The 121,328-nt window shown below is 44.4% G+C and overlaps 1 protein-coding gene across 5 annotated transcripts; it reads left to right on the top strand.

Moving 5' to 3' along the window:
- Positions 1–8,062: 8,062 nt before the first annotated feature.
- On the top strand, positions 8,063–88,286 carry DENND3 (DENN domain containing 3). 5 transcript variants are annotated; one of them, XM_075581647.1, is made up of 24 exons: positions 8,063–8,178; positions 8,957–9,058; positions 32,049–32,325; positions 33,425–33,540; positions 35,328–35,470; positions 36,036–36,147; positions 42,418–42,537; positions 43,609–43,827; positions 44,552–44,673; positions 45,846–46,001; positions 46,771–46,867; positions 52,861–52,964; positions 53,410–53,588; positions 54,691–55,212; positions 61,143–61,402; positions 62,738–62,908; positions 65,246–65,375; positions 66,216–66,323; positions 72,606–72,739; positions 75,744–75,904; positions 77,463–77,596; positions 84,074–84,192; positions 84,277–84,414; positions 85,687–88,286. In XM_075581647.1, the coding sequence occupies exons 2-24, from the start codon at positions 8,972–8,974 to the stop codon at positions 85,885–85,887; spliced, it is 3,810 nt and encodes a 1,269-aa protein (XP_075437762.1). In that variant the 5' UTR covers positions 8,063–8,178; positions 8,957–8,971; the 3' UTR covers positions 85,888–88,286. The 5 variants fall into 5 exon arrangements, 4 of the variants coding, with proteins under 4 accessions (XP_075437762.1, XP_075437761.1, XP_075437763.1 ...); XM_075581646.1 differs by having other exon boundaries at positions 8,089–8,245; XR_012791399.1 differs by lacking the exons at positions 84,277–84,414; positions 85,687–88,286 and adding an exon at positions 75,995–76,083 and having other exon boundaries at positions 8,089–8,245.
- Positions 88,287–121,328: the final 33,042 nt, after the last annotated feature.

Below are 121,328 nucleotides of genomic sequence, written 5' to 3'. Positions count from 1 at the left end.
CTGCTTCGGAAAAGGTAACTCTTACCCGGCAATCAGTTTCATTGTTGTGGGGAAGAACGCAGGGCCTCTGTAACTTCGGGCCGGTGCGGCGGACGCGGTGTGGCCGCTGCTGCGGTATGCCCATAGCGCCGGTACTCCGGGGCAAGCCTGAACACCCGATACGGCAACGCACCCATGTCCGCAGGTATATAGAGTCATTACAACTTACTCATAATTGTTATTTTTACAAGGTGTCAGAACACACTATAAATCCATAACAATACTCACATTTACAGTGCTGCCAATAATTAGCAGTCTGTATAGACATTGGGAGACAACGTGTGGTGATTGTCTTTCTTCTGGAAATGAGGACAACATTAAAACAATTTATATTAAAATAGCCGTACGTTCTACAAGCAGCAAAATGCAGGAGATCTCGTCAATGAAAGAATTCAGTTGTTGACGTAAATGTTTGACAAGGTTAATTCTGAAACCAGACGAGAGAGGCCTGGTGTGCAGTAACCACGAACCCCCGAGGGACACGGTGTCTGTCACGTTCTCATAGTCAGTGTGGGAAATGACAGCACTAGACAAGGCGGCAGAGAGGGGGAAACAGTGCGAATGTAAATCGGCGGTGGATGAGTGATGCCATTCTGTGGTAACACTCAATGTGTTCCCGCTCAAAACGTCCATCCTGATTTGAATGATATGATTGCATTGATGCACATGAACAGATGTAACCAGACATACTGCTTTGGGCAGTGGCGGATTGCCAATATCGGCCCGGGGCGATTTGTCTCATACCGGCCCACCTCCTCCGTGGCGTCATGATGACACATTGCCATGTGATGTCATGTTGTCATGGCAGTGACCGCGAGTCACCATGACAAAGCGACGCTGAAGGAAGAGATGCTGTTCCGGAGAAGGAAAGAGACACTTACAGAAGCCCTGTGCTCCCGCCCCCCTACACTTCCCGCTCTCTCTTCCCATTTACACTCCTCCATCTCTCTCACTCGAACACACACACACACAACACACCACACACCCCCCAACAATCCTCACCTTGGGGAGAGATGTCCTCAATGCCTCTTCAGTCCTGAGTCGGTCCCGCGACGCCGCAGCTCCTTCCTCCAGTCGGACGCCGACAGGAGGAGGGAGAGGATTGCAGACAGTGACCGCTGGGGCTGCTGCATGGGGAGCTGGGGAGCCGCCGGCCACAACGCCTGCCCAAGCCCAATAGGACAATCCTCCCCTGGTCTTCTGCACCGCTGCCATGCGTGGTGAAGGATTAACGCCACAGCGGGATGGATCCCTCGGCAGCTCCATCGCGACAGACACTGTCCCCAGAGCCGCAGACTTTCATCCGCGGCGCAGAGGGCAGTAAGTCTTGCTACATCTGTATACATGTTTGTGTGAATAGTGTATCATTAATATTTCTACAGTACCGACACACTTTATTGCAGTGTGGTCGGTACCGCAAGCCGGGAGATTTCCCGGCTTGCTAGTGGCCGCCCCATGACGCGCGGTCACGCGTCTTCGGGAGCCTGCGCCCCCTGCACGCGTGTCCAGGGCTCCCCGAGGGAGCCCTGGTGTCCCGCAATCTGCGGGACGGCGGCAGGGGGTTCCGGGGGACCCGGCGGACCCGGCAGCGGTAGGGAGAGCGCCCCGATCGGAGGGCGCTCTTCCACTGCTTCGGTGCGTGCCCGTCACACTCGGGCGCGCGCCAGGCTACTGCTGCGGCCAAGAACGGGCAAATGCTCGAATAAACTTGGCCGCAGCAGTATATTTAAACTTTAGAGTTTACTTAAAGTCAATACTGTACAAGATTTTCTACATGAGCTGTAAAAATTTTTTGGCTCAAGCAGCGAAGTTTGCAGGTAAAATCTTGCACAGACTTTAACTACATGGGAAGTAAACATGGGAAGGATGTTGAACCAGGGAGTAATCTGATTGCCAATTCTTGGAGTCAGGAAGGAATTTATTTTTCCCCTTCTGAGATCTCATTGGATGACATGTCACTGGGGTTTTTTGTTTGCCTTCCTCTGGATTAATCTTAATATATAAAATCGAAAGGTTGGTACTAGCTGCGGTGAATCTGATTGGTCCTCAGCCTCTGGCCAATCAGATTGGTGGCTCTATGACGTCACCCGGCTCTATGACGTCACCCAACTCTCTCGCTCTCTCCCTCTCCCTCCCCCCCACCGGCTCCCGGACGGAGGGGAAGCGCGGCCCTCCTGACCCAGCCGCCAACGCTCACTTCCCTCCCTCCCCGGCGTGGGGACAGGCAGTGGGCAGGCAGCCTCCGGAAGGACCCACTTCCTCCTGCAGCTGCCCCCAGTAAGATGGCGGCGCACAGCGGACAGGCGGGGGGTGGTATTCAGTCAGGAAAGAGGGGGAGGGGAGTTAGTCAGGAGAGAGGGGGGGGGGAGTCAGGAGAGAGTGTGGGGGAGAGAGTCAGGAGAGAGAGGGAGTCAGGAGAGAGGGGGGAGAGGGAGTAAGGAGAGAGGGGGAGAGAGGGGGGGGGAGAGGGAGTCAGGAGAGAGAGGGGGGGGGAGTCAGGAGAGAAGGGGGGGAAGCCTGAACAGCTGTGAAGAGGGGGGGAAGGGAGTTGAGAGGGAGGATGGGGGAGGCAGAACATTACATCACGGGCAACGCCGGTTATATCAGCTAGTATACAATAAGTACGGATATAGGATAAAGTATCTGTCGTCTAAATTTGGCATAGGTTGAACTTGATGGACGCATGTGTCTTTATTCAACCTCATCTACTATGTAACTATCAAATTACGTAACACTGTACATGTAACAGTATATTTGGATCGCCTACTTGTACACATTTTAATATCCATACAAACTGCTTTAGTAACTGCATGAAAAAGCTTGTACAGAGTGCCGGATTTACAGCAAATAGACCAATTGTGTCTCTTGGGCGTAGGCTCAGGAGCCGGGCCCTCATTATCCTCTATCTGTTTGCACTTGTCTGGCATTACTTGTATGTCATTCTGTTTAAGTAATTGATGTCACTCTGTACCATGCTGCAGAATATGTTGGCGCTTTACAAATAAAGGATAATAATAATAATAATAATAATGACACACACGTTTTGGGGTTTCTTGAGCTTGCTGAGATTTTGTGTGTTTATTAGCCACAGCAATAGCAGCGGTAGGAAGGCATTCCCTTACGCCAGGGCTGCACAACACGGGGCCCGCCTGGCCTCTCTGTGTGGCCCTCGATGAGATTTAAAAAAAATTAAAAAAAACTTTGAAAAAAAAAGGAGGTGCAGGGGTGATTGGAGGTGCAGGGGGTGATTGGAGGTACAGGGGGTGATTGGAGGTGCAGGGGGTGATTGGAGGTGCAGGGGGGTGATTGGAGGTGCAGGGGGGTGATTGGAGGTGCAGGGGGGTGATTGGAGGTGCGGGGGGGTGATTGGAGGTGCAGGGGGGTGATTGGAGGTGCAGGGGGGTGATTGGAGGTGCAGGGGGGTGATTGGAGGTGCAGGGGGTGATTGGAGGTGCAGGGGGTGATTGGAGGTTCAGGGGGTGAGGTGCAGGGGATGTGATGTGCAGGAGGGGTGATGTGAGGTGCAGGGGGGGGGGAGTGGTGTGAGGTGCAGGGGGGGGAGTGGTGTGAGGTGCAGGGGGGAGAGTGGTGTGAGGTGCAGGAAGGGGGGGAGTGGTGTGAGGTGCAGGGGGGGAGAGTGGTGTGAGGTGCAGGGGGGGGAGAGTGGTGTGAGGTGCAGGGGGGGAGAGTGGTGTGAGGTGCAGGGGGGGAGAGTGGTGTGAGGTGCAGGGGGGGAGAGTGGTGTGAGGTGCAGGGGGGGGGAGAGTGGTGTGAGGTGCAGGGGGGGGAGAGTGGTGTGAGGTGCAGGGGGGGGAGAGTGGTGTGAGGTGCAGGGGGGGAGAGTGGTGTGAGGTGCAGGGGGGTGGGATGTGTGTGGTGTGCAGGGGGGTATTGTGTGTTTGATGTGGAGAGGGAGTATTGTGTGTGGGTGAGGGGGAGATGGGGGTATGAGAGATAGATGGGGAGTATCGCAAAGGTTGATAGTGAGGGGTTCTGGGGGAGATATGAAGATGATGAGGGGTGCTGGAGGAGATATATGAGGATGATGATGATGATGATGATGAGAGGTGCTGGAGGAGAGATGATGATGATGATGATGATTTTACCCGTGCGGCCCAATTTTTTTTTCCTTGGAGCAGTTCGGCCCTTCTCGCTTTACGAGTTGTGCAGGCCTGCCTTACGCTATCGTGATAACATTGCAATAAAATCTTTTCAGCAGCAGAAAAGACTTTGTTATCTGTCACCCTCCAGAGGTTGGTCAGCTCTTCTCCCCCTCTCCACGAGGGTTTAAGATTTCTGCGGCAAACTGGGGGAAGGGGTGGGGAACTCGAATGGTGGGGTTAAACCCTGCGAGAGCAAGCCCAGCACTGACTTTGTTTTTTGTTTTGACCTGGAACTCTCAGATCTTGCCGCGTATTAAACATTCTGCATTTTCTGCAAATGATCGGTGTGATTTCCTGCTTTTCGCAATTTGTCTCTGTGATATTGGGCCTATCATGGTGGGTTTTGTCTCAGCAGGTTGAAAAGCACCAGAATGAATTTTTATATACATATATATATATATATATATATATATATATATATATATATATATATATATGAGTTAAGTTATGGTGAGTAAAAAAAGTGACAAAAACCCTCCACAGGAAAGCAAATATAGCTGTATGCTCATCTGCATGTCTTAGGCAGGTCTGCAACCCCGCCTTTCCCCATTATAACCCAGCATACAGCACTTCCACTGCAGCAAGGGATTCTGGGAAATGACATGCAAATGAGCACAGTGTCACTTTTTGCCTCAATAACCATTTTTAACATTGTTCCCTATAGGCTTAAGCTTGCTGCATGGTCACAGCTTTGAGCACAGCCAGGGTTAAGGTGCATACCCAGAAAACCACCCACAGACAGCTGTTTCGACCTTGATGGGTCTCATCAGTGTGGGGTTGATTTTACTGGGAATGCAAGAGAGGCTTATGGGATAGGCCAAACCATAATACTGAGTTAAGTTATGGTGAGTAAAAAAAGTGACAAAAACCCTCCACAGGAAAGCAAATATGCAAATATAGCTGTATGCTCATCTGCATGTCTTATACAGCTATATTTGTAAGGGTGGCCAACACCGAGACGGTGGTCGGGCTCTGCCTTCAATGCGGGCTGCCCGGAGGCACTGTCAACTCGGCGGCACGTTGCCCACAATGCGGGACATTATACCTATGGCCAATGCCAACATTTATACCCATCCAATCGGCTGACCCCCCGGGGGACCTGGCTAGGCGAGCCGCCGAGTCCCCTGGCGCACTGTGGATAGGGCGTGCGAGTCCCGGAGAAAGGGGACTGGAGCCGGTCAAGTCGGCTGGGTCAGCCGCAACCGAGACAGTCGGGTCACCTCCTGACCGCACCGAGAAGGGAGAATACTCGGACGAGGATCTCCGTGAGCTAGCGGAGGTGACATCGAGGCCCAGGATAGAACCGGGGAGGACGACACCCCGTGGCGTGAGCAGCTGTCAGAAAGACAGGACGTCCCCCGCAGATCGGCGAGCCGAGAGACGGAGTCCCTCCGCCCCAGAATATGGCGGCGACGGGCGAGAGACGCCTGCACCCCTGCGGATGGGTAAGAGAAGTCCCTTCACTTACCTTGCCCCGGCAGACGGTGTAGGGAGTAGAGAGGCCATGCCAGGCCCAAGACGCACGTGCGGAGACGGCATCACTTCCGGTACGGACGACGGAGGAGCTTCCGGATGTCGTCATCGAAGAAGAGATCCCGCATGGGGGTCCAACCCAAGATGGCGGCGTTTCCGGTTCCGGGGAGGACATCACTTCCGGTGGCGACGGCGGAACCACCGGAGAGGACGCAGCAACGCTTCGGCGATCGGGGGAAGGTCCCCGATCACCTCAAAGGCCTGGGAGCTGGATGGATGATCCAAGGACTGAGGAGGGTTAGCTATCCTCATTGGACCAGTCTACGGACAGTCGGGAACGGGTCCTAACCCCGTGGGGTCCAATCGCTTGCCCCTACGCCCAACCCCACGCCCTAGCTAAAACCCCTGCCCCAATCACACGGTCCCCGGGTTCCCCGCCTAGTCTGGAATCTGTGGACATACCATTGGGGGAGGAGGGGAAACGGACTGGGGAAAGACTGCTCCCCGGTTCTATCCTGGGCTGTCTGCACTTAGATTGTTTTTTTGTTTTATTTTCCTTTTATGCTCCCCCTGGATTGCAACTGGAAAATAAGTATAGAGACAAGCAACTGCACAATACGTTTAACCCTACGCATTTCGTTCCTACCGTGGGAACTTCATAAGGGGCAATGAAAAATACAATGTGGGCATACTATAAATACACACACAAATACCGCCATTGGCTGATTAAGATAGAAACATCTGAGCATCACAGGTTGTTACTAATGATCTATCAGCTATGCGTTATTCACAATCTATAGTAAAATTAAAAACACACGTATATAAAAAATCATTATACACATGACCTAAAAAGCCCCCCCACCCCCTGTGGTGTCAGACCCCCAGCACCTTGCAGGTATCGCCGGGTCTGAGACAGCTGGGAGAGTTATCCGAGCTCTCCCCCTTCGGCGGACGTGGATCCCCTGATCAAGGCGGCCATTTTTTCCCACGATCCCCGTTATAACGCGGTCGCATTATGTGGACTCCAAGCACCACGTTATAACGGGGTTCAGCTGTATATATAATTTTCTGCTGAGGACTATTTTTGTCACGGGAACATTATTGGAACCTTTTCTTTTAATAATCATCAAGAAAAATATCCATGTAGACAATACAAACACTGAGACTAAAATAATGCTTTGTCTACCCCTCTTTACTAAAAGCTGCATTATTTATTGTAGTTTTAATGTAATTTACTTTCTCCGTTTAGTTTCTTTTTTTTCTCCCTACAAAACTACACCTGCTTCTCCCTCTCTTCAGGCCATGCTTCATCTTCCACCATGAAAATGAACCAGGAAAATCACATCCACTACAGCAGGGGGCCGCAAACTGGGGTGCGGGGTGCGGCAGTCACAGAGGCACCACACTCTTCCCCAAGCCATTTAAAATGAAATGCTGCGGAGCGAGCGCGAGGCCTCTCTAAGGCCGAGTCCATAGAAGGACACTCCGCGCTGAGCCCCTGCATCCTCAATGAGGATGCCTTGAGAGGGGGCTCACGCGAGCGTCCGCAGGCGTGCTGAGGCTTTGGAATTTTGAAAACATCCAATCAGCCTGAAGCAGCGTCAACGTCACGCAGACTTCAGCAGGCGAGCCTCAGCGTCAGCACGCCTCCGCCCTGATCAAGGCTCTATGGCCCCGGCCTAACTTCCTTTACCTGGGTCCGGCCGGCTTCCAGCGACGCATCGCCATGGTAACAAAGCGACACGCATCGCCATGGTAACAAAGCGACACGCATCGCCATGGTAACACAGCGACAAATTACCCGCAGCGTCACATGACATGGCAACACGACTTCTTGATTTCAGAAGACGCTGGACACCAGGTAAGGTGGGGGGAGGGGGGCGCGGGCAGGGGAGAGCAGGCGGGGGGGGGCGCGGGCAGGGGAGAGCAGGCGGGGGGGCGCAGACTGAAAAGCTTGCGCACCACTGCGGCCTATAGTGATTTAATAATTATTTTTCCTCTTGCAAATCTTTCTGCAGTTTCTTAAAAACAATTATAAAACAAATAACCCACAATTTGTTTGTATATGTAACTTGCTGAGTTGCATTGGGAGTGATTGCAAAGGGACTGCAGTTTAAGCAGAGGGCCAGGCGAGGTGACGGGCTCTGTGGGCGGAGCATGACAAAGGCCCCTGTGCTAATACGTGTTGGCAATGGGAGTGGCTAAACGGAAGCCCCGCCTCCACATCCTGCGGGAAGGGAGCTACGCAGCGAGATCACGCGCTCATCCTCAGCGAGTGGGCGTGGCCTCTCCCCGAGCAAGTGATCTTCCGTTTGACCACGCCTTCTCCGCAGATGGGAACTTTTGTAGGCGGAGTCACCGTACGGGCCGCGCCCACTGAACAAGCAAACACACGGGCTGTGGGCGGAGCTAGGTCTGTGGCCACGCCCCTCAGGTGTCAGCCGCTTGGAGCTGCCGCGCGTGCCGGTTCTGTGCGGCTGAAGAGTTCAGAGACTCGTGGCCGGTAACTAAGCGCTGGGAGGCCCCGCGCACCGGTTACTGTGTGACGTCACCTCCCGCTGCTATAGAAGGTTCCCCGCAGGGTCTCTCCTGTCCCCTCCTCTACCTACCCCCCTCCTCTACCTACCCCCCTCCTCTACCTACCCCCCCATCTACCCGCTCCCTTGTCCCCCTCTACCTACCCCCCCTACCTACCCCGGTACTTACCTACCCCCCCACCTGCCCCCTCTACCCGCTCCCTCCCTCCACCTACCTGCTCACTCCTCCACCTACCTGCTCCTTCTCTCTCCTCCACCTACCTGCTCCTTCTCTCTCCTCCACCTACCTGCTCCTTCTCTCTCCTCCACCTACCTGCTCCTTCTCTCTCCTCCACCTACCTGCTCCTTCTCTCTCCTCCACCTACCTGCTCCTTCTCTCTCCTCCACCTACCTGCTCCTTCTCTCTCCTCCACCTACCTGCTCCTTCTCTCTCTTCCACCTACCTGCTCCTTCTCTCCTCCACTCACCTGCCCCATCTGCTCTCTCTCCATCTGTCTAAGCCACCCTCTTCTCTTTCCCTCCCCACTCCTGTCTTCTCCCTGTCCCCTCAGTGGCTCAGATTGTGGTGTCTCCCCCCCCCCCCCTTGTTCAGCCCCCTCTCCCTCTTTCAGCCCCCTCTCCCTCTTTCAGCCCCCTCTCCCTCTTTCAGCCCCCTCTCCCTCTTTCAGCCCCCTCTCCCTCTTTCAGCCCCCTCTCCCTCTTTCAGCCCCCTCTCCCTCTTTCAGCCCCCTCTCCCTCTTTCAGCCCCCTCTCCTTGGGATGGAGGACACCGAGCTTCCCTCTGGGTTACTGGAGATCTGCGTACTGGTGGGAGCCCCTGGAGACAAGATCAGAGAGATAGACAAGGTAATGTGCTCACTAATGTGTTAACACAGCAGTAACTGACCTATTGTCCTCTGCGAAGTAACAAGTGGTAGAGCCTCTTCTAAAAGCGCAAGTTGGGGTTTTGTTGTAATGGGGACCTGATTATACAGCCAATGATGAGATTTGGGGTGTAGACTCGAAAGATTTGCTGTGCATCTCCCACCTGTATATGCCAATGTATAATAACTTTATTTCATGTGGCGCTTTTCTCCCAACGGGACTCAACGCTTCACAATTGCGGTATAGTGCGCGGTACGCAGCACACAGGAATGTTACAGACAGTCACTGCCTGGAAGAGTTTACCACCTATGACTTTGGTGCCTGAGGCACAGGGAGATAGTGACTTACACAAGCTGACAATGGGATTGTAACCAGGTTCCCCTGATTCAAACTCTGTGTCATTGTTTACAGTCAGTGTCTTTACACACTGAGCCCGCTCCTTCAATCGGGGTATGAAGGGTTTTGCCCCAAGGGCATCAGCTTGCATCTCAAAAGGAGGAGTTAGGGCTATTATATAGTGGCCGTGCGCACGCGCAGCACTTATAATTGGCTGAGGTTATTCAGCCCTTCTATACAAGAGCCGCACGCGCACAGCAGTGAGCATGCATGCGGCCGCAGCGGGGAAGACGGGGAATAGAATGATTTCGCGCCACCACCGGCGCTGAAATGTATATGTGTATATATATGTATATGTGTGTATATATATGTATATGTATATGTGTATATATATATATATGTATATATATATATATATATATATATGTATATGTATATATATATGTGTGTGTATATATACACACACATGCTTGTGTGTCTGCACAATGTTAAATATTTTATTTTTACCAATGTTTTTTTTTTTTTTAAATAAATTACACACACACACAATCACACACACAATCACACACACACACACACACACACACACACACACACACACACACACACACACACACACACACACACACACTGGGGTTTTGTATTTATATAGTGCCATTGATGTACGTAGCGCTTCACAGCAGTAATACACGTGACAATCATATAGATAACAATTAATATAATTAACACAAAGGGGAGAAGTGCTTCATGCATAGAAGTAACATTTAGGAAAAGGAGTCCCTGTTCCAAAGAGCTTACAATCTAATTGGTAGGTAGGAAGAACGTACAGAGATGTTAGGAGGGTGTTCTGGTAAGTGCGTCTGAAGGGGGCCAAGCTTTATGTATCGGGTGTTAATGACGGGAAAAGATGGTGTATTTGAGTCTCGACTTTAAAAATTAAATGTTAAAAATGTTGTCCCCTCCTAAGGGACACTGATGAAGATCCCTTAGGTCAAGGGTGCGCAACTCCAGTCCTCAAGGGCCACCAACAGGTCAGGTTTTCAGGATATTCCTGCTACAGCACAAGTGGCTCAGTCAAACACTGACCACTGTAAAAGACTGAGCCACTGATGGCGCCACCTGTGCTGAAGCGGGGATATCCTGAAGACCTGACCTGCTAGTGGCCCTTGTGGACTGGAGTTGCCCACCCCCTGACCTAGGTGACTGAAACGTCGGTGCATCTGTATTGCTTTACGCTGTGTGTGACTTCTCCAGAGCTGTGTAACTGGATTACTTGTCTATGAGGAGGCGTTCGTTGCACATTATAATGACACGCCCCACGTTCTGCATCTCTACGTCACGTTTCTTCCCTTCACTCTGCGTCCCACAATCTGCCAAGTTCTGGGTGGCGGAAACCTGACGGTTTCTAAAACAACCTGCAGCAGGTGTAAGAAAGGGGTTCTTACCTTTTGTCCCAATTCGACAAACGGAGGAATGCGTCAAAACACACTTTCTTGGATCCTAAATGTCCTTGAGACACTCTTCTGATCTTTGGCCAGCTTTAATTTGCACTAAATCACAAAAGTGTATGCTTCATTTATTTAACCCCTTCAGGGCCTTTTCACATATTTCACAAAGTTTAGTCCATAGGACAATAAGACATTACATATATTCCGTGTAGTAGGTACCTGCTAAACAGAGTCTACCTTGACGTGATTGGCAGGCTTGAATCTTATTTTGATGAAAAGATGCAACCACATGACTCCTTTGTCACATAGACTTGGGTTCTAAATGTGAACATGTCACAGTATATAGTAGCCCAATTTGGTAGGAGCGCAGGAATTGTTCTCTTGTTTTCCACACTTTGCTGATCTGACAGTCCTGTCGCATGCCTAGTGTTACCCAGACAAGTGGATTGTTGTTGCCCTGACCTGACAATAAATAAGACATATATATTACAGGGGAATTTAATCCAAAACTGGGATAAGAGCATCAAATATATCATTTGTGCTTTGGAGTATGAGGCAGCTGATCTACATTTTTTTTTGATGCTTGAAAGGACTACAGTTTTAAAATGGGCAATGCTTCATAGGATCCAAGTGTACTGGGGTCAGTGACATGTGAAAGCGGTTATATTTGGGTGATTGGTGCCTCTTTGATTAAACTGACACCTAGAAGTCCCCTATTGGAAGGGGTTTGATTACCTCTGGCTGCTCTCTTTTGTCTGATGTCACTGTGTGTTGAACAAGAGTTTGCACAGACCCCCCTACCGCCCCCTTCTCCCTCTTATCTTTATTGTCTCTCTAATAAGGACAGGGAAGGATAGGGTTAAAGAAAATATGTGATTGACGAACACTCCTCGGTTCAGAGGCCCTAAGAATTGCAATTTGTTTTGCATTTCCAACTAAATTAAAGCAACCAAATAATTACTTTTAGTATGTTTACATTTGTCTAAGAAAGCTAATTAGCTACCTGAGCTTGCACCTTTTTATAGAGCAGCGGTCTCCAACCCTACTTGCCAACATTGTGTGCCAGATTTAGTTTGTGCTCTTAAAACTGCAGTTCAGGCAATATCCTGCATGTGTGTTTTTTTTTAATGAATCAGTTCTGTAGTAAGAAAAAATACTTTTAGCATTTTCTGTTAAAAAAAAAAAAAAAAACAACTTTGAAAGACCAATTTTCTTGTATTCTATTTTAACAAGCACGCTTGTTCCTATAGCAACGATTTACATTTTAAAGATGTCGCCAAACTTTGCCGATCAATAGACTGAGAACGCATTGACCGGCTGCTATGCAGTTCTTTAGGTAATTAGAGATTGCCCACATGAAACTATTGAAGTAAAAAAATAAATTAAAAAAAAAAGACTGAACTGAAGCTTTAAGAAGCTGCTTTTTTTTTTGCCCTATGTGACATTTTTACCCTGTTTGTGAGATTGTAAGATTTGTGCTATGAATGTGCAGAAAGATAGGTGCAACTTATCACTAAAGTGCAGTTTCTTCACACTGTGTCACACACTAACATTCCGTATGTATACACCTTAAACCACAGACACACAAAATTGTATATATTTATTTGTGTCAGTTGGAGTGCTGCTGGGAACGGGAACTAATATACAATAATAGACAAAGTCCCAATGCACCCAATATGGCAAATTATTTCGTTCATTACTATATGTTTTTTTTCAATGTTTTTATATAGAAATCAGAGAACATTGAAAAGTATATATGATTGAACAAAATAATTTTTCATATTGGATGTAGCAACACGAACAAAAACCCAGCAACAGCTTCAATAATGAAAGTGAGGTGCTCACTAGGTACAACGAGACATATACACGAGAACAGGAAACCTAGTTTCAAAGCACTCAATCACTAAATGATTTATGAATTAGTTAATCTTTTAATGTCATCAAATGAATATAAAATAATGGGTTTTAAAATGGAACAACACTTTCAGTGACTGTGATCGTGTTTTCAGTGCTATAAAAGCTCTGATGATCATACAAATGTATAGAATTGATGTCTAGGACAAGCCATCAATATGGTGCTATGAATATAGACCCTCCCTGATATGGGGTTCAGAAGGGACGAGTACACACGCACACCTTATGATTGGCTGCTAAACGAGACCAATATCGCGGTCTGTTCAGCCTGCAAAATATCTCATGTGGTGGCTCATACTGATTAAGGCACTGGAATATGGTAGCAAAACACACCTACATGCTGTAAAAGACGCCCTGTTCATGTGCACATGCATATCACACAGTAGGAATAAGGTAAGTAAATCCAAGTAGGGTGCATAGACTATTTGTTAATCAGACGTATTCCTCTATCCACGTTGAACCAGTATTATTATTAGCGTGGATGCACAGGGAGTAGGTATATGTGCTTGTGTGATAGGGGTGTAATAACTTTAAAGCCATACGCTGGTGTAATCATCAGAACATCGTGTACCCACACGGATATTGTTGTCATATCAGTGCAGGTGACCATAAGAGGGTCCGTAGCACACACAATGGTATACTGTCAGAGACACCCTGGAGGTGCGCTTATGTGCAGTGCAGTATAGTATGTAGTAAATGAAATCCTGTTGGGATATATAGGCTGCTATTCAAAAGCGCACTCCATTAGCCACGTTGATCCAGTGTTAATAGTCAGTATGGATGCACAGGGGATCAGTATAGACGTGCTGTAATAGTGATGCGATATAGGCGCGATGTGGTATAGGCCTGCTGTAATAGTGGCACGATATAGGCGCGCTGTAATAGTGTCGCAGAATAAAACACTGCAAAACCAAAAAAAGAAATGCTATAAACAAGAATCCCTATATTAATATAGCGAGGAACAAAGTATTGTTATCCTCCCAGGTGATTATTTACTCTTTCACTGCCAGGAAGTGTCATGGAAACGGATATGTTCCTTGACAAAGGGGCTTGTAAGAAGCTGCTGTACTGGGACATGTGGGGAATCTTTTACCAGTCCTCCTCCTTTCTCATGTGATCAGTGCTTGCATAAAAGACTTGTGACCCACGTGATTTAGTCACTAGGCTTTAGAATGTGCAGAATGAGGATATAGGAGGTGGAATGATTTGCAGAATTCCTCACGGGCTCCTGAATCACAGACAGTCTCGTACATTATCACCGGCCATTGAAGGGCTGAAGGAGCGGCTCGTGAGTAAAGACACTGACTCTGTAAACAATGACACCCGAGTGTGAAGCAGGGGCGCCTGGTTCATATCCTGGTATCGGCTCATTGTGACCATATCCTGGTATCCGCTCCTTGTGACCTCGGCTGGCAAGTCACTTATTCACTGTGTGCCTCAGGCGCCAAAAACATAGATTATAAACTCATCTGGGCAGGGACTGTCTGTAACAATCCTATGTGCGGTGTACCACGCACTATCCTGTAATTGTGAAGGGCTCTGCGTCCCATTGAGCAAAGCCCTATATGAAATAAAGTTATTATTATTGCTAAGGTATTAACGTCCTCAATGTATTTAGTTGGATTTATGGAAATAGTGAAGGCTGTTGAGCAAACAAAATGGAGACTGAGATTTTCTTCAATTGACAAGTGCATATAACTTGGTCTGTCTGCAGACACCATGGTACCGCAGGCTTCCAGGTACGAGAACGTTGCCGGCTTCGTTCCCCAATGAGTTGTGCTTGTTACGGCTCTGCCAGCAGTGGGTGTCATGGGGACCATGTCTGGTCTGGTTCTAACATAGGCCGATGTGTTTGCAGCGTTTCGTTGCGAGTGGATGGCCCTCGTCCCTCTGAAGGAATTACTCACAGTATACAATGAGGAAGTTCCCAATTTGGCATTTTGGGAGTCTGCTGAGATTAACCTCTTCCTTGCCAGATGGGCCAGTTGAGCAATGGCCAAAAATGAGTAAATAGGGAAGCTCTTTCCCACCTTAAACCTTTTTCACTGACTGCCCCGCACCTCTGGAATGCCCTTCCCCTCAATACCCTACTAGCACCCTCTCTATCCACCTTTTAGACACACCTTAAGACACAATTGCTTAAAAAAGCATATGAATAGCACTGGATAATCCTGGACACATGATACATAAAGCTTGGCCCCCTGCAAACGCACTTACTAGAATTCCCTCCTGCTGTCTCTATACGTTCTCCCTACCTACCAATTAGACTGTAAGCTCCTCGGAGCAGGGACTCCTCCGTAATGTTACTTTTATGTCTGAAGCACTTATTCCCATGACCTGTTATTTATATTATTTGTTGTTTATATGATATGTATTACTACTGTGAAGCGCTATGTACATTTATGGTGCTATATAAATAAAGACATACAATACAAGTGTGCCTGAGATTTGAGGTGCAGTCTGTGCTATTGGATGCAATATACTTTTTGTTGTAATGTAGGAGCAAACTTTTGTATCTGGTATACAGTGACCATATCACTTCTCTCTGTTCTGTTGGTGCATGAAAATTCTTGAGGGGTCAACGGCGCGTTGCAGTATCCCCCCATAAATGTAATGTGGAAGCGTTTGGTGTAGTTTAAATGTGTTTTGTGAGTGGAGGAAACTGGTCTAATGGTTGCATCCCAGGTCTCCCACTTACTTTGCTAAGGCAGCCCTGTTGATAGTCACAGGCAGGCTAAGCGGACGAACTACTTCCCAGTTATCTCCGGTCAATGAACCTGCCCTGGGGGAGGGCCATGTTAAATTTGGCAGCACAGAGCGTGCCTCTTCAATTCTTATGAGGGGCAAACTGGTGCATGTTGGTTAATACGTTAGTGTATGGGGAGCAAACTGGGACACATCTTTGTTTTACTTTTGAATTTGATTCACTGCCCCTGACAGAAACGGAGATCACATGCAGTGTGGGCTCCTAGTTAAGGAAGTAACCCTCTTTATTCCCCTGTGCCTCAGGCACTAAGATGAGTTAAGCTTCCCAGGCAGGGCATGCAAAATGCCATGTATAGCACCGCATACACTGCAGTGTTACATCAGAAAAATAATTAAAGTTTCTCTTCTATCTGATTCTTAAGAACCAATGTTTCACTCCTACCTGGGTTAGGTAAAAAAAAAACTTTGTGTTTTGTTTGAAGCCTTTCACTGTCCGAGAGGCCATTCTGACGGCTAAGGGGGTTGATTCTTTCTAAGGAATCCAATTACACTGATAAGTTACATATGTAGCCAGCCTCATTGTTCCTAGTAATAACTCTGCATCTCCCATTACAACTCCGAACACCATCATTTGCACAGGATTCAATGCCAGTGATGGCGTATTAAAAGATACAGTATCCCACCAGAGGGATCCATGAAGCTAGCTACAGTACATCTGTGTGTGTGTGTGTGTGTATATGTATCTCTCTATCTCTCTCCTGGCTTCCTATCAAATCCCGTATCACACACTCAATACTCCTCACTTTTAAAGCTTGACACTCTTCTGCTCCTCCTTACTTCTCAGCCCTAATTTCTCGCTATGCACCATCCCGACTCTTGCGTTCATCAAGGATGTCTTCTCTCTACCCCTTTTGTATCTAAAGTCCTCTCCCGCCATAAACCTTTCTCACTGACTGCCCCACACCTCTGGAATGCCCTTCCCCTCAATATCAGACTAGCACCCTCTCTATCCACCTTTAAGACCCACCTTAAGTCACACTTTCTTAAAGAAGCATATGAGTAGCACCGTGGCTAATACTATGCACATGATACATAAAGGCCCCCTCCAGACGCACTTACCAGAACACCCTCCTACTGTCTCTGTACGTTCTCCCTACCAATTAGATTGTAAGCTCTTCGGAGCAGGGACTCCTTTTCCTAAATGTTACTTTTATGTCTGAAGCACTTCTCCCTTTTTATGTGTTATTTATATTATTTGTTATTTTAATTGTGAGATGTATTACTGCTGTGAAGCGCTTTGTACATTAATGGCGCTGCATGCATATATACAGATACTGGGGATGGGGAGACCCTCGCTCAGCTTGTGTACTGGTGCAGAATATAGATGGAGGGGTGCACTGCTGGGGCAATTAGAATACAGATCCAAACCAAGAAAAGAGGTCCCAGACTAAACGGCACTCGGGCTCCCTAAGTGGAAACGGAATATGGTTCTCAAAATATTTTTAATAGTAACAAGTATAAAATAAGTGCTCCTAAACAACGCCGAATGTGGTTGGTAAACCAGCAGCAAACTGTATCATAAACACCTGCTATAATGGTAGGATTTTATGTTATAATGGCCTGTCAATATGAAAAGACTAGCATATGTATCCTAGTTGTTAATGCACCCATGTGAAGTATCACTATGCACTGTTGTAGCCCCCTTTCCCCTGCGTCAGGGCGACTACGTGTGCTGCTAATACCTGCGCGGCAAACAGGAGGCCTGATCCTCCGCCACAGGGAGCCTGGGCTGTGTATATCACTATCTACTAACTGCGCCTCCACTTGGGAAGGCTCCTCACACAGAAAGATAGCCCCTCCCAAGACAATATGCTCAGTAATACACACACAAAGTATGGGTAACAGTATTTACTGGAAGGTACTAAACAATAACCATGAACACACACAATATACATATACAGCATTGCTGTTACCGACCCGTGGTGTATTCCCACAGTACTTGGGTGCAGGCGCACCAGTTTCCAGGCCACAAAGGCCTATCCCGCCTCCAAGTGTGGGACAGCGCTGCCCCACGATGTGTTGGTGCACTTGTGGAAAATACCTGCCCGGAGCTCCAGCCCCGGGGGTCGCTGAGTAAGGCTAAGTAAACGGTCAGTCTGTTCCACCGAAAATCCGCCAACCCATGGGGTGGCCTCCAGCCGGAACATCCCACCTTTAGATGTCTCTGAGATGAGGGCCTGGTCTGGTCCCAGGTGCAGGCCACGCACACTGTGTGCGTCCGTCACGGTACAAGGGTACTAGCACGAACAGGCTAAAGGGAGCATCTCTATCTGAGGGGGCCTTCCCTATAGCACCACAAGCTAGAGATGGTAGGGGCCTAGCTGGGACTTCTCCCTGGACCTTACCTATCCCCTTGCTGTCCTGCGTCCGACTGATGTGCTTCCCTGAGTGCGCCCAATGTATCCATCTCCTTGCAGGAGATTCTGGGCGCCCTATTGGCTGCTGCGTGCCATGTGATCTTCGCCCCCAAGGGCTGCTGGGGCTTGTAGTTCCCTTTGCAGAGCTATTTCCTAATGGCCGCCACTATATCCACACTGCGCATGCGCTATCCTGATGGCTGCCAGTTGCTCTGCTATCATGGCTGCGCCCTGCGGCAGCGCTCATCACGGGTCTCCGGTGACCCGCTAGCCAGCACCAACCTCCATGCACCGGAGGTAAGAGGAGGGGGGAGGGGGGGAAAAGCAGCTGAACCGGTGGACCAGAGGGGACCTGGTTACACTGTATTTAAACATGCACAATGTACCTCAGTCACATAAATGTAATAGTAGAAAGATGATTAATGATCATCCAGGGTACCAGATGCTGTCTCCAATGACTTATGTTAATGTGGTTCACTACTACCTAAACGGATCAATGTTAGGTATGCCCCCTGTCGGCGTATAGTGGTATCAGCTGTCTGTTCATTCTGATGGCGGTAACCTTATGGAGGATTCCCTCTCACTTCCGTAAGTATGGATCCACAATTGTAAATACTGGTTAACTGCCTATCAATCTGGACTTATACAAGTACTTAGTAGTGCCAGTGGGTTCATATAGGGATCTGTATCACCTGTTTAGGGTGGATGTATAGTATATGCTTGGGTACTCAAATCAGGGACAAAGTCAGAACTAGTATCTTTGCTGTTGATAGTGGTACAGGAATCCCCTTCTCACTTTCCCCAGATAGAATTGGGGAATATATTGTGACTAAAGGTCATCCGTTATTCAATATAGTGCAACGGGTATTAACCCTTAGAATCTGACATGGGGATCTTGTATACCCCTCTGTTGAAACAAGACATAGGTTGATAGATTTCCGTGTATGTTAATTTATATCAATGACTGTGGTTAAATACCAGGGCAGCCAAGTCGCTGATTACTACGGGTTCAGGGTGGTGTCAACCACAAAACCTGTGGGAAAATAGTGTCTGTAGTACTATGGTAGTTTATGTATGCGCCATGGTGGACATGTCCCCGTTTGTATCAATATTGTAATACACAGAACAAGTATCAGGGACAAAGGGAGCGTTAATGTATCTAAATAGTATCAATTCATATATGCTAAGTAATGTATTGCTAGACTTGGCTCTCAGCCAGCATAGTGTTTTTACTGAGCATTATGCTGATCATACTTGCATGTAAGAGCTGTAGGGAGTTGATATTGTTGGCACATGTATCGGAAGTTAGCTCTGTATAAGTAAGATAAACCGATCATGCAATAAAGGCACGGAACAGGATTAAAACAACGGCGAGTTTAAAATTTTAAAAAGCCAGACGCATTGTCGCCGCCTGCCGGTCATGCCCTAACGGTGGTGCCACGGACCACTTCCTCAAACAATCGCTCACTAAATGTAAGTTAAAGGTACCAACATGCTGACGTATGTTACATGTGCTTTTCAAAGGCGAAACACAATCTATGCGTCTAGGGTTCCAAATGCCGGTATTTATACCCATAGTTGGTTCTGTGTACGCCCAGTTAACTCATTGGTTACCTTTGGGAAGTGTGTTTAATAACAAAGTCTGAGCCCTGCCAGATTTCTCACACTGCTGTAGTTTACCTTGATAGATTCATAGTGTTGCAGACTGCCATCAGGTTAGATGCTGCAAATATCTTTATACATACTGGAGAGGCCTTGTATGCTGCCTTAATATCGCAAGTGTATGTGCAACTGTAGTAGATACTACCTCACCCCTCACTCCTCACCCCTACCACATGCAGCACTTATCATCTGAGATCTGACTCCAAAAGACTGTTCATGGTCCCAAGGCTCAACAAAGTATCCGACCGCTCCTCCTTCTCTTAACGTGCACCCCAAAACTGGAACAACCTACCAGAGACTCTTACATCCACCACCAGTCTAAGTTCTTTCAAAACTAAGACTGTCTCACATTTTAATCTGGTCTGTAACTGTTACATAAGCCTATAATATACATCTTCTCTAACTGTGCATGCAATGTCTTGTATATAATGTATACCCTGTTCATTTATGTAACTGTATTTTAACCACGTATTATTTGTCATATTAACTATGTCCAGGACATACTTGAAAACGAGAGGTAACTCTCAATGTATTACTTCCTGGTAAAACATTTTATAAATAAATAAAATACTAGGGGCAGAGGGCCAATAGAGTTAGACACTATGTACATCCTTCTTTTCTTGTTCGCTTTTTTTTTTTTTTTTTTTAAATTTTATTTGAGTTTAGAAAAATAAAGGATACAGAAAATAGAAAAGGGGAGGAGGGGAAAGTACCACAATTTTAACACAGGTATCATAAAATATAACAACGCCCTGACCACATCACTGCACTTAAGATAACCAGCTTTCTGAGAGAAAAAAATAAGTAAATAAATATACAACCTTCCAACCACATTGAATTAGTGATATATTTCCCCTTGAATTCCAGGGTTCCCATACTTTTTGACATTTTCTTGTATTATTTCTCACATACAGTAGGCTGTTAATCTTTCCATAGATTGCACCACATTTACTCTCAAAATAATCTCTCTCCTAGAGGGGGCTCGAGACTTTTTCTAGGCCCCTGCAATTGCACGTCACTGTTACCCAGTGTAAATTGTTCAATGCCCATAAACCTTAGGACGTCAGGATTGCCCTCATGACAGTTGTTGACGTGTCTTTCTACTGGGGTGTCCATATTGTTCTGTATAGAGCCTAGATGATCCAAGACTCGCCTCCTAAGCTGGTGCCTTGTCTTGCCAACATAATTCTTGTGGCATCTAAAGACAATAAGATAGATCACCCAGTGGTGTGACAAGTAATGTATGTTCGGATACTAAATGTTTGTGTATCGTCCCAGTTCTGGAAAGTCTTTTTTTGGTAGCATGCGGTTACAGGCTTTACACTGAACATTTAAACGAGCCCTTTGGTTTCTCAGGGAGCCATGTAGGTCTCAGCCTGGGCTCAGAATGACTATGTACCAGTATGTCCTTCAGATTCTGCGATCTGTGGCTCGTTATTGATGGATGGGTGTTCAAGACCCCTCTCAGATCCTCGTCCGCTAGTAGGACATGCCAGTGTTTTTTCAGGATATTCACCACTGAATTCCACTGTTGATTATACATTCTGATACATCGGATAATTGTCCTCTGAGGGGCCACTTGTTTTTCCTGTAAAAGCTTATGTCTTGGAGTATGTTTTGCTCGTTTTAAGCTTTTCTGATAACTCTGTTACTATCTCTCCTTTCAGAGAACCTCCTTGTCATTTTGTGCTGCCTGATCCTCAAAGTTCACCACTCTATCAAACATTAGCAGCTGGAACTGCACTCGGGATACTTATCTTGCTGCACCATCCCTTGATGTTAAATTCAAAAGAAGGATGTACATATAACTCTATTGGCCTTCTGCCCCTAGTATCTACTACAGTTGCACATACACTTGCGATATTAAGACAGCATACAAGGCCTTTCCAGTATGTTTAAAGATAATTGCAGCATCTAACCTGATCGCAGTCTTCAACACTTCAAATCTATCAAGGTAGACTACAACAGTGTGAGAAATCTGACAGGGCTCAGACTTTGGTTACCTCTGGGAGGTGTATTTAACAATGAGTTAACTCGGCGTACACGGAACCAATTGCACTATGGGTATAAATACCGGCATTTGGAGCCCTAGATGCATAGTTCTCGTTTCGCCTTGAAAAAGCGCGTGTAACGTACGTCATGTTAGTACCTTTAACTTACATTTAGTGAGCGATTGTTTGAGGAAGTGGTCCGTGGCACCACCGTTGGGGCATGACCGGCAGGCACTGACAATGTGTCTGACTTTTTTATATAATAAAATAAGTATACATGGGAAGGATGTTGATCCAGGGATTAATCCGATTGCCAATTCTTGGAGTCAGGAAGGAATTAATTTTTCCCCTTAATGGATTTTTTTTGTTTGCATTCCTCTGGATCAATAAGTAAGTATAGATATAGGATAAAGTATCTGTTATCTAAATTTAGCATAGGTTGAACTTGATGGACATATGTCTTTTTTCAACCTCATCTACTATGTAACTATATGTATGTCCCTGATGCTTGTTCTGTGTATTACACTATTGATACACACGGGGATATGTCCACCATGGCGCATACATAAACTACCATAGTACTACAGACACTATTTTCCCACAGGTTTTGTGGTTGACACCACCCTGAAACCGTAGTAATCAGCGACTTGGCTGCCCTGGTATTTAACCACTGTCATTGATATAAATTAACATACACGGAACTCTATCAACCTATGTCTTGTTTCAACAGAGGGGTATACAAGATCCCCATGTCAGATTCTAAGGGTTAATACCCGTTGCACTATATTGAATAACGGATGACATTTAGTCACAATATATTCCCCAATTCTATCTGGGGAAAGTGAGAAGGGGATTCCTGTACCACTATCAACAGCAAATATACTAGTTCTGACTTTGTCCTTGATTTGAATACCCAAGAATATACTGTACATCCACTCTAAACAGGGGATACAGATCCCTATATGAACCCACTGACACTAATAAGTACTTGTATAAGTCCAGATTGTAAATACTAGTTAACAGCCTATCAATCGGGGATCCATGCTCACGGAGCGGGAGGGAACCCTATTACAACTGATTGCATACTTGGGTTTTTTACCCACTTATAGCATCTTGTTTCACTTTGGGATGGGCAGCCTTAACTCTTCAGTGTATTTTGGTAAACTTTCAGATATTAAAAAAGGGCATTAATGTACAACAGTGAAGCATATGTCAGAGAAAGGGAAGTGCTAGAACAAGAGGTTGTCTCTGAAGCTGGAGGGTGGCAGGGTAAGGGGAGATGTGAGAAAGTGCTTCATGGAAAGACTGGTGCATTTGCGGAATAGCCTCTCAAAAGAGGTGGTAGGGTCTGTCATGATAATATCATGAGATATTAGGTATTTTAATCCCTCTAGTGCTTCAGGGCTTAATGAGCTACAGTTTGAAGTTGAAAATACAATGTGTGGGGTTTCTGGCTTGTCACGAATCTGTGGGAGCTTCAAAGGGGCTTGGTTGAGGTTGGGTGCTAAAAGTACAAAGAGGGTTTATGGTATGTTAACACCTTTTGCAGGCCTAGTGATAAAAACTGATGTTTTCTAGACAAAAGGACATGTTTTGCCAGACAGTGACTCGGACATTAAACAAAATGTTTTTCAAAGCAATCTCTGGAAGAGGTTTATGGATTGCCAGGGGGTGGGATGTCCTATGTCATCCCAAGATATGAAACATGAAATCAGAAACTTGACAGCGATGCTGACGTATACAATTTTTATGTTTTGCATTTGTGACAGGCTGACGAGCGCAAGGGGTCAAGATATGGGAGGTCTGGCAGGTACCGGAAAACAGATATTCATTTGTCGCTCAGGTTTAGGATTAAGACATTCATGTTTGGTCTCATTGGGTCCGCCATGAGCGTCTGAATGTTTTGCTGTAGCTCACGTGTCTCTTGTGTATCAAGGAAAGTTAAGAGTGCGTTTAGATATTGAAGTTAGTTTAATTTTGTAGGAGGTTTTTTTTTCTGTCGTAAAACAGACAATCTCAGCTGATTTACGACAGGGGGTGGGCTTATGTGGTTTCCATGGGAAGAAAGAATATTTAAGTCTGAGCAAAGATTATGAAAATTAGATTTCACCAGAGGAGTGTTTTAGACAAAACATGTGATATCTCATCTCCTACACCAGTGACCTCTCTGGGGGAAAACATATGGTGATGTATAGGTTTTCTTTAATTTTTTTATTTTATTTTTTTTAATAAGAAACTTTTCTGCATTTATTGTAACTGTATGTTTTTGTAATCTTTTTTTTATTTATTTTTTCCTTCTGTTACCCAAGCACTGTGTGTATGTATACTGTATGTGTATTCTCCTGGAACCAGGGTCACGAGTGATGTATTGCCTTCCCTCTTCCAAAGCACAACAAGTCCTTTCGTCTTTCTTAGTTTATTGGGGGAAAATCACAGGAAGAAAGGTACTTGCAGATGTAGTGTGGATATAGAGTGCTTCTCTGTCTGAAGTGCAGTGTATCAAAGATAAGGCAGTGTAAAAACAGAAAGGCCTTGCTGGGGCAAATAGCAGGCAGGTACTCACTCAGAGTCCAGGGTGAAAAGGAAGTGAGGAGCAAGGGTCACACTAGAAGGGAAGTGAGACTATACTAACTGTCAGCAACGACAGGGTGTAGGAATAGCCCACTCTCAGCTAGGAGAATAGGAGATGCAGGCAACCAACACTGACTAGGGCTGTGTAAACATGTAACAATAATGTTGCCTTTTCACATGCAGCTAGCTGCTGGGACAGGGAAAATAGCAGGCAGCTAAACTAGGGAGATATGAATCCTATGAGCTGCAAAGGGAGACAGAGAATATGGAATCTGGTTCCAGGACTTGTATTAACCCTGATTGCATATCTAAGTCGCGTGTCCACTTGTGTGCTGTTCGTGACAGGTGGAATATTGGTACAGATTTAGGGGAGATGTTCCCTCGTTTAAGGGACCTTTTGCGGAGGTGAACAGTGGGGCCGTTTGTGAACGGAAAATAAGCCCTTGTCCCATATGCTGGTCACATGCTCTCAGGTGGGCCGTACTGGACAGGGACTAATACAGTAAGGGAATTCAAACATGCATGGGTTAGACCAGGGGTGCTTAACTCCAGTCCTCAAGACCCCAACAGGTCAGGTTTTCAGGATATCGTTGCTTCAGCACAGGTGGCACAAGCAGAGGCTCAGTCTTTGATTGAGCCTCTGAGCCACCTGTGCTGAAGCTGGGATATCCTGAAAACCTGACCTGTTGGTGGAGAAGGGGGGGGGGATAGTGGGTCTTGAGGACTGGAGTTGGCCACCCCTGAAGTGAAGTAGAGGCTATGGATTGAGTGTGAAAAATGAGCAGATCTTGAGGACTGCTCATTTTTGACACTTAAATCATAGCCTCTACTTCACTTCGGTGGTGGCCAACTCCAGTCCTCAAGACCCCCCCCCCTCCCCATCCCCCAACAGTTCAGGTTTTCAGGATATCCCAGTTTCAGCACAGGTGGTGCAGGCTTCGGCTGAGCCTCTGAGCTACCTGTGCTGAAGCAGAGATCCTGATATCCTGACCTGTTGGGTGGGAGTTTGTCTCATGGCTCCTCAACTCCAGGTCTCAATGTGGCTATCCTAAATAGGAAACAAAGCCAAGGATCAAATGGGGTCCGAGGTTTTACAGCAGATAGAAAAATGGGCAGAAACGGTGGGCCGAGGGGTCACGTGTAAACTGGGCCGAGGGGTCACGAGTAAACTGGACCGAGGGGTCACGTGTAAACTGGGCCGAGGGGTCACGTGTAAACTGGGCCGAGGGGTCACGTGTAAACTGGGCCGAGGGGTCACGAGTAAACTGGACCGAGGGGTCACGTGTAAACTGGGCCGAGGGGTCACGTGTAAACTGGGCCGAGGGGTCACATGTAAACTGGGCCGAGGGGTCACGGGTAAACTGGGCCGAGGGGTCACGTGTAAACTGGGCCGAGGGGTCACGTGTAAACTGGGCCGAGGGGTCACGTGTAAACTAGGCCGAGGGGTCACGGGTAAACTGGGCCGAGGGGTCACGTGTAAAAAAACAGTTGGTACTGGTAGAAAAATACATAACAATGTTGCTGGTCCCTCTTACGCGTGAGCCGTTAAATGATGATACCTGGGTAACATAGGATAATAGAAAAAGAAAACTGAGCACTACCAAAGGCTTTAGTAAGTCGGGCAAAAAGCGCACCCATGAAGAAAAAAAGTATCACATTTACTGGGTCACTGGTAAAAGCAGCATATTGGAACACGGCTCACACCTACGCGTTTCGAGCAATGCTCTTTATCAAGGTAATCTAATATAGGAAAAATAGTTGGCAAGTTGTACTAATAAACTAGGTTGGGTAGGTAGAGCTGCACCTTTATTTTGGGTTTCGTCTGTAAGAAACCCTGTTACATTTACAGTTACTGCAATAAAGTAGCAGTTTAGTTGCCAAAATAAAATCCCGGTTGTATGTTATCCCAGGGATGCGCAAACTGGGGGTGAGAAATTTTCTGGATGGGCGTGGCGGTTACAGAGGCCCTGCGCTCTTCCCCAAAGCATTTAAATTATATGGCTGGGGAGCGTGCGAGGCCTCTGCAAGTTCCTTACTTTGTCTCCGGCGACGCGTCAAATGAGGCCGGGCGATGTCACATGACGTTGTGACATCAGAAAATGCCTGAGCAAAGGTAAGGGGGGGAGAGCAGGCTGGGGGGGCGCAGACAAAAGTTTGCGCACCCGTGTTATCCTATTGTTAACCTAAAAATGAAGCTCGCGGGCTGCGTTCTTGGAAGTAAATCTCCAAGCACACTGAATCTGCAGGAGTGCAAATTAGATTGATAGACGGGGAAAATGAGCTTGATTCACACACGTGTCCATTAAATGAAAACCCTAAGCAGCTGCTGGGGGGTGCAGAGGGTTTAAAAGTAGCAGCATTTTCGTCATATCTCGTACGTATTTGCATTCAGCATCTGCTTTCTCTTGCTGGTTTGTGAGAGATTAGGTGGTGTGTGTACGATATATAATTGTTTGTTTACACAAGCATTAACGTTGGCTTTCATAACAAGGTTATAATTAATTTTCTTATTAATCACCTGGTCACGCCTTCTTTTTACTAAAATATACTAATGCGAAGGACAAATACTCTTGGGATTTATTTACTGGCCTTTGTAGTGGGAGACCCAGGTTCAGCTTTTGGGGAAGTTACAGTTGCTCATGTAGAATGGATTTTATTTGGGGATTAATTTGTCTGTATAATCTCATATACAATGCTGGGTATCCGGGCAATGCTATTGAAAATGAAATACGTTTTGGTTTAATGTACATCATTGTGCTTGGATTAGTGGGTGAATAATAGTACTTCCATCAGTAATGTTGAAGGAGATAGTAGGTCCAGGTTTGGGAGGAAGTATTAGGAGCTCTGTTTTTGCCATGTTAAGTTTAAGTCGGCGGAGGGCCATCCAGGAGGATATAGTAGAGAGACATTCAGAAACTTTAGTCTGTACAGCAGGTGTAAGGTCAGAGGTTGAAAAGTAAATGTGTGTGTGTCATCAGCATAGAGGTGATATTTGAACTTAAAGGATGTGATTAGATCACCTAGAGAAAGTGTGTAAAAAGAGAAGAGGTCCCAGGATAGAGCCCTTGGGTACCTCAACAGAGAGATCGGTGGAGGAGGTGTTGGTAAAAGAGACCCAAAGTACGATGGTAGAGTTAAGTGGAGATTCAGGATAGAGCTTTGTTATGAATACCAAGAGTATGGAGAATGTGAAGGAGAAGAGGGTGGTCCACAGTATCAAATGCTGCAGAGAGGTCAAGTAATATGAGCAAAGTATAATGACCTCTGTCTTTGGCAGCATGGAGGTCATTAGTTATTTTATTGAGGGCTGTTTCAGTGGAGTGAGCAGTGCGGAAGCCAGATTGTAGAGGGTCTAGGAGAGAATAGGTGTTAAGAAAATAGAGCAAGCAAGAGAATACAAGACGTTCAAGAAGTTTGGAGGCAAAAGGCAGGAGGGAGACAGGACGATGGTTAGAAAGACAGGTAGGGTCAAGCTTGCTGTTTTTGAGTAATGGTACAACTGTCGCACGTTTGAAAGACGAGGGAAAGGTAGCAGTGTAGAGGGAGGAGTTAAAAATGTGTGAGAGTGTAGGGATTATAGTAGGAGCAAGAGGTTTTAGGAGATAAAAGGGAATGAGGTCAAGAAAGCAGGTGGTAGAGAGAGAAGAGGAGATCAGCAATGACACATCCTCCTCTGTGACGTCGGAAAAAGAGTCAAGGAGGGCAGGAGGAGAGTTAGGAAGAGGTGTATTATGGGAGTGGGATAGGGAGGGGACTTCTTGACATATGGATTCCACCTTTTCCTTTAAATAGTCGGCAAAGTCCTGAGGTGAGATGGAGGAAGAACAGGCAGCAGAGGGTGGTCTGAGTAGGGAGTCAGACAGGAAAGAGTTGGCGTGGGTTAGACTTGTGTGGGTCGATTTAGTGAAGAAAAGTAGGTTTGTTTAGCCTGAGAGAGGGCAGTGTTGAAGCAGGATTGCATACATTTATAGTGAAAGAAGTCTGCGAGAGTGTGCCAAGTTATTAAGCATAGTACTTCTATTTTTACATTAAATACATTTTAACATAAAAAAATTGATAATGTTTTAGGAGCACGAGAGCACCATGTTTATTTTAAGATGTTTTGTTTTTAAAACAATATTTCTTACAAAACAGGAAATAGTTACATTATTTAACAATGCAGTTTGTGACCAGGATTAAAAAGGGAAGCTATTGGTTTTCGACTGGCTAGTACTTCCGCTTTACTATTATTAACCATGATGGAGAAAAGAAAAAGCTGTAGCTTACCTTGCTTCTCTGGACGTTAATTGGTAATTACATTTCTTTGCGAGTGTTTGAAGAGAAAAGTGATGGGCAAAGGTTAAAGAAAACACCGAAAGCTGCAGTTCAGTCAATATCCTGCATGTGTGTTTTTTTTTTAATAAAGCACATGTCAGTGCAGGAGTGCTCATGAATATTCATGAGCTTCCACTGAGAGACAGAAGCAGAAGAAAAACAGATCCCTTAACTAATTATGTCACCAAATTTTGCAGATCAATACATGGAGAACGAATTGACCTGCAGCTATACAGTTCTTTAGGTAATTAGAGATTGCACACATGAAACTATTGAAGTAAAAAAATAAATTTAAGAAAAAAAAGACTGAACTGCAGCTTGAATTGACAGAGTACCAATATATAGGAGTAGAGAGCTCTGCCTGTGCAAACTCGTATGAAATAAAGTGACAATAGACAAATGGGAGCAGCCAGATGAAATCAAAGTCCTTTAAAGTCTCCGCTCACCATGTGAACTACTACTAAGTAACTAAGAAATTGTTTAAAAAGTAGCAAATCAAGCAATATCCTACATGTGTTGTTTTAATAAATAAGTTCTATAGTATTAGATAATACTACAATTTTATTATTTTTTAATTAAACTCTTAATGCCATTTTAATGAGGTTTAATATACTGAGTATTCTTTGATTTCTATAGCGGGCTTTAGCACACCTCCCCAGCAGTGCAAGATCGTAGTAACACTTTCCTGTTTGTGATAATTTGTTGCCAAAATTCCCAGCAGTTTGAGCAACAAACTAACAATATTTAATGTTACCTTAGTAATATAAGAATATATTGTAGCTGCTGAGTTACACTTGACTGAAGGATTGATTGAAATTGAAAGGCAGCCATTTAGTGAACCCTGCGAAGCAGGATCTTTGCTGATCGATCACAGGAGGACGAATTCATCAGCAGCTTAGGTAATTCGTTTTCAATAAAGTTAATCAAAGGCTGCATATACAGTAAAAAGATTTAAAAAAACAAACACTTTTTAGGATTTCACAAAGTGCTACTTGGAATGCCTCTTTTAAAATAAGTGTAGCAGCTAGATTGTCAAGATGCACTGCAAAGGAGAAACTCCTGCTCAGCTTAATAGATACGTTTTTAGATAAAAATCAAGGTGCAAGCAGGAAGGTTAGATGGTCATAAAGGCACAACAGAGCAAGTTCTGCATGGTTGCACTCGGGGTGAGACTAATGAACAAGTTAAAACTTAATTTTTATGGGTATCACAGTAAAATAGATATGCACAGAAAAAACATGACACACATGTAAGGGTAAAAAATAGTCCTGGGTGGGTCTGAACAATATTCCGCTCAAATAGCTGATTAGATCAGCCGTGTGACATCTGCGGTAGTGAGATCCTAGTTCCCAGCTTCTGCAGTAGTTAAGTACAGAAGAGGTTAATGTCCTGGTTTTGCGACAGATAGCTGATACCACATAATGCGCATTAGGCTATTGATGTAAACCCTTTATTGGCAAATCAAACCCATGTTGGGTAGCCAGAGTGGTTGGTAAATATAGTTACTAGTATTGCTACTTCTTATCTGGCAACAATGTGTCCAGTGAACTGCATCATTGTAGTCAGACGCTTATCATGTATGCATGTAATAGTTCAGTCTCTGAAGCCCCTGGAGTCCCTGGTGCGGGCTACAGTTGCTCATACGAGGAACGTTAGCGCTTACACAGGGAGGCATGGTGCAAGCTTATAACAGCTGACTAAAACATTGTTTTTTTTTTAAGTACCTGGCTGTATTTACTCTGTACTACAGGAAATTGCCATCAGCAAACATCTGCCTGAAATGTTAGGAACTTATCGTATCACTAAAATGTCTAGGTTTCAAGTTGTTACTGAAGTTACAAACTGCACATAAGGCTGAGGCCCCAGTACCTCCGCTGCATGCGTGCCCGCGAGACTTGCGGCGCGTGCAGCCAATTCCCCGGTCTGCAGGGAGCTGCAGATCAAAAGACGGGGGGGCGTGACGGGGGAGGGACGGGGGCGCGGCTGTGACATCACCCGGCAGGTTCGCCCTCATTCGCTGAACCGCCGGGGGGCGTGACTTAGCGCTCTGTCGCGACTCCTGATCACAATTCTCTTGCGAGCAGGAGTCACTGTCGGCAGAGCGCCGCCCCCCCCCCCTCGCAGCGGTCCCGGTCCCATTGTGCAGCAGCTATTGTCCCTGCAGCGTCCCCAACAACAGGCGCTACAGTAGCCAGCGGGGACCAGGCCTAAGGTCCCTTATAAGAAAAACAACTTTAAACATTTTAACCTATTGAGTGCTGAATATATACGCATACACTGATTGATTTATATAAATGATATATATATATATATATATTAATCAATCAGTGTATGTGTGTATATTCAGCACTCAATAGGTTAAAATGTGTATATATATGGTAGTGGTACGTTAAAAGCGGTTTGTTGAGAATGGGGCAACACAGTGACAAACATAGAAGGCGTTGAGATACAGTCTCAGGGTGGGAGAAGGCGTTGAGAAGTACCCCCAAACACCTACTCTCCGTTGAACAAACTTCTGGGTCCTACAAATTCTGTCTGGCTCCTAAGTTTTATATAGTTTTGCCTGCCCCTACCTTAAGGTTCCTAATTATACTGGAAAAACTCAACTTAGCCCTAACAGTATAACGTCCCCAAAACGTAGGCCTATAATAGGCGTTCACAATGCTATAAAATATTTGTTTTTATTTAGTTCAGTATCGGCTAAAGGTCCTTGAAAAGAAAACACGCAATATAATAAAACATAATAAGCACCTTTAAAGCTGCAGACCAAGCAATATCCTACATGATGTTGTTTTTTTTTTAATCAGTTCTTTACTATGAGAATATACTTAGAATGTTTTATTTTTTAACTCTGACATTTTTTATGTATTATAATGTAACAAGCCTTTTTTGTTTGTATAGCAACCATTTACAAAGTCACAGATACTGAGTCAATAGTCCTCTGCAGTCATTTAGTGAACCCGCTAGCCGAATCTTCATCGATTTTACAGGAGAAGGGATCGATCGGCACCTTAGTGAATTCTTATGGTGTGGATTGTATTGATGCACACCCCCCAGCGGGGAAACCGGCAGCTTGGAAGGCTGCTTTAAAAACCTGTGTTGTTGTTGTTGTTGTTTTTTTACTCCATTTTGGACATTTATATAGGTTTCTTTCGTAATAACCAATTGATAAAATGAGATGCAGCGTGTTCTTTCTCGGGCTCCTGTATGATACGGTAACTTTGTTATTTCTGGAAAACAAGTGTCACTGTTCTGATTCCGCCAAAATATAACAATGGGAAATGTTGGCGTAGCAGAGGAAGCTAGAATAACACTGTGCACATTTTCATCCGAGATGTAGACACATGAATTAACCACAGACAATGGCATCTGAAAAATGGTTTGCTTGGCTAGAAAACTAAAACAAAAAAATATTCTTAAAACAATGGATTTTCATAAACTCTAGTTAATAACAGGGATTTATAGATGTAATGCTAAACAAAGATTTAAAATGCTAATTACTAATGAAAAAAAAATATAATTTATGTGATTCATTTGCTTGTGTAAACTCAATAGAATATTTAGTTGTATAACGTTACAAATAATCTGCGTTTACATTTCCTTCCCCTCTCAGATTGCTCAGAAAGGAATAAGAAGCCTGCAGTCAGTCGAGCCAGAAATCCTTTCAGTCTTCGTTCCTCCTTTTATTTTGAAAGAGGAAACCCAGAATACATCCACCAACAACAACTTTCACCGCGCATTAAAGCGACGCTCTTTCAGAAAGAAGAAAGAAAAACCTAAGGCTGAGAATGTGCCCGGGTCCAATACGGGCCAGAAAGAAGCAGCCACTGAAGATATAAGTGTGCCCAAGGACGTCGACCTTATAGGTTTACCGCAGCTTTGTTTTCCAGGTATTATATTCTGTTTTTTTTTATATATGGACCAAGGGAGTTGCCAGCGCTGAACCATGGCTCCAAGGAGCCTCCAATTGCATGAGATATTGAATATTTTGTTTTTGCCAACAAGATGGCTGCCTGGGTCACCAAATCTCATGAAGTCGCAGCTTTCTTTTGGCCGCTGGAGTAGGCCGATCCCAAGGGCCATATTGTTTCTCCTGGCCAATACTTTTTGTAAGAATGTCAACGTTAATTATCTCCGGGAAGGTGGGGAGGGTCCCTGTAGTTTGGTGGGGTTCAGCTTCCGGGAACTCACTGTTTCAGAGAAGATAAACATATGTAGAAATCTACTTCGGCTGCTTCATATATCATGTTTTTGGGACATTTTGCTTTAACTGAGTTACATATTCAACAACTAATTATTCACTGGGCATTTTGTTCTATTTCAGATTTTTTTTCTATATTTCCGATAGATCTTTTAAGTGATTTCTCATTTTGTTTGATTAAGCTGGCTCTTAGGGATGTAACTAAATAGTGTTTATTCAAGGTGTCTGCTGCCATAGATAGGGAAGGGGTTAATATTATCTGTATGTGTAAATGGCGTCGTTCTGTGCACTGTGGAAATATAGAATGGGTCAAACTATAAACATAATGTACCCAGATTTAACCACACCAAAAAAAGATCAACTCCTGTACCACGTAGTAAAAGATGACTTTATCTGTAGTACAGTAGTATACCGTTCATTCAATGTTTATTCAATGATGAGATAAATAGCTATATTGCGTTTCATACTCTTCCAAACACTTTTTATAAAGGCGTTGCTACAACCCTAGCGGATTTTTGGTGGTTGTGAATAGGGCTAGCCCATATTTACTAAGCAGCCTATTGCCATAAGACACCTTCTGGTGCTGGAACACGCTCTACGGGTTGTTGACTTGAATGTGCTATAAGGTATCTTATGGCAAAAGACTGCTTAGTAAACATGGCGCTATATGTGGTCACTAAGCAGCTTTTATCCTTTTTCACCTCCAAGATGTCTTTAAAAAAGAAAATAAATGGTATGACCTTTTCTTGTTTTGTCCTTAATCCTCGTAAACCTAATGTAATCAACAGGAGGCCTTCATGTGACACTTGAGCCCAAAGAGGAGCATTTTCATTTTTTGGTTTTTACTGACGTTTGTGGGAACAGAACATATGGAGTCGTGGCTCAGTATTACAGATCTGTTCAGGTATTCTGTGACTTTAAAATAACGAATATATTAATTATAAATTGCATTTAAACGGGTTACATGAAATTTAGACGCTTGCCGTTACTATTTGCTGTCTTACCAACTCTAGTTTTACCCACAAATTAGTTTGAGATACCTGGCTGAGTAACTAGTGTTGCTTATGGACATCTGGACAGTACAAGCAATGACTAGATACTGCCACCTTCGTCTTGCAATATTCCTGCCTACCCTTGTGGGGTCTGTTTACCAAAGAACAATATTAAGTACAATATTCTGCTTTCTACATGTACTGTATGATCTCCAAGTTTTTTTTTTCTTGGGGGTATGTTCACCGTATTGGTTGTAAGTTGTTATATCTCAATGTTCCCATAGGTTTAATGGTGTTTTTCAATGTCCGTAGTCCTATTATTTAATAAGCAAACACTTGAAGTAAATTAGCTTGAAATGAAGGCTTGTTAACAAGTTATACAGTAATAGCAGGTATGCTTTAATGCAGTGGTTCTCAACCCCAGTCCTCACACCTTTCCCCCCTTACCCCCCCACCCCCCACCAACAAGGTCAGGTTTTCAGGATATCCCTGCTTCAGCACAGGTGGCTCAGTCAGAGACTGAGCCTCTGATTGAGCCACCTGTGCTGAAGCTGGGATATCCTGAAAACCTGACATTGTTGGGGGGTGTTGAGAACCCCTGCTTTTACTGACAACTTGTCACGCTGTTACCCCCAATACTGAGGTGGAAAGTGAGTAACCGCGCACCTGCAGTAGTGAGAGCGTGCCCGGAGTGTGGATTGGTTGTGTGGACAAGGTCAGGGGTACCAGGGTAGGTAAAGTACTTGCCAGATCCGGGCGTAGAGAAGGTGCCGTTGTAAGGTCCGAAGCCAGAGGTCGAGGGTAACAGAGTTCCGGGAAGTGGAGGTCCAAGTGCCAAATTCAAGGGGTCCGAGAGGTAAACGTTGTCGAGTGGAAGCCGGGGTTGTAGAGCCAGAGAGGGACGGAAGACAAGCCGAATCGGTAACGAAGCTGAAACTGAGAGAGAGCTAGGCACGGTGAGTAACGGCACAAGGCAGACGAACTATGCAGAGCGAGGTTGGAGAGGAACCACGGGGGTTATAAAGTGAGGAGGACCAAAGGGAGGAAGGGGCAGAGCAGAGGCGCGCCCAGGAGCCCTTTGTGATAGGGCAGGGGTTAATGGCCTGGTTAGTTGCCGGAAGGAGGTGGGAGGAGCTGAGCCTGAGAGCGGAGCTGGCCGGAGGGTGGAGTTACCAGGCCGGTGCAGTGCATAAATTAAGTTGTGTGGCGTGCGCCTTGTAAGTGGCGCAACCACGAGTCTGGCGTTGGTGGCGTGCGTGCAAGCCGCGGAGGAGCAGGCTGAGGCGCCAAGCAGGGACGGAGGAGACCGCAGCCAGCGGTACAGGTAAGGAAGGGCAGCGCCGAGGACGGCGTGTGCCCGAGTCCTGACACTACTCCATGTGTTTGGAAGGAAAATAAATGATCCCATAAATTCTACAGACCTCTGTTCTCATTTACCGATTTCTTTATTGGTATTTTGTAAAGGTAAAAGGATCCAAGACGAGCATAGAGAGGTGGAGGGTAAGAAGCTGCATCTATAGGGAGAGTTAATGCTTTTTGGCTTCTCATAGAACAAGTAGACAGACGGTTGTAGAAATGTAGCTGACGAGATCTATTTATCGGTGCAGAAAACGTATTGTTCTCAATCTCTATCTTTCCATCTTTTATGTCCGAACATAGCAATTATTTGTGACCATAACGCAATTCTGTTTGTCTGTAGGATGGAGGTGGCTTGTCGAATGGACAGGTGTATTGGGATTCTTCCGTGTGTACTACGAAGGCTTGTGGCAGCTTCATTCCTTTCGCCCTTTGTATTATATCCAGGTATCCATACTACAATGCGTTCAAGGATTGTCTGTCTTGGTAAGAAACTTTTTATTATTATTATTATTATTATTATTACAGTATTATGATGGCAGGTTTAGTAATGTATTCTGATTTAACGATTTCCTGGATTTAAAACGAGGTGCATTATCTGGACTTCAAAGTTCTGTTAAATTTGGCACAAACGGTTTCACCTATTTTTGGTCCTACTGCAAAAAAACACAAACCCTGTCTTTTGTGATCCACAGTAATTATATTTCTGGTTGCAGTTTCTGTGGTTAAAATAAATAGCTTTATATAAACCTACTGTATACAATATTTTAAATTAAGTTCACGGCTACCTGTGATCTAATGGGATTAGTTGAAGAGCCCTGTTTTTGTGCTATGCTAGTCATCAAATCCAGTCCATCATTCCCCAAGCTGGGCTAGGCCTTGGATTTAGCAGTTATAGGTTGTATGCCAAGGGTGGTAAAATGAAGATAGATATGGAAATGAGATGTTAACGACATGAACATTAGACATAAACGCCATTAAGGAATGATTAAAGTGTCATGGTTAGCACTTTCCTTTTTTTTTAATGTAAATTTCTCATTATAATTTTCAGCTTGCTGGTACAACTGAAATCCTGCAAAGATATTGATATTGATGATCGTGTTAAAGAATTTTCAGCAAAATTGTCTCTAATACCAAGTCCACCACCGGGACCCCTAAATTTGGTAACTAGTCCTTGTCATTACAGTAAAGTATTGAGGCAGCCTTGCCTATTTATCGTATGGACAAAAAAGCTGCAGAGCGTTTTGTAACGTGTTAAACATTTCCACCGGAGTACGTTCTTTGTTCATGAAAAATGGCCCCGTACAGCCAAGGAAAGGACGTTCCACAGACGTATTACCATTTGTCTTTCCCTCTGTCAATGGCACGGAGACGGGACGTTTAACCTCCATGTGACGTCTCGATTCCGTTAGGAAAAGGGGTTTCAAGCACCCATACAAAGGATTTTATTTTGGTCTATTTTAAAACTCTTAATTAATTCACTTCAACTTAAAATAGATCTATATCCATCATTAGGGAATGGCTGCACACTTGGTGTTAAGTATCCTACAGAGCGTGTCTGAGCTATAAAATAAAAATCCAACTTTAAGAAAAGACCGAAATGAATGCAAAGTAGAGGGTGTTTATTGACCTAAAACACACAGGAGCTCCACACGGACTCCTGTGTGTTGTGTCAATTAACACCCTCTATTTTGCATTCATTTTGTCTGTGTGGTGCAGATAATTAGACCGTTCTGGTCTTTTCTTCAATGTGTGTGTGTGTGTGTGTGTGTGTGTGTGTGTGTATGAAACATGCAGTGGTACTTGGATCTCTTTACACAAGTACTGTATTTGGATGGGTTAGGTTTTATTTTACTTGCATTGCTTCTTTTTAAGTTTCTATTCTATTTGTGATATATTTTTGGCATCGTTCTATAAAAAATAAAAAAAAGCTTTTTACAAATTCAATAAAGAGAACCATAAAATAAAGAAAACTTTATATCCGAGCCAAATACAGCTAAACCCCGTTATAACGCGGGTCTCGGGGTCCACCCCGAGACCACCGCGTTACTAACGGGGTCGCGAGAAAAAAAATGGCCGCCGCGCTTTAGCGCATATTCATCCCGCGGGACAGGAGATGGGAGCGGGCATGTCCCTCCGCTTCCCCCTGTCACCGCGGGACAGGCCGCGGGGCAGGAGATGGGAGCGGGGATGTCCCTCCTGTCCCCGCTTCCCCCTGTCACCGCGGGGCAGGAGATGGGAGCGGGGATGTCCCTCCTGTCCCCGCTTCCCCCTGTCACCGCGGGACAGGCCGCGGGGCAGGAGATGGGAGCGGGGATGTCCCTCCTGTCCCCGCTTCCCCCTGTCACCGCGGGACAGGCCGCAGGGCAGGAGATGGTTGCGGGGATGTCCCTCAGGTCGCCGCTTACCTCAGATCCCGCTGCCTGCATGGAGGTGGTAGCGGGGGGTTTCTTCTCCCCACCGCTGTCCCTGGCGCTCCCGCTGCCTGCGCGGGAGGAGGGGGGGGAGCGGGTGGTGGTGCTGGTCGCGGCCTTTCCTCTGCTCTGACCCCACCCCCCGTCTGTGTAGAGTGAGAGAGTGTGTGTGTGTATGTATATATGGGAGAGAAAGTGTGTCTGTGTATATGGGTGTGTGTATGTGGGTGTGAGTGTGTGTAAGTGTCTGTTAGTGTGTGTGTAAGTGTGTGTAAGTGTGTGTAAGTGTGTGTAAGTGTGTGTGAGTGTCTGAGTGTCTGTAAGTGTGTGTGAGTGTGTGTGCAGTGTGTGCAATGAGCAGTGTGTGTGCAGTGTGTGTGCAGTGTGTCCAATGAGCAGTGTGTGTGCAGTGTGCAGTGTGTGTGCAGTGTCAGTGTGTGCAGTGTGTGCAGTGTGAGCAATGAGCAGTGTGTGTGCAGTGTGCAGTGTGAGCAATGAGCAGTGTGTGTGCAGTGTGTCCAATGAGCAGTGTGTGTGCAGTGTGCAGTGTGTGTGCAGTGTGTCCAATGAGCAGTGTGTGTGCAGTGTGTGCAGTGTGAGCAATGAGCAATGAGCAGTGTGTGTGCAGTGTGTCAGTGTGTGCAGTGTGAGCAATGAGCAGTGTGTGTGCAGTGTGTGTGCAGTGTGGCAGTGTGAGCAATGAGCAGTGTGTGTGCAGTGAGTGTGTGCAGTGTGTTCAGTGTGTTTTTTTTTAAACGGGAGCCACGGGAAAACCGCGTTATAACCGAATCGCGGTATAACGAGGCGCGTTATAACGGGGTTTAGCTGTACAGTACACTTACTCCTTTTCATGTTTTATGGGCGAACTCATTTCCATTTGTGATCAGATTGCTGGTCTGCCATTAAAATAAAAAAAATCAGTTGTTTTTCAGATTATTTAATATTTAGCATTAATAGGTGCAATAAAATGGGAATCAAGCCCTAGATTCACTAAATGTTGATAAATATATATTTTTTTAGGAGATGTCGATGTTCAACACCAATTATATTTATCGACCTGCTCACTAAAGCCCCATCGCCAGTGGGGAAATGGGGCTTTTCACCGCAGCATAATGGCAGTTATTTTTAACGAGCATATGTAAATGAGTGGTTAACACCAATATCACCTATTCACTAAAGTCTGATACCTGGCAGTATTGGAGTACCGCCAAACAATACTGCAGATTATCACCTACCCCAGACTGGTGGGAGGACCGTTTTGCCTAAATAATGGCCACTACACATACTGTTGACACGTATACACAAGATCAGACTAACCAACCTAGAATAGGTCATGAGGATACAGTGTGTGATGATAATGCGGACCCTGAAATACGGATAGGGATGAAATTGATCAACCCACTAGCCCAAAACGTAATTGACCTTTTATGGAAGTTAAATAGAGTTGAGTGATATGTGGGCTGCAGCACGAAGAACTTTGTTTAAATGAACAAAGAACAGAGATTTTGGCTCTTTGAGGGGGTTTAATACTCGTTCCTGCTGAGTTTAAATGATTACAGTTCTGTGTAAAATGAAGAATTCTTTCACAATTTGCTTAGAATTGGGACTGATCACTCCATTTGTAAGTCTTATAGCTGTGATTTGCATTCTGGATCTTAAACTAAAAAGATTATTTGCTAGTATGCAATCCGATTTCTTCCCCTTATCGTAAAAAAGCTGTTTAGTCCACTTGAGAACCTCTCCGTTTCTTCCATCTGGATCTCCTCAAGCTTCCTTCTAACTAACATAAAAGATTTATAAAGTTTTTTTTTCTTTAGATGGATTGTCTTTTTGTTTCTTCTTTAACTACACAATTATTTCGGTTACTACCAATTTAGATTTGGCCCTTTTTATTTTTATGAGTGGCAATTGAAATTATTTTGGCTTTGTGTGCTTCACAAAGGGAAGTGGGGGAGTCAACAAACCCCTTATATAGTATAAAATATTATGCTAATGCCTTTCTAATTGCAGTCTCTATCTCGAGGTAATTAAGTAAGGAGTTGTTTAGTCTGCATTGTGGTGGTCTCGTCCTCACAAATGGGGTTGGGAATATCCAATGGATAGGTCACGTTATTGGTCCAATTGTGGCTTGGGCTACTCCCCCTAGAATGTCTCTGGAGACTAGTTTATGGTCAATTGTGGAGTCGTTGTGTAGGGCCAAGTAGCACGTACAGTCCTCCTGTCCTAGATTCTTAGCTCTCCAAACATCAACCAGGGAGAACTCCTCTATCTCTCTAAATGCATTTGTCATATAGCTCACATTTGTAGAGTGTGATTGGCCTGGGGTACGCAATTGATCTATTTCTGGGTTTTGTAACATTTTTGAACTCTCCCCCAATTATTACTGATTTAATTGAAGTGGAACTAGCTATTTCTAGGATATGTCTCAAGAATTCCGCCTGTTGTTCATTAGTTACATAGTTACATAGTAGATGACGTTGAAAAAAAGACATATACAGTACCTCCATCAAATTCAACCTATGCTAAATTTAGGCGACAAATACATATCCTATATTTGTACTTGCAGTATATTGATCTAAAGGAAGGCAAACAAAAAAAAACCAGTGACATATCATCCAATGATATCTAATAAGGTGGAAAAATTAATTCCTTCCTGAATCCAAATACAGTATTGGCAATCAGATTACTCTCTGGATCAACTTCCTTCCCATGTACACTTATTTGGTATATCGCTGTATATCTTTCCTTTCTAAAAATATGTCCAACCTTTTTTTTGAAGATATCTATTGTATCTGCCATCACAGTCTCCGTGGGTAATGAATTCCACACTGTAACTGCCCTTACTGTAAAGAACCCTTTCCTTTGTTGCTGGTGAAATCTCTGTTCCTCCAACCTTAAGGGATGACCATGCGTCGTTTGTACTGCCCTTGGGATGAAGAGTTCTTGTGAAAGCTCCGAATATATTTGTATATAGTTCTCATATCCCCTCTTAGACGCCTCTTTTCTAAAGTAAACAAATCTAATTTAGGAGCATATAAATTGAGCATGACTTCAACCCCTGAAATTAGACCGTGCACCATTATATATCTGCCGTGTCGATCACTCTTGAACCACTGCAATTGCAAAGGGACATCATGATAGATCAGTATCGCCACTCCCCTCTCTTTGCTACTGAAAGAACAGAAAAATGCTGTTGGATATTTTCTCCTGAAAGTGTTTGAGTCTCTTGTACATTTAAAATGGGTTTCTTGAAAGAAGATTATATCTCCTTGCATTCTTTTGATCTCTCTAAGGCTGCACTTATAGTACGGGCGACGGATGACGTCGCCGTCAGCAACAGTTGTAATTCGCTTTCCTTCGACGTCACGAGCGACCAGGTCTTTGATTGGTTCAGATGTTGTCAAATGTGGTGACAGCCTCTGAAAAATCAAATTTGACCGGCTTCAGAAATTTGCGTTGCGCTTACTATAAGCGCATGTGGCGGCGGCAATACATTTGTTTTTCCGCGACAATTGTCACGGCGACGTCGCTGGCACAATAAGCACAGCCTTTGGGACAGCCTGCTTTAAAAAAAAAAAATTCAAAGCCTGCTGCTGTAAAGAAAAAAGCTTCCTCCATATGTGGCCTGGGTTTCCTGTTTTAATGTTCCACAGAACAGCTAAGTAACAAGAGAGTTTGATATTTGATGGTGTTTTCCAGTTCCTAATCGCTATATAGGTATACCGGGGTCTTCATTCCATCAGCTGCAGTTATTATTCAATTACAGGGGCAAGCTGTGGTCACGTGATTTACCTAGGTTCACATAGCACAGAAGTTAGTGGCTTTAATTGGGGTTAAAATTGTCACCTTGGTTAAAGACCAACCATTAATCACCATCTCCAATATACTCATCTTAACATTTTTTTCAATACACTTTCAGTGTAGGTCTTCTGTTTAGGCTTTAAAAAAAAGTGTGTACCATTTATATCTATTAAGAACTACTAAACGTGATCAGTTGCACTTAATCAGTTCTACTCTCCTCCGGGACCAGACTACTAGAATAATTCAGCCAGCATTTCTGCTTTGTTACGTTAATATATTGAAACACTTTACCCAACCCTCTTTAGTTTATTTATTAGTTTATTTTAACAGTCGGAGTTGTTTTGAGGTTTTTTTGTTTTTTTTTGGTTCTGTTTATTCTGGGCCACATTCACGCACTTTAATTAGCCCATGTAAAACGAAGTAAACCTCAATTAACACATGTTGATGGTATTGGTATTCACTAAAGCAAATAACATGATGTTAGCCAGGCTTTACGCCTATAAATTTTTTTTTTAATGCCCGTTATTCCAAGTGACTTGTAAATGAGCTTATCACAGCCTTATTCATGTTCGGTTTACTACGGGACATTCAGGTTAACATCCGGAACTATCGCTCTGTTATTGAAGTCCTACCTAATCACAGCAGGAATGTGAAATGTGAGAGTATGTAAATATGCAAATAAAGTATATGCAAAAATTATTTAAAAGTTTGTGTTTGCATATTTTGCCAGGTATCATTCCAGGTAGCATTAGTCTTACAACGTGGGGCATTGGCTAATTTACCCATTTAAATCCATGCATGCACCAGGGGTATCGGGAAGGAATTGAGAGCGGCACAAAGAGACCAAGAAGAGGAGGCAAGAAGATTTTGGATGAACAAAGAATATATCATCTGTATTTTAATCACATTAATATTAATATTACACAGAAACTAGGCAGATTACAAATGAAGACATCATTTAATATTTCGTATTATCTGGGGCCTGCACACTGCAGATATAACCCTTTCATTGCTGAAAGGGCATGAAACGCAGTGCGGTCATTTGCTATATTGGAAGGGTTGTCAAATGAGCAGTGGAGATCTTGTAGGGCAAAACCTCAGATCATGTGAGAGTTGGTCACTTGCTCATGAACTATCATGAACTAACACACCATTTTTCTCACCCTCCCTGTGGATCGTTGCCAGCAGTCATATTAATATTGACCTATTTCATTTCAGGTGTTCATTATGAAACCACTACAGATAGTTTTCCCATCAAGAGAAGACCCAGATAGCCCAATAATTGATTTGGATCTTCACCTTCCTTTTCTCTGCTTTACCCCGAAGCAGGTGTTGCAGGTAACTATTGCCATGTGGTGGTTTCTATCTGAGTAAGATATATTGTATTATACATTCATTTGAAGAAGGAAAACCTGTTAAATGGTTTGTCATTGGAGAAGGAGGAATGTAAATGCAATGATTCAATGTAAACAATATTATGTTTACTTTCAACTGTCTGAAGCTTCTTCAATGAAGTGAGTACAGCTACCCCACCTGTCTCTCCAAATGGTAACACCGAAGCCCACCCATAATAGCCTCTGAATCAAATACTATTTGAGAATCCCCTACAGTGGGTATGGACTCTCCTGTTGAGTAATTTTGGTGCATGGGTGAGGCAAGCAGGACACATCATCCTCGATCATGGTTGTTTTCTGCACATGGAGAGATTATTTTGAGGGTTTTTTTTGGAAACCGAGATACTTGGTACATTAACGGTGTATATAATGTGTGTTCATTTGTGCAGAAGGAAAGGACTATAATGCGTTCTAACAGATGTTAAAACTTTTCATGAACAATCACTGCGTCCGCTGAAATGTTAGAACGGTTGTATCACCCAGTTAAAAGTTTTGAGTCTGTAGTTCTTTATAGCCATTATCAATGCATGCAACATCTGAATATGACTAATTATGTGCTGAATATGCCATGTTTTGTGTTGGAGGTTAATCTTTACAACCAATGAACTGTTTGTGTGTGTGTGTTAATAGTGTAGACCAGTGTTCCCCAACTCCAGTCCTCAGGGAACCCCAACAGGTCAGGTCTTAAGGATATCCCTGCTCCAGCACAGGGGGCTGTCAAAATGACTGAGCCGCTGATTGACCCACCTGTGCTGGAGCAGGGATATCCTTAAGACCTGTCCTGTTGGGGTTCCCTGAGGACTGGAGTTGGAAACACTGGCATAGACAGATTTTGTTAGAATCCTTTATATGTCAACACTTCTAACTTGCTTGCCACCATTACAAACATTGAGCGATCCATGTCAGGTTGTTGCCTTATAAAGAAACGATAATACATTTGACTGTTAATATTGTTAGATTTTTGTATTCGTTATTTCATTTCCTTCCGTATTTACACAAGATATGTTTTTGTCAGATTATGTCTTGTATTCTAACAGAGCAGAAAATTGTCTTCTTCTCATCTGACTGGGCCTTACTGACACTTATTGCCGAGTGCTTCATGATGTACCTTCACCCCATTCAGTGGCAGCACACGTTCGTGCCCATTTTGTCACGTCAAATGTTGGACTTCGTCATGGCTCCAACATCCTTCCTAATGGGATGCCACCTTGATCACTTTGAAGAAGTCAACAAGGTCCGTAAGTTGGTGATTTCTCATGGGAGCTATAGTTTCCTGAAACCCAGATCTGTAATATCTCCAGCGCAGGAATTGCTTTTCCCTTAATGTATAAAGTCAATGCTGTTATCTTCGTGTAACTGACTGTACGTTGCATTACTATGTAATGCCAGCGGTGTTGCATACATTAATAGAAACTGACTCGCGAGTAGCCCATTCTTTGCCACATCGTAGTATTTCAGCACCACCTGTTTTATCGTTAGTTGTCATTTGTTTCCCTCTTATCACCGGGGCGTTGGTGTGCTCTCCGGATATTATGGACCTTCTATAAAAATTTGAGATACAATTCAGAGGGATAGAAAAAAATATATATATATTTTGAACTTGAATATAGAAAAGTTGCAATTGAGCTGAAGTAAAACAAAAAACAAAAGAGTCCAAAAAAAAAGTACTGTATTAGATTTATTACCTGTTCCACTGCCAATGTAGTTTCCATGTGTGTGGTTGTAGGAATTAAAGTTTTTGCGTTCAAAACTGTTGAAACAAATGTTTGAGTGTCCGTTTTAGGGCTGTAACCTGGAAAACATGCATCATTTGGTGAATAACAATCGTGGCTTGCAGTTGGTACTGGTCACATGAATATTTGGCAATGTGACCATGCCAGTCATATTTATGTGAAAACGTTTTTTTCCTTCCAAACAGCTGTTCTGCATGTAATATGGATATTTTGTTTGTATTGAAGGAAGCTGAAGATTTAGTTTTAATTAGCATCGATAGTGGCAACATCTCCTACTCCAAGGCTGGTAAAGAAGAGCAAGAAGTTCCAGATATCCCTGTTGAAGCCGCTGAAACGTTTATATTCAGGTAAGCAGGCGAACAGAAAGGTGGGAGAAACACCCCTGTCAGCACCTCGTTATTGATAAATATCAGGCTTAGTTGTTGGAGAATAAGAAACGCAGTATTGAGAATTCCCTCTCCCAGTTGATTTGATTTAAAAAAATAAATATATATATATGTGTGTGTGTGTGATATATCTATATATATATAGATATAGATATATATCACACACACAATTATATATTTTTTTTTAAATCAAATCAACGGAGAGGGAATTCTTAATACTGCGTTTCTTATTCACACACACACACACACACACACACACACACACACACACACACACACACACACACACACACACACACACACACACACACACACACACACACACACACACACACACACACACTTTAAAACACTGTCTATCTCTTCTCCTTCATAGCGGTGGGCAAAGGCAATAGCTTGGTAGCCTGTCTGGCAATGAAGGAGCTGATAGCACATCTGTTTCTTCAGACCTTTACTTTACTAATCCTGGTTGGCCTAATGGATCCCCAAGGACGGCTCTGGGGACCCCAGCCAGGAGAGGAAAATATGATCGCAATGTTTTATAGTATGTAACCTATGGTTGAAAGGAGAGAATAAAGATATCACTTTTGAGCACATTCACATGTCTCCGACAGGTCTGCAGTCTTGCTTTTCTCCATTATCTCCTAGCATACAATGCTCCCAGTGCAGCCAGGGATTCTGGGAAATGACATGGAAATGAGAAAACCGTGTCTACTTTGGTGTCACCTTTTTGTTTATGTAGTTCAACGTTCTAGTAGCCGTGTTTTGTCTTGGAGCAGTCTAGATTGGTTGTTTGTCCCAATATTGGGGTTGTTCATGGACGAAACAAAATGTACAGAGTTTTCAAAACCTCATAGGTTTCTTCAAGTGTATACTAAATAAGATTTATGGGGAAGTTGTATCCTTAAATTTATCACAAGCTACAACTAATCTTAATTTTCTCCCTTCTCTAGTCTAACGCTGTGTCTTCCTCCTGGTGTTTAAGCCAAGAAGAGTTGTAGGAAATTACTCTATAGTTGGCGTTGCTCTTGTGCTTACAATCTCGTCTTGAGTTTTTTCTGTTGCATAAGAATATAATAAATTGTGACATATGCAACCAATATTTTGACTTGTTTGTTTTTTTTTTGTCTCAGAGTTGAGAGCCTTCAGTTGCACTATGACCTGGAGCTTTCCCACCTCCGCTCCGTCACAGACATGGCCGATGCAAGAATGCGCAGGAAGCTCTGGCAACAGAATCTGAACTGGGAAGTGCAGGAAATCGCATTGCAACTCATTGTTGACATATTCAGGTAAGAAAAATCTAGCCGACCTAGTCTTGGATAATCACATTAAAGCAGCATTGTGTTTAATTATTCTATATTCAGCGTGGGGGGAGGGAGGAAGTGGGAAATGCTTAACTATGTTCTATGTAACACTCCTGGAGCATGACCCCATAGTCTTATTTCAAGGGGAGAAGCACTTGAAATCCCTTGTAGCTGGCTTGATGGTACAGTAGGGTAAACTGGTAGCTAGAAATGGCAGTGGACGCTATTAAATGAGTGCTTACAAAATATTTACTGACTCTGAATGGTATCCTCTTTTAGTGGAATCTAGCTAAACATTCACATATATTCGTGCATGCGTAGAACACGTGACGTATGTATTGCAGACCTATGGAAACACTATTTTACCTGGTTCAAATCACAGAGTTTTTTCCAAGCTACTTTATACATTTTTGATGATGCAAAGAAGATTAAGGGGTATTGATGAGAATATAGATGTACGACTGTCGGTGCTAAAAACAATAAAATTATTGTTTTTGTACCTTTTTTTTTTTTTGGTTAAAAAAAAAAAAAAAAAGCTTAGATGAGGACTATTGATACCCCAATACAGCATTTAAATACTGTATGTGAAAGTTCTGTTACATCCCAGACGTTATATGAATATTGATATCAAAGCAAAAAAACGAGACCTACAAATAACATGTATAGGTCATTTTGTTTTCTGTTTTCGATATTTACGTGACCTATATAAATGTTATTTCGGTTGATGACTACTTAATTGCTCTTTATTTTCTAGGGATGTAAAAAGTCATCTTAACTATGAACACAGAGTATTCAACAGTGAAGAGTTTCTAAAAACAAGAGCTCCAGGAGACCAGCCATTTTATAAGATGGTAATTGATTTCTTGTCTTCCCCTCATAGACGCATATAAAGGAGATAAGACCGCTCATCCCATATGTACATTATATAGTGAAAATGAATTTAAACAGGTGCTCAGAGGGAGAAAGGAACTATATTAACAGTGTTGATCCCAGAAGGATCAAAAAGGTTCCCTCTATTAGTAGCACTCTATGTTGGAATTCAGTAGGCGGACTACAGTGGTCCAACAGATCATTTCTGTGATTAGGTCTATTGACCTATAGGGACCGGGAAGATCAGGAAAAAATAATAAAGTTTTATTCAAATATTGGTTAAAAAACACATATATAACATTCATACATTAAAATAACCCCGGTGGCAAAACATGCAGTCTATAAAGGTAAGTATTCTTTCCCATTCATAGGTTCAGACTGCTGTCTAAGCGTCTATTTTAAATTGATCCAAATTTCATACAGGTCAGCAGTATAGTTATAGCGTAATAAGGCTATATGCAGTGAAGATTTATCTCAGAATAGGACCGATCTAATCCATCAATACAGATTCCTTCATACAGTATGTCAACATTCATAGATACTGTCCTCCCTGTATCGCATGTATAAGCATACTGGTATGTAGCAGTAATCTCAGTATAGTACCACATATATGTACCAGATATGTGTACTAGATATCTAAATCCCCTCATAGAGTAAGATTTTACATAGTGTAAAATATCCAGAGAAAGTTTACATTTTTTCCCATCTATCTAATACATAGGTAATTTTCTCCATTGTAATTGCATGTATTTATTACATGACTATACTGCCCAACATGTAAAAACTCAAATGTTAGATATCCTGTGATTTGTAATGTCTCTTTGTGTTATTGATTGTGGGGCTATTTACAATTATATATGTGCAGTAGATAATATTACAAGGATGATATTTGAAGTAAAGAGATGTGGCTAACTCCTAAAGTTAGACTTGAGGGATAGATGATATGACAGACAGCTGTCTTGGGCTATCTGAGAAGGATTCAGTGTTAGACCAGTTTAATTTCCAATAAGTGACTTAGATTTACTACAAACCACTTTTAGTAAGAAATGATCTGTGATATTTGAGGACTTTGACGAAATGACTTCTTATAGTAATTTGTGCTCCATATTTGAAGACACTAGTCAAACATTGTCACATAGATCTAGAAAGACGTTATGCGTTATTCAGAGGGAACTTCTAATAAGAAACGCTGCATATGTGGTTTTACTCTGTATAAGAAGACTAGAATATCAGATCAGTCAGAAAGTATAAGACCAGGACACAGGAGGATTATACCTGGGGAAGAGTCGGACAGGACATTGCAAGCAGAGAAAAGAACAGATAACACGCAGCCTCTTTGAAAACCACATGGCACTTGTTACTGCATGTGAATTACCATATATCTGCTATAGGTAAGTAATAACTTCAGGCAATAATCGTCACTTGTGTGTGCAGAATTATTATATCTAGGTAAGATATAATGTATTGAAGATTCAACATCAAGTCAGGAATATGTGGGGGGTAATAAGAGGAAATGTCTTAAACTTCATCATGTGAGTGGGAGACTGGTCACAGGAGCTCGGACGAACAGAAATATTGGCTTTTATTCAGTCCAGAAAACAATGTGGCCCACAATATCAGAAACCAAATGGCTTCTTTCTGCAAAACAGTCCAAATCAAATACACGTGTACCTGAGGTGTTGGGCACAACCTGCCTATCTATGCCTTTAGCAGTCATATGTAAAGTCAGAGGCCTAGAGTAATCAAACAGAGTTAAAACTGAGTTAATATTTAATTCGGTCAACAACGGAAAAGGTGCTCTTACTGTAATTGTATGCCCAAAGTCATCAAGATTGTGATAATTTTACAGTGTGCGATATTTTATTACAATGGGGTAATTAACAGTATCGATAATAAGCAGTTGATTACTGCATTGTGATAAATTGGGGGAGAATGTCATATTGCTACCATAGGGTTATGCAGTATACATTATTACATAACCCTATTGTTGAAAATATATTAACCTCCTTGATGCCAGTGACTACCAAAGTATATCAGACACCGAAGGGGTTAATATTATAACAGAACTGCACTTCATACACCCTTTGCTACGTAAGCGGCTAGTCAAGCATTGCCATGCAATGCCTTGCTGATCTCCAAGGCAAACAAAGAGTTAACCCCTACTACCATATTTCTTTCTGTACCATGTGTTTCCCTATCCCTATATTAGTGATGACATCACAGATTTTGTCAACAAAGTTCCCCCTGGTTGGCAAAATCCATGATGTCATTGGTTGCTGTACCATGTGTCCCTGTGACATGTCTTCTGTAACGGACCTAGCCAATATAAAAGGCCAGGGCCTCGCAGAAGACCCCGCGAGTCAGTGAGGGGGCCACATTCGATGGCAGAAGATTAAAGAAAGGAGAATAGAGAAAAATACTCATCTGAAGAATCTTCAATAAACCGGGGATCTAGCAAGCGTAATGAGACCTGTAGGGGACTAGATAAAGGATACCAATCATTACTCCTCCCCGGAACTAGAAAATGATTTCTCACCAGGGACTTCCCTGAGAGAACTATTACACAAAAAATGGAGTGACATCCCAATAATCCAAAGAAACAACACTAATCAAGGTCACCATAATAACGTGAAAAACAGTCAGGAAAAAATTGAAACTATCCTACACAATCTCGAGATACATACCAATCCAGGACAACCCCAAATTCATACCAGGGAAAACTCAACCATCATTCCAAATATGGAAACAAAAAGGCATCACATGTTTAGAGCATATGAGCAACATAGGAAAACAGGAATACATGACATTCCAAGAGTTTGCACAAAAATGGGACATCCCCCAAAATCTAATGCACGCCTTTTCATACACATAACTAATCAGCTTTTGCAAAAAATTGGCAAATCATAAAATAACAGTGTTAAAAAAACAATAAAATAGACAAGTATTTTAATTTGAAAAAGCAAGAAAAAAAGCAAACTGTCAGAACTATACAATATCATAAAGGACCAAGATACGGGAAAAACACACGCTAACACACTTAGAGCATGGCAAAAGGATTTCCCAGAAATACAAAACATGGATCAACTAATAAAGGGCATCACAAGGGTACACAAGATTTTACCATCAGAGACATGGAGGGAAATGCAATACAAAATAACACATAGGGCCTACATAGCATTTGTTAGACAGATAAAAACAAAGACAGAAGACACTACGTTCTGCCCCAAATGCAAGACACCTAAAGCAGATCTTAAACCTTGCCTCTGGACATGTATACATATATCCAGATACTGGGACCAAGTGCTAGAATACATAAAAACAAAATTAAAGATTACATGGGTGAAAGATCCAATCCCTATGGTTTTTGCGAACATACAGAACTGGACAGAGGGCAGACAAATCAGCAGATCAGTGACTAGACCCACCGAAGTTATACTTCTAGCCGCAAGAAAGATCATTATGCTAAATTGGATACAGCCACACCAGCCATCATTGGAAAACATACACGACACACTATACAAACTAATGACGATAGACAGACTTGGAGACTCGCATAGACAGAAACAGAACACTGGGAGACTTTAATCAAAGATGGGGCTGGTGCCTTGAAGACAGAGATATGAGGACAAAGGACGGCACAGGATAAAAGACCTAGATAGGGGAAGGCGGGAGGATAAAGGAAAAAGAGGGGATATTCCAACACAACTACATGAGTTTGAGTTTAAAGTTAAAATAGATAAGGATATGAGTTGAAAAAAAAATTAAAAATTATATACTGACAGTCTTGTTTAGAACACAACAAGGACGATAATATAAGTACCAGAACCACACAAAGAGGAAAGCAAAAGAAAAAAGAATCGAGAAGCACTGGGAATGTGGAAGGGGGCGGACGCGATCCCGCTGAGACACAGAAAACGGCAAATAACAAAGGGGCTGGATCTCATACAGGAAAGGGGAGATACCACAGCAATACAAACACAAGCCAAACAGGATCCCATGGGGGATAAATGCTATAAACCAAACTGCCAAACAGGTGGGGAGGCGGGATAGCGTCGGCCCCAAGATATTACTGACCAAAAATAAGGACCAGGACCAACGCAAATCAAGAGGGAAAAGTATATGATATGTGGTCAAAACATGGGACACATTGTGATCATAAATGTCAAAAATGATTGTCTATATGTTGAAAGTGAATTTAATAAAAATAGATTTGTAAAAAAATAAATAAACCGTGGATTCGGGTCGTCAAGTTGAGGATCCCCAGTGGCAGGCACCTGAATGGGGTTGGATTACAAATAGGCCATCGGGTCTGGATTTATTTGATGGTTTTTTGAATTTCTAGGTTTTTGGTGGCCATCTGGCCTTGGCCTTATTTTTTATGGTTGGGCATCAACGTTTTTTGTTTTGTGCTTTTGGTTCTGGGGTGCTCCCACCCCTTACTGCGGAGAGCCTTCATCATGGGTGAGCCTAGGTAGCCACAGTGACAATCAATGGGTTAATGTTTGTTTTCTTCTGTTTATATAGAGTATTGTTAATATTAATGTAACTTGTGATTTTGTCATACTTATAATGGCCTAAAGACCTATTGGCCACATTTGGCTAATAGGACTATTGGTCATTACTCTACAGGAGGTGGGGGATTGATATTTCTTGGGAGTAGAGGGAGCGGGTGTAATTGTCCCGGGGAGAGTGGTTAGGATCACTGGGTGTGGTGGGTAGCGGTTAACCACCTGTTTGCCATAGCGGTTAGTAAGTCATTGCATGGCAATGCCTAACCAGCCACTTGGATACCTAGGGAGGGTAGGTTGTGTAGTTTTAGTTAAGTATTAACCCCTCCATACCCCTTAGTGATCAGCTAGTCATGGACATTCTATGTGGTCAGCTAGTCATTGGTTACGAAGGGTTTAAATGAATAATAGTTTGTTTAATCACCTATTCTATGGGGGTTTCGCTTATCTTGCCCAGGTCTACAATGACCTAGGCAAGATAAAGGTAATGTCAGCCTGGAGTAGGTGATAAAGGACAGTATTTTTTTGGTGTTATCATGGATCTGAGAAATATTGAATATTGATGATTGACATGAAAATGACTACTACATTTGCCCTATTTTGCCCATTTGGTGCCGGCCCCCGATATTTTTATCGAATGTGGTTAGAAATGCATTGTTGTGCTTTTCCTGTCCAATGTTGATGTCTTGCACCATGAAATTTTTTTGGGGGTGGGGGCTGTAATACTGTATTTTTTGGCTAAGAATTTCTCTCCCTACGAGAGAGTTGTCTGCCAGACTCTGCATTTTAAAGAACCCTCCCTCCCAGAAGTCTGTGTTAATCCCGTATATTGTTTGTGTATTGTCCCATGAACATGTTCTGCTCTTCATTTCAAATTGGTATCTTTAAATGATTTTCTTAATATCCAGCTTCTGACTGCTTTAGACTGCACTGGCTCTGAGCAGAGCTCCATTTTAAGCTTCCAGACACCTATTATTTAAAATGCGTATATCTCCTGAATTGAACATCAGATTTAAAAAAAAACAAAAAAAAAAAAACACGCACTTGGAAAGGACAAGAAGAGATCTCTTTAATTTAAAAAAAAAGCCAATCAGCGCCGACTGCTGCATTATCATATATATGAATTAATATTAACGTGTTCCTATAATCCCATTACTTGTCAAATGTATTATTTCCACTTGGAGATTTCCCTAATTGCTCTTAAAGGTTGTGATAAATGCCGGTTAGAAAAAATGATGAAGGGAACTTGGGAAGAACACACACTACAGAAGTGGAGATACACAATAAGCAAACCATAAACAACATTTTGGGGATTAATGGGATATAACAACAAAAGCCTAGGATTACCTAATCTACCACAAAATAGTATGTATAAAAAAATATATATATATTTGTTTAAACGTGTGTAAAAAGTGTGTCCTCCATTCTATGAATGTGTAATGTATATATGTGTATTTTTTTTGTAGGTATTGGAGGCGTACACCTTCCACTCATTCCTTAAAGCCCGCCTGAATAAAAGGATGGATGCCTTCGCTCGGATGGAGCTGAATTCTCAGTCTGAGACCGATGGGTAATTCAACGAGTTTCTGTAACGAGTTCAACTGAAGACTGTCACCCATATAATAATGACGACACCAACGGTTTAAATCTTTTAAAAAACATTTTTTACCTTGTTTTAGCGTTTGCAATGTTAAATTATTTTGCTTAAAGCGTAACAGCAAATCACACAATATACAGTGTACTGAGGTATGCAGCAGCACTACCAAAGCTGCAAGGATCAGGTTGGGAAACCTTTTACCCTATAGACGAATATTGTTTTGCCTCTCTAGAGAGGATATAATTGTGGTCACATACATGACTTGCTCACAACACGCAAGTTTAGCAGATGGACTAATCTGAGCCCCTGACTTATGTTTGTAGGAGCTTCTGTGAAACCCAATCATTGACTTATCTGGCCATATAGGCATGCACTTGCTTCTGTGTATTATACTGAACACTCTGTATGTTTTTCTTAGACGATTAAGTGCATTGTTCGACAGCCCAAGAAGAAGGCCCACAGAGAAAATGACTCGCTTTCGTCCGGAGCATATGTTTAGTAAAAAATTGGTGATAAGCTTGCCAAATCTGCAAGAGGTCAAGATGACCGAGGCGCCTGCAAGGCAGCTCTCGTTGAGAAGAGCTGACGAAGATAATGGTGAGCAGAAAATGAAGGGCGTCTATCTGAAACTCAATGAGCCAATTGATTTCTCTTTCTATTTGTACTAATTCTTTTTGAGGATTGTCATTGGTTCACGACTCCCCCTTTAGACCAAGGCTTCTAATCCTTGTCGCTCATACTTCTGCTTCCTCTCACTTTGTTCTGGGAAACCCAGGGGGAGGGGTGGGGAGAAGAAAGGTAACGCAGCACAGATCTGTTGGTCAGGAAGATCAGTAATGAGTCTCAATGCATTTCAGCCTCTGATAATCCTAGTGTTTTATTATTTATTTATTTATAAAATATTTTACCAGGAAGTAATACATTGAGAGTTACCTCTCGTTTTCAAGTATGTCCTGGGCACAGAGTAAAACAAAATAATACATGGTTACAAATACAGTTACATAAATGAACAAGGTATACATTATATACAAGACACTGCATGCACAGTTAAAGAAAATATAGACTATGAGCGTATGAAACAGTTACAGACCAGATTAAAGTGTGAGACAGCCTTAGATTTGAAAGAACTTAAGCTGGTGGTGGATATGAGAGTCTCTGGTAGGTTGTTCCAGTTTTGGGGTGCACGGAAGGAGAAGGAGGAACGTCCGGATACTTTGTTGAGTCTTGGGACCATGAATAGTCTCTTGGAGTCAGATCTCAGGTGATAGGTACTGCATGTGGTAGGGGTGAGGAGCTTGTTCAGGTAACTGGGTAGCTTGCCCAGAAAGTATTTGAGGTGTAATAAATGACATCACAGAAGATGGTCAAACATCTAAAGAACATGCTATATCTTTCCCGATATTCGAAGTGGATGTTAATTATGTAAGATTTCCTTGTTTGGTAACGTGAAGTATGGGGGAGGGGGCTTACTTCAGTGTACCCCGAAGTGACAGACCGCAGAACATCCGGTCTTCACTGAGCAGTAACTGAGGACTAATACTATAAATACAAAGTGGAGTAACTATGACCTGCAAGTCATACGATAGCGTTACCTGGTTTACAAAGTACATTTTATCTCCAAACTCACCAAATTTTTTTTTTAATGTTGGTCTGCTCATCCTTGCTTACTAAAATTATATTTGACCTTTTTCTCTTCCAGGATTAAAAATACCAATGAAATCTGTTTGCACAGTCAAGTTACCTGAAATTCACTTTCCTCTTGTGAGTCGTTGCGTGCAAACCTACTACACTGAACTAAATAACAATCTCAGCAAAGAAATTAATTGCCTTCCCCCCGAACACTCCGCACTTCTTGCCCGATATTTTTACCTCCGAGGCCTGGTTTATTTGATGCAGGGCAAACTGCTCAATGCCCTTTTGGACTTCCAGAACCTGTATAAAACCGACATAAGGATTTTCCCCATCGAACTGGTGAAGAAAGTGGTGCTGTCCCTGCCGCCTGCAGAGCGGGAGCAAGCCGATCGCAGGCCAGAACTTAAAAGGCTTATAAGCCAAGTCATGGAAAAGGAAAGGGAGGTGACCAGGGTGGACGACCACGTGAAGAATTTTGAATTGCCTAAAAAACACATGCAGCTGAACGATTTTGTAAAGCGGATTCAAGAATCTGGAATTGTCACAGATATCGATACAATACATAGGCTGTTTGATGCCTTAACAGTAGGTAAGAGAACAGCAAGGTGTTCTGGATTTTAAATGGCAAATGAGCAAAAACAGAAAGTTAATCCCTGCGCTTCTCCCCTTGGGATAGCAATAAATGGGGAAATAAATATACATAGTGAAAACTAAATCTATAAGACAAAGGAGACTTTTGGTTACATCCTTTGAGCAAATAATGCCAAGCCTGCTAACCAACGTCAAGGTTAGTCTCAATAGCAGGTCCCTATGCTAGATGCATAGAAATGTTCAAATATACCCTGAAGGGGTTAATAAGCTTATGCTTAGTATATGTAACTATGTGCCGTTTAAAACTGGTATATACCAGTGAAGATACTTACAGGTATGTTGGTAAAGTGAAAAGGGAATTTACAGGGACCTTACTGGGAGATGATATACCTTGAAAAAGGAGGGAATGGTCTCCCACAGGCTGCTCAATAAGCAGTTGCAGGTGGATTGGATAAATACATTATTCACACCCTAATAGTGGTGCCCACCAGAAAATGTAAAACAAATATATATTCACCGCGCTTCTCCATGTTTTCACTATGTAAATTTATTTCCCCATTTATTGCTATCCCAATGGGAGAAGCGCAGGGATTAACCTTCTGTTTTTGCACATTTGTCTGGCCAATCCTTTCACCAGCAGCATGCTCCCTACACGGAGAAGCGCTGTGAATATATATTTGTTTTAGATGGCAAATGAGTTCTAAAAAGAGCATTCCCTCCTAAGCTTTAAAGTGACGCCTATAAGTATATTTACTGTTAGACTTGGGAGGGGTTTGATTTCCTCTGGCTGCTCCCTACTGTATGTATTTGTATCTTTATTTATTTATATATATCGCCATTCATGTACATAGCGCTACACAGCAGTAGTACACGTGATAATCATATACATACTAAATAATACAAATAACACATAATGGGAAGAAGTGCTTTCAGACATAAAAATGACATTTAGAAAAAGAAGTCCCTATCCCGAAGAGCTTACAATCTATTTAGTAAGTAGAAGGAACGTACAAAGACAGTAGGAAGGTGTTCTGGTGAGTGCGTCTGCAAGGGGCCATGGTTTATGTAAGAGGTGTATAGTATCAGTCACAGAGCTACTCGTATGCTTAATTAAGGAAGTGGGTTTTGTGTGATCAGCAAATGATTGTACAGCCAGTGTGCCCTCTCCCCACCTCCCCTTATCTTTATTGGTTCTCTGATAAAGACGTTGTGTGGGATAAGGGGAAAGCGAACACGATTAGCAAATACTTCCACAGTCTGAGGCACCTACAGTAAGAAATTTAACTGGCCGGCCTTGTGGGATTGTACCTTTCAGAAGATAAGTGAGCTAATGACAGGGATATGTTTCATGGGCTTAAACTTTGTCAGACATGTACAGGTGCAGCCACGAGTATCCGAACACTTGACTTGGAAAATGTGGGGCAATCTCCCAGTAATGCTGCAACATTTCTGTGACATTTCTGCAGACAGACTAATGGCCCATCGGATTAACAGTGCGGGGGTCTCTGGCAGTCCCATTCAGTTTGAATCCGATGGGCCATTAGTCTTTATGCAGAAATTAGTCTGTCTGCATCTGTAAGTATTTGAAAATAATTTTTCAGGAATAAATCTATTCCTTTTAGTTACGGACACTGAACATGAACATAGAGCTGGCTGACCGGGTCATTGTCTTGTCCCACCCCAGTGATAGTTATCGGCTATCTGTGCCCACTATATGTGACGGGGCCTGTTTAGAATAGACATATTAAGGGGCAGTAATATCCACTCTAAGCTCCAGGTGGTAATATTTACTCTGTCAGTATAAACTTTATCATCTAATAATTACAACTACTATAATCTAATAATGTAAAGATACTGTAAGATTCCGTTGGTTTTATTCCATAACCCGGTATTGCTGTTTGCTCAGTTTGGTTCTGTGCGAGTAGAGACGTGCGACCGTCTTTCAGTTCACTTTACGAACATTTTTTTTCGAGACTCATTACATTTGCATATTCGCAAAAGGTGTTTGCTAACATTTACCATGTTCCTGCAAAAGTCCAGTATTTAATACATGCACTTGAATACGGGAATATGTAAGTGCTGCTAATGCAAATTTAGCATCCGTTACCGTTTGCAATGCTGCTAGCGTCAGCTGGTTCTCACAAGCACTTCTGGTGTTGCTAATACCTGCCACCCATAGTATTCTTGCACACATACAGGCTGAGGGCATGTTGTACAGGATCTAATTGTGAACTGGGTAGAAGTTACTGCAGTTGCAATCCCACAAAGATGGCCAGTTGAATGTATTGGGGGTCTCTAAATCAGGAAGTGTCTGTCAATCGTGTTCTCTTTCCCCGTATCCCACACCATGTCTTTATCAGAGAACCCATAAAGATGAGGGGAGGTGGGGAGAGGGGGCTCTGGCTGTACAAGCACTTACTGATCACACATAAGGCCGCGATTATAGTGGGAGTGAAGACGCGCACAAGAGACCTCTCTCTTCTCTGAGGCCGGCCATAGAGCGCGCAACTGCGCAAGCGATTCTCGAGAAGACAAACAATTTTGTGTGTCGCACGACGGCCGGGTCACGTGTGCGGTCCAGCAAATGAGAGCGAACCGCTCACGTGATGTCATGGCCACGCCTCCCCGTCGCTGTAGATCACAGATCGCTTGGCTGACAGGCGCGCGACGCCATGCGTCTGTCGCGCCCACTATAATTGCGGCCTAAGGGAGCATCCAGAGGAAATCAACACCCTACCATTTCTAACTGTAAAACATCAATTATAGTTATGTACTGTATGTAAAAAAGGCTATCTATTAACCATATGAGACCCCCTAAACATGTCACTGAAATGAGTTCACTTTGGTTGTAAGAGGGCATACCCCTTTATGGTCTGGCTTAGGACAGGTGCCCTTGCTGGCTGAGGCCTGTTGTTAATCAGATCCCTACAGAATCACTGTGTAAAGTCAGTCAGTAATCATGATCTGCAGCCCCATGCTGATTGCTGTGGATGGATCGCTATTGTTTTCTCATCACTCAACCATTCCTTTACCTTGATGTTATATGATTAGATGGTCACACTGGGGTTAGTTGTTGTGTGGCGATTTACAAGCACTAGCTGTCTGCAAACAGTTCGACATTGCAGCCCAGTAGACTCTAAATTCCTATCCATAGATACCACATCGGTGTCACTCACTACCAACTCCAATACATACAGTAGTTACATAGTTACATAGTAGATGAGGTTGAAAAAAGACGTACGTCCAAGTTCAATCTATGCTAAATTAGACAACAGATACTTTATCATATATCTATACTTACTTGTTGATTCAGAGGAAGGCAAACAAAAAAACCCAGAACTCGTATCATCCAATGATATCTCATAAGTGGAAAAATACATTCCTTCCTGACTCCAAGAATTGGCAATCGGATTAATCCCTGGATCATCATCCTTCCCATGTATACTTATTTGGTATATCCCTGTATACTTTTCCCATCTAAAAAGATGTCTAACCTTTTTTTGAACAAATCTATTGTATCTGCCATCACAGTCTCCATGGGTAATGAATTCCACATTTTAACTGCCCTTACTGTAAAGAACCCTTTCCTTTGTTGCTGGTGAAATCTCCTTTCCTCCAACCTTAAGGGATGCCCTCGAGTCCTTTGTTCTGCCCTTGGGATGAATAGTTCTTTTGAAAGCTCCTTGTATTGTCCCGACTATATTTGTATATAGTTATCATATCCCCTCTTAGACGCCTCTTTTCTAATGTAAATAAATCTAATTTAGCTAGCCTCTCCTCATAAGTTAGATTGTCCATCCCCTTTATTAATTTGGTGGCTCTTCTCTGCACTCTCCCTAGTTCCATAATGTCTTTTCTTAGGATTGGTGCCCAAAATTGTACTCCATATTCAAGGTGTGGTCTTACAAATGCTTTGTAAAAGGGCATAATTATGTTTATAACTCCAATGTTAATATCCTAATGGTGTATTTCTGTTGTCTGTGCCCTATTTATGAAATTGCAGTGAATGTGTAGCAAATTTGCGGAAGAAGACACCTTGCTCACCAGAATTTGCAGCGCATTATTAGTTGCTAAAGCTTGGTACATATTTGCGACGACTGCAACATTTCCAAGAGGAACGAAAATCCGACATTTTTCCATTTTTGCAAACTTGTGGGATTGTACCTTTTAGGTGAAAGCACGGAGGGACCTCTGATAAATTCATAGCGTGCATTTTCTGTGGCTAGTTGTAAAGTTAGCTGCCTCTGTTATTTCTTATGCATTTCTGTGTAAGTTTAGGCTACACTTATAGTGACGGTGATGGCAGGCTGCGGTCGCTGGAAAAATCAAATTGAAATGACTTTCAGCGATCACGACCAAGCTGTCGCTCCGCGCTTACTATAAGCGCACGCGACAGCGGCAATGCATGTGTTTTGAAGCGACGTCGCGTCGCTGGCACTATAAGCACAGCCTAACTCGGTTTAAATAAATGCACCTATATCTGTATAGTGATGCTGTGACTGCTGGAGGACATTAACGCACCTTAACCCTTTGGGTGCACCGAGACGTCGCCGCTATTTCATGGGGTCTGGCACTCTAGGGCCCGTGACATTGTGGTTACGTCATGCCCTTAGCGTACGCATTTTCCAGGGCGATCGGATCCTGCGCTCCAACGCGATTCCATGCAGGGAAGTGAGGGCTCCTCATCCGTTTCCAGGCTAAGGGCCGCCACAATCACGTGACTGCTCTGCGGGGCGGGCAAGTGATTACCGTTTGCTGGCAGGGCTGTGGCACTGTGGAGCTGCGGCACAGCCGGTGCTCAAGGGCTTAATATAAGACATGGACTTGGATGTCATTTGGAAGTAAATGGTGTGCATCAGAGACGTTTATATTGAGTAAATCTTAATCATGCATAAGGAGAGCAGGAGCGATATACAGGTCTACAGAGTTACTCCAATTGCCTATACATTTCTTGATCAGAGAAGATGGATAAGATATACGATACCGTTTCTGAGACGAAATCAAAAGGCAGCACTCAGGTAAGTAGGCAAATAATTGATTGTATTGGAAAATGACACAAAAACCGAAGTTTCGGTCCCCCAACGGGACCTTTCTCAAGGTGGTGTTAAAGGTCCCGTTCGGGTACCGAAACGTCGTTTTTTGTGTCATTTTCCAATACAATCAATTATTTGCCTACTTACCTGAGTGCTGCCCTTTGATTTCGTCTGAGAAACGGTATCGTTTATCTTATCGTTACTTTATGGGATAAGCACCTAAATTGATAGATGTAACAGTGGAGTGCCTACTGTTTCTTGTGGTATGTATGTATATATGTACAGTATGTATGTATGTATGTTAGATGGTTGGTTCAGCAACCGTAAAGATGGAGGCACACATGTACAGTTGCCCGTAACACGGGCAGCATTGTCTGAGGAAGGGGCTGTGTCCCCGAAACACATCTTTGTCTGCTTAAGCATGAAGTTAACGTCAGCAAATTTATGCAACCTAACCGTTGTGCCTCCATCTTTTTTGTTGCTGCATAAGGAGAGAAGTGAGTAGGAGTAGCTGTGTGAGAGCAACATCTGTAGATGCATCAGATAGAACTGAGATGGGTATAGACACGTGATATGGGTACTTGAGTGAGTAACATTTTGCAGACCTCCAGGCAAAGTATTCTCATTCCAATATAATTTATATATGGCTCTTTTATAAAGTATTATATTTGTATGCAACATTATGAGACTTGTTGGTCTTAATGTGGTGTAGAGTTTAAGAAGGCATTATGACATGGGGGACATGTATGCATACAATGTATACTGTGTCCGTTTCTGATATTCTGCCAAACTCGAGTGGCATATAATATTGTATAGATGCTATTTTTCTATGACTGCATAATTATGTACTCTCTGGGTTATAAACCTAAACAACACTTTGTATCCTTCGCTTAAGGTCACCAGAAACAAGTGGACCCCGATACGTTCAGGGATTTCTACAATTACTGGAAGGAAACGGAAGCGGAAGCAGAAGAAGTGAATCTACCTTCTATAGTAACTGAGCGTCTGGATACAAATGAATTTGTTTACAAGCTGTCCAGCTCGGTCAAGACAAACTACGGCGTGGGGAAAATCGCCATGACACAGAAGCGCTTGTTTCTCTTGACTGAAGGAAGATTTGGTTATGTGGAAATTGCAACGTTTAGAAATATAGAGGTAATTGAGGTGTTGTCTAAGGCTTTGCTTATAGTGACAGCGACGTCGCATCGAAACCGCCGCGTGCGCTTGTTGTAAGCGCGACGCGACGGATTGGTTGCGATCGCTGGAAGTCATCTCAATTTGATTTTTCCAGCAACCGCAGCCTGACGTCGTGTCGCCGGCACTATAAGCGTAGCCTAAAATGTCATGAAGAAGCTGCATGCATAGCTATAAATACACTGCCTCCAGGATTGTGATCACTTCACCCCGATCAAAGAAGATCCAATTTATTTGAATGGGGCTGAAATGTTGCTGAGCGAGGAGTGGACAGCCTCGCAGCATATGGAGCAGGGGTCTATAAGTCTTTACTTGCTGAACTGCCAAACCATGTATAGTGACGCAGATCCCTCCAGTCTGTTTTAGTAAATAACCAATAAATATAAGGATCCAGCGCTCCACGGATTTTAAAGGTTCAATTTTATTGCGCCATACACCACGGCCGTTTCCACCTTAGTAGGTCTTTCTCAAGGGAAAAAGGCACTTTTTCACTTGAGAAAGACCTACTAAGGTGGAAACGGTCGTTGTGTATGGCGCAATAAAATTGAACTTTTAAAATCCGTGGAGCGCTGGATCCTTCCATTTATTCAGGACTGTACGATTGTTACAGGTATCCCTTGAACCAGCAGCACCGGTAATACTGTTATGTATATGACTTATGGTATGCCGCATATACTTGTTTTTTGTACTTTAGTAAATAACCACACACCTGATACAAAAACACCATGTAGAAGTATCCAAATACTATACTGGCTTAAAATCAGTACTTCAGTAATGGGATGTTATTATTATTTACCCCGACAGATAAAAACCCCTTGGTCCACCTATTCTGCCCATTATCCTGTCCTTTAAGTACTTCCTCACGTTGCCTGAGGCTGCACCCATCAGCTTCAGAGCACGACTTCTTGTACTAGAACAGGGGTGGCCAACTCCAGTGCTCAAGGGCCACCAACAGGTCAGGTTTTCAGGATATCCCTGCTTCAGCTCAGGTAGCTCCATCAGTGGCTCAGTCGAAGTCTTTGATTGCGCCACCTGTGCTGAAGCAGGGATATCCTGAAAACCTGACCTGTTGGTGGCCCTTGAAGATTGCAGTTGGCCGCCCCTGTCCTAACATATCCCTTTCTCTGAAACACGCGTCCCCCTTGTACTTTGTTGAACCCTTTACATATGTGAAAGTTTCTACCCTTTTCTCCCCCCACTCCCACCCCTGGTCCCCCAAGCATGCACCATTTGGTGGGCCTGTACTAAAAGTGAAAATGTACCACATGTGCCATTCTGCTTCTTTTTCGTTAACAGGACGTTAAAAACACCACCGTTGCCTTCCTCGTTTTAAGGATCCCAACTCTTCGCATTAAAACTGCAACACGAAAGGAGGTCTTCGAAGCGAACCTGAAGTCTGAATGTGACCTGTGGCACTTGATGATCAAGGAGATGTGGGCCGGTAGGAAAATGGCCGACAATCACAAGGTCTGTCCTTTCATAATAATAATATTAATAATAAGGAAACGGAAATCCATAACCATTATAAAATAGTCTGCATGCGTGAGAAACGACCAGCGATTTCTACAGATACAAAAAAAAGGAAGCAGATAATTGGTTTTGCTTTACTAAATTACAGGCTTGTTACTAGAAGATTGCACTTGTCAATCAGCTTCTGTGGGGGATTGATGGAAATTGTGCTCTTAAAAGATGTGGATTTGTTTTAGTTTTCTGCGTTTATGGAGATACCGTCTGTTAGCTCCTATGGAGGTGCGCGGTTGTCTCTTAATATATATTTTTTCTTATACAACATCGGCAGTGTACACTGCTGTACGTTGTATTTTGCGGCAGTGTACACTGCTGTACGTTGTATTTTGCGGTTGCAGCGAGTACCTGAACCGAACAATTTTGGTGCCTGTGGCACAGAGAGAAAGGGACCGATGTCACAAGGAAGAGCAGAGCGGAGATGGAGCGGGGGTTATCCACTGTGAAATGCAGTAACTTCCCCACTGACCTACTCCTTCAGCCTCTTGTAAATAATGTATGCGTTAAGAGAATTAGTTTTCATAACATACATTTCACAAACCAAATTAACAGATGTTATTCATATGTATTATTTACTGCATTTTAGTCCGAGTACTATATTTAAAAACGCATTTATTCTTTGTGGGGGTAAAGTATCCATAATCTTGAAAAGTAACATACTGCCTAATGTATAGACTCCAGTCCTCAAGCCGGACCTGTTGCTGACCCTTGAAGACGAGCCACCGCTGATATAGATAATGAGCATCTCTACACACAGTCAGCCCACAAAAGTAGTGTTTTCGTACAGAAAATCTAACTTGATGCAGAACTAAATATAACCCTCCTTACCCGGATCTAAAAGAGTTTACATTGAGCATTGCCATGTATATAGTTCAACTCTTATCTCTCATACCTGTTCAGGGTTCTGGGTCAGTGCAAAACAAAAAGAAACCGGGCGCTTACCTTAAATAAATGGGTCAGGATTAAAGATAAGTTTAAAACACTAATTCAAACCAACAGTTGAGGTCTCTCAAAATGATGGGAGATAGCACTAAGAGTCCCCTCTGCTGCAACCCCAGAAGGGAAAATCCAAGGCCCTTAACAGAACGTGAAACAGAAGAAACAGGGGGAGCAAGGGGTTAAAACACATACACAGTTGACAATAGTGTAGAATTTGCAAGGGGCCAAAAAGGCCTCTGAGGGGAACGGGGAACAAGATAATAATAAAATACTCACACGGCCCTGTGTGAGTAAAAATATATATTGGTAACCTTACAAGATACCAATATATATTTTTACTCACAAAGGGCCGTGTGAGTATTTTATTATTATCTTGTCCCCCGTTCCCCTCGGAGGCCTTTCTGGGTCAGTGCAGGCTGGGCGTGGATATTCAGATAGAAGAAGGATGGGCGCTAGGAATTTTTATCGTACAAAAAAAACTTTATTAACATCTGTTTAAGGCTAGCCATACAAGGACATACACTAATGTGAAGTAACTTTATGATTTGCCACCAGTTAATGTCTGTGCTTCTTCCCATGGTAGCCCTCACTCCTATCCTGGGGAGGTACTTGTTCTTGTTTGGAAATCTAACCAATACAAAAGGAATCTCATGCATAGTCTCGATAGTGCCCAGCTCAAGTGGACCCGTGTTGGGAATACACCCTGCTTCCTTGGATCAGTATCCCATTACAATGTGCATATTGGATCAGGAGTTTACTAATTAGTTTCCGGTGGGACTGATCCGATTAGGCTCCAGAGCTACTACTCTGAACTCCTGCTAAGTACATGCTTACTGCTCTTGCCGCTTGAGAACAATCTTGGGCCATTATTATAGGCGCTAACTATATAGGGCATGTTACATAACTGACAACAATAAACAGGGACAGGACATTCTTAATACACATCTACATATTTACAGGACTCCTAGTGAGGCCCTCTGCCAGAACTCAGGGGAACCTGCTTCTAGAACATTGGGTGGAGCTATATATACACCATATCTTCCTACGGGGACATCACGGGTCACAAGACCTGCAAGGGAGTGGCAATCCCTATCTGCACTGTCATGCTACAACACATGATGGGGGCGGGGCAATACCAGAGTTATCCCACACCAGGGGTCTTTAACCCCCCAGAGGAGGGCTACACGCACAATACTTTGCAATATTTACAATGTTCATTATGTTTTGTTTTGCTTTTTGATGTATTTATTTTGACATTAGAACATGAACATCATTTGAGACACCGATTTCAGATGAAGAAAATACCAAGCTTATTATTTTCATTTACTGTATATTTTGCAGGATCCTCAGTACATCCAAGAAGCTCTTACAAATGTCCTTCTGATGGATGCCGTGGTTGGCTCTCTGCAAACCTCAAAAGCCATTTATGCTGCTTCCAAACTATCTCACTTTGACAAGATGAAGAATGAAGGTGCTTTCACTTAGGACCTCATTCCTCTCTCTTCCTTTCAAGATTGTGACATTTCTCATAGCTAGTGGCAATGGTTGTATCTGCAATACATCATTTTTTACATTTGAGAACTGTAAAGAACTTCTTTATCATGGAATAGGAGGTCATAAGGACCATGTACAAGCCGGCTCATCCTGATATGTGATGCATTAGTTGGGGTATTCGCTTGTTTGATTATCTTTTGAAATTGAATGTTTTTGGAAAGTGGCTCAAAATTATAATTCACTTCTGCTTTTTAGTGTTTTATGAGATTTCTTTTTTCTCTCCAGTACAATTTTTCGATTTGATCCTTCTGCCTTGTGCAGTTTTATTTTACCCCACCTTATAATAGTCAATTTAACCACTTCTATGTCTGAGGAACCTGGTGTGCATTATATAGTAAAAAGGAGTGAAACAGACGTGTCACACAAACATGCCGTGTGCCATTTAGAATGACCATTCTATGCATGGCATAGGGAGTATGCAAAACTTTTTTTTATCTTAGCAGACCTATAACATAGACGTTGCATGTTGAGCGGGTGGCTGTAACATGGACGTTGCATGTTGAGCGGGTGGCTGTAACATGGACGTTGCATATTGAGCGGGTGGCTGTAACATAGACGTTGCATGTTGAGCGGGTGGCTGTTACATGGACGTTGCATGTTGAGCGGGTGGCTGTAATATAGACGTTGCATGTTGAGCGGGTGGCTGTAATATAGACGTTGCATGTTGAGCGGGTGGATGTAACATGGATGTTGCATGTGGTGGTAATGTCACAAGATAGGCGTCCAGTGCCGTAGTTTGATTTATATTTTGTTTTAGTGCCCATGATGGTCCCAAAAACAACTTCCGAAACTTTGAAGCACAGGATTAACCCTTCCGCGGGTGAGACCATTTCACAGTCTGTTGATGTGTTGCTGTACACACCAGGTAATAAACCTTTTATGTCTCATCTGTATTGTGCTATGCAACTTTTTGTGGGTACTAGATGCATACTGGGTTTATTAAACCGTTTCGATCTCGCCAGTCCTCTTGCTGTTTTACTTTGCAGCTACAATTTGCACACAGTATGTGCCCTTGTGCTGCACACTGATTTATCTCAAGGTTTAACTCTCTTGGGTCACGTGTCCTAACTTCCTTCTTGGCTAGCCGTTCAGATTACGTCAGTTTTTGAGTTTAATTTCTCTTAACCAGTCACTTAACCATGTGGCATTCATACCTGTATTCCTTTCCAGGTAACCCTGCATGACAATCGGCTTACATCTCTTCTGTCCCTTTTTATATAATTTCTGCTGTTGCTTGCACACTACTCTGTAGTGTTCAGCTGCTTTAAGATCATTGTATTTTCTACTCTAACATTCTCAGAACTTTACACCAGCCCCACTGCTTCCCAAATTTCCATCACACCCTCTTCTTGTCAGTCTTCTCTGAAGACTAATCTCGCTGTTCTGCGACCCCTCATGGCCAATTAACTAAGACAGAACATAGGGTGCCTTGGAGTTCTTTAAAGTGTTTTAGGACTTGGCAGTGCTTGGTAAATACTGTAGGTCCCCAAAATGTTGCATTACAAATGTACATAATCCTGGTTGTCACCTGTCCTCTTCTGTACTATGTTTTCCAAAATCTTAATTTATGGAGCTACTGTATACCCCTTATTTATCACTATGCACATAATAATAATAATAATTTACTATTGCACATAAAAAAAACCCACTGTTCACTGCATTATACTCTCCAACTGTACATATTTAGCACTGCACGTTTTGTAAGACCATCTGTTCTTATTAAAGTGTGTGTGTGTGTGTGTGTGTGTGTGTGTGTGTGTGTGTGTGTGTGTGTGTGTGTGTGTGTGTGTGTGTGTGTGTGTGTGTGTGTGTGTGTGTGTGTGTGTGTGTTATACTATGTAGGTTGTAATTGCTTGGAAGTGTCTCCAGCCAACATGAGTGGTACCTATTTTCATGTGCAAAATGTTTGAGTGGCTGCTGCTGCACTTGTTGAAATAATACTGTCACGGTGAAACACAACCATGACGAGTTTGTGATTTATTTCATGTGTGAGCTGCATGGATAAAAGTTTTTGGGAGGTTCCACACAGCTGGTTCCAGGACCCAACACGAGTCATATTAACTAAGTAGTGCTAAACTATAAGGTACCTTATGTCCTATTTAGATGAATAAGTTGTGAGGTGCATTAAGGTTTAGCACCGCATAATATATATGACCAGATGTGTTTCACTTCAGCCCAGTTTGTGTGTAATTATGTTGCTAAAAAGAGAAACACAGAAATAATTGGTATGTATGGATCGCTTGGCCAACCTCCATCTGCCTCTTATTTTAAACAGCTGTGAAGGGAGAAGGACACTAACTCTGAACAATGACACTGCGTTTGAATCAGGGGAACCTGGTTCAATTCCTGGTGCGAGCTCCTTTTGGCCTTGGGCAAGTCACGTTAAAAATCATAGATTGTAAGCTCATCTGGGCAGGGATTGTCTGGCAAAAATTCCTATGTGCTGCGTACCGCGCTCTATACTGTAATTGTGATGCGGTTGGAGTCCCATTGGGAGAAAAGCGCTATGTGAACTAGTTAAGTCTATGTTGGACTCCATTTGATTTCTGGTATTTTTAGATACTTGGGATACTCCAAACATTTCTAATTCTACGATGTGAAATGGCACACCCTAGATTCCTGCTGGCCCCTCCTAAACTTCTAAATTAAACACCGTATAAACCCCCTGCTGCCTGGGATTGAAAGTCATAGGAGATATAACCTTTATGCTGCCATATAGATGTACCCCCTATGTCATCGTCTCTGGTGCCCGGGCCCTTTTGAAGTACCAGTACGTTGTCAGATTTATTTCTAAAATGTTTTACCCGGAAGTAATACATTGAGCTTTAACTCTCGTTTTCAATTATGTCCTGGGCATAGAGGTAAGATGACAAATAATACATGGTTACATAAGTGAACAGGGTATACATTATATACAAGACATAGCATGCAGAGTTAGAGATTATATATATTATAGACGTATATAACAGTTACAGACCAGATTAAAATGTGAGACAGCTTTAGTTTTGAAAGAATTTAGACTGGTGGTGGCTGTGAGTGTCCGGTAGATTGTTCCAGTTTTGGGGTGCACGGTAAGAGGAGGAGCAGCCGGATACTTTACTGAACCTTGGGACCATGAACAGTCTTTTGGAGTCAGATCTCAGCTAAGTGCTGCATGTGGTAGGGGTGAGGAGCTTGTTCAGATAGACGGGTAGCTTGCCCAGAAAGTATTTGAAGGCAAGACAGGAAAGGTGAACTTTGCACCTAGACTCAAGTAATGACCAATCTAGTTCTTTGAGCATTTCGCAGTGATGTGTTGTAGTTGCATTGGAGAACAAAATGACAAATTGAATTGTCAAGTTTGCTAAGGTGGGTTTGGGGTGCCGAGCCGTATAATATTTCCCCATAGTCGATTATTGGCATTAGCATCTGCTGTGCGATACGCTTTCTGACCAGCAGACTTAGGCCGCGCTTATAGTGCTGGCAACGGTGACGCGACCGATGCCGTCGCCACTAGCGAAAGTTATAATTTGATTTTAAGCGACGTCGCTGGCGACAAGGCCTGTGACGTCACGAAAGGGGGCGGGCCGCGGTCTCTGATTGGTTTAGAGACAGTCACATGTGGCGACTGTCTCTTAAAAAATCAAATAGACCCAGCTTCAAAATTTTGGGTCGCCATCGCGCTTACTATAAGCGCTTGCGACGGAGTCAATGTATTTGTTTTGGAGTGATGTCGCATCGCCAGTCACTATAAGCGCAGCCTTAAGGAGGATTTGTTCCTTTAAAGTACACCTACAGACGAGCCAACTAGTATTCTAAAACTTGCCTTAAATTAGCCAGGTACATGCTGGGTACATTTCAGTGACATTTCTGCAGAGGCTAATGGCCCATCGGATTAACACAGCAGGGGTCCCTGGCAGTCCCATTCAGTTTGAATGGGACTGCCAGGGACCCCAGCTGTTAATCCGATGGGCCATTAGTCTGTCTGCAGAAATGTGTGAAATGTTGCAGCATATACCCAGCATGTACCCGGGTCTTTTTGGAGATTGCCCCAGGTTTGTTTTAGAATAATCGTCATCACTACAGTAGTTTGGCATAGGTTTTGGATGTCAGGGTATCAATGTGCATCCCGAATGTTAAGTGGGAGTCAAACCATATGCCCAGGTATTTAAAACTAGTAACAGTAGTTAGGGTGGTGTTAGTGTTGGTTCTGAGCTGGAGGTCTGTCATTGGAAGCTTGAAAAAATGTAGCCTTGGTTCCAAATACAATTGTTAGTCTTGTCAGTGTTTAAAAACAGTTTGTTTTGGGAAATCCAATTTTCAAGTCTCAAAACGTCAGACTGAAGTATGTGTTCAAGCTCGGAGAGGCTATGGCTGTGTGTATATAAGATTGTGTTATCTGCATACATGTGTATTGAAGCTCCCTTACAAACTGTAGGAAGATCATTAATGAACACTGAGAAGAGTAGGGGCCCCAGAACAGAGCCTTGTGGGACACCACAGGTGATATCCAGGGGGTTGGAGTTAGAGCCTGAGATGGACACATATTGGGATCTACCTGATAGGTAGGAATGAAACCAGTTTAAAGCATGCTTCCCTATTCCTGAGCTCTGGAGTTTGTTAAACAAGATAACATGATCAACAGTATCAAAAGCCTCTGCAAAATCTAGGAATACTGCACCAGTGAGTTGTCCCTGTTCCATTCCACACTGGATTTCATTGCATACTTTTAGCAGGGTAGTTACGGTGGAGTGTTTGGGGCAAAAGCCAGGTTGGAATTGGCTAGGGAAATTTGTCTTGGTATAGTAATCGCTTAATTGGGAGTGAACACATTTTTCCATGACTTGGGATAGTATTGGGAGAAGAGAGATTGGCCTTTAGTTTGAGACAGTGTTTTTGTCCCCACTTTTGAAGATTGGGACGACTCTGGCAGTTTTCCAGGTCTTAGGGATATGGCCTGCAGACAGAATAGAGTTGTCTATGAAAGCAATTGGTTTGGCAATGGCTGGGGCACCAAGTCTTAGGAACTTAAATTTCAGTAAATCAGGTCCACATTTGCTGCTTAGTTTTAATTTGAGGAGCCCTTGTGTAATCTCCTCTTCGGATACTGGGACAAATTTAAAATTGTGAGCAGTGTTGGGAGAGGGTGGGGCTATAGGGGTACTCACAGAATGAGATTCATATTTGTGGTTTAGGATGCGTTTCGCTAATAAGTTAGTAGCACACCCCACAAAGTAATCATTGAATACATTTGCAATGTCAGTAGGGTTTCCAGTCTAGCAAGGAATGTTTGTGAGATTTCAGGTTCGTCCGTGTGGTTTGGGAAATGAGTTGCGTTAGGTTAAGTGACTTGAGTTATATCTGGATTTTGTGGTTTTTAGGGTCGTTGAAGTTGAAATCCCCAAGAATTAGCAGCTCACTCTTCTCATTCAGAGAGGAAATGGAGTCAAGAAACTGGGTGATATTAGTCATGGACTGTTGATGGGCTTTAGGGGGGTGGTAGATGCCAGCAACCAAGATTGGCTTAGAAAAGGGGAGGCAGATTTTGCCAACTAGGATTTCAAAAGAGGGTGAGCTTGGGAGGCCATTTAACAGTGTAACTTGTAAGGTGTCTGCAATATTAAATAACATCCTTCCTCCTCTCTTTGACCTATCTTTCCAAGAAATTGAGTATCCCTGAAGGGCGATATTTGTATCAGGGGTTTTAGGGGTTAGCCATGTTTCTGCGAGAACGATGGCTTTAGGTTTATGCATAAGGCACCATGCCCTTAGTTCGTCCAGTTTTTGGGCAGCAGGCTCCGGATATTTATATGGGCGACAGATTGACCTTTTTGGAATTTGAAGGGGGTATTCTCAGGGGTATGGGACAGAGTTGAAAAGGGAGGGCCTGGGTTAGGTTCAATATCACCTGCTAAAGCGAGTAATAGTATGAGTAGAAATTTGAGTAGTTGTTTGCAAGTTGTAAATTTGTGATGTTTGCCATTAGTGGTTGGTGTGCTGGTTTTCAGTGTTCTCCACCAACATTCAGTAGATAGTGCAAGGCTTTTGAGTAATCCAGGGTGTATGGTGATGTTGGTTGTGGTCCAGGAGGTAGGAGTTTTCAGTGGATAGAGAGACTAACATTTCCATGAGGCCACGAGAGAGAACAAAGTTGAAGTACATACCAGGTTCATTATCACAGGTAATGCTGCATGAAGCTGTAGTGAACCAAGTGAGTGTGTACAGACTATAAACAGCAGCAGTGTGCCTTTTCCTTGTCAAAATATTTTGCTGCATTGCAATGCTGGGCTTATTCATGGTTTGGTGAGGGTTGAGAGGTGGCGCAGTTGTGTGCAGTCAGTATTTGGAGAGGCTGCAGTAAAATAAGGTGTGAAGGGGTGGGGGGTTAAGTGCGCAGGCTTACAAGCATGGGATCATAGTTTGGTCAGAGTAGCTCACCTTTTTTGCCTTGTGTAGAAGAGTTTGCAGAAAGATGCAGTCTCTAGTCAAACTATAGTCTAACTATATATTCTCACTCAAAGATGATCACTTTAAGATGCCTCAGTTTAGATGCCAAGGCTCCCCTGGCAAGACTGTCCCTTAAAGTGGTGTTACTTTTATACATCTAAGCAGCCACATGCATGATCTGGATGATGGCTCCATTGGATTGACTCGCCCCATCGAAGTGGAGCCTCCTCCACTTTCATTTACAATAGCCATGTGGGGGGCGGCAGAGAGGTTAATTCCAGTCTGACTATATCATGGACATCACTTGGGAGGCTGAGCAAATAATGAGGGCAGGTGGAATTCTGAAAAGTAGCCACCAAAAAAATCTCCTTGATACAGTGTCAAACCTTCACGCAGATCTGATGTTGGCTGTGATACCTTTTTAGAAGACCAACAGTAGAAAACTTCCTAGATTAAATTGTACGGTGCAGCTCTTTCCACACCTCATAGGTATTATTCAACTGTTTGTGTAAAAGAACACAGTACACTTTTGTAGGAGAAACCCTGAGGTTTCGATAGCTCCGTACACTATACATAGCGTTAAGGCTCCAAGAATTTTGGATTAAACCGTTAAAGTTTAGGTTTTGAGATGTATTATTTTTTTTTTTATGAACTATGTTTACCTTGGTTGTTTTAGGGCAGAATTGCACCGTCGGACAACTGTTTTTCTTTTATATTGCAGGGCAGCTTGACGCATCAGAAAGAGACGACTTCCCCAAATTATGGTGTGCTCTACGTGAGGGGAAAGTAGTTGTGTTCAATGCTTCTACATGGTCCATTCAACAACATTGTTTTAAAGTAGGAAATGCTAAACTGGTAAGTTAAACACCGTATTCCATCTTTTATCACAAGCACAATTCAGCAAAAATTAAGGAGTATTTGAATAGTATTGTGTAGACAAACCTCACTTGACTTAAATCGGTGGAAGGATATTAAAATGGGTGCTAAAGTACCTAGGAGGTAATTTAAACAATTGAAGTGTACCCGAGAGATACACCAGGAATGAAATCCGATATGTGGTGCATGCCACTAATTGAGAAATGTCTGAATTCTGATAAATTGATGGAAGGTAAAACTTTATTACATCAGAGTAACAAAAAGTGTATACTATAAAACAGACTAGATGTTTTAGCAACCTACTAGGATAACTACACTTTAAATATAAACAATAAGGTGCTGATATAATGCAGTGAGAATAAACACGGAAATTCACCCCAGGGGACGGACAGGACTGTCTGTGTTGCTGGTGGTGACTAATAGGAGGAAGTGCATATCGCAGTCACAAGGGGACAGAAAAATGGTGTAACCACATTGATTTACTGAAGTCATTTCAAACCGAATATGCTTGAGGTGACGTTTACCTCATTACATCCGTGTGCTAGCTTGTGTTGCTTGTGGAAGAAGCTGTTTCAACAGCGAAACGTACGTTGGGTCTCTGCCGACATCACTCGTTCGCCACTGTTCACCTCAGGCGGCCACGGAATGGGGAACTCCCCTTCCGTGATTGGAGCCATTCGTGCTCCTCTGTATACCTGTTTGGTGCTAGTAACCATCAGGTACCGCACTTCTCCCATTCACGGAAGTACTCTGTGTGTTTATAGCCAAAAATAGAATGTTGCGAGGCGGTTCACTGCTGCCGCCGGGGTATGAATGTACACGCAAATTGTAATAATAAAAAAGGTTTTATTAGTGCATATTACACAGAGTGCGCTGCAGAGCCAACTGCTCATACTCGGTGAAAGCGTTCTTTTATATGGCACATATTGCGCCTATATCTTGCGCCTCCCGCTACCCTCCTTTATTGTAGGGCTTGAGTATTTGGGCTGTAAGCAATTCTAAGATTCTATAGCAACTACCGCCTCCTGCACTCATATACCGTTGACTCTCAACTACCAGCACCAATTCATTAACAACGACTCGGCATACAGGTAGCAACTACCCCTGACTATTTGGATTTCTATACTGCCTTTACTCCCCTCTATAATCACTGCTTTAGTGACCCTCACACTAGTGTCACTGAGTAGGGATTAGTGATATACAGTCCTAATATACTGTTGAACATCTATGCCATTGGTGATGCATCTAAGGCTGCGGCCATGGTGAACGCTGGAGAGGGCGCAAGCGTTCACTCGGCTTTTCCCTGCCGCCTGCAGCAGGAGAGATGTGTGTCCTGCATGCAGAGCAGACGGGGAGGCGTGTCGGTGGGCGTGGCCGTGACATCACAGGTTCACGTGACCCGGCTGCCGTGCGTGAAAACAGATTTTTCTGTTCTCTCCTGCATCGCGAGCTCCGGCACCTCTGCTCCCGTGCGCGTTGGTGCACTCTATAGACGGCCTCATAGAGGAACATCTAAGTGATCGCGCAAGCGCGTCCTCCTGCGCGCCGTCACGATCACCATGGCCGCAGCCTAAGATATCAACGTGGTACTTAACAACAAACAAACATCTGAGCCTCATTTGTTCTACTGACAGGCAAATGCTCACCAAACTACATGCAAAAAACACAAGGGACTCTATGAAGTTGCTACAGTATCTATCTCTTATTATAACTATCCTCCAGATGTGCAATTACCTGCTGTCAGTTACAGCTAGCAGTCTGTTGAAAATTATGTCAATCACATTTGAGCCGTAGTGTTACTTTTCTGTATGAACGGTCTACTAAATAACACACATTTGTGTCTCGTGTTGCTTTTCAGTGCTGACGGACAGTAAAATGCTCATTAAACCACAAGCAGCAATCGCCACAATGTCTGCCTTTTGCTGTGCGTTACAGCTAGCACAGTGATGTAATGAGGTAAACTTCACCGCAAGCATATTCGCTGTGAAATGACTTGGATAAATCAATGTGGTTACACCGTGTGACTGCTACAGTATATGCACTTCCTCTGGGCATTCAGCACCAGCAGCACAGGCAGTCCTGTCCCCTGGGGGGAACTTCCGTTTTTATTCTCGCCGCATTATATCAGCACCTTATTGTTTTATATTTACATTGCAGTTATCCTAGTAACACCTCCATTTTATAGTATACACCAGGAGTTCTCAACTCCGTCCTCAAGACCCCCCACAACAGGTCAGGATATCCCAGCTTCAGCACAGGTGGCTCAATCAGTGGCTCAGTCAAAGACTGTCAAAGCCATCTGTGCTGTAGCAGGGCTGATTGAGCCCCCTGTGCTGAAGCAGCGATATCCTTAAAACCTGACGTTGGGGGGTCTTGAGGACTGGCGTTGATAACCCCTGGTATACACTTTTTGTTACTCTGATGTAATAAAGGTTAACTTTTACCTTCCATCAATTTATCTCAATTCAAACATTTACTAATTGGTTGCGTGCAACACATATAGGAGTTCTTTCTCTATCTCTCAGGTGCACTTCAATTGTCTAGTGTTTGAATACTAGATGAAGAAACAGATGAGGGTTGTAAAAGACAGGTGGAAGATGCACGAGACATGTACCTTGTACCGCAGGACGTTAAATGTAAGACGGCACACGATGAGAGCTGGTGGTGGGGGTCGGAAGAGAGACAAAGGGAACGTGTGTCCATATGTAGGCAGCATGCTGGGACAGAACCAGGCAAAAATGATCTCAATCAAAGTTATAAATGGGTCAGGTGTCAATAATCCAATGGCCTTGTTTACTCCCTTTTGCTTTGTTTTAAACCGTTGGGTTTTCCAAAGTTGTCTGCCGTTGGAATATGATTGCAAGATGGACCAGAGCTTGGGAAACCTGTGTGAAATGCTGATTTATTTATTTTTTAATGCATTTTGAATGAGATCTGTGAGGCTGTACTGCATGTATTTTCTGTCGGATGTTTTTTCTCCTAGAGATGCATGGTGGGAGTGGAACAAAGCCAAGTATGGATTGGTTCAAGTGATTCTACCATCTATATCATAAACACTCACAGCATGTCCTGTAATAAGCAGCTCACTGACCATCGCTGTGAGGTAGTGGACATCGTAGCAGAAGACAGTAATCGTCAGAGAAGGTGTGTATGTATCTGCTGCCGCTGCTGCAATACTGTACAGACTTTTCTTACAAGTCATTAAAATGTTTCTCACTTTATCTATATCTGTAGCACAGCGCGTTGTCATGTGGCACACATCAATACTACACGGTGTGTAATGGCGATAGTTCCCATTACATTATCTACATCTGCCTGTCATGGTTAGTGATGTGTGTGTCCGCCAGCTTCCGCTTATTTACTTGCGATTGATGTTAACTAATGAGATGGGTTAATCCAGGGGTGCTCGACTCCAGTCCTCAAGCCCCCTTCCCCCCCCCCCTCCCAACAGGTCAGGTTTTCAGGATATCCCAGCTTCAGCACAGGTGGCTCAATCAGAGGCTCTGTTAAAGACTGAGTTTCTGATTGAGCCGTCTGTGCTGAAGCAGGGTCTGATTGATCCACATGTTCTGAAACAGGGATATTCTGAAAATATGACCTGTTGGGGGGTGGAGGGCGCGGGCTCCCTGGAGTTGAGTGCCCCTGGATTAAGCCGCGCAGCATGACATGTAATACTGTATGGGACCTGTTTTTGTTCGTCCCACCTGCCTGACACGTGGTACCTATCACATAATGCTTTCTGAACTGGGGAAGAGAAGAGATATTCATCATAAGGCCGCGCTTATAGTGCTGGCGACGCGAACGATGACATCGCCATCAGCGAAAGTTATCATTTGATTTGAAGCGACGTCGCTGGCGACAAGGCCAGTGACGCCACTAAAAGGGGCGGGCTGCGCAATTTGATTGGTTTAGAGACAGTCACATGTGGCGACTGTCTCTAAAAAAATCAAATTTACCCGGCTTCAAAATTTTTGGTTGCTCCGTCGTTGTCGCGCTTACTATAAGCGCTTGCGACGGAGTCAATGAATTTGTTTCGGAGCGATGTCACCGTTGCAAGGCACTAAAGCGCAGCCTAAGCCAAAAAAAAGGTAGTCTGTGTTGTACTGTGTATTGTTATAGGTCCATATTTACTAAGCAGTGCTATGCTTTGGGCCATAAAATGTCTTGTGACACAGCAAGGTGTCTTATGCATAATGTTGCTTTTGTATATATGGGCCATTATATCACACATAATATTGTAATTCTCTTGTATAAATACTTAATCTATATGTAATTTGTGCCTTGCTTGGGCTTGTTTTCTAACCCTTTCACCACCGGAGACCTTCAAAGCATTGCTGGTTTCACGTGTAATTCTGTTTTAGGATAGAGTGACGTGTGTTTAGTCCGTATTATTAAACCATATACCCATTGCTTTGTTGCCTTAGTTACATGTCTAATAGTGGTGCTAAACCACATTCTGTGCCGGTTGCGCACATCCAGATTCTTGTGAGCATGTAAATGATTTATTTATAAGGCGACCACATTGCTGTAATGTACAACGGAGGGAGATGAGACAAGAACATAAACCAACATGCAGAAATATAATAACACATTAACATCGAATGATACAATGGATAGAGAAGGTCTGAGAGAGGTAGAACAGGTTTTGGTTACATTGATGTTATTTTTTTCTCTTCTCTTTTCCCCCCCATTGCATGTAAAGTTTATCCTATTCATGCAGTGTAGACGGAACGGTATTTGCATGGGACATAAACACCCTGAAGATACATCACAAATTTCAATTGCAGTGTCAAAATATCACATCTATGAAAATCCACAACGATATGCTCTGGTGCTGTAAGTACTCCAATATTCCAGATTTTATTTGTATTTTTTGGTAAACTCACCCCGATAAAATTGGATCAAGATGATGCCTTTATTGACTGAGCGATGCAAGGCTTTTTAGGACTATGTACATCTCGGCCTCTTAATGGAAGTGGTATTTAAAAATTGTCCACCTGAAAACTGAGCCAATATCCCGCCTGTCTGATTGTGCATTTTTTTTTTTTTTTTAAACATATTTTTATTAAATGGGAAGGGAATGGGTACAGAAAATAAAAAAGGGGAGGGAGGTGGAACAACCATTTTGTGACAGAATTGTTACAATGACAACAATCGCATAACATATACAAAGTTTTGAATTTTATCAGTGACATATCCTACACGCATCACTCCCAGATCCTCTAGCCTATCGGGGCCTCACCCCTATCCAACATCCCAGGGGTCCCAGACTCTTATCAAACTTCCTTGTGGTGTGATTCAAAAATGGGTTGCGTCTTTCCATTAATGGCACATCGTTAACCCTTCTAATGACCTCTCTTCTGGAGGGCGGCAGTGTCCTTTTTCCACGCTGCAGCTACCGCGCACCTAGCCGCCGTTAAAATATGCATCATTAATTTAGCAGAGTAATGATTTACATCTTCCATAGATTTAGCCAAAATAATTAAAATTGGGTCTAGCGGAACCTTGAATCCAGTCACATCTTCTATCAATGTCAAAACTGTCCTGCAGTATGTCTTCTGCACGACTGGGCAAAACCCCCATGTATGTGCTAAATCCCCCATCTGTCCGCATCCCCTCCAACATCTATCAGGTGTCTCCGGGAACATTTGCTTGAACCTTTTGGGGGTGTAATACCAGCGTAACAAAACGCTGTAAATATTCTCCTTTGTAACTGTACATATAGAAGTTTTGCCCGCATTGTCCCATATATCTTCTCAGTCCTTTCTTATTTCAGTCTGGAAATCCACTACCCACTGGTCCATATATTTATGGGCCTGGGTATTCTTTTGGGGGATTACACCTTGGTACAGGGATGAGATCAGGCCCTTTTTGATATATATTTTTTTTGTTTTGCATAAATCTTCAAATCGTGTATATTTAGGGAATTCCTCCTCATAGAAGCCCTGGCGCACATGTTGGACCTGCATATATTTAAACACCTCCGTCCGATGGAAACCATATTTTCTCATCAGTTCCTCAAACGACATCAACTTATATTTTTCCATTAGATCTCCCATCTCTAGAATTCCTCTCTGTCTCCAGGTTTCAAAATCCCGACCCTGAAACCCCGGCAAAAACCCTGGATTACCGAACAGGGGCGTACGTCTCGATGTAGTTGACATAACTTTTTATTTCTTTTTTGCTAACTGCCAGATTTTTAAAGTAAACCCGATTACCGCCAGCTCAGGCTGTCGCCCAGGCCCAGTCCTAGAGCTCGACCACAGCAGAGTAGGTAGGCCAACCGGGTATTTAAGTGAGCTTTCCAGATCCACCCAAGCATAGGTCCCTCCCGGGGAATTCCAATAAACCACTTGTTTCAAATGAGAAGCTTTATAATATTTTAGAATATTTGGAACCGCTAGACACCCTCCTTCTTTAGACTCGAGCATAATTGACCTAACTATTCTCTGTTATTTGTTTCCAAATGAATTGCATAATACGGTTTTGGATTTCTTTTATATTTATATGTGGAACAGATATTGGTAATATTTGGAAGTAACATAAAAACTACAGAGAATATTCATCTTACCCGCGGTTATACGCCCTAGCCAGGAAATATGGTGGGAATTTCAAACTTGTAGATCTTTAATCATTTTAAAAAAAAGGTTGGAATAGTTATATTTATATAATGAGTCGTAGTCCCTATTAAGGTATATCCCCAAATACTTCATATGTGTCTTTTTCCACCTACGGTATAGTCAAAATGTCGTTTAAGATCGTCGACCTCCTTTTCCATTAACGTTAAATTTAGCGCTTCTGCTTTTCCCACATTAACTTTATACCCAGACAACTCTCCAAACTTCCGGAGAGCGTATTGTAAATTCGGGAGAGATGTCAATGGGTTAGCTATAGTAAGAATATCATCTTCAAAAAGTGATAATTTGTAACACATCTTTTATATGAATCCCTTGGTATACTTGGGGAAGCTCTGATTGACATGATGGGTTCAATTGTCAGGGCAAAAAGAAGAGGAGAGAGGAGACAACCCTGTCGAGTCCCGTTCTTAATTGTTATCAGACTCCTCCCCCTTTCCCACCCCAGGATCTTCAAAGTGACTGTCGGCGTCTGGTAGAGGGGCCCCGGACCCCTTGTAAAAAAAAAAAAAAAAAAAATGAAAATCCACATGCTTCCAACATCCTATCTAAAAAATCCCATCTTATCCTATCAAATGCCTTTTCCGCATCTAGGCTCAATAACATTGCTTTCGTCTTAGATTTATGTATCTGGTCTATCACATTAATAATTGTCCTTGTGTTATCCGATGCCTGGCGTTCGCTCACAAAACCTACCTGGTCATAATGGATTCATCTAGGGAGTACAGTTCAACCTGTTAGCCAAAATGTTACTATAATTTTTCACATCCGTATTGAGCAATGATATTGGTCTGTTGCTAACATAAAGGGTCCTTACCCTTTTTAGGGATCACCAGTATATTGGCTTTCGTCATCTGTGGGGGATTTGTTTTCCGCTAAGAAAATCATTGAATAAATCTAATAGCACCTCAGCCGATCAATCATCATCCGTGTTATCCTCTCGAAGTCTTCGGTGCTGGCCCGAGCACTGTCAGACCCAGTGCCGACAGAAAAGATGCTAATTCCTCGGGGTAACAGAGGGAGACCTGTCTGCCTTCATGGTTTACCACCAAGCGGTAATGAATACCCTATTCCTGGTGCACCACCATCACTGGACGCAGCCTTCTCCTCCTCTCAATTGTCACAGTGGACAGATCCTGGAAGATATTACATAGTTACATAGTAGATGAGGTTGAAAAAAGACATAGGTCCATCAAGTTCAACCTATGCTAAATTTAGACAACAGATACTTTATCCTATATCTATACTTACTTATTGATCCAGAGGAAGGCAAACAAAAAACCCCATTAAGGGGAAAAATTAATTCCTTCCTGACTCCAAGAATTGGCAATCGGATTAATCCCTGGATCAACATCCTTCCCATGTATACTTATTTGATATATCCCTGTATACCTTTCCCATCTAAAAAGATGTCCAAGATCTGGATGGAATTGTTTTCAAATTCAATGTAGCTACTGTTTCTGCAGCCTTTTACAATCCTTTCCTTGGTTGCATTTTGGTGGAGTATTAGGACCACATCTCTGCTTCTTTTGGGGTCTTAAAATCTCAGTCCTATGGCTCTGAGCTCTGTCCATCAGAAGATCACCATCTTGTAACTGGGGATCAATTGACGAAACAGTCTCTTAAGGTATGGCTGGAGGGATTCTGCGGAGACTGACTCAGGGACATGGCGGATTCGTAAACTCTGCCTTCGCTCCCTCTTCTCTATATCGTCTATACCATCCCTCATATCTCTTCATTGAGATGCAGGACCTCATCGTCCGTATTTACCTGATTTTGTAAAGAAATGTCCTTTTTATATTTACACTCCGTACTTCTTTTAGCCAATAAAGAAACTTCTGTTTTTAAATTCCTTTACAGCTCTATCCAGAGCTGACTGAAAGCCTGCTTGCATTTCTTTAAGCATGTTCTGGAGGTCCTCTTTAGTAATTACTGTCTCTCTCTCTGCCATACTCCGCTCTGTCAAAAACAGCTCTCACCGCTGCCTCCTCCCCTGCTGGGGCCCTCTCCGCCGAGTTTCTTGGGGTAGCCTTTCTGTCAGACATATCCCCCTCAGGTCCTGCAACTTGCCTATCACCTTCCCTGGCTGTTGTTGCAGCCGTGCGCTCACCTTGGCGGCGCCATCTTTATTCTTCCTTCTCTCCGCTATCGCTGGCTGTCCGTGGCTGTAGCGGGAGAGATCTGGGGCGTCCCCGGTTTTGGGTGTTTTCTTTTGTGCCATCCCCGGCTGGTGCGGTGTCTCTCGGGGCTGATCGGAGCGGCGATCAGGGGTTACAGTGTATTCTAACGGTGGAGTGCATGGCGCTTCCCTAGCTCGTGTGCATCCGCAAGAACGCCACGCGCGCGGCCTGGATTTTGTGTATTTTTTTAACATGATGATTATTTCTACAGTTTTACTGATGATGATCATTTAAACCCATTCCACTTGCAAAACAATTTCGATTAAACTTCCTTTATCCATGTTTTAAAGTTAAAACCGTTATAAACCTCACCCTTTTCCCCAGTGAAACGTTCTATTGTATGCAGATTAGAAAGGTTGACCTTCAGGTCCAGACTGTTTTAAATTGTCCTGCGAATTCCTTCTTATTTTCACTTTCACCTCACTTTGTGTCATTCTTTTGAAAGTCGGTATAAGCAGAAACCTGTCTGTTTTGTTCAGTACATTAACCATTGTGTTACCGAGTCTGTATTCAAATGGTAATTCTAAAGTGTAGGTTTATGTAATGAAACGGGGAAAGTCCGTCCACGAGAACAACCATGAGGCCAGGTTTTCAGGATTTCTTTAATAACCACTTTAATAACCTACCTCTAATTATCACTAACACAACTTGCTTAGGTCCTTTAGATGTTTGACTGAAAACCTTCCCGGTGTGCAGCCGTGAATGGTTAAACATGCTGTAGTTCTGCACAGCACCACAACCCTTGTATAACCGGCGTCTGCACTGTGAGATATTGCAAGTCCCTCCGTCATTGAAAGTATTCATACCCGAGTAAGCACCACGCTAAATGATATCATGTCACTGTTTTAGGATAAAGCCCGGAGTTAAAGACAAATATAGCTGTAGAAGGATTTACTGTCTCCAGGGCTGTGTCTGTATGGCAGCGGATATAGTACAGTAGGTATGCGACAGAGCGCATGGCGTCACGCACGTCTGTCAGCCAAGCGATATGTGGTCTGCGATTCACAGCAATGGGGAGGTTAAGTGGTCACGCTGGCCATCCAAACAAAATACAGTTGCTCTTCACCCTCAAGGCTTTTAAAAAGGGGCATTGCCTCCTAGGATCAGAGTGAACCAATTCCTGTGACATGTTGAAGGGTCTTATCTGGGTACTTGATAATTTTGTAATTTTGTTACCTAAATTCGGTTTAGGAGGAGTTTGGTTTCCACTGGCTACTCCCTCTTGTGTGATCAGCAAGTGCTTGTACAGCCAGTCCCGTTCCTACTACCTCCCCCTGTCTTTATTGGCTCTCTAAGGACAGGGTGGGTGGGATAAGGGGAGAGAAAATATTTGATTGCCAAACACTTCCCCATTCAGAGGATATGAAGAAACTAAACAGGCCGACATTGTGTGATTGCATTCTCGCCTAAAGACAACACACCGTATTTATTAAATTGGTCAATGGAACTTTTTATGTCATCAGCAGTATCACACTTTAGTGGATAAGGAGCGGCTCACTGAGTAAAGACACAAATGGTGTAAACAATGATAATGCATTTGAATCGGGGGGGGGGGGGAACCTGGTTAAATTCCCGGTGTTGGCTCCTTGTGACCTTGGGCAATTTACTTTATCTCCCTGTGCTTCAGGCACCAAAAACATAGATTGGAAACTCATCTGGGCAGGGGCGTCTGTAAAACGCCTATGTATGTATGTATGTATATCTTTATTTTTATAGCACCAGCAGTAATACACGTGATACTCATATAAATAACAAATAATAAAAATAACACATAATGGGAAGTGCTTTCAGACATAAAAGTGACATTTAGGAAAATGAGTCCCTGTCCCGAACAGCTTACAATCGAATTGGTAAGTAGGGGGAACGTACAGAGACAGTAGGAAGGTGTTCTGGTGAGTGCGTCTGCAAGGGGTCATGGTCGATGTATGAGGTGTAAAGTATCAGCCACAGAGCTTCTCATATGCTTCGATAAGGAGGTGTGTTTTAAGATGGGTCTTAAAGGTGGATAGAGAGGGTGCTAGTCGGATATTGAGGTGGAGGACATTCCAGAGGGGTGGGGCAGTGAGTGCGAAAGGTTTAAGGCGGGAGAAGGCTTTAGACACAAAAGAGGTAGAGAGAAGACATCCTTGAGCAGAATGCAAGTCTGGATGGCGTAAAGCGAGAAATTAGAGCTGAGATGTATGGAGGGGCAGAATGGTGTCGGGGGCAAGTGGTAGAGGGAGAAGAGATCAGCAACAATGCATCCTCATTGACAGCGGAAAAGAATCGAGGAAGGCAGGAGGAGAGATAGGAAGAGGTGTAGGATGGGAGGAGGATACAGAGGGGATGTCGTGACGTATGGATTACTATACTGCAATTGGGAAGCGCTTTGATTCCCATTGTGAGAAAAAGCGCTATATGAAATAACTATTATTATGATCAGGCCCAAAGTTTCTTAACTTGGATCGAAATGTGGAAGTTTCTGTTTTAGTTACCGTCTTCATTTCACCCGTTTACAGGCTCAAGAGACTGCATTGCTGTAACAAAAAAGAATGGTCAATTACTTCAGAAGCTGCAACATACAGAGAACCTCACAAAGACGGGCTCATTTTTTAATTGCATTCAATTGTTCCCTGAGGTACAGTACAGTATGTAATAAATTAATACGCTGTAGATGGTACTTTTTGTTTTACTCTGGTTAAAGTTTTTGTTTTTGTTTCAGAAAGGGCAACTGTGGGCGACCTATATAGGAAGCAATGAAGTCTGTATATTAGAAATGAATGATTTCTCAAAGCCTCATCATAAGATTGTGCTTCAGGATTGTACTGAGATCAGTTGTATGTTAAAGGTGAAAAACCAGGTAAAGTTCTGACTGTTTTCTACTTTAAAGGGGCTATTTATCAATAATAGATGATCAAGCAGGTCATTTGTATGTAATTTCCCAGAATCCCTGGCTGTAGTGGAAGCATTGTATGCTAAGAGATAATGGGTAATAGTGTTGCAGACCTGTCTGAGACATTTTAATGTTGTATTATCTGCAATCAGATCTAGAAATTGTGCAGCCTCTTCTGGGTATGGGTAATAAAAATTAAAATGCAACATCTAGTGTTAAAGACCAAACAAAACTGCGATATGAAGAGCCTGACATTAACTTTGTATATGTGAGTTCATATGAACAGGTTTACAGAAGTATATATTTGATTTTACACTATATGTTGCATTTTATTTTTGCTACACCTACGCCAAAGCGTCTGCGCTATACAGATTCAGGAATAGCAATTGATAACATTGACTGATTTTGCCCACTAGGCCTGCCCATAGTAAAGAAGGGACATTAGGAGGTGTGAAGGTCCCTGTGATGATTTTACACTGCATGGCAACATAAATCACAAACCTTTAAAAAAACAAAACAAAATGAAAACCTCCACCCACACCACCCATTTGTTTAGATAATGTGTCTGTGTCCCCACTGATTCTGTGCTTCCTTGTCCCAGGCTGAGTAGCACACGCTGTGTAATGTAGCAGTCAAAAACTTGAGGGAATCCATGTAAATATGCAAAGGAAGCCAAGTGCCACATGCTCAATGTGCTTTTTTTTTAGCAGCGTGACCGCTGTATGCCGTTACAACGGGGTGAATGAAGCATGTGGAAGATGCACAGATCCTCGTAGTGTAGTGCTGGAGGGAAACTATTAGTAGAGTCCTGAAGACATGGCCATGGTTCCACTCTATGCTCTGCAAAGGATTGAAGGCCCTGCTGGCAGGAATGGGCTTCAGCAACTGCTCTTTTCTGTGCGGTCTCCAAGAAATAGCATGGTGTCCATGTATAAAACAACGAGTCTGTTGAAATATTTGCTTCTAATGATGATTCATTATACTGTTTTTAACCAGTTTGTGTCTAGCCCTTTATGTTTTGCTGTATTAGCTGTATTTGCTGTATTCTGCAGATCCCGTTCAATTTAAGAGCTTTTTACATAGACCTGACCCCCCCCCCCCCGCATCCCCCTCACGATGGCCTCTCAAAGTTTGTGTTTATACGTTGTGCATCACCCACAGCACTGTATATGTTGCAAGGTATTGTGAAAATCATGGCGTTACCGTAATTTAATTGTCTTTTCTTATTATTATTTTTAGATATGGGTTGGCAGTAGAGGAACATCACAGTGCAAATCCAAAGGGAAGATATATGTAATTGATGCTGAAAGGAAGAGTGTGGAGAAGGAGTTGGTAGCACACACTGACATAGTAAAATCATTATGTTCTGCGGAGGACAGATATATTTTAAGTGGATCTGGAAAAGAAGATGGGAAGGTGGCTATCTGGAAGGTGGAATAATTAAATTTTCAATATGAATATGAAGAGCACTACAGACAATGCTTTCAGAATTATTCTGTACAAAAAAGTTGCTCTACAAATACCAGCGTGGGTAGAGTAGAGCCGGTAGTGACTGTTCTGAAGCCTTTGTTTTGGCACATGGAATATGAACTGCAAATAGGTCTGAGTTACCTCCAGGAAAAGGTATTTCGTAATACAGCGTATAAAACCTGGTTTAATAAGTCACTTTTGGAAAAGGAGCTAATTTCTACAGATATTCTTGAGCAGCTTATCAAGAACATTGACTATTAAACAATTGACCAGTTCTATGCAATGACCAAGCAGAAAGGTATTGACTTTCCAGTAGTCATGAGGCCATGAAATTGGAAACTATGGCCATACCGCAACGTACTCATTGAGTATTTTGGATAAGACTGAGTGGGGGGCAAAAGGAGCTCAACATTGAATGTGTTGATGAATTGTATGGCACCACTGCCTAATCCAAATTACTTTCAAATTCCACGTTGGTTTACTTTTCATGTGTTGGCTGTTCAAATGAACTGTGTACTGTACTTTGGCAAGCATAATTCCAGCCGTTGGAACAGTTCTCCCTGCTGATTTTGTTTTTATACATATGCCTGCAGATTATTTAAAGTAATCACTTGAATATATTAAATCACACATTCCAATTTTGTGATTCAAATTCTTAATTAATAGTATTCCTAAATGTTATTCTAGGTTACACAGACACTTATGTTGCATACCTCACAATTGAAGAAGGAACGTATGATATTGACCCCCTTCTGACATAAGTAAAAGCTATAAATCGTTAGTTTTAGGATCAATAAAAAAGTATCGCGTGCTGTAGGATCCACTTTAAAGCAACAGTGTGCAATGCAAGTATTTCCAGAAGGCTTCACGCCAGGGCAGTTTTGAATGGCTCGGTTCGCTCATCTGTGACCAATGAAGAGACAGACACACTGCATTTTGTATTTTGAGCTGTTCTCATGTTTAGCACTGAGTGATTACATGAGGTTTACTATCCGAGCACCGGAGCAGGCATTCTGTGCTGATCACTTCTAACTTTACAGTAGATAAAGGAGCCATTAATTTGAATAGTGTTTGACTTGAATATCTGTTGAATATGTATTTTGCTTAAGAATGCAGCATATACATGTGCTAATGTTAACATGTTGGCTTTTCATTACATATATTTGCCAGTTGTTAAACTAAAAACTGTTGTACAAAAACGTTAATGGGATAAGAACGTTTTAATGCGATGAATCTAGGCCGTGTGGGTTGTATGCTCTGGTGTACTGTACTATTTATTTATTTTAGCCTGATGCTAAACCTGGATATATAAGGGATGCCTGTTGTAGTACAAAGACTAGTCCATAGGGTAAGCCACCCAAGAACATGAGTACTGTACATTTATCATTTTTATGGAACAAATACCCTTGTACATCCCACTTGCCTTATAACACAATTATAGTCCTTAGATCACAATCAACTAGTACATAAATGGAAAATAAAGTGTCATTTATGTACATCCTGCATTGAATTTGTTGATAATACAGTACAGTATAACAACATACACGTTTTTCTTGTATGTGCCGGTAGTCTCTTGGCTATGCTTGGTTTGGATAATTGTTTTATTAGAAAAGGTTATTACATCAGTAAAGGGCTGAATGAAAACAAACTATCTAACATATGTAATGAAGAGATTTATTTCCATTCCCAAACATTTGTATTTTTTGAGTAATGTCAGCAGGAACACAACTCGTATAGTTGCCATTTGTAGTATGTATTAATGTTATTTACATGAGTAGTGTGTATATATAATGGCTTAATCCATTAAGATCTGAAGGACCAGTTTCCTCTCCAAACATTGAGAAGGGGGGACGGTTAAGTTGTTTTTACTTATGCAAGTGCATTTTCCAGTAATGTTTGGTCGTGTAATCATTTTACTCAATGACTAGCTAGGGTAGGACAAGATTTATTAAAAGTAAGAAATATATAGGTTCTCTTACTGTATTCTTTCAGAAAATCACTGCTTTTTACATTTTTGTACCAATGTCTCTTAATGACCATTGCTGGTCTCTCTACAAAGGGAATGGTTCCTGTATTTGGACCAAAGAATACTAGGGAATAGTATAGTGATACCTTGTGTCAAAACTTGTAAATGCTGCTATCTTATTTATATAAATATATATATTTTCTCTAGAAGACTCCATTTGATATGTTTAAAAGTACAATATATTTGTTATTTTATCTTCTATAAGCAACATAAAATGATTTGCTGGTGACATTTCGCATTTGACTAATTATATAAAGCATATTATACAAATGTGTAACACAGAAATACTTTTACACAACTTTTTATAAATTATTTTGTTGGTGAATAAATATTTTGAGCCCCACTCGATCATTTACAATTTTCTCTTTGTGTTCTGGATTTTGCATGTAAGCATTCTGATAGGTTACAGGGGCCAAATTGAAATGGGCATTGCCCTTTAAGACCAAAGTGAACTAATGGTAGTGATTAGAATACATTTTGTTTGAAGGTGCAGTCCCCTTGCTAAATTTTCCACCCCCCTCCTTGATGGGAAGCAGTGGGAACCTGGAACTGAAGTGTGTTCATTTGGGCTCCAGGGACCTCCAGTTACCAAGATACCGGGGGGAGGTGCAGCCAGTAGGGTCCACTGGAAAAAAATGGTGGTATTAATCTCCCATGTTACGTGGATCAATAGTACCCGCAACATCGTCCACAGCTTCCTAATGTTCCGCGTGATGCAGAGGAATGAAATAACCGTGAGGTACTGGCGGCACCGTTCTTGGTATGCAGATCAGGAATCGGGAACCATAGAGGTAAAATTAATCTGGTTAATCTGGACCCCATGATTACTCCCCCCCTCAAACGGAGGACATGCTGCTCCTTGGGGTGTTGGGGTAAGAGGGTGCCAGTTGTATTTGCATTACACAGGACTAGAGCAATGAGTTATAGATGTCCAATGCATGTCGGAGAAATCGTTCGGAAAAGTGGCAGTAAGTATGGTAGAGACAAGGGGCAGATAAACACCATAAACACGCCCTATGCACGTGTAAAGTTTTTCAGGATAGCAGTATTTTTCCATCGCTGGTGGAGGTCTACTTATCGCAATAAATCTGCCAGTTGTAACTAATAGGATGGTTATATTTGTTTCCTGGAATACAAATTAATGTTTCATTTTGCTTTGGTATCTACTACTTTGCATGTTTCTATGCTCCTGTTATATGTATTCTAGTTTCTTCTTTTGTCAGAAAACCGATTGGAGAAGATAATGATGAGAAGAAAGCAGGTTCTACTTGGCACAGTGATGTGTTACAGAAGGGAGGAGCAAACAGGAAGTGAATCCCTTCCCATGTTTCAGCTGGCTGAAAAATGCTTAATTGTCAGAGTATTTTAAAGTACCAGTTAAAATGTAACCTTTATTAGTGTGGCAGGCCTGTACTTCGCAAATAGGTAACCCTTCACTTGTTTTCCGTTAGGGATCCCCTCTTTTGTACCGCCTGCTCCTGATGATGTGCAGATGTGTCTCCGCTGGGCTTCTGCTCTCATGATCGACTTGCAATGCTCCCTTTAGCCAGCGTCCGCTAACTCGTGTGGCTCGCGACCTGGCTCTTAACCACCGCCGGTCAGTCCTGAGATCCCTCCGGATGCAGCTGTTCCCCCTGTGTGCTCTGCCAGGGACCCTTAAAAGATTTCTCTTAGCCAATGAGATTGGATTCGAGAGGAGGGACTGAGACCCTGTCCATCACAAGTCACATCCTCCTGCACCGGAAGTGGGTCCCTGATGTAGCACAGCATGCTGGGAGTTGTAGTTTCCTATTGCAGGGGGGGTGGAGGGGAGAGGAGGGTGGCTGTGTATGTATGTTAGCTGCATACATCTTACCAAGGTTTACATCTCCATAAGCCAATAATTTATTGGCAATTAGTTTAGCACAGCCAGCCCTTGAACCGTTCAAATACATTAAGGTTTTTAACAAAGTTTAAGGGGAAGCATATTTTTAGAGAGAGAAGCGCTGGAAGTGGTCATGCTCTGAAACTGGAGAGTGATGCAGAAACGGTGGTGGAGTCATGGAAACACCTCTGCAGAGAGTGTAGGGTCTGATACAGGGCGGCGCAAACTTTTTTCCCTGCGCACCCCTGCCGGATGACCTCCTCTCTGCGCGCCCTCCTCCTTAACTGGATTCCCAGCATCTGGACGTCATGGCAACGTGACGTCACATGACGCCGCTGCCTGTCTCCAGGTGCCGGCTGAATCACGGTAAGTGAGGTTTACAGAGGCCCTGCAGCTCCCCCGGCACTTTAAGTGCCTTCGGGAGGCGCGTGGGACCTCTGTTAACCCTGCACCCCCTGCTGGTAATCTCACGCCCCCCCTGGTGGTCGCACCCCCCACTTTGCGCACCGCTGGTCTAATACATGGTATTTAAACATGCGTAGGTAAATATAGGGCTATCCTAAATATGAAAAAAATTCAATGATCAAATATGGTCTGAGGTAATTATCTGGTGTAAAATTCCATGTTTACTGAAGTGTAATGAGTACATGGAATAGTCACCCAGCTAATATAGGGAAGTAATTGTAAAGAGCTAGAGGGAGCTGGCAATCAAACCGGCTCAGAGGTTTTGCAGTGACATACGTAGTGTGAATGAGCGGGACTTCTTTTTATTTCTGTGGACAACTTTGGCTGATCTTGTCACGTACCGGATGTGAGAATAAAAATATTATATAGGACTTCACTTCAGAAAATGATGGGCTTGTTGCTTTTAATTAATTTTAAGGAAATTACAGGTATGTTTCTCCCCAGTGCACCGGGACGGCATTGGAGATTGGGCCCGGCCGGAAGTCGAACCCAACTTTAGCTTCAGGCCACAGGTACCCTGGGCATTATTCCACTTATTTAGCTATAACACTGTTTCCTATCGGCATCGTACAGAAATTCTCCACATTTTGTCCCAGAAAACAAAATTGCTTCTGAAGACCTGCTTTTCTCTCAAATGATGGTAGTCAAAGATCAGTTTAGCAAGAGGAAGGTCTTTGGCCCACATGAATTAGAGTCTGGTTCTGCAGGTAAAAGCTCAACATGATGGGGGCCAGTTAGCAAGACGTTTTTGTGCAAGGACTATGAAAAGACTGGGAATTAAGACCTAGATCCATCAAACTCCGATACAGAAAATAAATATTTTCAGCCCAAAAACAAAAAAATGGTACAAGTTATCAACATTGTGCAGCTAAAAATAACGCATTTTTACTGTGTCCGATAAAAATATCGGGAGCAGCAACAAAGAGACTAAATACCGCAAATGTTGTCATTTTGATGCAATGTCATCAGCTCCCGATATTTATCAGAAATGTTCTAACCCCCAAAACACGGCATTATTTTTTAGCACCTGCTCCAGGCTGGTGGTTAGCTTTATCTTGTGTATGTATAGAATGACCAATATATTGGCCATTCTATACATAGGCAAAATAACCTTAATCAGCATAGAAGAGGTGATAAAATAATAACTATACAGTACATTAGAATATATATTAACCCCTTAGTAGCCCAAGTGGTCATTAGTTGGGTTAAATTTAGAGATTTGAATTGTGCACAGATTTTGTTGTTTTTAGGGTCAAGCCAATTGCCAAATGTAAAATCCTGTAACAGCTCACTGAAAGATTGGATCCAATCCTCCTGTCCCAACAGAATCCAAACCTGTGGTATATTTCCTGGCATTTTCCGTGACCATGCAATAGTGTATTGTGTACGTCAAGTCAAACTATTAAAATCTAGCTGTAAAATTCTGTTCCCTAGAACATTTAGACACGTTAACCTTCAACTATATTTCTTGTTGACCTTACCAACTTCCCTTGATTCAGATTCAATTTGATACCAACCTCTGATTTTGCACTTGAATTACCCCTATTTATGAAGATAAAATACATATGAATGTATTAAATAATTAGTCATGTTGGATGTAGCATTGGGGCATCCTTGTCTTCTCTTGCATACATTATGTCACAGAACCCCGTAGCACCCCAAATGAGACAAATATGTATATACAATTTAGTGGGTTTGGGTTTTGAGCGTACGAAGACTGTGTATATCTATTTATAAATCGGAAACCATTTTGATGGGTCTTGTGACCCCTCCTCCTTAGGTTAAGCTCGACCGTCCCACTTAATCCGAGAGAGAGAGAACAAGAACACAACAACACAACAACACACACACAAACCCCGTGTTAGCCGATCTTTAATAATCAAAAATGAATAGACTACGTTCTGTGGCTTACCAAATGCTTTCGAGATACACTGATATCTTCCGGCGGTAGAACAATGAATAAAGCAAGCAAAGGGTTTACTTAAACAGTGTCTCTTGGAATGTTATCTGTGCTTATCCCTCCACTGTGTATAGTATGCGATTTATGACTTGAGGTGTTAAATAGTCCCTGAATGTTAGTGATGTAAGAGCCACATTTGGCTAATAGGGTTATTGGCCAATACTCAAGAGGGTTGGGGATAGTTGCCCCATGTAGGGTGGTTAAGCCCCCCATGGCTGGTGGTGATAAGTAATGTAGATTAAGTTTTCTTTTAACCCCTTTGATGCCTGCGGTGTAATTTCTAACACGATTCTGTAATAATTAATCTTACTGAACGTTATGGTAATGCAGAATAACCTTATGGTTGAAATATTAGCCATGCAATCGTGATGCAGTAAATAATGCGTTACCGGTCTCGATAGTACCTGCATTGCGACTAGTGTTAAAATATCGCACCCTGGAAATTATGACCACAAGATGACATTGGTTATAAAATTATGGTAATAAGACCATCATTATGGGTTTTTTTTAATTTTTTTTTAACTAGGTGCGATATTAACTTTTTAAGTTTTTTATATTAAGTTTAATGGATTAGGCCTAAGTCTCCGGATAAATATGCTACAAATCACTCTCTGCTCATATTACTCGACCTCTCTGCAGCATTTGACACCGTGGACCACCCTCTTCTCCTCCACATTCTCCATACTCTTGGTATTCGGAACAAAGCTCTATCCTGGATCTCCTCTTAACTCTCCCATCGTACTTTCAGTGTCTCTTTTGCCAACACCTCCTCCTCTATCAATCTCTCTGTGGGGGTACCCCAGGGCTCTGTCCTGGGACCCCTTCTCTTCTCTCTTTACACACTCTCTCTAGGGGACATAATCACATCTTTTGGGTTTAAATATCACCTCTATGCTGACGATACACACATTCACCTTTGAACCCCTGACCTTACACCTGCTATACAGACCAAAGTTTCTGAATGTCTCTCTGGAATATCATCCTGGGTGGCCATCCGCCGACTGAAACTTAACATGGCAAAAACAGAGCTCCTTATACTTCTTACCAAACCTGGCCCTATTACCTCCTTCCACATTACTGTTGGAAATACGATCATTCACCCAGTAGCCCAAGCACGCTGCCTAGGGGTCACACTCTATTCCTCTCACATTCTCCTCCCACATTCAAAACGTTTCTAAAACTTGTCGCATTTTCCTCCGCAATATCACAAAGATACGCCCTTTCCTCTGTTACTCGTCTGCTAAAACTCTGACTCAGGCCCTCATTCTCTCCCGTCTCGATTACTGCAACCTCCTGCTGTCCGGCCTCCCTGCCTCTCACCTGTCTCCCCTACAATCTATCCTCAATGCTGCGGCCAGAATCACTCTACTCTTTCCTAAATCTGTCTCCGCGTCTCCCGTCCTGAAATCCCTCTCCTGGCTTCCGATCAAATTCCGCATCTCACACTCCATTCTTCTCACTTTTAAAGCTTTACACTCCTCTGTCCCTCCTTACATCTCAGCCCTAATTTCTCGCTATGCACCATCCCGACTCTTGCGGTCTTCTCAAGGATGTCTTCTTTCTACCCCCTTTGTATCTAAAGCCCTCTCCCGCCTTAAACCTTTCTCAGTGACTGCCCCGCACCTCTGGAATCCCCTTCCCCTCAATACCCGACTAGCACCCTCTCTATCCACCTTTTAAGACCCACCTTAAGACACATTTGCTTAAAGAAGCATATGAATAGCACTGTGGATAATCCTGGACACATGATACATAAAGCTTGGCCCCCTCCAGACGCACTTACTAGTATTCCCTCCTACTGTCTCTATACGTTCTCCTACCTACCAATTAGATTGTAAGCTCCTCGGAGCAGGGACTCCTCTTCCTTAATGTTACGCTTATGTCTGAAGCACTTATTCCCATGACCTGTTATTTATATTATTTGTTATTTATATGATTACAACATGTTACTACTGTGAAGCGCTATGTATATTTATGGCGCTATATAAATAGACATACAATACAGCAATATTCAAAGCATTCATCTACTTCACTGGTTTTCCTGTTAGAAGATGAGTAACGTTTCACTTGGACAATGCCACTCCCGTAACTTACATAAATCACAAAGGGGAAAGGCACAAAGAGTTAACATGCAACAAAAGAGGGTGCAAGAAGATGCTGGGGGGAGAAAGCTGTTCCAGCAGTAGTAGCAGTTCTCATTACAGTGTCCTTGTCTATTTGCCCTCCCTGTTTTTTTTGTTCCTATCCCTTAGCTCATGTTGGAGTTTTGCAGTACAGGTTTTCTCTCTTTCTTCTTTCCTCCCCCCCCACCCCTTTACTGTCCAGAAATGCAAATTACACTGCGCACTCTCCATCAATATATTTAGTTCAAAAGTCGGCTGCTTCTAGGTTGGTGGTCAGGAGAAGTGATCTACTGCCCCATGGAAAACCTCCACACTCGCAGAATAAAGATTTTTCCAAATCACGGATGTACAAAAATATTACATTTATTTAGCACAAGAACAGACAAAAATACACAACGCACAAAGTACGCTTTGCTCTTATATTCTGGGTAGAAAAGCTTGACTAAACGTACAACTGACCAGAGAGTGGAGGAGGGTTTTTTTTTTTATACAGTTTCCAGCAATATAAACTATACAATTATGACACTCCTTAAGTGATCTAATATACACACACCCTGTGATTAAGAACAACTGTGAATAATAGTGACAAAATGGCTAACTAAATAGAAATAGCACATTTCTGTACAGATATCCTAACTAAAAAAGTGTACGTGACGTAAAACAAAAATGTGAATAAAAAGTGTAAGTGACAATATTAAATAGCAGTGACACTGCTGCTCAAACCCACAATGGAACTGTTTCTTTGGTTCTTCTGTTTGTAGATAGAATCCAACAGAGGGAAGCGCGATTTCGACCCGAGGAGAAGAACCGAGAGAACACACAATAGGGTAGCACAGTTTTCACTCAGGGGTTAAATCCACGAATCTGTAGTAAGAAGTACTCACATGTTCCTTAACATAAAATGGCAAAATCCATACTGTGGCAACATCACCAGGAATATTTCTGAGAGGTTATAGTATTCAGCCGACTTAAGGACAACAGAGGAAATACAAATCGGGCAGACGATGGGTGCAAAAATAATCTTATAGTAAAATCAATCTTGTAGCGGCAACTGTATTGCAAGACGAAATTATTGCAATCCACAGTCTTAAAGAAGGTCCGAGTTTCAGTCCGTTACCCTCAACATACTGTAGATGGTTAAATCTAGAAATTCAATCTCCTGATTTGCTCATTTTAAAAGTGAATTTTAAGTTTTTAGCGTTGAAATGAACAATAGCCAAAAATTCATTCAGACTCGCCTAACCGCCTTTCCAAATAAGCAATATGTCTATGTACAGTCGCCATGACTGGGAGCCACGTTGTTGGATACATACTTCCGTATATTTTATACATATGGGTTACACATACTGTCTCTTTGAGCACTGGATTAATTTTGAATTATACTTTATTGATTACTGTATGAAGTTATTCTTTGTATATCGAGTCAACTGTGTGTATTCTATTGAGCCTATATGTGTTAACATATGTTTTAAGCAAGCATTTGCATTTATAAACCCAGTGCTAGTACTGAGGGGCCTTACGGAGATCAATTTGACTCGATTTTACATCCATCCAACGGGGAATAAAATCACACAACATGCAGATGTCTGATCATCAATTCATTACACCAATTGAGAGGGGTATATTAAGTGCGGTGTTTGTAGAAGATGCCATTGACTCCTGATGAAGCCTTCCGTGGTGAAACGCGTAGAGTTTGGGACAGAGACGGAGCAGTGATTTTCTTCTCCACGTCTGATCAACCGGGATCTCCTGCGCATACAGGATACCAGCAGTCACGTGGGACGCCGAGACGCGGGCGTGTGCAGCAGGGCGGAGGCGGTAAGATGTGATATGCATCCGCTGCAATCTCCAGCAGTCTGTACTTGTTAACGCTTAAAAGAATGGGCAGCACGTGAGTGCACTTTCTATAAGATTTGATTGATTTTAATTATAAAATTATTTTTGCACCTACCGTCTGCACGATTGTATTTCCTCTCTGTTGTCCCTAAGTCGGCTAAATACTACAACACCTCTCAGAAATATACCTGTTGATGTTGCCACAGTATGGATTGTGCCATTTTATTTTAGGGAACGTGAGTAGTTCTTACTACAGCTTCAGTGTATCCAGCAATTCGGAGGGCCTGTGTCCTAACTCATGCTGGGCTGAACCTATTTCCCACAGTGCAATGCACTGACACGGAGGGACCAGGAGAAATGAAATTATCAGTCACTTAAACATTTCTCTTTTTTGACCTCTTCCAAGCTACACTACACTGTGGTTTGATATTTAGGCATCGACATGAGAACAGTGCAATTTGCTAGAATAACAGTAGAGGGCACTATTCATTTACACTTGTTCAGTGGTCCTCGGACTTGGAAGCTGGAATGGTAACACACCTATGTATGTATATCTTTATTTATGGTGAGAACAAAAAGTTTAAAGCGCAAACCCAAATATATATAATATCTTAATGAGAATACAGTAAATTATGGATGTGTGCATACAGTAAATGTATAAAATAAATATCACCAAGGGGAGATGCTGCTGGTGTGAGGAATTTCCCAATCCCTCAGGCTAGCGGCGAAGTAGATAGACAAAGCGCAATAACTCCTTGTGACAGGGTGAATGAACGTCACCAGCCATATACCTGGCAAACATATGTCTAAGTTTGCAGTGCAGCAGTGACGAGGTTAACTTTCAGTGGAGAAGGGCTGCTTAACTAGTCTGACCCCAGCTGCATAATCAAGATGTTTAAAACCCCCAGGCTAGACACACATGTAAGCTAGCTTGTCAGGAGACAGGACTGAAGATACTGAAGAGATTACTGCTATAAATGTCCTGCATGAAAAAGAGAAGCTACCTTGTTTTCTAAGCTGAAGAGAAGCTATTTTGTTTTGTCTGCTGAAGAAGAAGCTATTTTCTTTTTGTCTGCAGATGAGAAGCTATTTTGTTTTTGTGTGCTGTATGTTTTAAGGCTCAATAAATAAGCCTTATCAAGGGAACCCACGTGTGTGGTTGCATGTACCCTGCAACATATGATGTCAGAAGTGGGATTTTGAGAGGCCCTGCAGTTGAAGGGCCAAACACACACACAAAAATGAGAAAAATGGAAGACTTTTTAAAAGAGTTTCTGTGCGAGCAGACCAGACAGCAGGGACAGTTAATGCAGGAGCAGGCCCGGCTAGAAGCAGAGAGAGATGAAAGACTATTGCAGCAGCAAACCCAGCTCCTAACCCAGCAGCAGGCAGCACAGGAGGAGCGGATGGCCAAGTTGCTGACCCAATTCCAGGGGTCTGCCAGTCCAGAACTTGCAAACAAACCCCCGGTACTCCTGAGGAAAATGGCTCCGAACAAGGATCCAGAGGCTTTTCTACTGACATTTGAAAGGATTGCCGAAGCTCAGGGCTGGGCTGCAGATCGCTGGGAAACTGCTTTGGCCCCGCTTCTCATAGGAGAAGCCCAGGCCTCATATCAGATCAGGAATGGACTACCGACAAGTAAAAGCTGCCATACTGGATCGCTTAGGTCTGACCCCAGAGACCTACCGGCAGCAGTTCCGGAACCTGAAGTACACCGCTAAGATGAGACCCCGGGTCCTCGCTCAGCGGTTATTGGACTTGTGTACGCGCTGGATACAACCCGAGGAGCGCACTAAGGAGGCAATTCTTGAGCAGGTGGTTTTGGAAAAATTCCTACAGATGGTACCCCCTTTCGCACGCTCGTGGGTAAAACGCCATGCTGCTGAAACCCTAGCTTTGGCGGTCCGACTCGTTGAGAACTTCCTTGGGGCCGAGGATCAGGCGAGTGCCCTGGACCCGACGGATCCAACTTCATCAGCACTTGCGGATACCCAAAGAGGGAGAGTGGAACAACGGGGAAACTACGTCCCCTCCATACGCAACCGCCAAGTGCCACGAAAGGAGCAGTCCTTCCAACAAGGAAGAAGTCAAAACGCCGGGCACCGCCGAGACCCTCATCCCATTCCTGAGGTCAGCTGGTCGCCAAATGAGAGGAACTACCGAGGATGTCGCTCACAGGACCCATCCAGATGCCGGGTCTCCAGTATCCGGTCCAGCGGAGCGCTATCCGCGGCACCCTCCTCGAGGGAACCCTCTCCATGTTCCGCCTGCACAAATTGCCTTAAAGCAATTTTAACATGCATATGTACTAGACCTTAGGAACCGCCTAGATGTGGTCGGCCATTTTGCTAGGGAGAATCTTAGATCAGCCCAGGACAGTCAGGAGAGACATTACAATTAGAATGCTCGCATGAGAGTGTTTCACCCGGGAGACCAGGTGATGTTATTATTACCCAGTTGCGAGAGTAAACTCCTGGCCAAATGGCAGGGCCCATTCGAAGTAGTCCGCCGCAAGGGTGATGTGGATTACGAGATCGTTCAACCAGGGTCCAGGAAGGGTAAACAAATTTACCATGTGAACTTGCTGAAACCCTGGAAGATGCAGCGGTCTCTATTCATCCACCCGGTGGAGGAGGAAACCGACTTGGGTCCTCAGCCCCCACGGGAGAACATCGTGGGTGACGATAAAATCCCAATGGGTAAACAGTTGTCCTCTGAACAAAAAGGGGACTTGTTAGAAATAATTACACAATTCCATGATGTTTTTTCTGATTTGCCAGGGCAAACTAATTTAATTTCACATATGATCGAGACCGCACCAGGGGTAAAAGAACGTTCCCGTCCTTATAGGTTGCCTGAAAGTCGTAGTACCCTGGTAGAGAAGGAGGTACAAGAAATGTTACACTTAGGAGTGATTGAGGAATCATGCAATGAGTGGTGTAGTCCACTAGTTATGGTCCCTAAACCCGATGGGAAGGTAAGATTTTGTGTGGACCTCCGAAAGGTCAATGCGGTATCCAAGTTTGACGCATATCCGATGCCAAGGGTGGACGAGTTAATTGACGCCCTTGGTAACGCGGAATATATATCCACGCTGGACTTAACAAAAGGATACTGGCAAATACCTTTAGAGGAAAAGTCCAAGTGCAAAACAGCCTTTGCCACTCCCATGGGTTTATACCAGTTTGTGACAATGCTATTTGGACTGCATGGAGCCCCAGCCACATTTCAGAGACTCATGGATAAAGTGCTGAGACCCCATAGGGCTTATGCCGCAGCCTATCTAGATGACATTGTCATTTATAGTAAACACTGGCGGGCTGTTGTTTTGTGTGCTGTATGTTTTTAAGGCTCAATAAAGAAGCCTTATCAAGAGAACCCGCGTGTGTGTTTGCATGTACCCTGCAACAGGCACCCTAAAAAAAATAAGCAATGAAATAAAATACAATCAATGTTTTTCTCATCAAGTGATGGCAGCCATTTTTTTAAAGGATGTGACATCCCTTTAAGATGTCACATGGTATTCTAACCAATCAGATTAGGGGTGTATACCATGTGAGGCATCACATGGTACACCCCCAATCCGATTGGTTGTAGTACCATATGATGACAGCCATTTTTTTCTGTTGATGTCATCTTACTGAGAGGGAAGCATATCCTTCCTGATTGGCTGGCTTCCCTCCCTTTTAATGATGTCACATCCTTAAGAAAAAAAGGGAACCTGTCACATGGTACTCCAGCCAATTGGATTGGGGGTGTACCATTTGACACACAATTGTGACGTCGCAGGCCTTATATAAGGCCTGTCCCGTCTCATTTGATGCCAAGAAGACGACGGTACAACATCAGCCCCCAATTGGATTACAATATACAGATGCAGATGAAGGTCCATAACTACCCCCTCCAGGACCTTATCTCCTACCCTCAGCCCCCCCTCAAGATTTCAGTTGGCGGTCCTGTACACGCATATATACGGTGTGTATAACCCCAAAATTACATTAAGTCAAATTTAGAGTATGCACAAACGAATGTTTATCTTGTAAAGAAAGCCCAGCTAATGTATAAATGCCTCTTTCACTCCCAAATAGTTACTAATCGTGGCTTAACTAACGACAGAATGTAAAAAATGTTATGTTATTTAGAAATAAATTAATATTGAATATTAAAGCCGTGCTCAGGTTCGCTGTTGCTATGGCAGCATATTGTTACGGCCTGATCAGGATTACGGATTTTCTGAAAAATAAAAGAAGATAATCCTTTTTTTTTGGCATTTGCTATCCCAGTTCATTGTAAGCCAGGGAATTTAAATGTAGAAAAAAGTCAGCCCTGCGTAAAGCATTAATTGAAATTTAACACACTATGGGAGGTATGTATCCAGGCAAAAGTGATGCAATTCTGAGAGGAAACAAATTCTAATGTAATAATGAAAAAAGTCCTATTGCTTCGAATTGATTTTTTCCCCCTTGATCCATAAAGTGCAGTTCACATATAGCAGAACTGCACATATATTATGCTTGATACCTATGAAGTTTATTTACTAAAGTGTACAGGCTGTAAAACAGGGGGCAAAACTAGTGCAAATAAACAGCATATTTAGCACCAAAAAAATAATAACATTGAAATCAATTGCAGCTTTGCGTTTGATATGTGCAACGTGCACTGGATTTGCCCAACTTTTGTAAATAACCTCAGGTGGGAGATAATGTATCAAAATCTCCCAACTGCAAAACTGGAGCAATAAAACTGCTCATATTTATCAAAGCAAAAACGATTGTATCCCGTAGGACTTTGTTCTTGGATATAGTTGGCGTATTATTTAGTGGCTAGCTTTGCACCAGTTTTTTTTATTTAGAAGATTTTGATACATCTCGCTCTCCCTCTCTCCCTCTCTCTCATGCTCTCCCTCTCTCTCATGCTCTCGCTCTCTCTCATGCTCTCCCTCTCTCTCATGCTCTCCCTCTCTCTCACGCTCTCCCACGCTCTCCCTCTCTCCCCCCCTCTCTCTCTCTCTCTCTCTCACACGCTCTCCCTCTCTCTCATGCTCTCCCTCTCTCTGATGCTCTCTCTCTGATGCTCTCCCTCTCCCTCCCACGCTCTCCCTCTCATGCTCTCCTACGCTTACCCTCTCTCTCTTCCTCTCTCTCTCTCATTCTCTCTCTCTCTCTCTCATGCTCTCTCTCTCATGTTCTCTCTCTCTCTCTCTCTCATGCTCTCTCTCTCCCTCTCTCTCACGCTCTGTCTCTCTCACGCTCGTATAACGCATGCACAGAGTGAACCGTGTGCTTGTTCCATTTGGTAGAATTCTCAAGGTCACCACAAACCTATGTTACTTGTTGCTGTTCTATACTTTCATTTCCCGCGGCACATTAGGGAATGTCCTGCTAAGAGGGCAGCTTTCCTCTGCGGCCACCTTTTTATATTAGCACAGCGATCGTCCTTATTATTATTTTGTTAAACAGTTTACAACTGCGCTGTGTTTAGCTGATGGAGCCCCTGAATCCAACGTGTGTGTGCTGATGGGCTTTGTATCCCATTTGACAATAATAATAATAATACTGTAATAATAACAATATCTCCACTGGTTCAGCCTCACCTGGGGAGCTAATAGAAAGCTGGGATATCATTTGACCCACTTCTTTTGTTACAAAGCAGCACCCTATAATGTTAATATGTCAGGGACCTGGGGTTCTCCCAATGTGCAAACTGTGGGATTCGGCACCGTGGGACCCTTGCTTTTTATACATGAAAGAAATGGAGTATGGAAAGGCTTTGAGGTTTAACTACCTCATTGCAGATTTGGAAGTTATAACCAGGCATTCAGATCCTCCAGCTGCTTCTGTTTGGTGTCTCTTCGTTATCTGCCCAGTACCCTGACTTGGGTGTGTTACTGTTACTTGTCATGCTCAGTAGTGGTAATGTACTAAAGACCTGTTCAAAAAGCGATGTGACAGACTGCTGATAGAACACATTGGTAAGGCTTGCACAGCCTATTATGGAACAAAATATGATGACAAGGGCAAAGAGCAAGGCCTACAGCTCTTACCCTAAAGCCTGTAGGTGTGAACAAATGAAGTTACATTACTCAACTCATAATTCAGTAATGTTTGGGGCCATTTAACCGCCGAAAGAAAGTGAAACATGACCACAGATGAAGCAAAAATTCACAAAACGCGTTGGGTCAGTCCGTGGTTGAATGACGCAGTCTTTTACGTGCATCAGCGTATTCTCTGCACAATACTGGTCCCGCACAGATATTGAGTGATTTCAGTCGTCTCTATTTGAACTGTGTTTGCTTCCAAAGCACATAACTTTTAGCCATTGTGTGGTGTTTATTCACATACAGTACATTGCATACCGGTACAGTGTTTGATTCTTCTATATAAATATGCTACTTAATTACCTGGAACCTAATACTCTTACAGTACTTTATTGTGGTAATACTATTCATGTATTCCTCCCTGCCCTTTCCTTCACTTCACCTAACCAGTGAAGTCTTTCTTCTGGTTAAAGTGCATCACAGCACAGCCTTCTTGGGCTGGATGAATGGATCAGATTGGACCATATTCCTCAAGATTCTTACATCGGACACATATCATGTTTGCCAAAAAAGATGAGTTCACCTAAAATGAGGCAGCTTATTTCTTGATGTCACGACAATATTGTAGTCATCCGTAACAATAATATTAAAATAAATCTCCTCTCTAAATAATTTCTCACTAGCGGTAAAACAAAGAAGGCCCAATGCACATCCAATGTCTCAAATTATTGAGTTCATTTATACGTTTATGTTTTTTTCTTCTCATAAGTATGGGACATTTAGTTGAATCCTTTGGCCCAACATGTTAAGCCTGGAGTCTGAGTTTACCGATCTTATTACGCAATGCTGGCTGGATCCCAATTATTTGCAGTAACAGAAAGCCAAGATAAAGCCCTAATCGTCCTTTTATTCCACCTACTCTAGGGGCAATGTTATGTATGCACCGGTTAGTTGTAGAGGGTTTTAAGTCCATTTGGGAGAAAAGGCCTCCTTTGAAATATGACTTGTCATTTATGAAACGAGCTGCATTCTAATCTCTCAGAAACAATTACAACATACAGTAGTAATTAGACAAGTGGAAAAGGGAGAGAAGGGGTTTTACAGGATAGAGATTTGTACATTATCAAAGCTTTTATATTAATGGGAGAACATGTTTTTTCTGCTTTTACCTGTTATTCAATTTCTAGTAGAAATTAGGGATTTATTGATATGGTGTTATCATAATCTGGTCCTTGATAAAAACTGAGTTAATATATTGTTTATATATTTCTTATCCAAGGAACCCTATATTTTTTATAATTTACCCAAAGTTTATAAAAATTCTCAAGAAAAGGATATACACATGAGTCATCAAAAAAGTCATTTCTTAATTTAAATACCGCACATTATTATCACCTGCTTGAGGGTGGTGTTAGCAGTGCATAACAGACTATATATACTCACAATTGTTGCTACCAGAACACGATTTTCTTCATCATAGAATTCTAGATTGCACATTCTCTGCCGCTCTTCAGCAGCACTGGCTTCTGGTGTCTCTCTTTGGGCTTGATCCTGAGTCCTGACTTCCCCCATTCGGCCCTCAAGTCTCCCTAATGTGCCCTACTTCTCTCCTCACCTTAGCCAGAGCGCATGACAGCCAATCACTCCTACTTCTCTCCTCACCTGTCTTGCACCCCTTCTAATCATCTCCACTCCTCTTCTCACCACCACTCCTCCACTCACCACTCTTCCACCTCCACTCACCACTCTTCCTCTCACCACTCACACTACCCCTGCTCTAATCACCACCACTCCTCTAACCACTACCCCCATGCCTGCTCTCACCACCCCTCTTCCTCTCACCACACCCACCACGACTGCTCTCAACACCACCATGTCTGCGCTCACCACCACTCCTCCTTTCCCACAATGCCTGCTCTCATCACCACTCCTCCTCTTCCTCCTCCTCCTCCACTCACCACTCTTCCTCTCACCACTCACACTACCCCTGCTCTAATCACCACCACTCCTCTAACCACTTCCGCGATGCCTGCTCTCACCACCCCTCTTCCTCTCACCACACCCACCACGACTGCTCTCAACACCACCATGTCTGCTCTCACCACCACTCCTCCTCTCCCACAATGCCTGCTCTCCTCACCACTCCTCCTCTCCCACAATGCCTGCTCTCATCACCACTCCTCCTCTTCCTCCTCCTCCTCCACTCACCACTCTTCCTCTCACCACTCACACTACTCCTGCTCTAATCACCACCACTCCTCTAACCACTACCAACATGCCTGCTCTCACCACCATCCTTCCTCTCACCATACCCACCATGACTCCTCTCACCTCTCCCACCATGCCTGCTCTTACCACTCCTCTCACCTCTCCTCCTCCCGCCACTCCTGCTCTCACCACCACTCAACTCATTCCACTCACCCTCTCCTCCTCCATCTCTGGCAATCACACACCCGCTCACTCACAATTGAACACAACCACCATACACTATCGCACAACCAAAGACAACTAACGAACAAATATGAAAATACACAAATAATACACTAGTACTCACACTCACAAACTACAAATAGAACAGGGCAACCCACACAGAACTTGCAACAATAGCACAATAGTATGCACAAACCTCCAACTCCTTGTGGCCTGTAATGTTTCTCCATCCTGTGACAAAGACTATGTGGCAGTCGAAACGTTGGTTGTTTCATTGCTGATTAAAATCTCTTAATGAGAAGCCTGTGTGCCTGGAATTCTTCAATCCATGTGAATCCATTGGGACACTTCAGGACATTCCCTTATTTCCGTGAGCACCGGCAGCTGAGTTTCCTTTTATCTATAGATGAGACGTGTGCCGGATATCTGCTCTATATGTTTCTCCATTCCAACAGCACTGCCAGCTTGTTCACTTCCAACACAAATGTATATAGCTTTCTCTGCAGGCTGATATCGCCTGTGTTACCAAGTCTCCATTTTTGGTGGAAATGTTATATATACTGCAAGAAATATCTCATTTTGAACTGAATATTTTTTTACAACGTTCAGACTTTTTTTTTTTTACTATTGAAATGCTCATGACTTCTGTCTTATTCATGTGCTAATAACACGCATATTTTTTTGGGGGTGGGGTGGGTGACTGTGATATTAACTAAATTTTAACAGTTGAATTCTAGGCCATAGAGTGGAACCAGGTTTAGCTTTGGGTAACGTATTGTTGCTTCATTCTATACATCGATTTACCAGGAAAAGGGTTCAAAAGCGTTGACATATTTTTACAATTCAGATTGGAGCATGTCGCCTTACAAGCTGAATTAATTTTAAATATTAAAATATAATTATATTTATTTTGCGGTGAAGTTTTAAATGTAAGCTTGTGGGGTACCAAATTTGTCCCAAGATTTACCATTTTCTATGAGTTTTTTGGAACAATAGTTTGCTTGGCAGAATGATCCCTTTTTATCAATTATTGTGCTGTTTTATTGATGATTTCATTTTTATTTGAAAGGGGGAAAGCGCTTTTAAATGTTTTTTTTAGGATATACTAGCTGAGAGCCCCGGCGTTGCCCGGGATGTTTGTGGTGTGGGTGTGGCATTTGGGTGAGGAGTGGTCAACGCGGCCCATGTGCGGTGGTAGTGCTGCTGTGGCTGTACTGATGGTGATTGTATCGGTGTGCTGATTTTGGAGGGTTTGGTGCTGATGTGGGGGTGCGGATGTGGGGGTGCGGATGTGGGTGTGCCGATGGGGGAGGTGCAAAGGTGCCGATGTGTGGGTGCTGATGGTGTTGATGGGGGCTGGGAATGGCGGGGAGCCGAGAATGCCAGTGTGCTGGGGGGGCATGGGATAGCGGTGTGCTGATGTGGTTTCGCTGGGGATAGTGTGTGTGTGTATACGTGTGTGTGTATACACACGTGTGTGTGTATACACGTGTGTGTGTATACATGTTTGTGTGTGTGTATACATGTTTGTGTGTATACATTGTATGTGTGTGTGTGTGTGTATACATGTGTGTGTGTGTGTGTGTGTATGTGTGTGTGTATACGTGTGTGTATACACATGTGTGTGTATACACATGTGTGTATAGACGTGTATACACATGTGTGTGTAGACATTGTGTGTATGTATATATTGTGTGTGTGTGTATACATGTGTACGTGTGTGTATACACATGTGTGTATACACATGTGTGTATACACATGTGTGTATACATGTTTGTGTGTGTCTATACATGTTTGTGTGTATACATAGTATGTGTGTGTGTGTGTGTGTGTGTGTACATGTGTGTGTGTGTGTGTACATTTGTGTGTGTGTACATTTGTGTGTGTATACATTTGTGTGTGTGTATACATGTTTGTGTGTGTATACATGTTTGTGTGTGTGTATACGTGTGTGTATACATGTGTGTGTATACACGTGTGTGTGTGTGTGTGTGTATACATGTGTGTGTGTATACAGTATGTGTACATGTGCGTGTGTGTATGTCTCCATGTGTGTGTATACACATGTGTATATACACATGTGTATACACGTGTGTATACATGTTTGTGTGTATACATAGTATGTGTGTGTGTGTGTGTATACATGTGTGTGTGTAGATTTGTGTGTATACATGTTTGTGTGTGTATACACGTGTGTGTGTGTGTGTGTGTGTGTATACATGTGTGTGTATACATGTGTGTGTATACATGTGTGTGTGTATACATGTGTGTGTGTATACATGTGTGTGTGTATACATTATGTGTATGTATACATGTGTGTGTGTGTGTGTACATGTGCGTGTGTGTATGTCTCCATGTGTGTGTGTATGTCTCCATGTGTGTGTGTACGTGTACATGTGTGTGAGTATACGTGTACATGTGTGTGTGTGTGTACGTGTCTACGTGTACATGTGTGTGTGTGTCTACGTGTACATGTGTGTGTGTCTACGTGCGTGTGTATACGTGTGTGTGTGTCTACGTGTGTGTGTGCGTATACGTGTGTATGTGTGTCTACGTGTGTGTGCGTATACGTGTGTGTGTGTCTACGTCTGTGTGTGTGTCTACGTGTGTGTGTGTACACGTGTGTCTACGTGTGTGTTTGTACGTGTGTGTTTGTACGTGTGTGTGTGTGTGTGTGTGTGTACGTGTGTGTGTGTGTGTGTAAACGTGTGTGTCTGTGTGTATACGTGTGTGTCTGTGTGTATACGTGTGTGTCTGTGTGTGTCTGTGTGTATAGGTGTGTGTGTGTGTGTGTGTATAGGTGTGTGTGTGTGTGTGTGTATAGGTGTGTGTGTGTGTGTGTATAGGTGTGTGTCTGTGTGTCTGTGTGTATAGGTGTGTCTACGTGTCTACGTGTTTCTTTGTGTCTACGTGTGCCTGTGTGTATACGTGTGTGTCTGTATAGGTGTGTGTGTGTGTGTGTGCGTGTGTGTCTGTCTACGTGTGTGTCTGTCTGTCTACATGTGTGTGTGTGTCTACATGTGTGTGTCTGTGGACGTGTGTGTGTGCCTACATGTGTGTGTGTGTGTGTGTGTGTGTGTGTGTGTGCCTACATGTGTGTGTGCCTACATGTGTGTGTGTGCGCCTACATGTGTGTGTGTGTGTGGTCTCTGTGTGTGTGTGTGTCTCTGTCTCTGTGTATGTGTATGTGTATGTATATATAGTGTGTGTGTGTGTGTATGGAGGGTTGAGGCTGGCAATGAAGGTGTGGGGGGAGAGCTGCTTACCTTGCAGTCGGCAGCATGTTCCTCGAGGTGAGGCCTCCTGCAGGGCGGGAGCCCCCCGGCAGGGCGGGAGCCCCCCCACTGCCCTCCGGCTCGAGGTGAGGCCTCCTGCAGGGCGGGAGCCCCCCCGCTGCCTCCGGCTCGAGGTGAGGCCTCCTGCAGGGCGGGAGCCCCCCCGCTGCCCTTCGGCTCGAGGTGAGGCCTCCTGCAGGGCGGGAGCCCCCCCGCTGGCCTCCGGCTCGAGGTGAGGCCTCCTGCAGGGCGGGAGCCCCCCCCGCAGCCCCCCGGCTCGAGGTGAGGCCTCCTGCAGGGCGGGAGCCCCCCCCGCTGCCTCCGGCTCGAGGTGAGGCCTCCTGCAGGGCGGGAGCCTCCCCGCTGCCCACCGGCTCGAGGTGAAGCCTCCTGCAGGGCGGGAGCCCCCCCGCTGCCCTCCGGCTCGAGGTGAGGCCTCCTGCAGGGCGGGAGCCCCCCCGCTCGAGGTGAGGCCTCCTGCAGGGCGGGAGCCCCCCCGCTGCCCTCCGGCTCGAGGTGAGGCGGCGGTGCCGAGGAGCGTTGCAGGCGGCGCCGGGTAGGCTGGTCTTTGCTGTGAGGGGGGTGGGAGAGGTGAGCCGGTGCCGAGGAGCGTGCGGCGAGGCCCGTGGGTATGCTGCCTCACCCATCCGGCCGCTCCCACGTGGATGTGAGGCGGGAGGCAGCGTGTTGTGGCCGCTCCCCCGCGTGTGTCCCGGGCGCTCGCTCCGCTCCCCCGCTGACTGTAGCGGCGCCGGGGTGTGAGCTTGGGGGGGGGGGTGTGAGCTTGGGGGGGGTGTGTGAGCTTGGGGGGGGGGTAAGCTTGGGGGGGGGTGAGGTGTGTGTGAGCTTGGGGGGGTGGGAATGTGTGTGTGTGTGTGTGTGTGTGTGTGTGTGTTTTTTTTTTTTTGTGGACCTTTGGCCCGTCACTCCGCCTCAGGGGCGGGCCAAGGGGGTGGTGTGAGTGTGTGAGGCCAATGAGAGGTGTGCGGGGGCGGGCGGGCCAAGGGACCAATGAGAGGGACACCGGACATCCAGACAGGCAGGCAAACATACAGTGCTTTCACTAATATAGTATAAGACTAGCTGAGAGCCCCGGCGTTGCCCGGGATGTTTGTGGTGTGGGTGTGGCATTTGGGTGAGGAGTGGTCAACGCGGCCCATGTGCGGTGGTAGTGCTGCTGTGGCTGTACTGATGGTGATTGTATCGGTGTGCTGATTTTGGAGGGTTTGGTGCTGATGTGGGGGTGCGGATGTGGGGGTGCGGATGTGGGTGTGCCGATGGGGGAGGTGCAAAGGTGCCGATGTGTGGGTGCTGATGGTGTTGATGGGGGCTGGGAATGGCAGGGAGCCGAGAATGCCAGTGTGCTGGGGGGGCATGGGATAGCGGTGTGCTGATGTGGTTTCGCTGGGGATAGTGTGTGTGTGTATACGTGTGTGTGTATACACACGTGTGTGTGTATACACGTGTGTGTGTGTATACATGTTTGTGTGTGTGTATACATGTTTGTGTGTATACATTGTATGTGTGTGTGTGTGTATACATGTGTACGTGTGTGTGTACGTGTGTGTGTGTGTGTGTACGTGTGTGTGTGTATGTGTGTGTGTATACGTGTGTGTATACACATGTGTGTGTATACACATGTGTGTATAGACGTGTATACACATGTGTGTGTAGACATTGTGTGTATGTGTATACATGTGTACGTGTGTGTATACACGTGTGTATACACATGTGTGTATACATGTTTGTGTGTGTCTATACATGTTTGTGTGTATACATAGTATGTGTGTGTGTGTGTGTGTGTGTACATGTGTGTGTGTGTACATTTGTGTGTGTGTACATTTGTGTGTGTATACATTTGTGTGTGTGTATACATGTTTGTGTGTGTGTATACATGTTTGTGTGTGTGTATACGTGTGTGTATACATGTGTGTGTATACACGTGTGTGTGTGTGTGTGTATACATGTGTGTGTGTATACAGTATGTGTACATGTGCGTGTGTGTATGTCTCCATGTGTGTGTATACACATGTGTATATACACATGTGTATACACGTGTGTATACACGTGTGTATACATGTTTGTGTGTATACATAGTATGTGTGTGTGTGTGTATACATGTGTGTGTGTAGATTTGTGTGTATACATGTTTGTGTGTGTATACACGTGTGTGTGTGTGTGTGTGTGTGTGTGTATACATGTGTGTGTATACATGTGTGTGTGTATACATTATGTGTATGTATACATGTGTGTGTGTGTGTGTACATGTGCGTGTGTGTATGTCTCCATGTGTGTGTGTATGTCTCCATGTGTGTGTGTACGTGTACATGTGTGTGAGTATACGTGTACATGTGTGTGTGTGTGTACGTGTCTACGTGTACATGTGTGTGTGTGTCTACGTGTACATGTGTGTGTGTCTACGTGCGTGTGTCTACGTGCGTGTGTATACGTGTGTGTGTGTCTACGTGTGTGTGTGTCTACGTGTGTGTGTGTATACGTGTGTGTGCGTATACGTGTGTATGTGTGTCTACGTGTGTGTGTGTGTCTACGTGTGTGTGCGTATACGTGTGTGTGTGTCTACGTCTGTGTGTGTGTCTACGTGTGTGTGTGTACACGTGTGTCTACGTGTGTGTTTGTACGTGTGTGTGTGTGTGTGTGTGTGTATACGTGTGTGTGTGTGTAAACGTGTGTGTCTGTGTGTATACGTGTGTGTCTGTGTGTATACGTGTGTGTCTGTGTGTGTCTGTGTGTATAGGTGTATAGGTGTGTGTGTGTGTGTGTATAGGTGTGTGTGTGTGTATAGGTGTGTGTCTGTGTGTCTGTGTGTATAGGTGTGTCTACGTGTGTCTACGTGTCTACGTGTTTCTTTGTGTCTACGTGTGTCTGTGTGTCTACGTGTGCCTGTGTGTATACGTGTGTGTGTGTATACGTGTGTCTGTATAGGTGTGTGTGTGTGTGTGTGTGTGTGTGTGTGTGTGTGTCTGTCTACGTGTGTGTCTGTCTGTCTACATGTGTGTGTGTGTCTACATGTGTGTGTCTGTGGACGTGTGTGTGTGCCTACATGTGTGTGTGTGTGTGTGTGTGTGTGTGTGCCTACATGTGTGTGTGTGCGCCTACATGTGTGTGTGTGTGTGGTCTCTGTGTGTGTGTGTCTCTGTCTCTGTGTATGTGTATGTATATATATATATATATATATATATATATATATGTGTGTGTGTGTGTGTGTGTGTGTATGGAGGGTTGAGGCTGGCAATGAAGGAATGGGGGGGTGTGGGGGGAGAGCTGCTTACCTTGCAGTCGGCAGCATGTTCCTCGAGGTGAGGCCTCCTGCAGGGCGGGAGCCCCCCGGCAGGGCGGGAGCCCCCCCACTGCCCTCCGGCTCGAGGTGAGGCCTCCTGCAGGGCGGGAGCCCCCCCGCTGCCCTTCGGCTCGAGGTGAGGCCTCCTGCAGGGCGGGAGCCCCCCCGCTGCCCTTCGGCTCGAGGTGAGGCCTCCTGCAGGGCGGGAGCCCCCCCGGCAGGGCGGGAGCCCCCCCACTGCCCTCCGGCTCGAGGTGAGGCCTCCTGCAGGGCGGGAGCCCCCCCGCTGCCCTTCGGCTCGAGGTGAGGCCTCCTGCAGGGCGGGAGCCCCCCCACTGCCCTTCGGCTCGAGGTGAGGCCTCCTGCAGGGCGGGAGCCCCCCCGCTGCCCTTCGGCTCGAGGTGAGGCCTCCTGCAGGGCGGGAGCCCCCCCGCTGCCCTTCGGCTCGAGGTGAGGCCTCCTGCAGGGCGGGAGCCCCCCCGCTGCCTCCGGCTCGAGGTGAGGCCTCCTGCAGGGCGGGAGCCCCCCCGCTGCCCTTCGGCTCGAGGTGAGGCCTCCTGCAGGGCGGGAGCCCCCCCGCTGCCCTTCGGCTCGAGGTGAGGCCTCCTGCAGGGCGGGAGCCCCCCCGCTGCCCTCCGGCTCGAGGTGAGGCCTCCTGCGCGGGAGCCCCCCCGCTGCCCTTCGGCTCGAGGTGAGGCCTCCTGCAGGGCGGGAGCCCCCCCGCTGCCTCCGGCTCGAGGTGAGGCCTCCTGCAGGGCGGGAGCCCCCCCCGCAGCCCCCCGGCTCGAGGTGAGGCCTCCTGCAGGGCGGGAGCCCCCCCGCTGCCCACCGGCTCGAGGTGAAGCCTCCTGCAGGGCGGGAGCCCCCCCGCTGGCCTCCGGCTCGAGGTGAGGCCTCCTGCAGGGCGGGAGCCCCCCCGCTGGCCTCCGGCTCGAGGTGAGGCCTCCTGCAGGGCGGGAGCCCCCCCCGCAGCCCCCCGGCTCGAGGTGAGGCCTCCTGCAGGGCGGGAGCCCCCCCCCCGCTGCCTCCGGCTCGAGGTGAGGCCTCCTGCAGGGCGGGAGCCCCCCCGCTGCCCACCGGCTCGAGGTGAAGCCTCCTGCAGGGCGGGAGCCCCCCCGCTGCCCTCCGGCTCGAGGTGAGGCCTCCTGCAGGGCGGGAGCCCCCCCGCTGCCCACCGGCTCGAGGTGAAGCCTCCTGCAGGGCGGGAGCCCCCCCGCTGCCCTCCGGCTCGAGGTGAGGCCTCCTGCAGGGCGGGAGCCCCCCCGGTCGAGGTGAGGCCTCCTGCAGGGCGGGAGCCCCCCCGCTGCCCTCCGGCTCGAGGTGAGGCGGCGGTGCCGAGGAGCGTTGCAGGCGGCGCCGGGTAGGCTGGTCTTTGCTGTGAGGGGGGTGGGAGAGGTGAGCCGGTGCCGAGGAGCGTGCGGCGAGGCCCGTGGGTATGCTGCCTCACCCATCCGGCCGCTCCCACGTGGATGTGAGGCGGGAGGCAGCGTGTTGTGGCCGCTCCCCCGCGTGTGTCCCGGGCGCTCGCTCCGCTCCCCCGCTGACTGTAGCGGCGCCGGGGTGTGAGCTTGGGGGGGGGGGGTGTGAGCTTGGGGGGGGGTGTGTGAGCTTGGGGGGGGGTAAGCTTGGGGGGGGGTGAGGTGTGTGTGAGCTTGGGGGTGTGTGTGTGTGTGTGTGTGTGTGTGTGTGTGTGTGTGTGTGTGTGTGTGTGTGTGTGTGTGTGTGTGTGTGTGTGTGTGTGTGTGTGTGTGTGTGTGTGTGTGTGTGTGTGTGTGTGTGTTGTTTTTTTTTTTTTGTGGACCTTTGGCCCGTCACTTCGCCTCAGGGGCGGGCCAAGGGGGTGGTGTGAGTGTGTGAGGCCAATGAGAGGTGTGCGGGGGCGGGCCAAGGGACCAATGAGAGGGACACCGGACATCCAGACAGGCAGGCAAACATACAGTGCTTTCACTAATATAGTATAAGAAGATGAATAGCCCGGATAGAACTGACCCTAACGGAATGGAATTTTTAGACTTAGTTCTCCATCTCTGAAGACCATAATATTCAGACTAGAACCTTTTATAATGAAGTGGACATACATTAGCTATTTAGAAGAAAGAAGTATTCACCACTCTAGTTGGATTAAAAAAATTCAATATAGGACATTTCTCTCGTGTTAGACATTGCTCAAGGGAAAATTATTTTAATGAACAATTAAACGCACTTAGCAAGGCATTCCCGTAAGAAGGTTACGAAGTGAGTAAAGTGAATAGAGATTTAGAGAACTCCCCGGATACAAACGATAATGAGAAAGCACTTGGGGATTCTATTGGGTTACTTTATTCTAAAGCGGGGGGGCGCACCCCCTGAGGGGGCGTGGGATTTTTCTGGGGGGACGCGGGCGGTTGCAGAGGCCCCACGCTCTTCCCCAAGGCATTTAAATGAAATGCCGGGGGATTGCGTGAGGCCTCTGCAACACGAAACTTACCGTGATTCAGACGTAGTTGTTGAGGCTTTAAAGTTATTTTATTGTTGGGGTGTTTAGGTGCTTGTGTATTTCTTTGATTATTGCTTATTTTTGGCCTTAATTAATTATATTAGGTTGACCATTGAGTGATAAAGTGGCTTATGATGCCCATATTAAATGGGCATGATATACCTCTGTGCCAGTCAATGGGTACAGGCTGGGTATAGTGGGGCCTGGGTGTGTGGTTAGGCCTCCCGGGTGGGTAGCGGGGGATGGGGGTTAACCCCTTAATTACTATAGCTGTTATTAACCGCTAATGTGATTAAGGGGTTAGGGGCCATTAGATTGTATTCTTTCTTGTATTCTTGCTAACATCGCAGGACAGAGGAGGATGTGTCACTGTTGATCTCCTCTTCCCCTCTACCACTTGCTCTCTTGACCCCATTCCCTCCCATCTCCTAAAACCTCTTGCTCCTACTATAATCCCTACCCTCACACACATTTTTAACTCTTCCCTCTACTCTGGTACCTTCCCATCCTCCTTCAAATATGCAACAATTATACCATTACTCAAAAACAGCAAGCTTGACCCTACCTGTCTTTCTAACTATCGACCTGTCTCCCTCCTGCCCTTTGCCTCCAAACTCCTTGTACGTCTTGTATCCTCTCGCTTGCTCCATTTTCTCAACACCTATTCTCTCCTAGACCCTCTACAATCTGGCTTCTGCACTGCTCACTACACGGAAACAGCCCTCACTAAAATAACGGATGACCTCCATGCTGCCAAAGACAGAGGTCATTACACTCTGCTCATGTTACTCGACCTCTCAGTCGCATTTGACACCGTGGACCACCCTCTTCTCTTTCACATTCTCCATACTCTTGGTATTCGGAACAAAGCTCTATCCTGGATCTCCTCTTTCCTCTCCCATCGTACTTTCAGTGTCTCTTCTGCTAACACCTCCTCCTCCTCTATCGACCTCTCTGTGGGGGTACCCCAGGGCTCTGTCTTGGGACCTCTTCTCTTTTCTCTGTGCACACTCTCTCTAGGGGACCTAATAACATCTCTTGGGTTTAAATATCACCTCTATGCTGACGACACACAACTTTACTTTTCAACACCCGACCTTACACCTGCTGTACAAACCAAAGTTTCTGAATGTCTCTCTGCTATATCATCCTGGATGGCCCTCCGCCGACTTAAACTTAACATGGCAAAAACAGAGCTCCTTATACATCCTCCCAAACCTGGCCCTATTACCTCCTTCCACATTACTGTTGGAAGTACGATCATTCACCCAGTAGCCCAAGCACGCTGCCTAGGGGTCACACTCTACTCCTCTCACATTCTCCTCTCACATTCAGAACGTTTCTAAAACCTGTCGCTTTTTCCTCTGCAATATCACTAAGATACGCCCGTTTCTCTGTTGCTCGACTGCTAAAACTCTGACTCAGGCCCTCATTCTCTCCCGTCTTGATTACTGTAACCTCCTGCTGTCCAGCCTTCCTGCCTCTCACCTGTCTCCCCTACAATCTATTCTAAACGCTGCTGCCAGAATCACTCTACTCTTTCCTAAATCTGTCTCTGCGTCTCCCCTCCTGAAATCCCTCTCCTGGCTTCCGATCAAATCCCGTATCACACACTCAATTCTCCTCACTTTTAAAGCTTTACACTCTTCTGCTCCTCCTTACATCTCAGCCCTAATTTCTCGTTATGCACCATCCCGACTCTTGCGTTCCTCTCCAGGATGTCTTCTTTCTACCCCCTTTGTATCTAAAGCCCTCTCCCGCCTTAAACCTTTCTCACTTACTGCCCCGCACCTCTGGAATGCCCTTCCCCTCAATACCCGACTAGCACCCTCTCTATCCACCTTTAAGACCCACCTTAAGACACACTTGCTTAAAAAAAGCATATGAATAGCACTGTGGATTATACTGGACACATGATACATAAAGCTTGTCCCCCTGCAGACGCACTTACCTGAATTCCCTCCTACTGTCTCTGTACGTTCTCCCTACCTACCAATTAGACTGTAAGTTCCTCGGAGCAGGGACTCCCTTTCCTTAATGTTACTTTTATGTCTGATGCACTTTTTCCCATGACCTGTTATTTATATTATCTATTATTTATTTGATTACCACGTGTATTACTACTGTGAAGCGCTATGTACATTAATGGCGCTATATAACTAAAGACATACAATACAATACATGCTACTGAGGATGCCCTTCATGATGTCAGGGGTAAGTTGAACATTTTATTTATTTTATTAATGCTGGCTGGCTAATGTTTGATTTTATAATGGGCAAATGCACTATTATCCATATGTGTATAATAGTAATTTTGTCCATTACTGTACAGTATGTGTTCGGGGGGGGGGGGGGGGAGAGGGGGGGTTGTTGGGGGTAGAGGAGGTGTGTAGTAGGGTTTTTGTGTTTCAAAATATTTATTGTGGGTAGCGAGGATGGGTGAAGTTGTCATTTGGCCCTTGGTGGGTGTTTATACAACCGGGGTGAGTAGTGGGAGGGGTTAACCCCTACATTACCTTAGTGCTATTAACCGCTAAGGTAATGAAGGGGTTACCTCCACCCGCAACCCCCCCCCCCACAAAGCCTAAACACCCACCAAGGGCCAAATACCACCTTCACCCACCCCCGCGACCCACAATAAAGATGGCACTGGTAGTTAACCCTTTCATTACCTTGGCGGTTAGCCGCTAAGGTAATGAAGTTGCCTGTAAAAGCATTTTTATTGCATGCCGTGGGTCTCAGGTGCAGATATTAATGTGTATCAGCTCCGGAGACTCCCGGCAGCAATCCGATGCAGGAAAAATGCATTTTTTTTTCTATGTCTTCTCTCGCCGCTTCTCTGCAGGTTCTCCTGATTGCTATCCCTTTGGGAGAAGCGCAGGGATTCACTTTCTGTTCTCCCCAGCTTCACGCCAACTTTTCCTGGCGTGAGGATTTGGGGAGAAACTCGCCATTCTAGATCTGCGATAGGCCTCGATAAGCTAATCGTGGCTACTAGAATTGCACGAGTTTCAGAACCTGCCGATGAGTGGCTTATAGCCGGTCAGCCAGCGATTTTTTTTTTGGCGGCTGAAAAATTGGGAGATTTATGCCTTTTTTGGCCGATAATTGCTCGATAAGTGGCTAATCGAGGCTTATAGAATAGGCCCCTTAGACTGGTTCCCCTATGTCTAGTCTGCCCATCCAGTACATACATTTCTATCTTATTGAGGGTGATATATTCAACCACTGGGTGGCAGTATAACATCCTAAACCTAAATTCCTGACTGTATCTTATACTATATTAGTGAAAGCACTGTATGTTTGCCTGCCTGTCTGGATGTCCGGTGTCCCTCTCATTGGTCCCTTGGCCCGCCCGCCCCCGCACACCTCTCATTGGCCTCACACACTCACACCACCCCCTTGGCCCGCCCCTGAGGCGGAGTGACGGGCCAAAGGTCCACAAAAAAAAAAACAACACACACACACACACACACACATTCCCACCCCCCCAAGCTCACACACACCTCACCCCCCCCCAAGCTTACCCCCCCCCAAGCTCACACACCCCCCCCAAGCTCACACCCCCCCCCCCCCAAGCTCACACCCCGGCGCCGCTACAGTCAGCGGGGGAGCGGAGCGAGCGCCCGGGACACACGCGGGGGAGCGGCCACAACACGCTGCCTCCCGCCTCACATCCACGTGGGAGCGGCCGGATGGGTGAGGCAGCATACCCACGGGCCTCGCCGCACGCTCCTCGGCACCGGCTCACCTCTCCCACCCCCCTCACAGCAAAGACCAGCCTACCCGGCGCCGCCTGCAACGCTCCTCGGCACCGCCGCCTCACCTCGAGCCGGAGGGCAGCGGGGGGGCTCCCGCCCTGCAGGAGGCCTCACCTCGAGCGGGGGGGCTCCCGCCCTGCAGGAGGCCTCACCTCGAGCCGGAGGGCAGCGGGGGGGCTCCCGCCCTGCAGGAGGCTGTAGCCTACGTCAGCCGCAGTCTGACACCCAGTGAGCAGAAATATCCGGTACACAAGTTAGAGTTCCTGGCTCTTAAATGGGCGATCACGGAGAAACTTCATGATTACCTCTATGGTGTTACGTTTGAGGTAAGGACCGATAACAATCCCCTCACGTACATCAATACTTCCGCCAAATTGGATGCAGCCGGACATCGATGGCTGGCGACACTATGCAACTACCGATTCTCCATGAAGTACAAGCCAGGGCCTCTGAACATTGGGGCCGATGCTCTATCACGACGACCAGGATTGAGTGCTACCCCTGATGATGATGAATGGGAAGAGATCCCTGGACCTGGGATGCGAGCAATGTGTAGTATAGCGGCCGTCATCAATGATCAGGTCGCATTCTCTGAACTAAGAGTTGCCGATTCGTTAGGGTGCCAGTCGCAGGCGATCCCTGCTGCCTACTGCGACCCCGCAGGGATGAACATAACCCAGGACAAAGTCATAAGATGGAAAGACTTAGTGGACTATCAAGTAAGAGACCCAGTAATCAGCATCATCCGACAGGCCGTTCAGCGAAAGAACACCGCTCTGTTGAAGAGGGCTCCCCGAGATCTGGTCGCGTTACTCATGCGTGAGGTGGACAAGTTCGAGATAGATAATTGTTTGCTCTATAGGGTAGTCCAATATCATAACCACCCTGATAGGCGACAACTAGTTCTACCCCAAAACTTGAGATATATGGTGTTGAAGTCTCTACACGACGAACACGGGCATCTCGGTGTAGAGAAGACTTTTGGACTAGTCCGAGACCGGTTTTTCTGGCCCAAGATGCGGGAAGCGGTGGAACAACACTGCCGCCGTTGTTCCCGGTGTGTTCAACGCAAGACGTTGCCTACCCGGGCAGCTCCCATGGCCCATCTTAAGAGTTCTGGTCCAATGGACCTGGTGTGTATGGACTTCCTGTGTATCGAACCTGATAGTCGAGGAATCGGTAATGTGCTGGTCATCACGGACCATTACACCCGCTATGCACAGGCCTTCCCCACAAAAGACCAGAAGGCTATCATGGTCGCGAAAGTTCTATGGGAAAAGTTCTTCGTTCATTACGGTCTTCCAAACCGACTTCACTCCGACCAAGGGCGAGATTTTGAGAGTACTCTGATACGAGAATTACTTAAAATGCTGAACATCGCCAAATCCCGGACGACTCCGTACCACCCCGAAGGAGATGCTTTGCCTGAACGATTCAACAGGACCCTGTTGGACATGCTTGGAACTCTGAAGGGAATGCAGAAAGCAGAATGGAGTCGTCACGTAGAAACGTTGGTACACGCGTACAACTGTACTCGCCATGAGTCCACTGGGTTCTCCCCGTACTTCCTCATGTTTGGGCGGGAGGCAAGACTCCCAGTAGATGTGCGTCTTCGAGTATCAACGGATGGGATACCCAATACCACTCATTTCAAGTACGTTCAAAGGCTAAAGGACAGTCTGCAACAAGCTTACCAACAGGCTGAGAAGTCTACAGCCAAACTGAATGCTGGTAACAAGAGACGATATGACAATAAAGTCAAGTATCGAGAATTACGTCCTGGGGATGCAGTGTTACTTCGTAATTTGGGAGTTCCCGGAAAACATAAACTGGCGGACCGGTGGAGAGATGGCGTATATGAGGTAGAGTCACAGATGCCCGGCCTCCCGGTCTATCGCATCAGAGACACCGATGGCAGGGTAAAGGTTTGGCATCGTAATCACCTTCTCCCCATTCCCCCAAGTGGGAGACGAAGAGGAGGAACTACAGGCCACACCGCTCAACGGTGAGTTCGATCTGTCAGAGGTGGGTCAGGAGACTGTAACTAACGAGACTCACTCTGAAACTCCGGAAGACCCTATGGAAGGACCCTCTCAAAGGGACCATCCCGCAGAAGGGGCATCTCCCGAAGGAGCTACGGGTAAAGGGCCCCGTAGGCCAATGCCTACTAAGGTGGCACCAACAGGCCAGCCTTTGGATCCACAGAGCCCAAGCTTTGTGCCTAACAGAGACTGTACAGAGACAATTCTCCCCTCAAGGGAAGAGGCCGAGCCTCAGGACTATGTGTACTACTCCCCTGAGGGAGTCGCAGAAGAGCAACTCCGTCGGAGCCAACGAATCCGGTACCCTCCAACTCAGGTCACTTACGATCAAATGGGGGCACCCCATTATGAGACTCAGCAGTGTTCTCGTAGTAAGATACAGTCTGTGATTGTGATGCTCAACGAATTATGCAATCTCGTTTAGAGTTACCTGTGCTAAGTTATGTAGTTACTGCATTTTTATTATATAATTTGTGTACATTGTTGGGAAGTTATGTGGTCCAAGCGAGGACGTTGGAGTTTTCACCAGGGGGAGGATGTAGCCAGGTTCCCCCTCGCGTGTAGCCAGGTCCCCCCTCGCGCACTCACCCCCTCCTTCCCAGTTGCGAGCGCGCGTGTGGATAGGGCTGGAGCGCGAGCATAGAGATCCCTGGTAGCTAGGGATGCGAGCGGCGAGCAGGCCGGTTGCCGGGGACGCGATCGGGCCGTCGCTAAGGCCGCGATCGCGTTGCCACCGGGCCGGCGGCTCGGGGAGCAGGGCGCCGCCATGTTAGGGCTGTTGCGCATGCGCAGTGGTAGAGCACAGCGCGGGAGGCCCCAGATAGCTCGCGCATGCGCGAGATGAGTCTGCCAGCCCCCAGGGTGCTTAGGGGCAGAGACACCTGACGCCAGGGAGCCAATAGGGCTGAGGGATTTGCCTGGGAACAGATGGATACATTTCGCGGGGTTTGCAGCCACGCAGGCAGTCAGGATCCGGACCAGCTAGGGGTAAGAGGTGGATGCAGGGGTCAGTGACCCTCTGCATTAGGCCAGCAGCCCCCAGGCCCCCAGTTAGGTCCTGAGCCACTTAATAGCTTGTGGAGTATAGGGACAGGCCCTAGATAGGGACACTGCCCCATTTATTGGTAGCTTAGTCAGGGACACAGTGCTAAAGCTGTGCGGCCCTGCGAGGTGGGTTCTGGGCTCAGAACACCATCAAAGACCCTGGGACTAAGGTGATATTATCCGCGCTGGAATTCACCCAACGCGGTGTGGAGGACAACGTCGGATCGGGCGGATCTCCAGTGATATCGCGGTACCCGTGGCTGGAGCCCGGGCAGGTAACCTGCAACTCACGTGCACCAACCAGGCCTATCACCAGACATAGTGGCTGCGCAGTCACACATACACATGCAAAGTGGTATTTGACTTTGGGGGTGCGAGACATTTGGGTGGGGATTACTGGACACGGGGTGGGATCACTCTGTGGGAGGTTAGCGTCCGCCGTGACGCCAGAGGTGGTAGCGTCCGCCGTGACGCCTAGTGTGATTAGCGTCCGCCGTGACGCCAGAGGTGGTAGCGTCCGCCGTGATGCCCAGTGTGGTTAGCGTCCGCCGTGGCGCATGAAGGTTGTGTTGATGTATGTAGATACGGTTTGTTATGCAGTAAAGCCAGTCCTGTTTTACATTTGTTCGCTTTGTGTGGTTTCCTGTGAGGGCCTCCTCCCACTCCGTTGGGATCCCTCCCAGGTGGAGGCGTTGCACCTAGAGATGTATAAGATGTATGTACCCCAGGTTCCCCGTGGCGGAAGCTCAGCCCTCCTGTGAGCCAACAGGT

This window comes from Ascaphus truei, chromosome 2 (genome assembly GCF_040206685.1).
Source record: "Ascaphus truei isolate aAscTru1 chromosome 2, aAscTru1.hap1, whole genome shotgun sequence".
In the NCBI taxonomy this organism is placed as follows: domain Eukaryota; kingdom Metazoa; phylum Chordata; class Amphibia; order Anura; family Ascaphidae; genus Ascaphus; species Ascaphus truei.
Note: the sequence above shows the minus strand (reverse complement) of the source record. Positions and strands in the feature narration are given on the sequence as shown.

What these genes read in the sequence shown, in the direction of transcription:
- DENND3 (XM_075581647.1), top strand. Translation starts at nt 8,972, where the DNA reads ATGGAGGACACCGAGCTTCCCTCTGGGTTACTGGAGATCTGCGTACTG. An exon ending in AGTATTACAGATCTGTTCAG is followed by an intron (nt 33,541 to 35,327) that starts GTATTCTGTGAC and finishes GTTTGTCTGTAG; the next exon opens with GATGGAGGTGGCTTGTCGAA. An exon ending in CAACGTTTAGAAATATAGAG is followed by an intron (nt 61,403 to 62,737) that starts GTAATTGAGGTG and finishes TTTCGTTAACAG; the next exon opens with GACGTTAAAAACACCACCGT.